The 144,179-nt window shown below is 42.0% G+C and overlaps 3 protein-coding genes across 3 annotated transcripts; 2 read left to right on the top strand and 1 right to left on the bottom strand.

Moving 5' to 3' along the window:
• The first annotated feature begins 33,236 nt into the window (after window positions 1-33,236).
• Window positions 33,237-85,245, top strand: NIPAL2 (NIPA like domain containing 2). The gene is made up of 11 exons (XM_086465693.1): window positions 33,237-33,341; window positions 51,565-51,633; window positions 54,765-54,936; window positions 65,318-65,377; window positions 67,366-67,487; window positions 73,493-73,589; window positions 78,972-79,107; window positions 81,504-81,592; window positions 83,345-83,408; window positions 84,743-84,837; window positions 85,151-85,245. The coding sequence occupies exons 1-11, from the start codon at window positions 33,237-33,239 to the stop codon at window positions 85,243-85,245; spliced, it is 1,104 nt and encodes a 367-aa protein (XP_086321819.1).
• A 24,678-nt stretch (window positions 85,246-109,923) lies between these two features.
• POP1 (POP1 ribonuclease P/MRP subunit) lies at window positions 109,924-130,543 on the bottom strand. Its single transcript, XM_009947860.2, has 15 exons — window positions 130,423-130,543; window positions 127,706-127,888; window positions 126,686-126,861; window positions 125,742-125,990; window positions 125,128-125,215; window positions 124,655-124,830; window positions 123,799-124,049; window positions 123,573-123,666; window positions 122,671-122,782; window positions 121,578-121,697; window positions 115,120-115,235; window positions 113,587-113,778; window positions 112,541-112,695; window positions 111,359-111,700; window positions 109,924-110,584 (listed from the first exon to the last, which is right to left on the bottom strand). Exons 1-15 carry the CDS (start codon window positions 130,541-130,543, stop codon window positions 109,924-109,926), a joined length of 3,036 nt encoding a protein of 1,011 aa, XP_009946162.1.
• A 310-nt stretch (window positions 130,544-130,853) lies between these two features.
• Window positions 130,854-139,159, top strand: RIDA (reactive intermediate imine deaminase A). Its single transcript, XM_009955152.2, has 6 exons — window positions 130,854-130,943; window positions 134,651-134,756; window positions 135,287-135,341; window positions 136,186-136,254; window positions 137,843-137,898; window positions 138,328-139,159. Exons 1-6 carry the CDS (start codon window positions 130,879-130,881, stop codon window positions 138,388-138,390), a joined length of 414 nt encoding a protein of 137 aa, XP_009953454.2. The 5' UTR covers window positions 130,854-130,878; the 3' UTR covers window positions 138,391-139,159.
• The last annotated feature ends 5,020 nt before the right edge of the window (window positions 139,160-144,179 follow it).

Here is a 144,179-nt window from a genome sequence, read left to right as displayed (position 1 = left end):
CCTCTGAGTGCCTGTTCAGCCCCAGGATGGTGATTTCTCATCTATGGTTGCCTTTTCTGAAAGTCACTGTGAGTATTCCCTGTGAAATGTCCTCTCCTCCCCCAGGAGCCAGGGAGCCTTAGGTGGGCTATAGCAGCCCTGCATGTGTCCATTCGGTGACCTTCTCCATCCTTCCACAATGATCCTCTGCAACTGGAAAAACTGCATCTGGCTACATAAGCCAGCTTTAGGTTAGCTTCAGAGTGCTGGAGTGGCTCTGATAGCACCAGTGCAGCTGGAATTTGCCGTGTAGTGCTTGGCTGGCAACTGCAACAAACCTTTGAGTGGCCAAAACCAATGTATGTGGGTTGCAAACCATGTGAAGATCCTTTTCTTCTCTTTGCAAATTCTCCCCAAGATTTGATGATTTCTCCTTGATGGCAAGGCTCTGCTTTTTTCCTTTGTAACTGAAGAAGCTTATTGCTAGTTTGTGGGTTTCTGAAGAAGTGTCACCCTTTATTGCTCATGTGCAGCAATAATATTAAAAATAAACCAGCCAGTTGTCACAGATCAGAAACATGCATATGAATTAGAAACAGACAGTAAGCAATATCTGGGAAAATCCATGTCATCAAAAGCTTAGAGGGCTGTAGTCTAGTTCAGTTAGTTCACAGGTGAAGCTTTTTGAAAATAGGATCAATAAAGAGGTTTGTATTATCTGCTAGTGTATTTTTAGTGAAAAAAAATTTAACTTGGATTTAGGCATTTTCCTGTAGAATCTGCAGCCTGAGCCCCACCATGCTGAGTTACTGCAGGAAAGGCAGGAAAGGAAATTGAGCAGAAATGAGCTATAAACAGAAATGAAACTAACTTGATTATTCTAAGTCCTGAGCCTGAACAAAAAATGGGTGCCATTAAAATAAGGAAATTTTACACCATTTATCTTTCTCTTGGCAAAGTCTGGGGAATTCAAAATATTCCCTCCTCACAGAAAGTTCAAAAGTACTGATGCTGACAGTGAATATTCAGCATTGAATGCTGTCTTCTGTAGAAGCTGAAATACCCTTATGATGACAATATAGGATACTTACACATGTATAAAGCAATGTGGTACCTCTTCCGAGAGCTTAGCTCTATGCAGAAGGACTCTGGTGCTGAGAGCTTTTCTTCAGCTGGGAATTCCATGTGAGGGCTGTGGGAGAAGTTTCAGGGGGTTGCAACAGGATCCTACTTGATGTCAATATGTCTTAATGGCTTATCTTCTCAAATAATTTGTGTACCCATGAAGTGAAGGTTTGTTTTCCTCATCTATATGACAACCAAGAGAAGTTGTCTACCAATACAATAAATGCCTAGAATAAGGGGCAGTTGGTGACCAGACTGTAATTCTGTGAGTAAACTACGTATTGCTCCAAAATCTGGGTTAGTGGCGGTTACTCTCTGCCGCGGAAAAACTAAGTGTATGAGACAGTGCTGCCAATACCGATTTTAACACAAGTCTCATCATATTTCTGGTTTTTTTCTTAGAGATGCAGAGGAAAGTAATTGAGGGATAATCTTAGGCTTTATTTTAAAAAAGGAAGGACAGTCGAAGAAAAAGTCAGAACATGATACACACGCACCCTTCTGCCTCAGAAGACAGAGAAAAAAAAAGTGAAGGGGCTTACTGGTCTGTTAAAAATCTCCTACTTAAATGAATTTCACGATTTTTATTTTGTTGGTGTATATCTCCTGAGTATTTGACAGCTTTGGGCATCTCAGACGCTGCAGCAAGAAACCAAACAGAAAGCAACAGGGTAACCTGAGTTAGTGAGCTAGATTTTCATGGGCATTTCTACCAGCCCAGGTAAAAGACCAATTTGGCTGTGTCTGCCCAGGTAAAAGATCAGTTTGCACACTGTTTTTAAGCTAGCCTCTGTGTTTATGGATACTCAGGGAGCAACTTCACACCAGCTGGATGCAGGCCAGGGTGCAGCTGCTTCAGCTGTGGCCCTGGCTGGAGCCAAAACCAGCCAAACCCATCTTCTCCTTGCACTGGCCTTGGTGCACGGGTGGTGTGCTGGAGGCTCACGTTAGACCCTGGGACTTGAAAAGAGTGGGAAAGGTCTGAGACTGGGGTTACAGAGTCTTTTGGAGCTTTCCTTGCATGCAAAAGGCTGGAGACTCCTTGCAAGCTTGCCTGACTCCCTGGAGCTGCTCTGGCAGGATGAGCTTGGGCAGAGGGCACCAGCCCCCACCAGCAGCAGTGGGCCATGAGCAGTACCTCTCACCTATGGGAAACAAGAGTGGCTGTACTGGGTCTCCCTGTGCCAGCTGGTGGCGGTCCTGCCTGCCTCTTGGGCATGTTGCTATCCCTCTAGTGCCCATTTCCATGGCCCCAGGACTGTGCAGTCCTGCTGGGTCCAGAGAGGATGCTTGCTTTTGTCAAGGGGAAAGTGGGGCTGCCGGGTGAGTGTTCTCCCTTTTCCACTGAGGAGGCCCAGAGACACTGGCTGTGGGATCCCTTTCAGGCATGAAATGTGGTGAGGGAAAGGAATGGCTGCAAACAGGCCTCAGCCAGTTTGGGGAAGGAAATGAACTCATGGCCAGTAATAGTATCAAAAGGACAGTAGAAAAATTACAGCTGTGAGCCTGGAATACAACACAAAATAAAACTTAAAAGCCCCCAGAGAGAACTGCAGAGGTGCCTCCACCCTTTTAGGTTGTCAGCAAATATCTCTATGGCAAAGCAAGTGGAAGGCATCGAAATACACTCAAAACTCTTCATCCCTCCAGGCTCATAATGTGTGCACCTCATAACTCAAGAAACACAGGCACCAGCTCAATGGGCAGACATCTTTTAACCTCTTTCTATATAATCTTTTTTTTTCAACTGGAGAAAAGAGGTGATTAGACTAATATATTATTAGAGTTCATTAATTTGTCTTCTCAAATGGCAAGATGAATCACAAACTCATACTCAGTTGTTTTCCAAGTTGAAGAATAGATTTAAAACATTCTTTCACAAAAAAAATCATCATGGAGCCACAATTTCACAGTTGCTGCTGGCAAATCCCTTCCAATGAAGATAGGTGTCCTTCACATGCCGAAACCTGGTGCAGAGCCAGAGCCTGTAAACAGGGTGCCTTGCACTTCTAAGTCTTTCTGAGCAGGGGCTGCGATCACGAAATCTGTAACATAAGGACCGTGTTCTGAATTACAGCACAGTGAATAACTGGCAGTGAGTGACTTGCCTAGTGAACATTACTGGCCTTCCAAGTAGACTTGCCCCAATGTTTCTAAATGTGTTCAATGTGAGCTGCTCATGCACAGATGTCTGTGCATCACTCTGGCTTTGCTAGCTCGGTTGGAAGCAATTAATGATGTTAACGTTCGATGCTCAAAAATCAGGCTGCAGAAGTCCCGGGAGTTTCTTTCCTCCCTCAGAGCGAATGGTTTGTGTTGTTTCAGAGCCCCAGTTAAAGAAAGCATTCGAGCATGTGCTGATCGATGGACGGGGCTGAAAGCATGTTCCCAGGGTAGATGTGCGCAAAGCTGAGTTCTTTGTTTTTTCCTGCAGTGTTTGCTGATGCTGCCCCATTCTGGCTTGCAAGCCTGCAAGTACACTCATCAGCCAAATTCAGTGCTCCAGGCAACTTCCTTGCCAAATTTGCCAAAGATTCATGTTCCAAAAACCTCATTTTTCAGTTCTGAAAAAAAGGATGTTTATAGTCCTCATTACTGTGGAATAATGTGAAAGATGTATAAAACATGTCAATGCTGTCTTTAAGTCTTTGTTTTTGACAAATGGAGCTCATTTCAGACTCTAAATGCTCAGAAGGCCATGGATAGATTCCTGACTCCCAGCTCAAACAAGCTTTGAATCAAGATCTGCGTGTCTTGGACTACATCTCCACTGTCTTGTAACGGCAGTCTCAGGAACCCCATTAACAGGGGCTGCGCCAGCCACTCTTGCTCCTACCCTCTTTGGCACAATCGGAGGTACAGCCTGCACACATGCTCCAGGGGATGTTGGAATATGTGTCCAAACACAGCCGCATGATAGCTCACTAGATAGTCTTGCAGAAGCCACTGGCCAGTGGTCACCACAGCAGCCAAGTGACCCGGAGATGCACGGGCTGCTGAGTCCATCATCCTTCAGAGCTATGTAGACATAGACTATGAGATTAAATGCCAAACTCATGGGGAATACAGACGAGGATTTGAGCCCACAGCCTACTGAGAATGTAGCAAAGCACTTAAGCAAAGCAGCAGTCCAGGAACACACTTAGCATGCACTTAACTTTAAGCCTGTAAGCAATTCATTTTTGAGTATTCGTAACTATAAGGAATCAAAAGAAGAAAAGCTGTCCTATAATACATTGATGAGCAGATTCATAAGCCTGAAGTATAATGTTCTGAGAATGGCCATATATTTTCCTTCCTTATTGAGTGAAATGAGACCTTTTGCAGCTTTAAAAATGCCCTGTTGATAATTATTAGATTGATTTGTAGTTACTGAGAAGGAAAGTAAAATGACAACTGGATCTTTATTCCTCAAAACCTGCCAGGTAAACAGTACTTTCCTTCCCCAGTGCTCTTGCCAATGCGCCCTTGTAATGCTGCATACCATGAGTCTGTGAATATATAACACTGAAAGAAACTCCAGCACTGTGCAGTGTACAATCCATCCTTGTATATTTAAGCAGTATGAGTCACAGTGCATTTAGAGATCTCCTTCCATGTAAGTGTGATCTATTTACAATCATGCGTAGGTTTCCAGAGTTTCACAATAGCTGGCAGAAGAGCATAATTTATCTAAAACCTCTCATTTTGTTCTGGCCTATTTGCTAGTCACGTGAGTATAACAATTTTTTGGAAAATACAGTGTCTGACTCCAAATTCAAAGTAAAATTTTTGATCCTGCTCTATCCGAGGCGCTTCGTTTGCAACAAACTTTCTCCTGACAGGTCTTTGACTTTCAACAATGGGTGTTTTAATACAGAATAAAAGTGAGTTTCATTCTTGTGTTTCTTGTAGAATCCAGTATCTCCATGTACTGTGCATATTTCAGAAGTCGAGGACGTTCAGGCAAATAAAAGCCACTGGATTGTGCCTAACACAAAGCTGGTACAGAATATAACTTTTACGAGCCTCACAAGATTAATTTAGACTCAGAAATCTTTATTATCCTCATTCCTTTGTTGAAAGTAATAACTGAAACCACAAACTACCATCAGAAGAACCACCCAAGCAGCAAGTTGGTCACTGGCAGATCTTTTATATTAGACCACTGGGGCTAAATTCCATTTCTGTTTCTGTGCCTGATGTTCCTATTGACTAGCTCCAGGCAGATGCCTGCTCACTGCCTTATTTAGGTCCTATGAATCACTCTCTGAGGCTCCCCCACTGCCATAAGGAGATATTTGAAATTTAGGCTACAGGTTTTTCTACACCTACTCAAAGACAAGGCTGATTTCAGTGCAGCTGTCTGTGAGTGTGGGGCTAGGTCCACACAGCTGCTGGCTCTCTCTTCACTGATCTGGTTGCACCTACCCTTTCTTGCAGATTGTCCATCTGTGCGTCATACCAGTGATGTTCTCTTGGATTACAAAGCAGGCAAAGGCTCCTCTCTTCACCTTTTCTTCCTGAATTCTATCAGACTGTGTAAAGCAATGAGCTAAATTAGGAATATGGAGATTCCAGGGGCATGTGGAAATCAAAGGGATTTGTGTTGCTCTGTGAAACATTTTGGCGTGAATTGTTGGAGCATGCTATGTACAAGCTAGGTGCTATTATCGTTATCAATAACTGGCAATTCAGCCCAGAAAAGAAATTCAAAAAAATGTAGTCCTGTTCAGAAAAGTGGAACTCTCACTTTTGAAGGCTCTGCAGATCACATTTACATTCACAAGAGGTGCCCCTAGAATATAGGTGTCGCATAGATTTAGACTAGCATTAAGTAAAGAATAACAAAATAAAGAACTGCAATGGAACATCATCAGTCAGCTCCATATGAAGCAGTGGACAGGGTCTATGGTACAACGTGGTCAGTAATTATTCATAGCAGTGGTTTCTGCCTAGACTCCATTTCTGAATGTATTTCTGGGGTATAGGAGTGCGCGGTAATAGTTTTTAGTCAGCTTTTGCCCAAGTAAAGAAGGGGACACACAGCTAGTGGGTGTACCTGGACCAAGATGCTCAAAGGCACTCACAAGTCCAGGAGTTCACACACAGCCTGTGTAATTTTTTTATCAAAAGAAGCAATTTCTGCCCTGGGGTACAAGCTCACCTCACACATTGGAGTTTGCTTCCGTGTATTTGACAGCAGAATTTATAATCAGCACAAATTTACCAAATGAGAAACCATGAAGAATCCCTCTTCTGGGGCAGCAGTCTCAAATTTCCATGAACGGCTCTGTGAAATCCTCCAACTTTGCAGATAGTCCCTTTCTGTGGTTTCAGGCAAGTAAGAGCTGTGCAGTGCTCATCCTGTTGAAGTAAATAGCAAATACCTCAATGACTAAGTGCAGCCAAGGAATTTAAGTGCTACAGTGTTATAGCTGCCTTTCCTGACAACTGGGAGAGATGGACAACAGGTTGTTTGGGCATATTTAAAAACAAACCGTTGAAAGGGAATATAAGAGTGTTGCTTTAGACATATTCCTTATTTGTGCTATAAACCTGACAAAGACAAGAAGGAGGATTTGTTTCTGAAGGTTAATGCTCTTTCCTTTCTACCCAGCCATAGCACCATGCTGTGCTGCCTGGAGGAGCCGCTCTGGGGAGTACCTCAGTCATATTTTGCCAGGAGTTGGAAGACTGATTTCGCTGTTGCTGTTGGAATTGCTCCCTCCCCGCACACTGTTGAATCACTCATGCTGATGAGTAAGTACTTTGGGGAAAGCCTCCTCTTGTACAGAGATGTCTTATGCTTTTTGGGACAGATCACTTGTGTCTCAAGATAGGTGTTTACAACTGAGGGTAAAGTGACCCTGAGCCTCCATTCAGGTTCTTCCTGTAAACCCCATTTCTAGCTGATCTGCTTGAGCACTTTGTCAGGAGCATGAAACTATTCTATAGTTTGTTTCCCTGGTGTTTCTCAGAGAATCTCTGTAAAAGTTTCTGAGACTGTGGATGTTCCTCAGACAGGACAGAGCTTACCTACACACAGACTTTTATGGCTGCTACCTCCTCAGGGTTGTGAAGAAGTGCTTTGCTTAGAGTGGGATGAAGGGAAATTCCCTCTCCTTATGAGCACATGTGACCCTGGGGAGTGAGATTAACAGGAATTAAGAAAGGATTTTCTGGGATGTTCAGTTTAGAGCCTTGCCGCTGGGAGACTCCACAGTTAGGTATTGGAATAACTGCAGCAAGACCATCACATTCAAGTGATGCTGAACAGGGGAAACGGGCAGGGCTATGGTGTCCTGGCTCACATTTATGTACTGCACTCAGTCTTGGGGATATGCAAACACACATCTTGTTTCTCTAGAGAAATGTACCCAGGCCAAACCTCGTCAGGCCCCAGCTAGGCAAGAACACTGTTATATCTGAATCTTGAGCAAAACTTGATAACTTACCTTAAGTCTTTTCCTTTGCCACACCACTTTTAAAATAGCTCTTATTAGGTAGACATGTGCAGACACCTTTTTACTACTGTGGAGTGCTTAACATTGGAGCAATTTGTTTAAGGATGTGTTTCTATTGGTCAAGTCTGTATATGGATGTGTTCAACAGTAAGTTTGAGACATGATGCAGAGATCAGCCCCTGAAATTTTCTGTGTGACACAAGATCCAGCTGTATGATTTTCAAATATCTTTCCATCCCTAGCCTCTACATCTAAGTCTTACTTGCCCCAGAGAGAAAAAAAGCTTGAATATGTGAAAAAAGTTGTCATGTACACACTGTGGATCAAATGGGTTGGGGCCTGAGAGAGACAGAACTCTTTCTATTTCTGTGTGTGACTTGATTTTTTACGTATTTTCCTTGTATGTTATGCACTTCTCTTTTCCCTCTCCTGTGCACTTTTGCACACCAAAAAGTGTTTTTCTTTCATTTCATTGGTTTTGAGAATTTTTGTATGGACATGAAAATGTTGCAGTATTTTCGTAAGATTTGAGTCATTCTTTCAAAAAGGTAGATCTGGTCCAAATCTATTCATTTCCATTCAGGTAGCCAAGCATATAATTCATGTGAGTATGGTTCAAATACAGTTCATAATAAGACCGTATATATGCCAGGGAAGGGGATGGTGTCTTTTAGGTGGCCTCTTTAGTTTGGACTAAATTACTCATTTTAGTACGACGAGTCATTTTGACATGTGAGTTTTGTTGTGTCACTAGGGGTGGTACAAAACAACAGAGTCTGATCTGAGAAAAATTTTTAAAATATTGGCTTGGGCCAAGTTGGCCTGAAAACTTTTTTCCTGTCTTTTCTACTTACGTTCAGGACCAGCAGCAGTCTCACCCTCCTATCTTGCCCTGTAGACAGAAATGCTGGGGCTTGTCTCAGTCCTCCCAGGACTTGCCTTTGCAGCTGGGAATCAGGCAGCTCCACCTGAGGCTCTGCGGGATGGCAGCATCCCTGCCCCAACCCAGGGAGCCAAGACCCGGTCAGAGCCAGAGCTTGCAAGCTTCTCACTTTTTGGAGTCACTGGGTCTCCAGACTCAGGATGTGCTGCCTGGCATCCTTTGCCCACACCGGGGCTGGCTGCCAGAGACCGTCATGCCAGGGCTGCCCTGCCTATGAGCAGAAGACCTGATTGCTAAGCTCCTGCGGCAGACCCGGCTGGCCGGGCTGTCCCAGCATCATGGACTCGGAGAGAGGGGCCCTGGTTTTGCTATCCTGCCCAAAATCCAGGCAGGGTTGTGCTTATTGAATTTGGCAAAAGCTTGAATGAACAAGAGACTTTTCAAACAAAAATATTGCAGGAGTAGAAACAAAAGATTTTCCCACGAAGTACAGTTTTGTCAGGAAAATTCCTTACCATGTTTCCTGTGACTACAGGTAGCCTCTAGAGCTATTAAGAGGCTTCTTTTCAAAGAATGCACATAGAGGCTAAGATAGGAAGCAATGAGCCCTCCTCACTGGTGTTTCCTATTAGCCACTACAGCAATCTGTATTACCTTTCTCACCTTCTGCAGATTTCTGAAAGATAAACTAATCCCATCATGATGGCACTTTCCCAATCTGGACCAGGTGCCCTTAGGAGCCAGGAGTTGCTGTAAGGATCCCTCCTTATCCTGAAATATTCGTAATAGAAACCTTTTGTAATTGTGCTAATCTTCAAAGAAGTGATGTGAAAATTCGTGATGGGGACGACAAGCCACAAGAGTCAATATTTTAAAAAAATATATCATTTGCCAGGACTGCCAGCTGCTGGCCAGACACTGAATTAGCTGCCTTCCTCAAACAGAGATCTCCATCTGCTGAATAAACGTTCCTTTTGCGCACATTTTCACAGCTGAGGTTTGAACCAAGAGCCTTGTGGTCTGCAGACAGCAGCCCCACAAAGACAGCCAAAAAGTTTCTTGCTCTGGACTAGGCGGGCAGGAAGCTAAAGCCTTTCTCAGCTGGAAGCATTCTTTGCCTATCTCAAAACATCCCTTCCAATCATATAAAAATCTTTGAAGGAGAACATCTCCCTGCAATCCTTCACAGAGCAAATCCACTCAGGCAAGGCATATTTTTGGGAAAGAGCCAGCTTTGCTTGGTGGTCCTGGCTTTTGGCATCCACCATGACTCAGTAGGGAAGAGAGAATAAATAAAATACTATTAAGAGGTACAACAATGTTACCAAATGGGATTGTGCCTTTCCCAATTAGAGTTGTTTTCCCTATCTCCATATGTTGCATATTACAGATCCTTTTTGTTGGTAAACATATCCATGGCTCCCTGCAGGAGTGCCAGGACCACTCACCAGCAACTTGGAGGCTGAAACTGTGCATGAAGTCTGATATGCCATGCAAAAATGGTCTTGTCTCGTTGTGTACCCTACTATAACACAGAGAGGCTCTGAGAAGCTGGAAGCTGTTGGCAGTTGGCACAATGGTTCTTCCACATGTACCTCTCCATAAGAAAAATGACAAAGGTTGGGAACAGTCCCAGTGATTTTTGTTTCTTTATATGGTGGATCCAGAGTAATAGAACAACTAAAACATTTCCATTGCTCCCATCTGCCTGACAATCTCTGAGACCTTACCAAGGGCCGTGGTAACAGCACATTTGTGAGTCAGGCAATGTTATTGCAGTTTATAGTTAAGATATGAAGAAGCAAAGCGATTTTTCCCAGCACTTGGACACGGGAGCTGGTAACAGGGGCTTAACAACTCGCTGTGCATCAGCTGAGCTGTGTCTGTGTTTCTGCTCTAAGCCCATGGGAGATCCAACTTAACTATCCTTCTCTGTGGACCAAGTTAAGTTGTTACCTAGCCTTTAGTGGCAGACTTAGAGGTTATAAACACATGTACAGACAGTTACTGGGGCTTAGCTGTTGCATGACTTTCTGCATATGATAGTAACTCTCTTTTGTGTCTAAGCTTTGAAATTACCTGGCACGTTGTTGGCAGAACAGGCAATAAAATTCCCAAATCCTGGTCCTCGGAGCTATGCTTTAAGCACTGGCCTGTCAGTTCATTTAATGCTGCAGCAAACCAGGGACAACTCCATAACAAAGCTTGAGCATGAACTACAGGAGACCGAATTTTCTAGTGTAGGTACAGTGTGGGCTTTGAAATAGGATCTGTTTCTGACTCCAGCTGTTATTTCATTAGCCTTTCCTGGCTAACCGAGTAAAAGCTGATGGGCACCATAAAATTTCTTTGTCATCTATTTCTCCATTAATTGCTCTGAAAGTGCGTGACTCAAGAGTGATGTAAATCATCCTTGCCACCCCACTCTATTTATCTGTTTCTTCATCAGGCTCTCATGGTAACCAGCAACTACTGTATTAAAGAATGAACCGTACCACACCTACTCAGTACAGCACTTTGCTATGGAAGGGTGAGAGAGACAAAGAGAGAAAGAAAGAGAAAGGCAGGAAAAGAGAAAGACAAAATGAATGTGAAAGAGATGGAGGTAAAAAAAAAAAAAAAAAGAAGATGGAACCTCATGTCCTTTATCAGAAGAAGGGAAAGATTAGATTTATTTCTGGAGTGACTATGAATACCAGATCAGCTAACAGCAGTTTAGGAGGTCTTTCTATATAGTCTACCCAGTCCCAGTTATTTTAATTCTGTGTTGCCAGCTGGCCTCTGCAGAAATCTATTCAGGGTTCAATTCTAAACAGTAATGTTTGGGAAAAGTACAATCTAAAACAGACAGATCTGTATGTGTTTAGGTTTTGCTTTCTTTCCACTTTTAAATATTAAAAATTGACTCCAGCTGTGGGGTAAAGTAACGCCCAACCTATAAAGACACTGACAAATAAATCACAATGCAATTTGCTGTGCATTTTCTGAGGTCTAAACACCAGCTCTTGAAAGGAATTTTCCATGATTACATCTTGGGAAGATATCTTCACTACCAACAACTTGCTTGACTTTTATACTTCTTAAAAGTCATTGCATTCCAGCAGGGCCAGACCCTGCCGTTACTTCTCTGGCACGTATCTCAGGAGTTAACTGAGCTATCTGATGCTACTTAGGACATATGCAAAGCTTTACTGTCCCTATCTACTGTGTTGTTAACCAGAATAGCTAGCTTGTGTTTTTATAATCCACTTTTTACAAGGATAAATCGCTGATTGACTGTTCAGCCGCCTCAGCTGATCAATTCTGCTTGAGTCCACTTCTTTACTGTGTCAAGTTTAGGCAGCTTTCCCGACGTTAAAGCTTTTATTACTGTTCATCTCAAAATCACTGAATAGCAGAAGGTTTCCCACTTCATCAAGGTGCAGCCCAAAGAAGTCAGGTTTAGCTCCTGAATTTTGATCCAGCTAACCCTGGCTCATTTTGCGTCATGCAGCAATCACTCCTGCCTGTCCTACATTTCCTCTTCAGAAAAGGATAAATATTTAGTGTTAGAGAAAGAGAGAAGAAGACGGAAATTCCATCCTAAAGGCATCACACTTTTTTTCTTCAGGAGCAGCTATTAATCCACAGAATGCCCTTCATCTGCACAGACTGGTTAATAATCTAGAAACAGCTCTGATGTTGATATCATGTTTTTAAAATTATAAATTAACTTAGAATTTAAAAAAGCTGGCTTTGAACCAAAACCCCTTGAACGATCCTATTTCAATTATTTACAAAACATTAAAAAAAAGAAAGTTTCTGGCCATTGCCCTGTTCCTGCCAGAAGCTGCAATGTAAACTTTTTTGTGGGGAAAAATAATTAAAGCAAAAATTCCTGACCAGTTCTGCTCTGCATGGCGTTTCACCCGCGCTTACTTCAGATCTGCAAGTTGGTCTCCCCTTGGGAGCTGGCCTGTGGAAAGCCTGTCCCCACCAGGGAGGGGATTTAAGATGTTCCTGCTGTTCCCTGCCTCCAGCTACGCTACCGCTGCCTCTGTGGCACTGGCTCAGTGTTTTGCGTAGTTTTGTTCTGAACCAGATCAGTGAGAAATAAAAAGTCTCTGCTCAAATATGCTGTTGTTTTTATCGGATCAGTTCCCTGATCCAGCCAGTTTTGCATTTTCCTAACGAAGGCAATGGGAAAAACACTGCCGGTGGAGATGCTTGGAGCCTCCTGCACACCTGCCTGGTCACCAGAGGAACCCTAAAGTGCAACTTCACTTTTAAAAGACGTCACTGGGCCCACAAACAAGTTGTTCTTGTTCTGACACCTTTGCCCTCGCTGTGCAAACACTCGCACACAGGTTCACTCGTGGGCAGTGTCAGCCCATTCTTCAGAGCACCACCCTCTCCAGGTTCAACTGAATCTTTCAGTTTGGATTACTGGACCTTCATAGAATTGTAGAATGGCTTGGGTTGGAAGGGATCTTTAAAGGTCATCTCATCCAATCCCCCCCTGCAATAAGCAGGGACATCTTCCACTAGACCAGATTGCTCAACGCCCGATCCAATCTGGCCTTGAACCTTCTTACCCTCAGGAAGAATGCACTCAAGAGCCCCCCTTCATTTGGGGATGTTTTTAACCTGAATGGAAACTAACATGTAAGAATGAGGTAACTGTGAGAAGGACTTAAAGCCCCCAAAGCTATTGCTGACAGCAAGAGTTGCGAAAAAATCCAACAAAACCAAGAAGGTTTCAGTGAATGCAGCTGATGTAGAAGCTGAAGAAATCCTACTGAAAAGTCTGGAAAATAAGAAGTTTTAAACAGATGCATGATGTAAATAATAGTAACAAGGGGACAGTGTGTTAAGACAAAGAAGGGGAATATATATGAAGTTTATTGTGGTTCGTTAGACGTTTCATGCAGGAGACCTTAATAAAACTTGGAGAGCCAAAGAATTATCAAAAGCAATCTCTAACCAGAAGCAATTGACTTTGAACTGGGGCAATATCACAGAGCTGAGAGAGATAAAAATACCTGCCTTTAAAAGGGGTGGGGGGTGGAGAAAGGGTCTGAAAATTTTTAACTTAGACAGTTTTGCCATGATTTAAAGTTACTCAAATAAATGCATTTATTTAGGAGCATCTAGATGGAAAAAAATGTGATAAGAAACAGGAACATGGAATTGTCAAGAACAGATTGTGTCAAAGTAATCTTCTTTCCCTCTTTGAAAAGAAATGGTCACGGAAAGGGGGAAATAGATGTGATCTATCTTGACTTTAGTAAGATTTTTGATGTTTTTCTATATGTTGTTCTCACGCAGGAACTCGGCTGACTGGTCTAGCTGAAGCTGCTATGGGGAGGATGCACAAATACTTGGAAAATGTAATTAAAAAGATACTCAAAAATTGTTCTCCAGAATTTGCTGACAAACAGGAAAAATAGGAATTTGCATGCATGAGGTTTCATAGAAATCTGTTCTGGTCTTGGTACGGTTCCGTATTTTCATGAATGACTAGAATGATGGAAGAGCAAACACGCTTGTGAAATTCACACATGACACCACGCTGGCAGGCTCTTCGGAGGCCAGGAGAAAAATTTAAAATGATCTTGATAAATTTAAGAAATGGTCTGAAAGCAATTAGATGAAATTCAATAAAGGCAAGTACAAAGTCCTAGACTTGGGAAGGGAAAAATCTATCACACAAAGACAAAATAAATGCAGGAATGTCTCTTTCTAAAAATAAGGCAATTTTTGAAGCAGAAAGGACTCAAAATTGCAGTCCGATTTTTGTGAATCCTGAGTGTCAGGTCATTAGTAGGCACTCCTCTAAGACTTCAGACTTAATTTTTCACCTATGTGAAAGATTATGGAAGTTCTCACATTTCCATTTCCTAAAAGACAGGGAAGGGGCCATAGGCTGGCTTTATTCTCCCCCAGTGCTGCAACTCTTCTGTACTGTGCTACTGCTGTAAGTTAAAGTGTATTTGGAAACATTTGGAAAAATGAATGTCTTTTGTTTTCTTCGTAAATATCAGTACATCAATATCAGGAGCCTCTCTGTTTTCCTGGCTGATAATATCCTGCGTGGCCACATGGAGCTAAATCAAAGCAGGCTGTTAGTGAGAAACTAGCAGGAAATGAAACAATGTAAAGCTATAACTAAGTATAAGTGTGTAAGGCCCCGTCATGGAGAATACCAAGGGTCCCTGAGAAAGCAGTGGGAATCAATCAATCAGAAAATGGCCCTTTCTATGGCTCTGAGTATGCACAGCATTTCTTGCCGGAGGGAAATTTTGATTCCTGATGGGGAGGTATGATGGCCACCACAAGAAATCTTTGCTGAACAGCTCTGTGATGGGTTATTCTGCCCTGATCCCAGCATGGGGTCAAAGGAGACCAACAGGCTAGGAGGACTTTTGCTGCTCTTGCAGCCCTGCGGGGATGAACAGATGAAGCTTCGTTTTAATGGTGATAATGACCTCGACTCCCTCAGGCCTGTTTACAGTGACAGTGTTTTACATATCCTTACTTACACAGAGCAAGGCTAACTTGGCTTTAAAGTGGTTGTCACTAATGGGGCTCCTTTGACCATCACCGTGGGTTGATTCACTGGAGGGTGACACAGGAGGCTTTCCCTGTAGAGCAGGATGAGCTGCCTACACCTTCCTCCACTGCCCAGGGAGTGGGTGACTTCTGCCTCCCCCACTTCGTGTGGTGGGGCTCTGCATCTGCTGTAGTTTAAAAAAAAAAAAAAGCATTCTAGTGGATATAAAGGGCGTAGGCATTTCAGAGACCTTGGGAGTTAAGTGGGTGTAGGAGAGAGTGTGTATATCCTACACAGACCGGCTGAAGACTATGCAGAAAGACAGAAAAGGAGAGATGGTGCAGTGCTGGAAAAACTGACCAAGTGACAAATGTTCTCCCTCTTAGTAAATGAGTAAGCAATAAAAGAAAATAAATACAAATTCCCTGTTTTAACCCACAGCCAGCTCTTGCTGTCTTCAGTGTGCAGGCTGTTCCTGGACACCGCAGCCTCCAGCATCATGCAGTTTTAATGATGTCTCCGCAGGCACACAGACAAATTTTTAAGAGATCAGTGGTTTTATACAGGAGGACACACGGGTTGCTACTGTCTCCTTTGTAAGCTTTAAGAAATTGGTGGCAATTCTGCAAACAAACTAAAGATCTCAATATTAATATGCCACTTACAGCCACTCAGCAAGTAACGCCTGCTCTTCCAAGGATGGCAGTTGATTAAAATAAAAACTTCTATCAAAAGCCCAAACAATCTCAGTATTAAATTCAACTACTCCACAACAAATGGCACTTTTTTTCTCCTTGTCATTATGCTGTAATGGCAAAATAGAGACAATATTTTATCTTTTATTTATTTCTCTGGGTTTGATTACATTATCAATCCTGCAAAGGCTATCAGTTGCCACCCAGGCGTGAACCAGGTTCATGACAGCATGACTAGCTGATATAAATGAATTGTAGCTGTGCAGTGAGAAGTGATGGTGTTAAACCAGGATTTGAAGAGAGACGCTATTTGCAGAGGAAACTTGTTCCTGTGCAGAGGTGTTTAAACGTAATTCAAGTACTTAGGATTTTGTGGATGGGTGATTTTCACTCTGTGTGTACTTACCTTCTCTCCCACTGATACCAGCTGAAGAAGGAGATCATTGCTGTCAGCTCTGAAGTATCAAAGTGCCTTTGGAGAGGAAAACATCACCTGTGGCTCCTGTGTTTGCTGCCAGCCTCCCACAGCCCTGCACACCAGCATGGCACATAATGGGGACACCTGCACCTACAGTTGGGCTTTCCTTGCTGCCAGTGAATGTTGTAGGGGTGGAGCTGAGAGCGTCAAACAAGGACCACAAGGCTGTAGCAATGCTTGTAGCCTGGCAAAGAGACACTGTAGATTCATATGACATATAAAGTGAAGACATTTTACTTGTTGTGGGTAGGACAGCACTGCAAAGCAAACAACAGCCTTTCTTCTTGTAGCATCCTTTTCTATCTTCAAGTTTTCTCGGTTTCCACCAGAAACACAAATATATTACCTCTCCTAACTGCAAAACGTGAGAAATACAAGTGTAGGAGTCAAGTGGAGCCTATTAAATGCTATGGGATTTAGGTTTCCTAAATTCTCCAGCTGAAGTCACGGTTGTATTAGAGAATCATGCTGTCCCTGGATATACGGCACTTCAGGCTGTTGTGCCTTTGCTTGCCAACTCTAAAATAAAAAGGATAAATTAATCTCTTATGTGCTGAGGATGTGTTCAGGAATCCACCTAGCTTGGAAGGAGTTTATGGAAAGGCTCAGTTGTACAAATGTTTATTGCTACATTGCTGTGACATTGTTCTGACAGAAAGTGTTGGTGTCTATTAATTAGCCAGGAAAGAGAAAAACATCCTAAACGAGGCACTTAACTCTAGATTCTCCTCTGTCTTTTCAGGAACAAGTAATGACAACAGCTTCTGCTCTTATTTACTCAGGTGTAAATCAGCTGCAGCCAATGGAGTTTTATGTAAGGAAAAATGTAATGAGTGAGACCAAACAGATCAGCTAATTCCTTGGTCTCCCAGCTGACAGGGTGAGGTCAGTGCTTGCTTTAGCCCTTGCACCATACCAACTGCAAGGTATTATTATTATTATTATTATTATTATTATTATTATTATTATTACTACTACTACTACTACTACTACTACTACTACCGTGATCTGGTTTTCCTCCTGCAAACAACTGTATGCACATGGCAAGATGCTGAGTACATCAAAGTAATTTTCAATGTTCCTTTCCTTCTGTGCTCTCCTGTCTCTGCTTCTCTGTCCCTCACCACGCTGTCCTGAGAGGACATTTTGGTCCAGTGTAAACGTCAAATTGTATGCAAAGCTGAGACTTAGTGATTCTGAAGTGTGTGATTTTTCCTGTAGGAAATCACTAAGTAGCACTAGTCAGCTAAAGAGCCAGGGGGAATGTCAATATTTGTTGATGTATACCTTGTAAATCATAAAGTAGCTCAAAGCTATGAGACTGTGTAAGTACCTACACTACGTAGGCGAATGTTGTTACTGAGATCCCTTCTCTCCCTTGCTCTGCTCACCCCTGGTGGTACCTAGTGCACCTTTCCACTCCTCAGTGTGGACAGAGGTCCTATTCAGGATCCATCTGTGTTGATGGAAAAGATGCTCCTGGCAAGTGTCCACATTCCTCATCCCCACAGCTTGCTCGTGGGGACGCAGGTGGAACCGCTTTGTAGCCTGACCCCAGCATTGGCTCTGGCCAGGAATTTTAACTGTTTTAAGTCACCCAGGATGATTTGGACTTGCCTGCTGGGAGAGATGGGGATGCTCACCTCCATTTCACTGCTAAGAGAGGGGAGGGCAGCAATCACAGCTGCACCCAGAAAGGCAGGCTGCAACCTTGAATCTGAACAAGCGCACTGGCTTAATAGAATCCATTTAAAGCTGCCCTAATTAAACAGATGCATCTCTGTATGTGCAGAATAGGTGTGAAGTCTCACCTGGGCTTGTTACAGTCACATTAGATTGGTTTTGTCATGAGAAAAGAGCTTGCACCATCCTCGTGCTGGCATCTTTGGACACTTTTGCAACACTAGCAGCTGAGCCCAACATGAATGTTGTTTGTTGTCCTTGCAACTGGAAAGAGACACCAGTGGGATGGTTTACACTGGGAAATTACATCATGTTAGAACATGTTGCTTGAGACTCCTGGTGGCTACCACAGTGTAATTTCCCGTCATAAACAAGGCCTGTGAGACAGCTGTTGGGAGGCTGAGCATCAGTGGACTGGGCTGATCCTGCTCCTGTCTGAGCTCCCCAGGCAGCGGGTGACTCAGCTGCACGCCGCAGGCGCTGCAGCCGGGACAGGGCTGAGCCCCAGCCCTCAGCATCATTCCAATGTCATGGTGCAGGCACGCTGTGTAGTTTTGCTTGCTGGCTATAAGTGCCAACAAATATTTTTGTTTGCTTGTTTTCTTTTTGTTTTTGTAGTGACTTTCAGAGAACTAGATCATGCTTTTTTTTTGCTTTTTTTTTTCTTTAACAGTCTCAAAACAAGCAAAATCTCCCCTCTGATCATAATAACTTCGGCAGTCTTCAGCAACCAAGATCAGAATAGGAAAGTGTCAGTAACAGGCTGTGTATGCTCAGTTGTCTGACTGAATGGGCAGTCAGTGCTTTTAGCCAAGGATAAATATGGCAAAACATTATGCAGGTTTTGAGGCTCCACTATTTAAAACTCAGTTGCTCCAAAAAGCAATGGTTCATTGGCTCCCTGCCATTAGGCAGCTACAAAGAAAGAAAAAATAACAGCTACAAGTACTGTTAATTTAAAATTTAAATGGGAGCCTAAGGTTTAATTATATATGAGGAAAGGTTAAATACCAAAGGATAGTTGGTTGTATTTCAGATTAGGTTAATTATTCCCAGGTCATGCCAAAGTACTCAGTTCTTTGGTCATATATCTCAGTCACCCTGTGCACACGCTGCATCACTTTACACAGGGCCTTGGTGAGGGGTGGTGGTTGTGCGACTTCTCACACCAGACTCTTAAGCAAATTTCAAGCAATATATTATTTTTGCATACCATAGAGTGTGCATATTTTATAGGATGAAGTAGGAGATTTTTACATCAAGATAAGGGTAACTGTAAGCAGAAAAAGCTATAAAAATAACAACAACAACAAAGATTTTAAAAAAAGGTAAAAAAAAAGTCTTCAGCCAGATCAGATCATGTCTGATTTTCCACAGGGCTGCAGGGTTGCAAGAGCTGAAGTAAGAAGAGGGAAGGAGTGTGCAACCGCGGCCAGGGCAAGAGGGATCTGGAGAAAAGAAAATCTCTTTCAGTACCAGTCCCCATTAGGTTGCTGTAAATCCTGTAAATCATCCGTGAAACCTCAGGGCCAGTCACATCTGTGAGAATCAACTTTTGTTCCAGGATGAATTTTGGAAAATTGAGAGATGAACAGAGGAAATCTGAATTACTTTTGGAATTGAGAAATTTCAAACATTGCAAGGTGGTAAATTGGGGACAGTCCTTGATATCTGAGATGGCAGGAAGACCACTTTGGACAGAGGGCTGTCTTCTGGTGCAGAACACAATCCTTGGGTTTGCCTCATATGCGTAGGATCATAGAATCATAGAGTAGCTTGGGTTGGAAGGGACCTTTAAAGATCATCCAGTCCAACCCAACCCCCCTGCAGTGAGAAGGGACAACTTCCACTAGATCAGGTTGCTCAGAGCCCCATCCAACTTGACCTGGAATGTTTCCAAGGGTGGGGCATCTACCACCTCTGGGCAGCCTGTTCCAGTGTTTCACCACCCTCAGAAAAAAATGTCTTCCTTATATCTAGTCTAAATCTGCCCTCTTTTAGTTTAAAACCATTACCCCTTGTCCTATCACAACAGGCCCTACTGAAAAGTTTGTCCCCATCTTTCTTATAAGCCCCTTTTAATTATTGAAAGGCCTCAATAAGGTCTCCCTGGAGCCTTCTCTTCTCCAGGCTGAACAACCCCAACTCTCTCTGCCTCTCTTTGTATGAGAGGTGTTCCATCTCTCTGATCATCTTTGTGGCCCTCCTCTGGACACACTCCAACAGGTCCATGTCTTTCCTGTGCTGAGGAAGTACTCCAGGAGGGGTCTCACCATAGTCGAGTAGAGGGGGAGGATCACCTCTCTTGACCTGCTGGCCATGCTTCTCCTGATGCAGCCCAGGATATGGTTGGCTTTTTGGGCAGCAAGTGCATATTGTTGGCTCATGTCCAGCTTCTCATTCACCAGGACTCCCAAGTCCTTTTTTGGCAGGGCTGCTCTTAATCCCTTCGTCCCTCAGCCTGTATTGATACAGGGGTTGCCCTGGCCCAGGTGTAGGACCTTGCACTTGGCCTTGTTGAACCTCATGAGGTTCACATGGGCCCACTTTTTGAGCTTGTCCAGGTCCCTCTGGATGGCTTCTCATCCTCCAGGCTGTCAACCATACCATTCAGCTTGGTGTCGTCTGCAGACTTGCTGAAGGTGCATTCAATCCCATGGTCTATGTCATGGATGAAGACACTAAACAGTACTGGTCCTAATACAGACCCCCAAGGGACACAACTTGTCCCTGATCTCCATCTGGACACTGAGTTGTTGACCACTACCCTCTGGATATGACCATCCAACCAATTCCTCATCCACCGAACAGTCTATCCATCAAATCCATATCTCTCCAATTTAGAGAGAAGGACATCATGGGGGCCTGTGTAAAAGGCCTTAAAGAAGTGCAGATGGATGACATCTGTAGCTCTTCCCTTGTCCACTGATATAGTCACTCCATCATATAAGGCCACTAAGTTTGTCAGGCAAGACTCGCCCTTGGTGAAGCCATGCTGGCTGTCTTAAATCATCTCCCTATCCTCCATGTGCCTTAGCACAGCTTCTAAGAGGAATGGAGGTGTGGCTGACAGGTCGGTAGTTCCCAGGGTCCTCCTTTCTATCCTTTTTAAAAATGGGTGCCATGTTTCCCTTTTTTCAGTCTCCAGGGACTTCACCTGACTGCCATGACTTTTCAAATATCATGGAGAATGGCTTGGCAACTATATCAGCCAATCCCTTCAATAACATCTCTGTTATTTAACTCTACATTGCAGCATTAATGGTTCTGTGGAAAGCAGATAGTGGTTTCAGAGCCTTCAGTGTCTGGATGGAGTGCCTCAAAGTGATAAGATTTTCGGTATGAGATATACAAAGCTTCTGCAAAGCCAGGTCCCCATGCAGCATTGCTATACAAACTACCCCAATGAAAGCCCATGAAACCTCTAGTCACTGGAAAGTCTTTGTCTATCATTATTCTCCATTGGATAAATAGGAAGCATGAACTGTGGGTAAGAGTTTAGGCCTTGTAGGGATACAGTGCTTGAGCCATCGCTAAAGGGGTCTTCTCTTTACTTAATTTAAAAACACTCCCCTTCCAATTCCTGTGTATTTTTTCCCTTGTGGTTAGTATCACACAATTTTGCTGAGAAGTAGCCCACAATGAACCACTTCAAAGACAACACTACATTTGCAAAGGAAGGAATTTCTCTCTGACAATTCAGCAGCACCAGCATGTGCTGGAAAATGAGCATGCACCACCAGACAGTATGCTACACATGGGGAATCCTAAACAAACAAACTGCTTATAATGTGACTGCACACAGGGTTCTAACATGATTTTGAAGTAGCTGCTTACCTTGGAACATTGAATCAAACTGCACAGAACAAAGAAGTTGGTGTTGGTCTCCATGTGAAAATCATTATTAGGGAAAAGAATTACTGTTTTGTCATGTTTGTACAGTAGAGTCTTGGTCTGTTCTGGGGAACTGTATGTGCTACCAGAACACAAATTTTTAACAATAACAGATACCAAATACACCCTTCTTTGTCAAAAATATGGGGATTAGAGGAATCTGTATTCACATCTTCAGACAACATAAAATTCAGCTACTGTTATTGAACTAAATTAATACAAAAGCTCGATACTCGCAAGATGTTATTTAAAACCACTGCCATATCTGCACAGGGAACACTTGCAAGCCATACATGAGACTGATGAGTGACCTACAAAAGCTAAAATGCCTGGCAAATAAGTTTTTCACTAAAATTTTTTGAATGAAAAATTTGCCTTTCTTCATTCTTTTTTTGTCTTTTCTGTTGCAAGACATTCTTTCCAGGACAATTTTCAAACGTTCATTTGGAAACCTGAGACAAAGTTGCTCATTTTATTACATTTAATTTTTTAAAAAAAGAAGAAAAGCATCATTGCAAAAAAATGAATATCCATTTTCCAAGCAGCTTTATCAGTGCTATGACTGCTAATGGTAGGAAATTCACATTCAGTGATATGTAAGGCAAAAATAGCTAAAGGTTATTTTAGACCACTTTGACCTGAATATCTGTGCAGCACTACAGAACCAATTAGAGTTAAACCCAGCAGCCTGAGTCCCCGATCCCTATCCGCTGCACCATACATCTCTGCAGCATGCTAGGGAACCTCCCCAGCAAGCCGTAGCTGAAGCTGCTGTGCAGCAATCCCAGCTGAAAGCTGAACAGCAGTGGGTCCCAAATCCTTTTTGCCTTCTCCCACCAGGTATGACATGTGTATTTGAACTGGGAAGGGTGGTGACATTGGCTTGGTGCCTGCCTGTCTGTTGGGATGTCTCATCTCCCAAAATAATCCTGCAATACTTTTAGCAAGTAATTAGAATGTTTTTTTTCTTGTTGTTTTTAGTAGCCTTTGTCTACATTTGGATCTTCAAAAGTAGGAAACTCAGGAGCTGTACAGGTTAAATGCAATCTCAGAAGCCCACCATACGCTTAATGGCATAATCCCTACTTTGCCATTCCCATATCCCAGGACAGAGGGGAGAAGGGAGAATGTGCACATATGAAAGATTCATCCTGAAGGACAACACAAAACCAGAAAAGACAGGAGGACGAGACCAGACTTCACAGAAATGGTAAACACAGCTTGCAATGTAAAAAGTTAAGGCAACCTGTTACATACTTCAAACTCCAAAATACCATTTCTTACAGAGAATCTAAATCACCCTTTAGGAAAAAGAGGAAAAATAAAACCTCCTCAAAATGTCAAAGACCTAAAATCCCCCCGGCTTACAGTTTCTGTCTGTATCTCAGCTATTTATAAAGCCATTCTCCATGGTTTCTGTCATACATTTCAGTTACACATGTCCTGAGCCAGCAAACTAGTGGATACAAACCTGATTCGTATAACCATGGCAATAAGTGAAGATATCTGTGCACACTCTAAAACGTGCTTATTTAAATAACAGGAATTGCCGCATTTGATTTGTAAAGACATGGGTAGGTTTCTGCATGAAACTCTGCTAATAGTTGAAAAAACCTGTTCCGCTATGGACTGAAAATGGGCTCTCCCCACCCACACATACATCTGGGATTTGATCACCGACCTTTAGGAGAAACCCACAAAACCAACTCCGCTTAGGAGAGTATATTACAGGGGAAAGGAAAACCTTGCAGGCTTGAGATTTGGGTGGAATCCATTTATTCCACATGTGCAAAGACTGAATGAGGAATTGGAGGATCCACAACAACCAAACTGAAACCTCTCCATGCGTTACACACATAAGCCAATCTTGATTGAAATTCTGTAAATCTTTGCCTTATGTAATATGTTTCCTTGTCTGCTATAGCTTGATTTCAATTTATACTGCTCTTTTTTCCTTTCCATCATGTTCAAAACTATCATAAACAGTCTGTAAACTCTGTATTGCAAATGGTTTTCTAATAATAAAAAAGGTATTTTCAGAAGAAAGATCAGTTCCTCCTGTCTAAGTTGAAAATGCGACACTGTCACACACTCTGAGGTTAAAAAATAAAAAAAAAAAGGATCTGTTCATCTTAAAATTATTATAATATGGTACAAAATATAATAAATATAAGATGGTCTGTTCTACAGACTCTAGCTAAGGAATAAAATTTATGGCAAAAAAAAAGAAATACTTTCCCCAAAGGAACTTAAAACTCATGAAGCATCAGTGATGGAGGTATTTTCTATATTAATTGTTTTAAGAACTTGAATACATTTTCTAACAAAACTGTCTATGTTTAGAAAAAACCCAAATTACAGGCAAAATACGTATTTTCTCCACTAATGACATTAGCTTCTTCTTCAGTGAAGTACTTAAAATCCATCATTTGTCTGAAGAAAGTGTAATACCCTGCCAACATATACCCCTGCAAAATCCTGTTTACTTATACCATGACAGTATTCCTCACCAAAGCAAACATCTGCACTTCTGCAGCAAATGCTTCAGTGATCTTACTTGCTCTTTCAGGAAACATCTGTGTCAATACACTTCAGTGAAGATGTTCACTCTGAAAGAAAACTATCACCATGTTCTTGATTTATTATTATTTACTGTTGTGCTGTCCAAATAATCCCAAAATTTTATCCCTATCTCTGAAGTTCTGTGTAGATTTTGTTTGCTTGGATGGTTTTACAAGGATGAAAGCAGCATTTCCGAAACACTATAGCGAGTATTGCTGTAGTTAAAGCAAAAAACATTGGACTTTGATCTTTGGCATTTATAAAAGCTAGTTTATAATCAGGATATCTTATCTGTTCTTAGAAGGCAAAATGGTACATTTATGAAAACAGAACTTCTAAGGAAATAGACCTATTGAATCTTAATTTAAAACGCAAAGGCATACATGAAAAGATTTTGTCCTTTGTAACGTGAAGAAAGCTTGTTTCCAATTCTCCAAATATTTTAACAGGCAATATTGTGCATATACAAGCTTTGCAATATCAATTGACTGGTTATTAAACATATTTGAGCTCTTCCCCTGCTCCCAGCACACTCAGACACACGCGCAGACATATGTGATTTTCATGTTAACAATTTATTTCTTGGAGGGAAGAAACCAGTGTGTTCTCAGTCCAGTTATCCTGGAGTTTGCCTCAGGTTATTTTAGTTTTTATGTTTAATATTGCAGGGATTTTATGGATTTACCAAAATACCATAATTTTTATTTTTAAATCACTTTTTTTTCCCAAAGAGATCCATTCCAGATCAGACCTTATCATACTCTGTTTCAGTTCACTGCCACCATATGTAAGTGTTGTCAAGGCTGCAACACATAAAGTATCTGGCTCCAGGGCTGGTTTCGCTGTGGTTTTGGAATACAGATTTTATAATATGCAGTTTCCTTCCTCTGAAGTCAATGGGCTATTCAGTGGAATAAGGTTTCTGAGCTACAGGTCAGATCTTCAAAGGCACGTAGGGACCCAAATCCTGTTTAAGGATATTCCACTGATTTGAAGCAAGGTGCTTGCCTTATCCCCTTCAAAGGGGGAGCAGGGGGGATTCCCCAAACGATAGGTACAGCTAGGTTAAACAAACACTCAGGAACTCCCCAGACAATCTCATGACTACTTGTCTCCTAGCCTTACTGCTAGGCCACTGACATAAGACATAGGCAGGACATGCCCTTCTTTATGTGAGACTTGATTGATGCAGAGCCATCCTCAGGTTCCAATGCATGGCTGAGACTGAAAGATGTGATGGATTTTTTGCCCTTGGATTGCTGAGTTTCCATAATGTTACTGTGTACACATGTGCAGTAAGCTTGCTGCACAGATGGTCTGCATACACATGCCTCTGGTACGGACATCTGATGCTTCTGGGACGCACCAGACTGGCTGAGCAGAAGCAAAGCAGCTGAATAGCACGTAGGCAATGGTGTTGATAGTGTCCAGAAGCACTGTGCTTTCTGTATCTTCTCTATGAACGTGCAGCCTCTGAAGCTGCCCCAAAGCATCAGATCTGCTGTGTTGGTGCATGGTGACAACAGCGCGTGCCTCCAGCAGAATTTATTTGCTGCAGCACAGTAGCCACGGCTGCAAAGTCTGGAGGGGTGCCAGTACACTTGGAGGTATTGTACTGGAACTTCAACCAAAGCTGTTGTATGCCCAGAAAGTCAGGTAAACACAGCAAAATCCTGAGAACTAAATTAAATCTCCAAGAGAGAAAAAGAGAACATGTGCTGGAAAACTCAACTCTATGGCATTTTGACTCCCAGGTCCAAAGGAATGTCACCTTGCTCAGCTGTCGCTTGGGCTCTGGCTATCTCCATTCTGATAGATCAGTGTTCGCTGACTTCTTGGGATGCACGTAGACAATGATGGCAGATTTAGGTCAAAATTTGCAGTGTCAAAATAACGGTTTCAGCTCTGTACATGTTCATTAAGAAACACAGTTTTGAAAGGGCCCTTTGGGCCAGGGTTAAGCTACAAAGCCTTGTTGCTTTAGCTGTTTTAAAAGGTGCATAAGACTGGAGGAAGAGGAAAATGTACAATGTGTACAAAATTTAAATTGTCAAGTCATCAGGGCATAGATTGGGCATGTTTGGTTGTGTTACGGGTCCTGCCATAAGACAGGCAGGGAAGAAGCCTGGCTGAAGGTTCTCAAAGGTTTGCCCTTAGCCTGAAGAGCTGTGTCGTTGATTTCAGCAGGAGAAAATAGAGCCCTCATATACATAGATCATAGTTTAAAACCTGTTTTGAGCAGGTATTAAACTGGGAGATCCAAAGGACAGTTCTGGCTTTCTGGCATTTGCCAGAGTGGGAAAGGGTACGTCAGGGAAAAAAAAAAATCACATCACAATTTTCCTGCTACTCATATTTTTTTCCCTGTGCTGTGCCATCATCAACCACTCTCTGTGCCCACATCCTTGGTGAGTTCTCATGTTCCTACATAGCCAGAGCAGATACTACTGTAGTGTTTCAGGTCAAGGTGTATATTCCCTAACTACATACATGAAAAACAGGTCTCTCAATCCTTAACAAGTTCTGCTCCCCCTTGCCCTGGATTCAAGGAAGATGCAGGTCTTTGGACCCATGCTGGGAAACCTTGAGGAGGTGTAGATTTGGGACAGGGCTGATCCAGACCTCTTGCAGGCCCGCGGATGGGGTGAAGGGGTGAAGGGAAGGCTGATGGGCACTCCCAAGTTTGGAAGAATTGAGTAGATATTCAAGCAAAACCTCACAGGCAATTTCTTCCAGCTAATCCATGCCATAATTTTTCCCACAGCAAAGCTGATCCAAGACATCACTTCCATAAGGCAGAAGGCACTTTTATCACTTCTCACTTCTCAGAGGTCTTAAACACTTGCTTTTAATCATATAGTGTATACTGACATCTGGTGGCATTCAGCAACCAAATCTTCATTAAACAATAAGTTTCAGTTTTAAGGACTGTGCTTTCTTGATTTCCCTTAGCTGGGTCCAGAAGCAGGATTCCTTTCAGATCACTTCAGACTGGGGATTAGTCTAACGCACATGTATGGGACTGGCATGGGCCTGGATCTCTCTTGAGACACTTATGTGGGCACTGGCTTCCAGATAAGGAAGGGACCTTCAGCCAAGAGACCTGACGGTGTCCAAACACAGTCGTTCCAGCACAAAATGGAGCTAACAGCATCTTGCCATTCCCGATTCTGAACACAGAGGATCATTGCGCTAAAAAGGAGTGATGCAAAACTAGCATGGGCTTTAGCAGGAACAGAGCCACTGTAAAGTTTTAGGTGGTAACACTTCTCCTGTAATTTATTGTATCTTTATTTCACATTGGAGAAAAAGAAGCAAAACTGCATGTCTGAATAGCGAGTAGGATGTACCAAAACCTTTTTCATGGCAAGTGAGTACAAGTAGCATGGAGTCAGCTGTCATGGTTTAGAAGATATCCATGATGTAGCTGTTCCATTAAAATTTGGATTAAAATCATGTTTAAATTTCATTTCCTCTAGTCCTTATCCTGCTTTTGATTAGTTTTAAGAGCAGTTGATGGTCTTGTGATTTGAAGATTTTGCATTTTAAATTTTGTGTACAAGGACTGGAATTTTATGTGAAATTGTGGGTTTGATCTTTGACCTCTGTTTACTACATTCCTGATTTGCCACTAATTTGATAGCAAGCCATAAGGGCCTACTGTAAACAAGCTGCTCACTTTACATAGCTATGTTTGGCTCCTAAATGAAGAAGTATGTATGGAACATACTTTGGGTACTGTAGCTTTCTAAAGAAATAATAAAAACCACATCACTGCTTAGCTCTCCAGGTAACATTTACATTTGGAGAAAATAAGTTGCATTCTTAATAGAGAAAGAAAACGCAATTCTTATCCATCTTAGGTTTGTTTGTTTAAAACTGTTCTCTAAAGTATTTGAGAACTCAGGCTGCCTCTTTTGAAGTCAGTGGGAACTTTGCTATTGATTTTAAAAGGATCAGGATTAAGCCTAAATTGGTAGGGTCTAAAAGGCAAAATTTAAAATGTCCAAAGTCTACAAAGCTGTCACTGATCAACCATCCAGAAAGCAAGGGCAAAAGCCTTCTCCAAGGTCTGTAACATACATTTTGATTCCAGGACTCCTGGTTTTCGTACATTTGTAGACTTCAAGATGGAAAGCAACTTCTAGTCAAGACTGTAATTGCTAGCATATGGAGTAGTACATACTTGCAGCATGGACTTGCAAATGTGCTAGGGGAAGAGAGATGAAGCTGCTTGTAAAAATCAACAGACTGTCTGTACACATCTTCCACAAGTTGTCCTGTGCTACAGTATATGCTGCCTGCAACCCACCTCAGGCAGATTCCCCAGCTCATGGTTTCAGGCTTCAGGTACGGCCTTACACATAGGAACTAACCCAGCAAAAGTCTGCTTGTAGACATTTAACCCAGAAACATGTCTGATCATCCTGCAGAATCTTAGCACTTTTTGCACTAGTCTGGCATTAGCAGCCATGTCCTCTGAGCAGCAGGTAAAAGAAAGGTCTTCAACTTTCTCCTGTATCATCCAGCTGGGACCATCCATCCCAGCAGTGAACTTCCTATCACCTGGGCTCTGTACTCGTAGTGGAGCAGAAGGTTTGTGGGAACACCCGGGTACCCTGGAGGAAGGGCTGTTTTCCTATTTGGCAGAGGAGGAAGCCGGAACCACTTCCTTTTTCTGATTTAGGGAGTCTTGGTAACTGTGACCAGTAGTCAAGGATGTGGACTCTTCTCAGCTAAGAATGTGTTTCATCTATACTGACAAAGTGTAAGCTCAGAGAAGTGATGGGACATGGGCAAGCAAACACGAAAGGCCTTCTCTTGTCTCATCTTCAGACAGACAAGTGCATTGAGTATTTGGTGCCAGGTCGGGCTATTCATGAATGGCTTCAGGACACTAAAGCAACTAGATGTAGGAAACTGCATATCGACTCTGTTGGTTTATGTGGTCAAAATATCAGACAAGCCAGAATTCAGGGAGATACACGGGTGAAGCACTGTCACAGATCATCTGAACTCGAGGCTGACAAAGCACCCATTGCAGTCTCCAAAGCCCTGTGACCCAACAGAGGACCATCATCTTCTATTAACAGAGTGCCATGCTTGGCCAAAGAATATCAGATAGAAATACAGCATCAAAGTAAGGGAATCAATTCAATTAAAACCCACAATAGTCTCCTGTGTCTCCATTGCTCAGAAGTAACAAAAGCTGTTAAGAGCCTGATGGGAAGCACTAGAGAAGGTGGATGTCATTTCTCAGGCTGTGTAGCCCCTCCTCTTCTATGCCAAAATGACTGGCAATAGAATGGGAGGAGTCAAAAATTGCCACCTTGCAGATTACTCACTTCAATCAACCTTGAGGTTTTCTAGCAAACCAACTCAAGTAACATCTACTCCATCTTCACAGGTGCTACCTCCTGCTGTGTGCTACTCAGAGGGAGCAAGATGCTACTTACAGGGAGAATCAGTCCTGTCCTGATCCTGACGTGGGTCAGCCACCATGGCTAGACAAAAATTACAGAATCAAAGAATCATAGAATGGTTTGGGTTAGAAGGGACCTTTAAAGGTCATCTAGTCCAAGCTCCCCACAGTGAGCAGGGACATCTTTTGCTAGATCAGGTTGCTCAGAGCCCCGTCCAATCTGACCTTGAATGTTTCCAGGGGTGGGGCATCTGCCACCTCTCTGGGCAACATGTGCCAATGTTTCACCACCTTTCTTGTAAAAAATGTCTTCCTTATATCTAGTCTAAATCTACCCTCCTTTCGTGTAAAACCATTACTCCTTGTCCTGTCAACAAGTACAAACTTGTACTTCTGTTGCCTTTGCCCAGGTGTAAAGACAGACAGAGCCAGCAATAGCAAGTCAGGTCACCTTTTTGAAGACACTTTCCCTGAGATATTTTTTGAGCTACCTCAGATTCCCCACAGTACCACAAGAACAACAACTGAAAATATGCACACAGGGAATCATAAATTCTAAATGTATCCCCAGTGATGTGACCCTGACTCTAGTGACAGATTTCTGCTGTGCTGTTTTCCTAATGTGTTGTGGTCCCCACTGAAAACACTTTGTATGTCCATGGTTTTGAAGTGTCTCTGGTCTATTCTGCTGTCCCACTTGGCAGAGAACATCTCAGCTTTGAAGGACTCTCAAACAGAAGTCGACTTTGGGCAGAAGCTTCCAGCACCGCTGAGCACCACTGAAAACTGGAAATAGTGTTCTCAATCAAAACATCCTGCAGATCCCATCTTCTACTTCCACTTCACGGGACATTTCCTCAGAATATTTTAAGTGTCAGTCCCAAGGGCTTTAATATTTTTATGCCAATTGCCTCAGTCTGAAAACAGCAATGCACAAGTATAGGGACATTTGCACATACTGAGCTGAGTTTTCTAATGGAGAGTGGTACTGAACAGAAATTGTTTCTAAAATGCTGTTTACTTTCTTAATAGGGCTGGCTTACTATGTAAAGAAAAGTTAAATTCATCTGAATAACTTTGGGGTCTTATACATGCAAGACAATCAGAGATCTTTCATAAATAAAGGGTCCCTGGCGTGTTTAGACAAAGTGGGCATGTCTGGACCCAGTGCAGAACAGTGATCTGTCACTACTAGATCAACTTCAAAAGCAGTTCAACGAGGGCTCCACGTAGACAACATTACAGAAAACCTGTTCCAATAGCTTTCTTATGCAAGAGAAAACCACAGTCACATTTGTATTTTAGGCAGTGAACCAACAAGAATGAAGCAAAACAGCAGCAACTGTCCTCAAGAGATGTTTTGGGCTGCTCCTCTCCTCCCACTCCCCTTAGACTCCTTTTCAATCTCTTACCAGTTTGTGCATTTTTGGCAACAGAGAACCATACTGCAGTGGTCAGTGGCGGACTGGTGGGGACCACTGCAGCTTTTGGCTACCAAAGACAACAGTCTGGGGAAGTGTCGACCTCCTTGTTCCCCATTTCTGAGCTGTGGCAGAGGTGACTCTGGGTGAAGGAGGCAGAGGAACAGGAGAACTTTCCTCAGCCCGGCAGCCTTTGACAACTGGTTGCTGCATTTCCTCTTCGCCCCAGGATCTGCTATCCAATAAGCACAAATTGAGGACGACAAATAAGAACATTAGCCTGGTGTTTCTGCTAAAATGATCCGCCTTGAAGTAGCTGATGTTGACACTTAAATTGTCAGCAGACTTCCAGTTTAGTGCTCCAATTAGAAGAACTGGTCCATTCACACTTCCCTCTGAGCTATTGTTTCAATTCTCTCTAGACTGGGCAAATATCACTGCAGCAGTTTACACTCCAGTTCCACTTTAAAGGGTTTTTTTTGCAACCATAACCCAAATTGCCCAAAACCTTTTTTTTTTTTTAAATATAAGATTAGACTCCGGAGAATAGTTACGCAATGCTGTAAAAATAGTCTGCAGCAATTTCCATAGCCATGAAGTATTGGAGCTGTTTTTTTCCAGCGTACCTATGTATGCACGGCTGCAGCTAGCTCCAGTATTTACAGAGGGCTCACTGGATCTGTGATTGCAGAAACCGGTATTTCAAGTTAGGCCATACATGTGAACAAAATATTTCTTGTTATAAGGCAAGGTTTTGTGTTTTAGGGTGTTATATCATCATCTAAATGAAGCACTACCTTGCCACTTCTGCCTTTCCTATATCACCTTCTGGCTGGATTCAAGTAACATCCCTGTGGCTAGTGCAGGCATTGGTTATGTAGTTAAGTAGGAGAGTATTAATTTAACTTCTGTTACTTTCCTGTAATTGTGTGTTCCTTCCGTTTCTGAGTAAGTTAATCATACTGAGCAGCTATATCCTTGTTTCTCTCTCTGCAGTCAACTTTGCTGCTGCTCATTTCTATTAGGTATCATATGTCCTTGCCTGCTGGAAGCTCAGTCCTCAGCCTGCTCTCCTGCATGCTGACTTGTTCCCTTCTCTCCTGATGCTTCTTGCTGACAGAAGGACCACCAGTCCCACTGGAACTAAGCAATCAATCTCACTTCTTAAGAGTAGGAGAACTCTGTTGTAGGTGGTGATAGAATAACTGCCGGCTGACCCTTGTCTGCTACACCAGTTGTCAGGACTTTGGACCTTTTCAAGCCCAGCTGACCAACGGGGTAAACTACAACAGCCCAATACTTCCAAGGTACAATATGAGCTTTCTGGATTGCAAGCAGTTACCTTGTCCAGAGCCTGAAGGTTCAATGGCTTAATTCTTCCTTTCTAGAAGGAAGCATTCTAGAATAGATCCTTCTCTAGAAGCCTATTTCTGTCTCCCATGTAATTCTGCCAACCTCCTACCTTGCTAGCTCCTACAGATTCTTTTAAGGAGTTTCTTTAATTGCTGTTTTCCCCAGGAGAGCTTAAGTGATCAAATCAAAACTAACAGAGTGAATGGGTAAAGCCACAGCCTGAGGACTAACGCATTGCCTGAAATCTCTGCGAAGAAACTATTGAGGAAATGCTTACAAGCGAAGAATACGTGACAGAAGTAAGAATTTATGCAAGTGACTATATGCATGTGGGAACAACTTCCAACTCTTGCAACCTAGCAGTGAGGAATTAATAACTGACTATTAGATTTAGGGACTGATTAGAAGGAGTTAAATACCCAGGCTGCATTTTCAGAGCAGGGTGGGGCATTGGGGAAGTCAGAGAGAGAGAAAAAAAAAGGCACCTGAATACCCTGGGAAGGAGCCGTAAAACCCTCTGTCAAGCTCCTCTTCCTCTCCCATGCTACAAATACTCCCCAGCTGAGGGTCTCCCGGTGCCCACCGGCAGCCGCAGCCCTCAGCCGCACACACCTGCGTGCAGAGTGACCCACGCCAGCAGCCTTTCCCACACCAGGAAGCGAGTGCCACGTCCAGGTCCTGCTCGCCTCTCCTCACAGCTGCCCGTCCCCACTGGTGTAACAGCACATGGCATGGCCAGTGGCCAGGGCCTGAAGGCAGGGACATGGGCATCCTCCCTGTTTCGGAGTGGGCATCCCGGAATGCATCCTTTGGGGATGTGGGCGCTGGGAGCGTGCCACTCTCTGGCCCCTGGTACAGCACACACAAGGTAAGTGTCCGCTGTGCAGCAGCACGCTGGGGCCCGGGGAACAAGTGGGCTCAGGGAGAGCAGGGTAATCATTTCAGCCTCTCCCCACCATCCTCCGAAAAGCCCCCTTCCAGAAGCTTTTTGCTGCTAACACCTGCTCCCTCTTCACCCTGTTGTTCAGCCTGCACTGCCCTGGCTTCCCTCTCCAAGCAGTCCTTTCTGAGTTTGAACCAGGCAGAGAGCTGTGCTGTTCCACGCTAGAGCATCACTGTTTTTTGTCATTGGTGTTTCTGTCACTGTCAGCACTGAAAATGTATTTGGGCAACTGCAAAAGAGAAACTGAAGCTGCCCCCAAGAACTAGCAAGTTGAAGCATCTGCTAACAATAAAAATGAATTGGAGGTTGATTAAAGCCTTTACCTTTTCCCTGCTTTTTGCTTCACAAACTGGGAGGCATGGGAGGTTACTCAACATTCTTGTTTTTCACTGCCTAAGAGGCAAACCACTTTTTTATGATGCAAAGTATTGGTATAAATTGTGCACAAAATGGCTTGCAACTGACTGCTCTCCTTTCTCTGTGAGCAGCCCAGTAGCAGGTCATAGCCTGGGAAAGGTCCAAAAACCTTTCCCCTCTGGATTCTGCATTTGCTACTGGGTGGATATCCAGATGGCAGGAGGCATTTCTCAGCCCTGTGTTCTCAGAGGGAAAGAAAGCTGTGAATTCCTGTGCTTGTGTCCCCAGAGCAGTAGGTCTTGCCTGATGGCTGGTGGTGGTGCTTCCTGGGACCAGAGTTGGGATCTCTCATAGGAGACAAGAGTGTGGAGCCAAGGGTTACTGTGGGTTTGGGAGTTAGGGTCCCAGGACTGGCAGTGCTTGCAGAGCTGCTGGAGCAAGGCAGCGACAGGGAACTCCCTTGGCGCGGGGAGACCCACCTGCATGTCATGGTGGGGTTATCGGTTTGCTTGCAAAACATCTCAGCCCTGCTTCTGTACTCCTTGGGGTGGTTGTGTGCAGATTGCTGTGTTTTAAGCCTGGTAGCTTTCTGGGAATAGCTGAATAATATTTTAGTGTTGCTTGAGTATCTGCAGGCGAGGCTGATTTTCCATAATAGGTAACTACGGGTCATGTGTTGCATTCGTGGCAGTAGAGTAAGCCTTAAATGATGTCTGTAAACACACAGCTCCTTGGAAGAAATTAAAGTGCGTGTGTCCATGTGGCTGTGTAGTATAATGCCTCTTGTGCTGGCATTACATTTCTTTGGAGTTTTTTAATAGGGGTTATTCTCCTGCCAGGTCCCTGATCAGGCTAATTGGTGCTAGCTAGGGTGGAAGTGGGGAACACACTGTCATGAGAAAAAAAGGGTGGAGGTAGAACTTCTCCTTGGCATCAGTGTGGATGTAGCTTGGTTGATGCTGCTTGAGGAGCTGCACCTCTGAATTCAGCAACACAGGATCCCATGCTCCTACAGCCTTCCCTGTCTCAGTGTTGCATTGTGTGTCACGGGACATGGGCATATTTAATGATGCAGTAAAATCTGATGAAATACGTACAAACAACTATTATTGTAGTATTTTTGGGTCTGCTGGAGTAATGAATGTAAGAAGCCACCACACGTGAACTTTGTCTGCTTAATAGGAAGTGTATGTAATTGCCTCAGTGTAATCCTTTTTTATTTCCCTCAACACTTCTCAAAGGTTGCTAATGGACAAAAACATTTTGCAAGATTAGTTGAGATTATTATCTACAATATCGATTTTGGTTTGACTTTGCATCAGAGGAGAAGAGAACCTCAGTAAGAACAGTCAATGAAACCTCAGATGTGGTACTTCTTCCATAACTCAGTATTTCACATGTCTGTTGTGTGTAGTCACTGTGTGTAGTTGTTCAAGTGTGGAAGCTGAGCTGGAGATGGAAATTCATTTCACTTCTGCTTCTTTGCCCGTCTCTTAATAAACTTGGAGTTATTACTGGCTGCCCAGACACTCATCTCAAGAGACTTTTATTTTGTGGGATGTGGTAATAAATCATTTTGGCTCTATATTTGAGGTTTAAAATGTTGACAGCTCCTTCAGATGGATCTGTGGCCTCTCGTCTCACAACAATATATCACAGCCTGTCACAGGCCATACATGCAGGTGACGAGTATGTGCAGCCAGGAAACCTTATCCTTTGTGTGGTCTAATCAACAGGCGATGGTGGCTGCTATCAGGTGTGATGAGAAATCCCAGGGATTAAACATGCCATTGTGAGAGCTTTCCGCACTGCCTTCTTTTGTATCAACGAAATCTAGATTTCATGTGAAGTGCCACAATTAAGGTTTTTAGGTCATTCTGTTCAAGGAGAAAGTCTTCAGTGCATCAACTCATCCCACCTTGCTAAGGGCTTCGTGTCTAGTGCCACTGAGCCTCAGCAAGGTGAGAGTGTGGTTCGGTCCCAGTTTCTTCCAGTGGAAACACAGTGCGTGCTAGTACTTCTGCTGCCGTGGGGGCTGTGCTGTGAGGGACCCAGTGCAGGAGGGCAGGGAGCTGCCACCATGGAGAGGAAGATATTTTTTTCCATTTCCCTTGGCTGAGAAAGCACGCCAGAAACAGTGAGGGCCTCTTCAGCTGGCGCTGTCACCAGAGAAGAGTTGTTGTGGCACGTCCTACAGACATTCACCGGGATATTTTAAGCACTTAAACAATGAAATTTCCAACCACGGTTTTCAATCAGGGAAAGCTCTAGAGCAAGCCAAGATGTCCACAGAAGTATGGGTGGGAGCCAAAAGGACAGCATGGACACAGCACACACGGGTTGCAACCAGGTCAGCTTTCCTCTGCAAGAAGCAACCACCGGATATTATCACGCTATTAAAGGTGAAGGCAAAATGCTTCTGTTTTTTTCCACTTCAAGTGTTTTGTAGGGTTTTTTAAATGCCATTTTCTCAGTCTCTGTAGGGTACCCCATGCTGCAGTCTGCTCCCTGATGGACTGCAGATGTTAACTGTTTCAGGTTAATCAGTAAACCAGTCCCCGAGCATGCGAGGAGTAGAGAAAAACTTGTCTTCACCGAGCTCTCTGCTGCTGTACTCATCTGTGAAGACTATGATGAAAAGTTTTTCCTCTTCCCCCCAGCTCCTTATTCTAAAACTCTTCACTGAAAGTAAACAAAGGTATCAAAACACTGACTCTATTTCATTGAGTTGTTCTTTACCTATCAGATTTCAGATTTCACACAGTTTCAGTTTCCTCTACCTTATGGGGGGATGTGTGTGTGAGAATATGCATATTGTTTTCTTAGGTGGGAAATATATGTTAAATTCAGCCCTTATAAGTCTGAAGCTAGGAAGAGGACTTAGTTCAGCCTTTCAAATACATCTTTTTAAATCAGACATAGGAATCCAAAAGTCAAAACTTACAACAAAGAAGGATTGCAAACTGTTGCTGCCAGAACCGATGCACACTCTTCTGGTAGTGTTCTGCTGTTGGGAATCCAGCAGCATTTCCATGGCTTAGTCCCCATTTAATTAGGCTCTGCTAGGAAATGTATGGCTTTGGGTCATAAATGCAGGACTGTCAGATGCGCCAGCTTTGCACCCAAGCTTTCAGGCTCTGCCAGAGCTGTAGGTCTGGTCTGCTGGGGGTTGTACTCTGATTAGCTTTAGTGTGAATGAGAAGCTGAGATGAGAAAGGAAAATAGAGCTCTGGTTAGAAAGGATCACCCCTATCTTATTTACAACCTCATACATTCATTCCACCTTGCCAAGCAACAACTGTCCCTGCAGATGTAAAGGTCACATGTCTGATGTGAAATGAGCACACAGTTTATATAAGCTGCAGCCTCCAGGTTAAGGAGAGATCAACTGTGACATGGGGACTTATTCATTACTCAAAGGTAAGGGTTGTAAGTACAGGAGAGCCTTACCCCTTGCCTGCCCCCTTGCATGGTACCATAAGCACATTTGTATGTTGCAACTCTCAAATTCCTTAGGGAAATGCAGCTTTTTTCAATCAATCACTGCAAGTAGAGTGGGAGTGAGCCATGGAGCTGTTTATACGTCTGAATATAAAGGAGGCAGGGGATGGGGCAGCAGGTCTGGAACAGATGCCTCGGGTGGCAAAGTAGTCCAAAGACTGAAAGTAGCATGCAGCTTTCTGAGCCAGTCTGAGGAGTGAACTGCTTCTCTGGTTTCCACCAGGCACTACTCTGGGTCCCAGAACAGCCTAATTTCCTAGTGCTATGTTATTGGCAGGGGTTTCTCCTGCCAAGGCTGGAAGGAGTCAGGTGCCTGGGCCAGTTTCTACCCAAAGTCCAGCGTGGTCCTGGGCAGCAGATACAGTGAATGAGCTCAGCTCCACGTTTTGAGCTTGGGGCCCACAGACAAAAAACAAATGCTACTGATGGGAAAGCTCATCCTCCATCTGTTCTGGACACTTTCATCTCTTCAGTATTGCTGGCAGAGCTGCTTGAACGAGTGCTTCCTAGCCTGACAGCCAACAGAAGCTGGTGAGCAGAGCCTTTTTATTCAAGCTGGTGACTCACAGTTCATTTTGACCAAAGCAGTCTTGGTGGCTCCTTCTGGACACCTCAGCCAGGACACTGGAAACAACTGCCCTTGCAGCAGTGAAGCTGTGCTGAGCACCAGCTAGAGCTCCACTGAGTGCCTGCTTTCTGATTCTCACTGGGCTATTTTTCCCAAATCTCAAACTGTTTTCAATGCTTCCCCCCTCCCAACAGCTATAGTAAAATGAGTTTTCAGTTTTTCTGAGGACATTAAAGAACATGTGCATTTGATTTTCTTTTTTAATGATTAAGGTGACAGTGAATTGTAATTATGCTAATCTGTTTTAAGAGGTTTGAGAATGTTAATTTGGAAATTTCTAGGCAATAAGGAGTGTTAAAGTTCTTGTCATTTGTCAGAAAGTGGGGTGCAGAAGACAAACGCAAGGGAAGTTGTGTCACAAGTCATACATAACCTACCTAGTGCAGAAATTAGTTTTGCTTTGGACTGCTTCAAAATACTATTTTACAGAAAGATTGGGGGCATAACGCAGACTCTATCTCATATCCAGTTCAGCCATTGACTACAGGGCTTAAAACATAGGCACTGCTCTTCAGTGCAGTGCTCCAGAGCAGCAGAATCAGATTTAGTTTGGAGCCAGCAGAGCAGGGTGAATGCTGCTCTTCCTTTAGTCAGCACTGAGTAGGAAAGACCAGGCATAGAATGAGTTTGAATCCCTACCTTGCTTTGGAGGTGTCTGACTGAGTGCAGTGCTTTGCCTTCCCTGCCCCAACTTCTAGATTACTCAGTAAATAATGGACTGTAAGTTAAATTGGCCGTGGGATTGATTTTGGTGTCTCACAGTCTTGCCTGGGAGTTGCAGGGTGATATATGGTGAAGGTCTGTGTGCTCAGGCAAACACCTGTCTGCTCCTGAGATTTCATGAGGTTGCTGTGTGGATCTAGGACATGGCTACCACCCAAAGAGACAGTGTTGCTCCTATCTTGAATTTGTGCTTCTGCTGCTTCATTTGCCCTAGCATTCATTTGACACCTTGATGAGGCAGTTTATCAGGCTAAATTGTCAGGAAAATGCTCATTGCTATAATTTTTTAAATAAAAGTTGCCCTTCTCATAAAATCTCACCTGTGACACTGTGGCCCCTTACAATTTTGTGACCCAGAGAAGACTTGCTGTTTGAAGGTGAAGTATGATCTTTCTCTTCCTATGCTCTTGAAGTCTGCTTTGGGCATCACAAAAAGAGACGTCTGAATATTATCCTTGCATGACTCCAACAGTCTGCTGGATATGATTAACTCCTGTTTGAAGGAATCAAAAGTATCCAAACGACTCTAGACATTTGACCAAACTCAAAACCCAAGGCTTTAGAAAGATGAGTAAACAGCAGACTGTGTACTTCAGTCATAAGGGAGGTGAGGACCTTTGGCTAACCTAGTAACTAGAGGCTGTGATTATTCCATTTGGAGTTTTGGAGACATGTATAAACTGTTATGCTCATGTTTGTAATGTCACCACAGATTGTCCCAGAAGAATGGCATTCATTAATGTGAACAGTTGGGAGATACACTTCCCATTCTGTGACTAATCTGGACTTTGAAACGTATTGCCAGCAGCTTCAAAAGACAGCCACTTGGTGTGCGAACCGGTGCCAGGCATGGAGCAGAGATCTTGCGAAATGTGGCAGTGATATTTGCAGTGTGTTCAAAAGTAAATAGTCAATATCAAACTAAACAGATGTGTACGGCTTAAATTGATGTTATACCAGTATAACTCCATTCTCTTCCATGATGGCCACGGTTGATTTACATCATCTAGGCTAGAAGCTTTGGCCTTGTTTGGTGATATGAACTGTTTTGCCCATAATGAGGAAATGGAGAGAAATTATGGAATTGTGATAGAGAGAAATCATGGGATCGTTGGAATTTAACTCTTCGATGTGACTCATAGTGACTTTCTGGCTGTATTCCCCTTTGTCTCCTGATGTGTTCCACAGAAACAACCCTGTGATACAGAGGCCTATGGTGAATGCAAGGTCTGGACCACGATGACTGCAAGGTTTGGAGGAAACCCCTCCACGTGTGGGAGCAATGACTCACAGCAAGGCAAATGCTGGCTCCTTGGACATAGAATCATAAAATCATAGAATGTATTGGGTTGGAAGGGACCTCTAAAGGTCATCTAGTCCAACCCCCCCTACAATAAGCAGGGAGATCTCTAACTAGGTCAGGTTGCTCAGAGCCCCATGAAGTCTGACCTTGAATGTCTCCAGGAATGGGGCTTCCACTACCTCTCTGGGCAACCTGTTCCAGTGATCCAACACCCTCATATTAAAGAACTTTTTCTTAATGTCCAACCTAAATCCACCCTTTTCTAGCTTTATTTTACCCCTTGTCCATTCACTACAAACCCTTGTGAACAGTTCTTCCCCTGCCTTCTTATAGGCCCCTTTCAGCTACTGGAAGGCTGCTATAAGGTCCCCCTGGAGCCTTCTCTTCTCCAGGCTGAACAACCCCAACTCTCTCAGCCTGTCTTCATAGGAGAGGTGCTCCAGCCCTCTGATCATTTTCGTGGCCCTCCTGTAGACTCACTTGAGCAGGTCCACATCCTTCTTGTGTGGGGGGTCCAGAGCTGGATGCACTATTGCAGGTGAGGTCTCACCAGGGCAGAGTAGAGGGGCAGAATCCCCTCCCTTGGCCTGCTGGCCACACTTCTTTTGATGCAGCCCAGGATGAGTTGACCTTCTGGGCTGCAGTTGTGCTTGGTGGTTTGTGTCCAGTTTTTCATCTGCTGGACATGGCTTCTTCATGCTGGCTGAGGTGAAGTTGTAACATAGAAGTACATATCCTCTTGTGGGCAAGTCTAGGTCTTGCTGACATTTTATCCCCTGGAACCAAATCAGCTTAATGGGAACTAAAAGCTCCACCAGAGTTTTAACTAACATGTCCGATGACTTAACTATCAGCCTACTCAAAACAAAGTCATTTTGGCAGCTGACAGTCATTGCACTTGAAGTCTTTTCCTTCAACAGCCAAGGATATCTCCACTGGAAAGAGGTTCCTGTGAAAAGCAACCAAAATATGGGGTTTGTGTACATAACAGACTTATACTCAGATAGTTAACTCCCAATTAAAACCTAGTTCAGTTTTTTGGAGCTCCAGCTTGGGAGTAGGTAGATCGTGACTCCATTTACTTTGCTTTATGACTGTAACCTACTATTTGTTAATGTTTCTATTCTGTTTTTGTGGCGGTTTTGTTATTTTGTTTTGGTGGGTTTTTTCTGCTTTGGAATTGTCACAAGTTTCTTGTATTTATTGACTTCTAACAATAGTAAGCTCTTTCCTTTGTTTCTCTCTTTCAGTGACAATCTTTTACTCCCTGCAGTGACTAAAGCTCCATGATCATTATCATTTAGTGTCTGTGTTATCATGCAGCAATGACTCAGTCATCATGTCAGGATGACGGAGAGCAAAACTTGCAGCGTCTACAGAAGCTTCAGTCAAACAAATATTAGCGTCTTTCATCTGATCAAGACTCAAGCTCCATCCCTTGACTATTGTACCAGTTTTGGCCAGAGTTAATTTTCTTCATATTAATTTGTATGGTGCTACGTTTCAGATTTGTGATGAAAAAAACGTTAATAATGTGGGGATGTCTTAGTTATTGCTCAACAGCGCTTGCACAGCTTTGAGGTGCACACTGCCCCACTACCGAGTAGGCTGGGGGTGCACAAGAAGCTGGGAGGGGACACAGCTAGGACAGCTGACCCTCACTGACCAAAGCAATATGCCATACCATACAGCATTGTGCTCAGCAATGAAAGCTGGAGGAAGGAGGAAGGACTTTTGGAGTGATGGCATTTGTCTTCCCAGATAACCGTCACACATGATGAAGGCCTGCTTTCCTAGAAATGGCTGAACACTTCCCTGCCGATGGGAAGTAGTGAATGAATCCTGATTCTGCTTTGCTTGGGTATGTGGCTTTTGCTTTACCTCTTAAACTGTCTTGACCTCAACGCATGAGTTTTTGTGCTTCTACTCTTCCAATTCTCTCCATCTTCTTGACTGGGGGAAAGGGAGCAAGTGGCTGTGAGGGGTGGAGCTGCTGGCTGATATAGATCAGAGGCTGCCAAGACAAACTAAAGAGCAATGTGTGGTTTACAAAAGCATGGAGATGATAGCATCTGACTTATGAAAAGGGTGCTCATTTCTCCTCCACTTTTTTAATTCCTGAAAAGAGTAGACAGAATTTGTCTTCATGATCCCATTTCTGCAGTAATCCTGGTCAAGAAGAAACTTTCCAACTATTATAACCTATACTAGTGCTAAAATACCAGAAACAAAGACAGCAAGTTCTGTACAGGAGAATAAGCTACAGTTGCTGAAATATCAATAATACTCAAACCTGGAGAAAAAAACTTACCACCTTGTTATCTCTCTAAATGTAACAGAGAACATAAAAAGGTGATAAAGGTACCTAGAAGGGGTCATGCAGCTACACTGATTTCTGATTTCTGTTTTCTGCAGCAGAAGGCAACTATGTAGCAGATGTTTTGGATTCTTGTGAACTAGACACCTACTCCTTATGTTAGCACCCACCATGAAATGATAAACAATACTTTAAACCAGGCTACAGTTTGTAGTAAAAGGTCAAAATGCACAACTGTAATGTGTCACAGGGAGACAGCTGGGAAAACATGAGCCCATTGTCTACATCTCAGGCCCCTCCAAGAAATTTGCATATGAGATAATTTCTTTAAAGAGTTTATTAGTTGTCCCCAGATTTGCATCTTACAGTTTTGATCAGAAGTATCTGCAAATTAAAAGCATCCAGCTGTGTGTTTGTGTATGTATGCACCCATATACATACATGTGAATATTTTTGAGAGTGCAAGACCTCTTGTTTTTAAATCATCACTGATAATCTAGCAGTTGTTTATATTTAAATAAATAATGTTGCTAACCAGAAGGTTCTGCCTTCTGGAGTCCAGTAATTTTTTTTTTTTTTTGCATTGGAAACTATCTGTAAATGATTAACACTCACTGTGGAAATGAAACCAGGAAAGCCAAGTGCATGAGGTGCAGGAAGGAAAGCAAGAAACTAATGTGCAGCACCCCTTGTCTGCAGGAACAGCAGGTTAGAAGGGCCTGTGGGCTGCCCATTCCCCTACCATAAAATCAAGTAATTCTTTTAACAGATGGATCAAACTTCATTCTAAAAGCAGTCAAATCTTTTCTTTTTCCCCTCCCCTGTTGTTACTCCTGTTAGAAGCTGTTCTGAAACGCTGCTGGCTTGGAAGCATCCTCACGTTTACCCCTGCCCTGCACGTGTGACACCAGGGTTCAACAACTGAGGATGTTCACTTGGGTTGTGATGTGGAGAAGCATTTTCTGTGCACATCAAAGGAAGAGTTAGCTATAGCTGGCAGAGGATTAATTGAGACAGGATGGGAGAGAAGCCTGCCTTTGTTGGAAAGTGATGCTGGAGAGGTGCACGCTGGAAGAGGCATGTCATTCCTCTCATGAGCTCCTCTCAGCTGGTAAAGGGAGATTTTTATATAAAGTTCTTTATAGGATTTGGTAGATAATTTATTAAGCTGGCTACGTTTCTGTCAGGCTTTTGTGTATCTGATTTAAGTAGAATCAGAAACAGCTCATTTGTACTCCAGCAAGATTTGTACTACAATAACAAGAGAGAATGAGCTAGCTATGCTTGGTTTGGAGGCATGTTTTTGTGTTCACACAGAACAAGCCATCTCTCCAAGAGTACTCTCTGTGCCTTGTCTTGCAACCTGATGTAACACTTAACAGCACTATTTATGCCATTGTTCAGATAGCTCCCTTTTGAACTTGCCTGTCTCTCTGAACACAAGCAGAGCTAGTTTCATCTTGTGGGGCATGAACAGGTACACTCCAGCTCCCCGTGAGCCTTATGTCCCCACCTCAGCTCTCGATTTAGGAGTCCAGGGAGCCACATAAAGCAGGGAGTGGAGCAGCAGAACCTTCCAATGTAAGACAGGCTGTATCTTCTGGGAATTAATATACCTAGGCTTTGAGTGATCTGGCTTGAACCTTACCTTATACACCAGGAATTAGACAGGGTCGAACAGGAATACCCAGAAAGCCTGTTCTTGGGCAACAATAGAGAAGCGTCCCCTAACCAACTGGCTGTTTTGCAGGAGAAGCTGGTCAGGCAATACTGGCTTGCCTCCTTGTTTCTCCTGAGGAACCTGGAAACTGGCAAAAGTTTATAATTTTATTTTTGCTTTTCATGGTATGTAATTTCTATAGTTGCCATGGAGATGTTATGTGATAGTCCTTGAGAAAATCTTTCTATTAAGATGTTATTAACTATGATTGAAATATTTAGAGCCTCTGTTATACAGTCATTGGAGAGGTTTTTATTTGCAGTCTAACAGCAGTATTAAAATCATGAAACCATCTTTGATTATGCAGCAAAGTATCCCAGGCTATTCACCTGAGGAACAATGTAAAAATCCATTCTGCCCCTTCCTCATTCTCCCATTTATTTCTAGTTTTGAGATTTGTTTCCTGAGAATAAGAAATTGAAATTTAGGAACTGGGAGGTTTGGTTTTAACTCTTCAAAAAGGAAAAAAAAGTATTACTCATAATGCTTGTTAACATTATAGTGGATGGATTATGTTTGTATATAACCTTAGTGAGCACATCAAAAGTTACTTTACATCATCTACCCGGACCTGTGCAAAGCATTTGAAAAAGTCCTGCATGATATCCTTGTCTCTAAATTGGAGAGACATGGATTTGACAGATGGACCACTCGGTGGATAAGGAATTGGCTGGATGGTTGCACTCAAAGAGTCACAGTCAATGGCTCAGTGTCTCAGTAGAGATCAGTGATGAGTAGTAGTCCTCAGGGCTTGGTATTGGGCCTGGTGCTGTTTTACATCTTTGTCCGTGACACGGACAGTGGGATTGAGTGCACCCTCAGCAAGTTTGGGGATTCTGCCCCTCTACTCTGCTCTAGTAAGACTTCACACCTTTTTGTAACTTACCAGGCTCTCCTTCCAGACTTACATTTTGTCTCTTTTCTGGAAAAAGATATATTTTAAATTTGTGAGGTACTAAAGGGTAAAACCTAGCAAAGGCAAGGATGCTGTAATATTCATGAGACAGGACTTTATCCAATGTGGTCGGGCGACCTGTGTAAAACCTGCAGACTGTCCTGTCTTCACTCAGATGTATCCTGACTTTGTTATAAAGTTTCTTTTCTCCTTCTTTTCCTAACAAAGGTGGTGCCAAATGTTTTGATTTTCTCCTTCTTGTATATTGAACAATGTCCTTTTCTCTTATGTCACAATGAACAAATCAAATGTATTTTTATTACATGTTCCAACACTGATAATTGCCCTTTTATTTCAGCTATCCTTTGGTACTTCCTATAGGTCTGAACCTATATATGAGTATATGAATTGCACTATGAAAACCGTTGAAACAAGGGCCCTGTTTTCTTTATACATCTGTATAGCAAGGAGCACAGTCAGAGCTCTGTGAATAATAATAACTACATGATAAGCCTCTCCTAATTCCACATGGTGGCTCTTTGAAAAAGATGAGTTTTGTTAAGGACTGAATTCCCCTTGCTTCAGAGTTAACTCAGAATCGGAAATGTAGAAGTCATTCCCCACCCCCCCCACCCCCCCCTTTTTTTTTTTTTTTATAAGATCCATTGAGATTTGACAAAATCCCAATTCCTGGAAATGTTTTTGAGTGTATATGTAGTTTTTGAAACAGTATATCATATTACATTTGTTGTGAACTCTGTTAGATCACAAATAAATGCAGAAATAAAGAAAAATTACAGAATCACAGAATGGCAGGGTTGGAAGGGACCTCTGGAGATCAAAATAGGTGGGAAAGTTTAACTAGCCCTGATGGGTGAGCCAATAATATACTTTGAAGTGGGTTTTTTTCTGCTCAATTTATAGGCATAGCAAGTTTCCATAAATAATGACCATATACCTTTCAGTCAGTGCAAATTAAGTTATTCTTTCTAAGTTTTCATTTCACAGGCCTGAAAACTGCAGTTTAATGTGCATTAGGAAAACATACATGTAACATGGATAAATTGCATCTCACTGTATAACTGAGTCTCCAATGCAGATTTTAGTCTGCAAGGGATAAATTTATTAGGATTAGTGCCAAAGATTTAGATTTCGGCCTGGCTTTCGTTTGGCATAAACCCCTTACTTTACTTTGACAATAAAAATAACCTTGCATGTGAAATGCCCTTTTAAAACACTGATGGAATAATGTGAAAAGGTGCTAGGGTAAATAAGCATCAGGTCCTGCATGAGTGCTTGAAGCAGGACTGTATACAGCAATATACCATACTGCCGCTCATTTATTTTGAATAGCAATATGTTGCCGTTTCACTTGGCAAATGGATGCTTAGTGACCGATCGTTCAAACCTCCCTTCCCGTGGGCTTGTGTGCGACTGGGATGGGTGACACCCAGTGAGTGCTGAGGGTGCTTTGCTCAAGATGAATTTGTCACTTTTTGAACTCATTGCTCCCTGGCATCCCCCTGTACAGGCCACTGTCACCACTGGCAAACCGTGCAGAGTCACCATTTAAAAACCCTTGGTGTAGCTTGTGTGTTAAACATTGGGAGGTGGCTTATAAAGAACGTAATGCTAATAGGGTATATTTGGGAGGGTTATTTCAAACCAGGAACAGTGCCTTGCCAGCTTCACAAATAGTTGTTTTAATGCAAATGAGGCAGTGAGGAAATAGGAGGTCAGAGGAAGGCATTCCTTGAGCCGGCTTCGCCACCAAGGAAAATGTCGTCAAATCCACAGCCTCAGTCCATGGTTTGTGTGCTTGGGTACTGTCTAGAAAGGACTACAAAGCTACCAAGTGACTTTCATGCCTTGTTCCAAATCATATTAAGGTGACGAAAATCAAATTTCTGTGGTGTTTTTTTTTACTTTCTGGAAAAATTATGGGCAAGATGTTTCTGTGACAAGCCTCATGTATTTGGAAGCTCTGGAAATACACGTCAACAGTTTGAAATCTGGGGTCCGACAAAGTGGCCTGTATGTTCAGACAGATGTTTTGGTGATGAACGGACTTGTATTTTATGCCAACAATTTTGAATATTTAAGGCTTTTTCCTGTAGAAATCCTTAGCTGACTGAAACAGCACCATGGCTCTGAAGTTGTGTCTGCAACTGAATTCCCTCCTGAAGGTTTATCTCAAGACTTATGTTTGGGAGGCCTTGCAGTGCTGTGGATGATATCACAACTGGATATCACAACTGGAAACTCTGTGTATCAGAGAATACCATTCAGAGAAAACTGGCAGTTCCACCAGTCCTCTAGCCCCTGAAGGAACACACATAATGAAGCCTTTCACATGACGAGGTGGGAACAGAAGGGTTGAGGTGGTCTTCAGGGTAATACAGCAACTATTCTGGTTTGATAGGGTGATCTACGTTCTGTCACAGGTCATCTTTCATTCGTGCATGGTTTTATTAGCCTGAGATATGGTATCCTATTTTTTTATCTCCTGCTTTGAGTGTTGCTGTACATGATAGCTCTTGTGCATTAAAAATTGCCTGCTGATTTAAGATGCACTCTGATTTGTGAAGTCTGCAATCTAATTTTCCTCTTTACTGCATTTTTGTTCCCTGTTATTTTCTTTAATATTGGCATGTCTGAGTGTGAACCTGTACAAGACAATTTTGCCATGCTATAGCTGCATAGCGTTACTGTACTTTCATCTCGTCTCCCTGAATGGATCCATGTGACGTTTGACCTCCTTAGGGCATCGTACTCTGCTTTTAATCTTTAGGGCTCTGTCCAGTCCTGGTTTTGGAAGTATGGTGCTAACACCATATTAACCAGAGCTTGTTAACACATGTCAATCTAGAGCAGGCAGTGCAGTATATATGCCAACAGCAATGCTCAGGTGAAACATGTGGTCATTACAATAAAATAACCTGAGCAATGAGGGGAAGTTTTGAGCCCAGACTGCCGCTATGAATTTTCCTTGATCATACACACGCACTGTTTTTTTCTTATGTGCAGACACATGAGGTTGTTTAAGTTAGGCACGAAGGAGTGCCTCACTTGTGTCACCTCAACAGCTTTGCATGTGTTTGTCAGGGCCCTGAAGGCACCCACAGCCCTGCACTTCCCTGCCCACCCTGGAGGCTCTCCCGCCCTGCCCATGGCCCAGGATCCCATTTCATCCCCCTGGGGATGACAGCCTCTGCTCCAGTGATACCACAGCAGGGCTGGTCTCCAGCTCCCCATGTCCCTGCCCTGCCCAGCCATGGGTCCTGATGTGCCAGTGTCCTGGGTTACAGTGTAAAAAGTGCCAAAAGAAAAAAAAATATATTCTATTACCATCTTCAGGAGCTGTTGAGACCAGGTGGGGCGGTGCTCCCTGCCTCCCCCCTCTGGACTATCTCCTGTTACTGGGCACAACAATGCCTTATCGCCTGACCCATCGATAACTCGCAACTGGACTATCTCCTGTTAATGGCCCATCAAGGAACTGCCTCACGACTCCCCATCCCACTGTGAGATGCTCCGCCCGGGGAGCGGGGGGAAGGAGCCAAGCAGTCCATGCCAAATAAAAACGGAGATTTTGAACACCCTAGCAGCCTTCTTCCACTGGATTCCCAGAGGAGCTTTTTCCCCCCCGCTGGAGTTCCAGAGGACAAGAGCTACCTACCTACCACTGGACCTTCGGAGGAAGACCAGACTCTTTTACCTGATTGTTGCTTCCACAGAACTACACCCATCGCTTCAGGAGGACTGCAGCCAGCATCTTATCGGACTGCTACTGCCACCCTAACAGGGTGTCAGGTTGTATTCCTGACTCTGTCAGTGTAAACCAGTGGGTTGTTTGTTTTTCCCTGCTTTGTGTTATATATATATATATAAGTAAAGAACTGTTATTCCTATTCCCCATATCTTTGCCTGAAGGCCCGTTAATTTCAAAATTATAATAATTTGGAGGGAAGGGGGTTGCACTTTTCATTTCAAGGGAGGCTCCTGCCTTCCTCCACAGACACCTGTCTTTTTCAAACCAAGACAGCCAGGCCCACCCACAGGCCCATGTTCTGGCCCAGCCTCAGCTGAGAGAAATAGTGACCTCGATATTTCACAGGGAAGTACTGTGACAATGGTCACACATGTCTCAGTATTCCCCAGGAAATGAGGAGAAGACCCAGGTTTTTGACCTGTTTTCTTTTCCTGGAAGTTTCTTGAACCTGTAAGAAGAGGATTGACTTTTGGGAGATGGTTCCTATTCAGACACAGGGTGGTCATGTTAGAAGTCTTATATGCCCTACAAGGATATCTGAGCCAAGCTTACAGGTACCTGATGAAGCAACCACTGTGGTACAAAAGCAGTCACTATTCTGGAGAGCACACCAGTGATGCAGGGCATTGGAAAACTTCCTGCTGGAGTCCCTGTCCATGCAGTGTGTAAAGCTATTAAAGGGGCATTCAATTCACAGTCTCTGGAGACAGGTACTCCGGTCATCATCAGTAACCACACATGGATCTGATTTTGCAATTTTTTTTAGATGACAGACAGAACACAGCCTCATTCTCTGCCCACCAGCTGCATGAAAGTTTTACCTTCAGAGTTGGATGGACATCCTTCTTTGGGCTGGTTTGAGACCAACCATGTTTCCTCCCTGGGGTGCGGGTTGCCTCCTGAGTCCCACACAGTATCTGTGACCATCAGCTGAAAGCTGGGAGTAAGGAGCTGCAAGGGATTACCCAGAGATACAGCCTTAAGGGTAGGATTGGATGCTGGAACAAAAAGAGCTGCAGAAGACTAGATGCTCTACCGGGAGTACTGTGAATGCATTACAATTACTGATGTGAAAACAATAAAATGATGGGGTAAATGAGGTGGCAGGTTCTGTTTTCTATTCCCTGCTGTCTGCTTTTTCTTAAACCCTCCATGACAAGCCTGACAAAGCCACTTCTCCACCCCCTCACAAGTGAGCAAGTTACCATTTAAAAAGTCTTTGGGAGCAAGAAAACAATTTTGATTTAACTGCTATTTTATTGAGGCTGCTGTGTGTGCAGGATGATGAGGGGAATGCAGTAATGCACCTGTGAAGTCGTCAAACTTTACTCAAGATGAATGCTCAGGATTTGATGCTACAGCATCAATGTGTCTTATCATACACTCCCCACTGCTCCCAGTGAGGGGTGTTCCCAGGGCATGGAAAATGTACCATGTGTGAGAGACCAGGACAGGCTGCTGGAGCATCCCCTGGAGAATACTGAGGTGCAGGGAGAGAATGCAAGGTGGAAAGGACCTCTAGTGATCAGGCACCAGAGGGTATGGGCAAAACTCTTGAGTAATGCTTCTCATTGAACACTTCTTGTACACAAGCAGTGGCACTGGTGCTGTAATACTCGGCACAGAGGGTGTGTGAGCAAAGGGAGCTGTCTCACCTCCTGCATTCCCCTCTCTGCAACCCCTTGTACCCATCAGTCATGTCTTGCTGACACCTGGCAGCTGGCCAAGCATTTTACCCAGAGCAGTTCTCTTGTCTGCTTCTCCTTCTGAGTCTAAGCCACTACAGAAATGCATGGGCTGGAGATAGATGGATTCAGCTGTGTCTCTTAAATAAGAATATTACCATCCATTTCTAATAAGGTTGTTCTTTCTTCACAGTTGGGGATGCTCTTTCCTTGTCCGGGAATTATCTAGCCACAACAATAATCCTCCTCTCCAAGAGCTTGCTGGACCACATACTGCTCTTTATAAATGTTGAGGGTCAACAGCCTCTGGCTGGTAGTCACTGCCTGTTAATAGGTGCCCAGGAACCTTCTTGGAGAAGAGTCATGAAAGCTGAGGTTGTGAGCCCTGAGTTGTATGCTGCTTTACAGCTTGCAAGCAACAGTTATGCTGGGTTATGTTATCATGACCTGGTTTATAAAAACGCAGATAGTATGTTTGTCTTCTCTATAATCTAGTGGAGCTCCTCACAGCACTATTCAGACCTTGAATGGGTCTTGGATACACTTATGACAATGTACAAAGTGTTACAGCATTTTGAAAGTAGACGGGAAGCTCTACTATATACCTGTAATTTGAAGCTTGCTGAAACAGCATCTTTAAATGGCTGCTTTCCAAAATAAGGAATCCTGCTTGAATGTTTTTTAATTTCTCAGCATCATTCAAAGTTCACAAATCTTACTGAAAATTAGACAGGCTGATTAGAAAAGAATTTGATGAAATAGCACGATACATTAAAGAAACTGTCAGGAGACCTATGTTCCTGGCTGCCTTGTCAAATAGTGGATATGTTAACATGCAAGATAATTGTGTCCAATATGAATGGTTTGATCGCTGTTGATTTTCCTTCTGGATTATGTAACAGAACAGGTCCTTTTTTTTGGAAAAGAAGAATACCTGTGTGTAGTGTTCAACTGAGACCTGTCTATTTTTTTCTTTCATGAGATTTAAGACAGTCTACTGAAGGACAGCAAAACCACCTTCTGCACTGGGATGCCCTTTCCATTCCCAGTTGTTTACTGCTTAAACTCTAGTCAAATGTGCAGAGATAATTTTTATCAGTTTACTCAGCACTGCATAAAATCAGTGACTGAAAACTGCAATAATTTCGTTTTGATTGAGTTACAATGTGCTATCAGAAAACCACCGTCATATTGCTCTTCTTAAACTAATAAGTATTTTTGCATTTCTTTGTTTTGTGATCTTGCAGACTCAGCTCTTCGGAGTTTTGCTTGCTGCTGCTTCAAATTTTCTGATTAGTGTCTCTTTGAATATACAGGTATGAAATAATTTCTCTTTATTCAGAATTGTTTATAATTAGCAAGTAACTTATGTTACAATTTGCTTTTATGGTGAAGTTCAAAATATAAATTTTGTTGCATTTCATAAACATTCCCTCTCTTTAACTGTAGTTTAAGAGTGCCCTGCTGTAGTTTTTGGCAGTATGACAGCTCTCAACATGTTCTGTGCTGTAATTCTCATATGGGAACAGAATAAAAACTTGTAACTCCTCCTCCTCCTTGTAACGTGCCATAAGGAAATACCAGCTGTGACCTGCATGTGATCCCACTGGTCATCACATGAACCTGTCTCAGAGTGTTCAAAACTAAAACGGAATTGACCAGAAGGTCTTAGGCACTGCTTAATGAAATGTTTAATGTAATTAAATACATAAAGACATAAAGTTTTTCGCAATATTGAGCCCCAAACCAACTTCAACCAATTTAGTTTTTCTTCTGCAATTAGGATGAAATATTCTGTGTAAATATGATTTTAAATCATAAAAGCAATGGGAGGTGCTGAACTTACAACTATTGCAAAGGGTCATAGGGTGAGATTTATAAAATCCTTTCTGTATTAATAATTAAAATACATTATCAGTAGAAATTTATATAATTTGTTATAAACTGTATCTTGTAGACTTCATGGTATTTTTAGGTCTTTTAACAAAAGTTTTTAAAGCACAGAAGACATTGTTGTGTAAGTTGTCCAGAAAAAGTATTTTTGCTAGCTTGTATTTTGTGAGTTTTACGTGTCTTATATAAAGCCACTTCCTGCTTTTTCTGTAAAGGATGAAAAGGAAAGCTGTGGAATATGAAATCTTCTATTCACAATAACCCGTTTCATTAATGCTGGAAGGTTCTTCAGTTATTCCCGTCTATTTTAAGTATCTCTAGTTGGGGAATCCCATAGAAAGAAATGTGTTTATTCAGAGATGGCAGGCAGGTTGAGATGACTGGTGCTTCTCCAGCATGAGTTCCAGCCTGCTGATGGCGACAGTACTAGGACAGGCTCTGTTTCAATGGAAAAACTCTTGTTGGTGAAGTGGAAATTCAACCTAGCCCATAATAATGAGGTTGTTCAGACTTCATATCTTTTGGCTGCTGAGGGCCCTGAGTGCCAAAGTGAATGCTTTGCCAGGGGATGTACTGGGACATGCAGACAGAATTCTATTGTCTTGTGGTCATTAACAGCATTTACTGGATTTGAACTATCTTCCAGCTTTTAAAATGCTGTTTAGAAAAACCCAACAGCTCTGCATTGTCATTTGACAGAGAGTTTCCACTGAAATTTTTATTTATACTTTAAAATAAGTTTTTCTCCATCTAGTAATAAAATCTTATAAATATGAAAAATTACTTTTCCTAGATCTCAACATTTATTTTCATACTCATATTAAATGGACAGGCTAAACTTTATTGTTCTCACTTCCTTTCCCACCATGCAGTCAGTTATCCTCCCTCTCCTCCCTCTAGCTGGTTGTCAGCTAAAGAACAGCCCACGATTTGCAATTTATTTCAGCTGGATTATAAATCGCTCATCCACACACATTGCCATGTAAAGAAGGCAGATGCCTGGAGAAGGAAGGCTGTAGGAGACTCACTGAGCTCACCGTCCTGTGTTCATCACACATCTTTTCAATCACACTGTGCCCTCAAGAGTTATTTCTACAAGAATCTGTGGAGAAACTAGAGCTCAGCATTTGGTTAAGAACTTGTCCTATTTGGTTTTCAGCAGAAGCTTGGATTCTTGATTTGAATATTATTTAATATTCATTTCATTTGAATAGTCATTGGGCTTTTGTTTGTTTGTTTGTTTATAAAATGGAACATGCAAAATCCTGGATGTTACTGTGAATCGCTGGTCTGTGGCTGAGGGAAGTTTGATTTTCTTACGCTCCTTTTCTCTTTGGTGGGCTAAACTTCTTCCTAGGATTTCGTCCCCTGAACAAGTTCAACAGCATGAAGCTGCAATAATGTGCTGCATTCTCTTAATAAGATGAATGATTGAGAGACTATGGGGTATCACAGACATTACTGTTTGGCCCATATTCTGTAGCATAGCCTACAGAGTAGAATGGGAATATAAGAAAAATAATTTACAACTTCCCTGGGGCTCTGCAGGTACACTTCCAAAATCAAATATCAAGTGATGGAGAAAAAAATGTATTTTAGCACCGTTGATACTACAATAACTGTATCTTTGGTTTTCAACATTTTTTGACACATGTGCAGAGAGGCTGGTGAAGTATCTGAGAAAGTAAACAACATTCTACAGAACTAATGTGGTAAACTTTGCATCCTTCCCAATCATGACACCATCCTGATGGAGACTGCCTAGATTCTGTTTCAGAAGACCAGTGTGATCAAAGTCAAATTACCTTGTTATATACAGTTTCTTGCTGTTCAGCCAGAGAGAAAACAATTACATGTGTCAGTGATACCTTATCCATGTAATAAGAAACATTGCTGAAGTATTACTTGAGTATATATTACACTTGTTGATACAGGTATATCTAGTTTTCCTTCTGAAAATAATGCTTTACCTGAGATCTTCTTCTAAGGTCAAACAGGAGATTGTAGCCAAATCCTAAATTCCACCTAATTAATTTAGAGTCCGTCCTACAGCAGATACGATTAAGTGCTGCCTTTTTCATTTTGAAGTTGTATTTCTGGAGAGGATATATATGATGGAGCAGGGACACCATGTTGTCTGGTTCCCTTCTCCCAGTTTGTTGTCACAGTTCTGATTCTGCCCCATCTCCTGCCTTTGAGTGTTTCCAGATTCACAGCATAACTGCCAAGCTTTGCTTTGAGAGAAGAGCAGAGGTGTGCAGTGATAGCTAGGAAACACTAGCTTGTATTCACTTAATATTTTTCAGGTTTATTCAGAGGTCTAATTTTTCAGTCATTTCCACCACAGCTAAGAAAGCATACATCTGAAGCAGCACCGAGCTAACACAAAGCAGTATGCCTGTAACAACAAGCTGGAGGTCATGATTAAAAAGAAAACCTTGAGGCACCTGGAATCTGAAGTTGACAGCCCCCTTAATTATTCCACTTTTGTCAGACATAAGAACACAATGGAAGTCTTTCTTTTCATGCCTGTTCCTAATAATTATTTTTTTAGAAATGTGCTCATCTCCGACTGGCTTGCCAAACAGAACTGAAGCCCTACTACACGAGCAAGCTATGGTGGTGTGGGATTACCCTCCTGGGGCTTGGAGAGGTGGGCAATTTCACAGCCTACGGATTTGCCCCCATTACCCTCGTCGTTCCACTGGGATGTGTATCTGTCATAGGTGAGACAGTCTGCCATTTTTTGCTTGGGTACCTTCTTTAATCAAACGCTTGTTTGGGGCTAGAGGAATAATACTGCAGGAACTGCAGCAGGAACACAAGGGGAAAATATTAATGTTGTGGTTTGAAAAGAAACTATTCATATAATTACATGAGCTGACAGTTTAACACAAATCCTCTACTTAACTCAGAGGCTCTTCTAATATCTTTCTTCTCCATAGTTTTGTCTTTTGTGTCACTCTGTGCTCTGCTAGTTCCTGCCAGTTGGTCACCCAGTGCTGTATCAGTGTCGTCAGCTCTGCAAGTCCCTGAAGCAGAGGGCTGGCATCCTGCTGACTGCACAGAGCTGTAGTCTGATCCTGAGTACCTACAACGTGCTTTCTATGTTACCGTCACACCAAGTGGTTTCTGCTGCCTGTCCCCTGCCCATCACCATGATTCGTGCTGACACGAGCAAACTTGCTTGACTCTTTGCAGGGTGAGACGAAAAGGGCCTAGAATTTTCCTGAACTTCAGTTTATTTATGGGCATTGTCAAAGTTATTCATTTGTTGCTTCATGTGCAGATTAAGTGAACTTTAGCAGAAGTCCTATCCTTAGCATTCATTTGATATCATCTTGCTCCTCATGCATTTTTTTGTAATTAAGGTATTGACAGGTATGAGATGTCTGTTTCTTTGATAAAGAATTTAATTTATCTTTGGTAAAGAAACATTTTAAAATATGTTATCATGTTGTGCTAATGCAAAGCAGAGTGGATAGGACAGTAGTGTACAGAGGCTGTGAAACAGGAATACAGGGTGCAGCTGTATGCCTTAATTGAATCACTTCATATCCACAGCCGAAACATCCAGGGCTGAAGTATCACAACAGCACTGCATAGTCTGGAGCTCATTCCCTTGCTATTGGCAAGTGATAACATTTCATGGTCTGTCTAGCTACCAGTTTCATGCTTGGAAGTGACATTGCAGTGAGTGATTCTGCATGGGAAGGTAGAAAAGATGAATTATCTTCCCAGTGCATTGCCCGGCTATAGTGGAAGGAGACAGCCAACCGTATGTGGATGCAATTTAGCAAAGAGGTAGTGGGGGAACGAAACTCCAGGCAATTTGCTGTAACCTTTAATGTTAAACTATTGCAGAATTTTGGAGAATGAGATATAAAGCCATGGTAGTTCACCATTGTTGGAAAGATTTCTCAAAGAAAGCAATAAGATATTACCTGAGATGAAAATGTAAATTATTATGACGCATCCCAGTGTGATTTTTGTGTCAGTCATTATATCTTTAACAACTGTAGACTTTTCCAGATGTCTCTGAACATAAAGGGGCATTGATGAATCTAATTTGTTGCCCAAACTGAATAAAATGCAAATATAGAAAACTAGAAATAAGAAGCGAAAAGCAGTGGGGAGGGAAAAAAATCCATTGGTTATTAAACTGCTACAAAGAAGAGGTCACATTTAGGGTTGATTTTTAGCTGTGCAGATTCCTTCTTTACCTTTACAATATGAAAAGAACTGTTGCATCGCTTTCCTCCATTCTCCATTTCCCCTTACCTGTAACAAATACCAAGAAACTGTTTTCCTTACTGTTATATCTTACCAAAATTCTCATCCTTATTTTTTAACTGACACAAAATACTTATCCTGGAAGACCCCAGAAAGCACTTTAATATCTTATATTCCATTCCCATATATCAGCTGACGGTATCCACTTCATAGCCCAAACAATAGAGGTATCTGAAATTTTATTTAGTCTAGCAGACATTCCCTTGAGGAAGAGAAAGTAAAAATTATGTAGACAGCCAGTTACAATAATAACTTCCCAGTAACGCTTCCTACTGCTAGATACGTTCTTGTCTTCTGAAATTAAAGCCAGAGAGAGAGAGCATCTTTTTAATTTTAGAAAAGTTCATCATTTAGGGCAATGACAAACTGACAAACAGACCAAGACAGATATGCATCATCTGCTAACAACTGGGCAAAAGATAGTTTAGGCAGCAGGTCTTCCAATTTAAAAGATCAAGAAATATTTTACTCATTAACCTGTGACCTCTTTTAGGTGGTGGAGGGTGGACTTTGCACAGTCTATTTGGCAGTTGTTTTGGGGTATTGTTGAATGTGTAGTTCTCATAAGTTTATTTTTTAAGTGAAGAAATTAAGCACTTGAGTACGAACTCCAAATGTGTATCTGAACCCGAAGTCCACCTTTCTGATAAGCATTTTTTTCCAAATTTGATGTCAAAACATCCCACATGGTAAGAGCTGACTCTCACTGACGTTGGGTACTCAGTACCTATGGTGTACTGAGGGGAAAGGTACTTTGCAGCATGCTCAGTCACCTGGGGGACTCTTGGAAGATCTCTGTGACTCTGGGTCTGCATGGAAAGTTCCCTTTGCTTGAAAACCAGGGGTTTGGAGGAGGACAAGGCAGACTGGAGTCTCTGTCCAGAGCGGATTTGGGCTGTACCCATCATGTGTCTCCAGACCTCTGAGACGGGAATCCTGGATCTTAAAATAGACGGAGCCAACATCTATTAAGCTCTGCCACCACATTTAATGGCATTCAACTGAATCTTGCACTTAACCTGGTATCAATTAAATAGTGAAAACTTTGTGCCTCTTTCCATTCATGCACCACTCATTGAACTGGGTGCTTCTGATGGCTGGGTTTAGAAAGTAATCCAGCACCGCAGACCATGAATTGGCATGACATCAGGAGATTTAATTTTTTTTTCTTAGAATTCAGCTACAAAGACTATATTTTTCGTCTTACACAGTGGAAGTATTTCTCTGTGTGGTTGCAATGATGCAAGCTCTACATCTGCTCAGGGTTTTAAATAGTTTGAGAAGACAGCAGTTGTTTTCTTCAAGAGGAGTAATTGGTAAATTTTTAATTTAAAAGTGGAGGAGTAATGTATGTTTGGTGTGATCATTAAGAAGCTTTTTATACTTAAAAATTAAAAATCATGTTTTACACGTAGCTTGGGTAATTTTAGGCTGCTGTGCTTTTTAGCTCATTGTCTTGCTTTTGCCTGCAGAAATAGCTGGGGGCGTGGAAGGAATGAGGAGAGGCCAGTGTATCAGAGATCTTTTCTTCTACATTTTTCATCGTTCTGTAGAGAGTTTTTTCACACTTAACTCACACTGATATTGTTGAGATCCCTTTGCATTTTTATATGCACCTTCTAAACAGCTGTGGGCAAGAAATTGCTTTAGGCTTTGAAAATTTATATCCCTGATGGTGCTTTAGGAAAAAGATTCTCAGATATTCCCTTAGAAATGTATTTCTCCCACTCACTGCAAGGAGAGTGGCCCAAGAACTCTAGATTTTGAGAACTCTGTTACTGATGAGAACCGGGAAACATTCACCAAATTATTCTTTAAAATACTTTATTTGTACTTGTCTAGAAGATGCAACAAAAGGATTTTCAGGGTTCTTACTTCTCTGTGCAGTGTGTGTGTCCTACAGTCCAGTTTCCAGCATTAAGCTCACCTTAATTATGTTTCCTTTGAGCAAATCCTCTGACCATTGGCTTGCTTTTTTATTAGGATACTGGCACTAAGGACAGGGAAAAATGTTTCATGTTTTGCCCGTCACTTTTCCAGTACTAGTATTTCATCATGTTAGGTGTGTTACATGTTCAGCATGCAGGATAGCTGTAGACTGCACCAGCTGACTGAATTCTGTAGTACCTTCCTTTGTATTCAGTGCACCATTAATATCTACCATATAAACTAAGAATAAGTTTGAGTAGTCAATTAGCTGTGATTACTTTGTTCCCAGACGTCTTGGGCAGAGATAGCTCTCTGTTTAACTCTGGTTATGGATACAGGTATGCTTTAAATTTCTCCAAATTCGTGTTAATCTTCCCTGACACAGAGTTCTGGCCCCGAAGGAGACCCAGGTCCCACCAGGTCTAAATGCATCCGTCCTCCTCATATCTGGATCCTCTCCCCTCTCTACCTCAAAGTGACCCACAGTAGGTCAGCAGACTGGTTTTGCTTGAGCTGCTGCCCTCCCCTTGAGCAACACAGTAAATCTGAGGTGTAGCCAGGATAAGATGGAGGTTTTGAGCTAACACTCTCAGAGCAGGGAGATCCTTAAGCATGAATTGTCTATATGTAGACTCCACTGTGGAGATGGTGATACAGACACTCAACACCAGCTGTGATTTATCTGTTAGTGCCTGCAGAGTGCACATAGACTCATCTGTCCTCGTACTTTGTGTGGGGCACTAAGGGCCATCTGTGCTTTCTGTCCTTCTGTGTCCCCCCTGTAGTCCTTTGCATGGGAAAGAAATATTTGAGTTTGCTCCAAGGCTGTGAGCACAGCTCCTTTCTCCAAACCAGCTCCTTTCATTCTGAATGTGCTTGATAAAAATGCTTTGGTACTTTTTTTGGTAATTTTTTCACACTATCCTTCAGCTAAACCACATTCCTCTCATAACTGGCAATCTTATCAGTTCAGCGTTTTTTCTTGTCCCCCTCCTATTGTGCAGCTTCTAGATTCTCGGTGAAAATGATGGTACTTGCCCAGGAAGACTGCTCCCCATTATCTGCCCTCTTAACCTCCTGCTCATTTGAGATGCCTGGATGCAGTCCTGTGCAACCTGCTCTAGATGAACCTGCTTTAGAAGGGGGGTTGGACTAGATGATCTCCAGAGGTCCCTTCCAACCCCTACCGTGCTGTGATTCTGTGATTCTGTGATCAAACGTACTACCTGCCTCATTGACTCTCCAGATTTCCTGACTGTGTGGCAGATTGCAATAGCTTGAGTTTGGGGATGGATTAAAGCATCCCCAAGTGCTTCTGTACGGGGGTGGTCCTGAATCTCTTCAGCTTGGAAGGCAGACTGAGGGTCTGTCTGTATAAAGCATACTTTAAGGTCGCATCTTAAAACGTGACCAGCAGCAACTGTATCCTCACAGCTTCAGCACTGCTCAACAGATTTAGTGCAAAATCAACTGGGTGAGCTTTAACTGTTCATCAGATGGAGGCAGACCCTTTAGTCGCATAAAACAGCCTAAATGCTTGGTCTCAAAGTGAAATGTTTTTCTTGCTGCGCAAACTGGGAGAAGTGCAAACATTAAACAATAGTTTTTGAATCATGACTAGTACTCCTCCTTTGGTATTTCATTCAGACCACCAGTGAAATGGGTACAAAAGTAAGCTGCAAAAGGCCTTTACCTGACTGAATCAGTCAAACTTAACAGAATGAACATCTGAGGCAAATATTACATTTTGTGGCTTTGTAGGTAAAAACTTGGACAAGACAGAAGCAGTAAAAGCAATCTGGGCATTTATGAGGAGAGACTAATCTATTTAAAATAGTACATAAAGCTCACCTAAGAACTGAAAAGAGGAGAAGAAAGGATATACTAATCTTTGAAGTTATGAACATTTATGAAAGGAATTATTTAGTGTAAGACCTGACAATAAAAATAGAGGTTAAAACATGAGATTCGTAAATAGCCTCAGTACCAGGAAAATAATTTAATAATGAAATACAGTAATTTGTGAAATAGTTTTGGGTAGGTAAAATAAGTGATGGACACTCCTCTGTTTGAGTTTTTAAGACTGGGTCGGACAAAACAGAGAAAATACACTCTACAGATCAGTATGTATTTTCTATCTTTAACTTCTCCTGTTGTGTATTATCACTTAAAGAAACAAACAAGAGACAATCCTAACTGCAGGTTTCATGTCTAGGAGGCAGAGGAGTTGTTTTGTGAGCTGGGTTCTCACCATTCAGTGTCTGCATTCAGTGGCAGAACCCACATATCACACTACTCTTTATTTCTATTTGTGCTGGAGAAAACCTACATATGGAGATAATTGTAAACAACTACTCTCCTAGGAGAATGAGCAGCTGACTAAGCTATGTGTAGCACTATTACAGCCCTCCCTAAGGCACTCAATTGCATATCATGCAGAAAATGGTCATTTTACACCATTTTTTCAAATTAAATTTGAATTCACATGCTGCAGTGAATATATATTCATTCAATAACGTGAATACATATGCATTCACAATATAGTGAATATATATTCATTCAGTAATGAATAAAACCCAGCCTGTTTTATGCTGATGTATGAGAGAGAATATGAAGTTGTTTCAACATAACAATTAAGCTCCTGAACAAACTCTTTTTTTCCCATTTTCTACCCAATAGTTTTTATTTATCATGATTTTGATGTAGTGCCAAGTCATAGTATTTTTCATTTGAAATACTAACTGTATTTCCAGATTGAAGAGTACCATGAGCCTTCAGAAAGGCTCTGTCGTATAGATACAGATGTGTTACAGGATGTATTTACTTCTCCATCTGTGGATATTAATATAAACATGACTCAATCAAGGCATGAAACGAACTGAGGGATTTCATTAGGCTGTGTTGGTTCTGCAATGTTTAATCCTTAGCAGGTCATCTCCCATATTTTCTGCCCTTCTCTTGATCTAGCAGGCTATCTGCCACCAATCTCACTGGGAGTAGGATCTGTGCCTAGTTTTGAAAGTTCTACCTTGATAATTAGTTAAAATGATAAAAAGGTTCTGATTTACCCAAAAGTATACAAGTCTTCTCAGACGATCAGGGGTGCAGTATTTGCTTCAGTGACTTACAGGCTGACAATCAGGGCTCAGAGTTGTGCATGTTTTGTATTGCTAAAACCAGTGGTTCAAAACCAATGAGGCTTCAGAACACTGATAAATTGCTTTTTTTTGTTGCCAAGCTGTTGCCAGCTTACACTTTTGCCATAATTTTTTGTCTGCATTTCTGTATTTCTGTATTCTATTGCTGACCAACTAAAAAAAAAAAAAAAAAAAAAAAAAAAAAAAAGAGACTATTCCTCAGTCTGACACAGATCTCAATCTCTATAACTGTCCCTAGCTTTTTTAAAAAACAAACAGGCAAACAAATGAACAGTTGCAAAGACACGTTAATACTTTTCAACACAGCAATTGCCCAAATTCCTTGGTTTATTCATCTGTAGGATTAAATATGATGTTCAGTGATTTACTATTTCACACATCAGTGTAATGGTAGAGGAGGAGGAGGCACACAGTTTCTGTGAGAGGGGGGAGGACAAGAGGACCTTGGCATGGGAAAGGGAAAATAGGGGCTGGGTGGTAGGATGTTAGACTCATGCTGCGGTGATGGGGCAAACTCATGGTGAAGAGGAAGCAGGCTAGGAGGAAAGTGTGAGGGTGTAAGATAACTGGTAGTAAGGAGGAGTGGTGGGGAGATGGGAGGCACCTTGCCTGTGGTCTGAAGGGTGGTGGGAAAGGAGCAGAGGGTCTGGGGAGCTGAGCACAGGGGTTTCAGCAGGGCTGCATTCAGGAGCTGAATCTGGGATGCAGTAAAGCCTTTAACTCATATATCTGATAGGCTTAGCTGTGGCCTCTGGATGCCCACTTGCTCTTCTAACGGTTCATAGGGTCCTAGGATAATTCAGATTGGAAGGGACCTCAGGAAGTCCCTAAGCCAACGTCCTGCTCACAGCAGGTTCAGCTTGGGAGCCACCAGGCAGAGAGGAGATGGTGGGGGGTAATGTGCTGGCCACCTAGCATATTGTCTTAAACTGCCTTTTCTGGAGGAGTCAATGTCTTAAGCAGCTAAATGCACCTGACTGTGAGCCGGAGCCCAGGGGAGTTAAGGAAGAGGGTCAGAGCAGCTTTGAGGGATGTACATCTCTCACTGGGCTCCGGGCATACACTTTGATGCCTACCATTTGCCTTGCCGGCCAGGGAAAGCTGCAAAGCCAGCAGAAGGCAAAATGAGAAAATGCCAGCCTACAGTCTTGAGGCTCACAGGCTCCCTTCATATCCTTTCCCCTTTGGCCCACTGTTTCTAGTGAGCCACTGCCTGTGTCAAGGCAATCTGCCCTTGGTTTCTTAGATTTAACCTGGTTCAAACCCACCCCACAAACTGAAGAACATAAAAGACTAAAAGTCAAACTTGTGGAGCTTAAAACCCAGAAAATTAACAAAATAAAATTAAAATATTGTGTCAGCCAGTGTGTAATAACAAGGTGCTCTCTTGGCTGTGCTGCAGTGGCTTGCTTAAACTTCAGCCCTGAAGGTAATAACCAGTGTTTGCCAGGCTTCTGATCAGTCATGTATGTTCTCTAGCATCTCATCAGGTCCATGTAACTGTTCCCTACTTCTTCACTTAGATTTACCCCATTTGCTTTTCTTCTTAAATGCATACGAAGTGTTGGTGGCTTATCCACAGGGACAGCTGTCTTTGTGTTCAGAGTCTCTCCTGTGTCTCACTCTCCCCACCTTGGTGTTGCACCTCCCCTCCTACTTCAGTTTTTCCTCCAATCCCAGATGGCCTAATATATGTTCTTAAAAACCTCTCCTATTTTTAGATTCCTCTACATATTACGAATCATAAAGAACATTAATTATACATACACTCTGTTAAGCTCATGATCCCTTGTGCATTACCAGCTGTCTCTGGAGAAAGAGCTTGCTGTATTTGAATGCATTATTAAAGCAGATGACAGGCTGAGTGACAAGTTTCATTATCTGGCTGTGTTCCAGTGCCTCCCTGTGCCCACTGCCAGCCTCAGATTGTGATCCCCCCAAGCTGCCATTTGTCGTCTCCAGAGAGGCAGGCAGCAGAATTTTAGGCATAACTCATCTCACGCCAAATTGGACGCCAACACTGGAATTGAACCCTAGATTGCATTTACTAGATCTCTGTTGAATGCAGAGAGCTCAGTCAATGGGGTACTCAAACAAAAAAATAAATTCACTGAGGCATCAGTTCACTAAGCAACAGGTCTTTGTGGTGACAGTGACTGCCTAGGTGAGTGGGCTGAGGTACGATTTGGGAGAGCTATGACAGCAGGGAGACAGAGCAGTAATTAATTCTTGCACTATCTTGGGTTGATGCTGCTTCTTTCCTGTCCTCTCTCTTTTCTAAACCTAGGTAGCTCTGTTATTACCAGTGTTGCTTGGATACCAGTGTCTTTTCTCCAGCAAACTTGTCACTGAAACATTGAATAAAGAAAATGGTGTCAGGCAGCTTAGTTTCAGTGAGGCATTTTCAGTTGAAGATTCTTTTATTGCACTTATTTGTTTGCATAGGTCTTCATCACTCTAGATACGGTTCGAATTTATGACTTCTGCTATATCTGATTTTCTACTGACTGGATAACACATGATGCTGAATTCTAGTTCTCTGTTTACCTCTTGGTATGAACCTCTCTAGATTTGTCTAGAGTACATCTACTAGCTAACCACAAATTAAATTTTCCGTCAGAACAACAGAGACAATGAGGCAAAGATGGCTGCAAAAAGGTTGAACTTTTATTTCAAGAATAAACCAAGAATGTCACGCTGTAGGCAGGAAGAGATCTCTTATAACAGCAATCCATGATTTAGGTTGAATGTGTTCCTTCACTGTCCGTCCTAGGCAGAGTCTTTCTTTGAGCTTTCTAAATGAATCTAACATTACCGATGCACCTCTCCCAAAGGCCTTTCCTCATCTCTTTTCCATAGGAACTATGCAGCCTCTTTTGCTTCTCCTTAGAGGTAGATACTCTAAGGTTGCATGATGGAATAGAGCTATCTCTCCCAGGAGGCAAACAGTCTCATCCGTCTTAAGACCAAACCCCTTCTTCCCTCTTTAGCACATATCCACACTGAGCTGCTTACCAGAAATACTGACTTGATCACTACTGCTGCTCATCCACCCACTGCTGCCCATCCTGAAGAGACAGGGCTGGGAACAGGAGGACATTTCCAGGGCTCTCTTCCATTTTTCTCTTTCTGCATTACAAGTCACTCTAGAAGACCATGGGCAGTGCTCCTGTATGGTACATGTGTTGGTTCTTTCACCTGAATATTTGAAGACGTCACGACCACTCTCCTGGTTTATATTAAATGCTATGATTTTGCAGTGGCTTTCTTCCTCTCTACTGTACTGCTGCTACTTTACTTTTAAGTCTTTAATATATTAAAGTCTAAAGAAGTGCAGTTTTATCCCTCCATGAGGCAATTTGCTTTGAGCAAGTCCATACAGTGAGTTGGTAGCAAAATGGGGAATGAAACAGCAAGGCTGATTGGTGCCCAGCTTTCCTGACACTTCTACTTATGACTGAATCAGAGCAGTTTAAGCAGTGTCTGTGTAGGAGTCAGGAAGGGTATTGCATCTCTTCAACCACGTAAGAGCCTGCTGGATGAATTTAAAATCTTGCAAAGACTGAGGGTTGGTTGGTTGCCAGAATGGACTCCTGACTGGTTATATCATGGTATGGTGCAACAACAACAGCCATGAGATATATTTAAACTTGGCCTAGGGCAGCTTTTTGCTATAGCACTTGATATTCTAACGAATGTAAAAAATGTCTTCATATTTCTGTTCTAGGTAGTGCATTTATTTCTGTCTTATTCCTAAAGAAAACCATGAGGGCTGCTGATATATTGGGTAAGTAAGCATTTGCTAATACAGACATATGTGTCGCCATACGCTTAGCAAGCTGTAACTCTCACGCAGCCCCCCACCTTCACACTCCCACTTTCCCAAGCAAGTGATCCGAGGCAGGTACTTTCAAAATTGGGAAGAAGTGACAAAAAGAGAGAGAATCTTCAATGCATGTGGAAAAGACTGCATTCCCAAATCCTCTGCTCTTGTAACCATAATTCATGCGTTATGTGTCCTTATTGCTCATATTTATTTTCATTGTCTATTTTTGTCTCTGAGGTTGTATTTAGCATTATCTTTATGACTAAACCAAAATTTTAATAAAAACAATGAAGTTATTCAGTTATTCATTCAAATATAAGATTTTTTTCGTTATTGTATAGACATTGCACAAAAATTCAAGCTCAATTAAAAGTGACAACTTCTCTTTTGGTATTAATTTTATCACTTCAAAGAACAAATAGTCATGTTGTCAAGTGCTTTGTTAGGAAACATGGTCTTCACTATAAAAGCATGTCAACTTTTTGTCTGTGTCCAAAATTTTTTGCATATCAAAACTCCCAGCCTGAAAACAGTAATGGTGAGAATCAGGCATATTTCAGGGTTTGGGCTTTACACTGAGCCATCTCGGCTGGGACAGCGTACCTGATGTTGCTACAGGGCACCTGATATTTCTGTGGGGTTCCTAGCATCTAGGCTCGGTGGTCTATACTATAATGAGGACATCCCAGCTGTTCTCATGAATGTTTTGGAGAGATCTGTTCAGTATTGTTCCAGGAATACTAGATAATATTTATTTAGGTTTGGGATCCAAGTTTGCCAGCTCAGCTGCTACATTCAAAATCCCCCATTCCTTGACTGATCGTGTTTCCCTTATGGCCTTACGCATTGTATGTTGCTTTAACTAGTGTTCAGCACTGATTTATTTTATTTCTGTGAGTTCGACTTTGCAAGAAGGATTTAACAATGTTGCTACATTCCATAGGAATGAGCTGTATGATGGGAAATATGGTGATGTTTTTGTAAGCACATAAATATAGAACAGTTCTGCTTTTCCAAAGGAACTGTGTGTGATAGCAGTGCCAGCAAAGCCCTCCGGATGTGCTTTGTTTTGTATTCCTGAGTCTTGTATTCCACACCGATTTATAGTTTTGCCAAGAATTTTAAAGATTACTTGAAAAAAAAATCATTATCTAATACCTTCCTTAATCCAATACAGTTTATGAGCTCAGGATCAGCTCACTTCTATCTTGATACCTCGATGAACATCTGTGTTTGTCAGCTGGCTGTCCACAAGGCAGAAGTTCCAGATTTTAATTACAAGAAAATAATGCAAGCTTGACCTTGAAAAGGGGCCCTGGTAACCTAATGTCTAAACAGTCTTTTACAAATCAACCTTTTTTAAAACAGTTAATAGGTCTGCAAATACAACAGGGAGCAGCCAAAATGTTGGCTGCACGACAGCTTCACATAAGCATCGGATTGGAACGTATGTGTTGCACCTAATGTTTGCAGGGCAGATCAATACGTGATGCAGATCTCTGTGGCCACACTGACTTTGAGAGTTATGTTTATTTACACTGGTTAATGATCTAGCTGTCTGCCTCAGTAAGCAACTTGTCCTTTCACTTGTTTAGGATACATTTATGTGGCCTGCGTTGCACCTGTGAGAAATACAAAGGATTGATTCTCCTTTGTGTTGCACTTGGTATAAGAATTGAGAATATTTGAAAATGCATTGCTGAGTAGGAACCTTAATCCATGAGGCTTTACTGACAGCTTTTTTCATATTTCCAAAATCCTTTGAGTCTTTAATAAAAATTACACTAGGTAAGACCACAATTGCAAGGCAACACAATTACCTAAGCCCAGATCTGATCAAAAGGACTTAAATTTTCTTCTAGAAGCTATTTACAAATGATCTGGAGAGCAAGGATGACCATGACTACGAAATACTGTATTACCAAAAGAAAGTGTCCTTTTCTTTAAAGGAGGAACATTGACAGTAACCGGGACATACTTGTTGGTGACGTTCGCTCCAAATATACCCAAAGATCTCACAGCAAGAAGAGTACAGAATTACTTAGTGAGCTGGCCCTTTTTGGTATATTCGGTGAGTATCTGGTTCGTACTGCCCCCTAAACCAGAAAAGCTGGGATTGTTGGGCTTTTTGCAGCATTAAGAATTAGTGGCAGAAAAACTGCTCCTGAGGACAGGAGATTCATAGGGGAGAGAGCAAGTCTTGGGGTCATTACCTCAGTCCCCAAGATGAAAAAAAGCTGAACCAAAAGATGCCTTTCAAACTACGTGCCAGGGGAAGGTCACAGTTGTGCAGGATTAACAAGAATGGAAGGATTTGGGGGTTTGGTGCGTTTGAGGGAAAACCGAAGTATTGGTACTGCTTATATTTCCTGTATGTGTGTTCATGCCACACTGTCTGCATATACATCTAAGCTGCAGTGCTTTTCTGGAATGTGATGGACTTGTGCTTTTAAAAATCAACTTATGTGTGCTCTTGGTCCTGCTTTTTTCTTTCATATCACTCTGTTTTATCCTCATGCTATTCAGCCTGGCCGAAAGGAGCTTTGCATGGAATTGAGATGCAGAGAGGCGGCCTGTTTCACTGCCACTCAGGTTGATCTGAACCTGAGTTTGAATTCAAATACAAAAATACAATTTTAATTAAAGTATCTGTATACAAACTTCAAATACCATAGGTCTTCTTTGATGTATTTAATTAGCATCAATAAAAAGACCAGAGTGAGTAGGAGGAATTTCTCTCTCTCTTTTTCTCTGGAATGCTGAAAATTTGTTCCTCCAGCTGAATGTAAAAGATGCAATATAGGAGCTTCAGAAGCAGTCACTTTTTTCCCAGCAAAGTGACTCACTTGGGTTAGGCTATTAGTGCCCAGGCTTTTCTCAGTAGGAAGCTCAGTTAGAAAGCCACTGAGTAGACAGTTTAAGGACCTTAATCTTTTAGCCAACCTGCATGCTTTACATACATCTAACTATCCATGAGACTACTGATTAGGAAGAAAGTATATGATAGCACAAAAAAATGTTGAACCTCATGCTCAATTTTTTGGTGCATTTTAAAAGCTCCTGAAAGATGGTTATGTAGCTCAATGGAAGAAATTAATAATCACGCTGCATAAATCACAACATGCACTTTCATTCAGGCAGTAGAGAGGCTTTTGAAGGCAATGCCCAAGATTTTGGGGGTACTCAGGAAGGGTAGCTTCAGCCTCAGCAAGATCTTCAGCAAATCCATGTAATCAGCAGAGGGAGAGATACTTCTTTAGGATGGGGTTCAGAACAGGGGTCTCAGTGCTCACTGCAGGACCCTCTCTCTTTTCTGCTGAATATCACCCTCTACCATGCAGTTCCACCTATAGCTACTAAAACAGCCTGGCATTTTAATCACTGATTTCAAATTGCTGACTCACCCATTTGTGTAGAGGTGGTGGAGGGAGAAAACTCCCCGTTCACACCCAGTGGCACCAGAAATTTCTGTGCCATACGCTGTTCACATTTTCTTAAAACCAAGAGGTTGCTGGGAAAGGACTTTTCCGCATCTGAGGACTTTTTTGCCTTTGGTTCAGGAAAAGTCAATAAGACCACAGTTGAATGCCTAGGAAGACCATGCTGTATTCTTAGAAGACATTATGAGGAGTTGGTAGGTAAACCCTGGCCTTTCTTTCCCCTCTTCTCTCTTTTTCCTGCCTCAGCCAGCATCCAATTCTACATGTACAGCACGGGTTGCAGGGAAGGACAGAGCAAGTACATAGTAAATCTTGTTGACTTAAAAACATATCAAGCTTTATTTGTACCTTCTGCTCCCTGTATTCATCTGTTTTGAGCTTCCTCTGTCCAAAGAGGGAGGAGTGAAAGGCTCCACAAGAAACTCTGAGATACCAGCATGATTATCCTAATACGCTGCTGGAAGTTGAAGCAAACCCTGCTGTAAACACTCTCTTTGGGCAGGGATCTAGATCTTCATAATTACGTGTGAAATGCCCAGCACAGGTTGGCTGCCAAGATATAAAAAAGTACAGCAGCGGTTGCAGAATTTTCAGTATAAATATATAGCGAGGAGACAGTACAGCAGTATAATGCAGTCCAACATTCGTTCTAAAAGTAGCCATGAAGTGTGGTCTGCAGAGAAATACAAAGCCCCAGTGGTACAAAATGTTCTCTGTGGGTGATAAACCATCCCCATGTGGCACTCCTCTGGCATCAGAGGAGTTCTGCAGAAATCACCTCTAGTTCCCGCATGAGATATCTTTGAGTCAGCTTCTGAGATTTTGCATTAGCATAATCATGTCTGAGCAAGAATGACTATCCTAGCTTGTTTCTTTTTCTTTTGCTTATGTGCACTTTGAGTCACTACAGAAGACATCAATTATAGATGAAGCTCTCAGGTTTCCCTGAACAGAAGTGTAGCAAGTATTGGGTTGTTAATATTTAATGTCTGTAAAATCAGGTTCAAAACATTTCTGCTTTTCCTTCAAAGTGCCTAGAAGACCTTCCTCGTTCATTGGTCTGTACGTTGCTGTATATCCTGGAAAAACAGTTGAGACAGACAACATGGTATTTTGTTCTGGTGCCTTCTGGTAAAGCTTAGAAACATGGAAAACATCATGATTATAAAAAAAATATTGATGAGATATGGGCTTGAGAAGACTTCGGTAGAGATTAGTTATAATAGCAAAAATGATTGTAAACAGGTCATGTTCCTTCAATTCCTCTAAACAGAATATGTGAAGCTGATATAATGTATGCATTTCCCATTCCTGGACTTTGTATTTAACACTACCACAGCTATCAACTGTGAGAGTGAGCACTATTTTGGATAATTCTCAGGAGACAATCATAGGCAACAGCTGGGGCACCCCAGGAGGCTCCTTGTTGGTGTGAGGTCCTGTTAGGAGCCATGCACTCCTCTTGCAGGGTGACTCAATGTGATGGCCTCTCCCTTGTCTTGTGATTAAAGGCGACCTCTTGGTGGGTCACCAAACAGCAGAGAACCATTGAAGAATAGTTTGGCTCCTGGGCAGCACGAGGTGAGAACTAATTGCTTGAATTTCATGCTTAGTGTGTGAGACTTGACAGAGCTGAGTAAACTTAAATAACAGCCCTGAAAAGCAAACATCAGCTTTCTCCCCAGGTTCAGCCACAGGACTGCTATCTCTGGCCCTACACCATTGCTGCTTTTGGGGCTTCACCAGGAGACAGAAGCAGCCAAGCACACAGACCTGTGCACCCCTTCCAGAGCTGCCATCAGGGACATTTTTATGTCCTTTTGATGGTTTTGCTTGGCTGTTTCCTTTCAGAAGTAAATCTTCTTGGTGAGTTTGTTTGCTTTTAAAAAGGAGGAGATCACAGTGGAGGTTTATGGCAGCTTTAGCAAGAGAAGAGCTGACGACAGGATGACAACTGACAAAGGGCTGATGGACAGAGCCAGCAACGATGACCTGGTTCAGTTGAGGTCAGTGGTGCTCAGCACTACTTGCCACTCTGGGGGTCGGAGTGAGGTGGAAGAGGGAGTGGAATGCCAGGGCTGGTGTGATGGAGTGGTTTTAGCCAATAACTGTCCATGGGCTTGGTTTTGGATGATTGTTCTTGCGTGGTTTGAAATCTGAGTGGCAGGGCAGATGATGGGGCTTCCCTCCATTGGCATTGTGATTAAAGTTGTCTAGGGGATATAAAATGGGTCAATACCCAAGGTGTAGCTGGCTGCCTACAGTAGGGCTGGCCCATGGGTTTCAGCACATCCTGTGCCAACCAGTCCAAGGGTCTGCGAGAGGTGATGGGTACTCAGGTTTGCACTGGTGAGGGTAGCAGATCTCACAGTGCTGTGTTACTTGGTGCCATGGCCCCATCCCAGTCACACCAGCACATGCGCTAGCCCTGAACGGTCATGTCATGAAAGAGGATACCTAGGACATCTCTGCAACTTCTTTCTTAGCCTGGGTACCTTTCCATGTGGGGAATATTTGTTTAGCACAGCTTTCTTCTGTTCTGTTAGCAGTTGTTCACTGTCAAAATAGCAACTGAAGCTATTTGGAGGCTGTTGTAATTGCAGCCTGAAAACGCAATATTCCCCACTGGCCCCAAGATGTGTTTGTCAGCGGCACAAAGAGCAAAGTTGCTACCTTTACTTCTCCTCTCGAATTCCCATGAAAACCTGTTGCAGTTTTCCACAGGGAGGCCAAGATGAACTCACATGTCTGCAGATCTTAACACGACTTCTGCCTTTGTTCCTGATACACCTGGTGTTACACTGTTGAATAAAGCTGGGGAGGCTGGCCAAGTTACTGACTGTGAGACTGAAGCAAAAGCCACTCTTCTACCAGCTGATGGCCCAGCTTTCACCTCTGAGTGGAAGCCTGGTGGGGAGGGATGTAGCCCTAAGGGGAGATGAGACCAGCACCTTTATGATATTCAACACGTTACAAAAACAAACAAACAAGCCCCCAAAAAAACAAAAAAACCCTCGTTTACATTTTTTCTTTTTAATCTTGTGATAAATATTTGACATTTTTTAAAGAAATGTGGTAAAAAATCCAAATTTGTGGTTTTAGTACTCTGAAATGAAATTGTCTCTTGATTGTCTTTGGGAGCAAGGGATCAGCGTGAAGGTAAATAAAAAATTAATTAAAGTGTAATTATGTTCTGTTCATATTTTTGAACACTACTAAACTGAGGGAGGTGTGAGTGTGGCAGAGCATTTTAGTGATTGAATGTAGCTGATGGCTGCTTTCCTGGTGCAGTCCCCCTCCAAAATGAGAAATTGGCTATGTTACATTATATAACCACCGTTAGTAACTGTTCAGTCGCTTCTTTCAAAATTTCATCAGCGCAACACCCAGTTATTTTTGAGTGTAGTGCTGCCTTATGGTGGCTGATGGTTTAAGAGTGGAGCAGCATTATAAGACATAAAATAGTATGTTGGTGACAAATCCAATGAGATAGACATGAGGTTTTTCTATGGCTTGTTGGCAAAAAAATGACAATAACCAGGTTCAGTAATGATGACGATTCCATATTCTGTCTTATTTCACCCTTTTGATTACTTTCCAACATGCACAAACAAACTTCTCTTTCTTCATGCCGTCCGTAAGTCTTCTGAGCACCTCTCATGGCAGTGGTCCATCATCCCTGTTTTCTTACGTCTTCTGGGCTTCACAGAAGGTTTTTGGCTCTTGCACTTGCTGTTTCCTTTAGGCATAGAGGGGTATTTGGGCAATGTAGGTAGGAGGGAGAACACCCACACTTTTGAGATGGCAAAAGGCAAGAGTTACTAAGGGAATCTGCAAAGAGACACATTAACAGCAAGTCAATAAATTTAACTGTCTGTCACTTAGCTGTCAGAGGTTATTGAAGCAGCAAGTCTGGACTGTGCACAGTGTAGGTAAAGCTGCTTCAGCAGCTGCAGATGTCCTGCAGTGTGGTCTGCTAGTGTGTCATTGAGCTTTTCAAGGTCAGCTCCTGACAGGTACCTGTGATTTGAGAACCACCACATGAAATAAATTTTTTCCTCCTTACAGTGTATGGCAAAACTTTGAACAAAAGAACAGCGGTTTGGGGGTTATTTTTAGTGGGACTGGGGAGAAGGGCAAAGAGGGTAGCAAAAATAAGCTTGCATGTCATAAAGAGTGACACTAGGAATACCATAGCTAGAAGGAGAGACTGCTGTTCCTCCAGGTAAGTGTTTTATTCCACAGGAATTATAAACAGAGTTTCCGTAAGAATTATTACCAATAAACACGGGTATTTTGCTGTCACATTAAAAAGCTCTTCTCAATGCTACCAGAGACAAAATATAGCTAGAAGTGCAAAAAGAAAAATAAAGAAATAAGAAATCCTCATAGTTTCACTTTTGCTATAACAGGAAATATAACTGACAACAATTGTTTGATAGCTCAGTCAACTGGCAATAAGGTTCGTTTTTAGCAGAAGATGCTTAATAAAGTAATTCTCTTTGAAATGTTAGAGCAGAGAAAGTGAATGTGAGATCTCAAAAACTTTGAATGAAGTATTTATTGCATATCACATATGAAGTATACATATTACATATTACTTCACAACTCTAACTTTCTTCCCCTTAATTTTCAGATCTTAGAAATTCTAATATTCTGCATTCTCCTCTACTTTTACAAAAGAAAGGCTGTGAAACACATCGTGGTTTTGTTAATGATGGTAGCACTACTGGGTAAGAACATAATATTCACTTTAATGTTCCTATCTGTTTCTTGTCACTCAGTCTCCCCAGCTAGTTTAGATTAGGTATATCTCAAAACAGTGTGCTGAAGGAGAATCATTGAAACATTTCATGTGATTCTTACTGTGGTCTCTTTTTGAAGTGAAAAGCTGATTATGAAACATAGTTTCTATGCTTATTGGTGGGACTATTTCTTTTTACAGATATCCTGAAATTAATATGCTGTGAGCAGTGGTATTCTGAAGCTTTAACACTTTAGTGTTAGGTCCTGGGAAAGCAGACTGTTGGAAACTTTTGTTTCGGAGAGCAGGCTAGCTGTGAAAATCAGTTCTTTAAGACAGAGCTGCTTAAGACCTTGTCTGCACTCTGTAAACAAATGCAGTGATATGCTGTGACTATACAGGAACTTTTCTTTGAATTATTTATGCCTGTTTGCATATGCAACATTTCATACTTTACCACCTTCCCAGGAGCATAACAAGAACTCAGTGGGCATGAAGTTTGCATTCTGATGAATGTTGCTACAATCCACACCCAGGGAAACAAGGGAGATCATTTTATCAGGCAGCTTTCAATAAAGTTAAACTTGAATCAGTTTTGAAGAATGTCAGGAGGCTGTCTCTAAAGCTCTCTAAAACTGCCTGCAGGCATATATTAAGAATTTGTCACCACCCTGTGTCTTCTCCCATCCTTGTCTTGTCACTTTTCCATGGTGGGACTGTTGTGGGTTGACCCTGGCCAGAATGCCAGGTGCCCACCAAAGCCACTCTATCACTCCCCCTCCTTAACTGGACAGGAGAGAGGAGAGGAAAAAAAAATAACAACAGGCTTGTGGGGTTGAGATAAGGACAGGGAGATCACTCAGCATTTACCGTCACGGGCAAAACAGACTTAACTGAAAGGAAATGTGATTTATTACCAATTAACTCAGAGAGGAGTAATGAGAAATAAACCCAAATCTTAAAACACCTTCCCCCCACCCCTCCCTCCTTTCCCGGGCATAACCTTGATCCCGATTTTCCTCCCTTCTCCCTGCAACGGCACAGGGGAAAAACAGGGAATGGGGGTTGGGGTCAGTTCATCACACTGTTGTGTTCTGCCGCTTCTTCCTCCTCAGGGGGAGGACTCCTCACACGTTTCCCCTGCTCCAATGTGGGGTCCCCCTCACGGGAGAAGGTCCTCCATGACTTCTCCAACGTGAGTCTTCCCATGGGTTCAGTCCTTCATGAACTGCTCCAGCGTGGGTCTCTTCCATGGTGTGCAGTCCTTCAGGAACTGACTGCTCCAGCGTGAGCCCCCCTTACGGGGTCTCTGGCAGTAAACCTGCTCCAGCGTGGGCTTCTCTCTCTCCATGGGCCACAGGTCTTGCCAGGAGCCTGCTCCGGTCATAGCTTCCTTCAGGTATCCACCTACTCTGGCGTGGGGGCCCTCCACGGGGCGTAGGCAGTCATCTGCTCCACCGCCCATGGGCTGCAGGGGGACAGCCTGCCTCACCACGGTCTTCACCACAGGCCGCAGGGGAATCGCTGCTCCGGCGCCTGGAGCGTCTCCTCCCCCTCCTTCTTCACTGACCTTGGTGTCTGCAGGATGTTTCTCTCCCATATTCTCACTCCTCTCACTCGCTGCAATTACTGCTGCCCAACAACTTTTTTTCACTCTCTTAAATACGTTATCACAGAGGCGAAAAACGCTGTCGCTGATTGGCTCGGCCTTGGCCAGTGGCGGGTCCATCTTAAAGCCGGCTGGCATTGGCTGCATCTGACATAGGGGAAACTTCTAGCAGCTTTGTACAGAAGCCACCCCTGTAACCCCCCCGCTACCAAAACCTTGCCATGTAGACCCGTTATAGGGACACCACATTTCTTTGGTTGAAGTGAAAGGTGCTTGAACTGTGCCATTGAAGTCAACAGTCATATTTTCACTGGGTTCAGTGGATCCATGTGTCAGTCTGCAAAGGCTTACAAAGCACATTTGGAGCTGGTCGTGAGCATTTTGATAAAACAGGATTTTACCAAAGTTTGCCAGTTACACAGTTTGGATTTAACTGAATGTGAAAAACCCTCACAGATTTATTAACCGCCTTCCTTCAAATCCCTGAGTGGTTTCTTACCCAGCTGAAAAGCTCAGACTCTCAGATCAACCTTTTGGAACCGTCTTCCTATTTAAGTTTCCCAGCACTAGGAACATTAGGATCCATGCTCCCTGCATGAGGCAGAGATGGAAGAGCCCCAAAACCCTTAGATCTAACTGTTCGACTGTTCTTGGGTTGGAGGAGTGATGTGTGAGTCCAGCCATCCCCCAGCTCCTAGCACGGAGCCCAGGAGCTTTGGCAGAGCTTACACGGGCTGTCCTGCTGCTTCCAACCCTGCCACAAGGACCATGAAGCACTGTGTGCTCCTGAGCAATGTGCGTGTCCAGACTTCTTGTCACACAGCTGGAAGCCTGAAGATCCCCAGATAGGCTTCTACACTTGACACTTGACTGCTGCAGTTCTGGGCAGACCCACCATGATGGCTGCCCCAAGCAAGGTCAACACACAGCATCGGGAGACAGGGTCTCTTGGGCTGCGTAGCCCTGCATGCTTATTTTGCCATGGAGCCTGCCAGCCCTGATGCCACAAGTGCCAAATGGATGCGTGGGTCTGCTGCACAGCAGCAGGGCTGCAAACCTGTGCCCCAGCAGGCACTAACTGCGGTTTGGTGGTCAGGCTGCAATCAACTAAAAATACAATTTCAGCTGGTGGCTGCTGAGGTTTTAGTGAGCACATGCAGCTTGAGGAAAAATGTGTCATTATTTCTGCTCTATTAAAAAAGACACCAACAAACAAATCCTGGTTCATGGGAACTTTCGAAATACTGACATTTCCCTTGAGCGGGAAACCCAGAACTGTGGCTGGCTCTGGTTCCTGCAGCTGTCCTGGTGCCTGGCAGTCCCCACAAAGCTACACTTAGAGCCTTCTGCTTGGTCTTTGACCTTTCTGCTGAGCAAAGTGGTGGGGCTGAGAGGGCCCAGAGGCTTTGCTCCCAGCTGTCTGGCACATGAACTGCCCTTGGAGGTCCCTGGCTGCAGGAGGGTTAGATGAGGCTTGGGGTCTTGGTGGCAGCTCGTGGAAAGGGATTTCTCTCTTTTCTGATATCTGCACAGATACATTCCTGCTTGAGGGATGTAAATTAAATGTAGAAAGGTTTCTTTAAAGAGGGGGCAGCCTTTGTGTTTCACTGGATATGAGAGCTACTTTCATTAATAAAGAAAATACAGAGGTGATCATAAAATCTGCAAAAATTTTGCTTAGTACAACTCTGCAAGTTCATTTGGTGAGAATTATCTTACCTCATGTATATACTGGGAGTTCTCATGAGTTTGGGGGAAATATTTCAGATTAAAGTGGGATTTCTGAGTTTCCTGCCTTTACAGCTGGAAAATGACATCATTTGTCACACTAGCCATGGCGGGGTGTGTGTGTGTCGTTCTATCAGAGATGGGAAAACCATTTCCCAGGTTTTGAAACTTATTCCAGGGCTACTTTAACTAAAAAGGTCATTCCATTTTTCAAAAAACCTAAACCAATCAACCAAACAAACAAAAAACCCCTGATGTCTTCTTTTCTGGTTTGTTAAAATTATAAGGGATGGAAACTGCCCTTTCATCAGTAACAATCTTTCAGCAATCTTTACCCATAGTTGGGCAATTTAAACTACTAATTTTTACTTATAAGTGTTCTTCTAAAATAATAAGTCCCTCATATTAGAGTGCAAATCTCAATTTTTGTGTAGGCTGCTTGTCGGGGCTTGAATGCGTTTTTTGGCCTTTTACTATACCATTAGTACCACTGCAGGCCAGCATTTGACCTCTTCTCAGTTTTACTGCCGTGTTTGTTAAACCAGTCCACCAACTTCAGGTACAGAGCAAGAAGTGAAGCACTTGGTGGAAAGGTTGTCATGAAAACAGTGAATTTCATGATGGTGAACAGGAGCATCACAAGATGTATGCAAGTCTTAAACTCCCCCTGAACTTTTGGACTTGCTATGAGAAAAATGCTTGCATCAAAACCACAGACCTGAATTTCTTCTTCTTCCCCCACCTTTTCTCTCAACCCTTGGCCTGAACTTTTTGCACAATGCAGCTCTCCTCGCCAATCTGAATTTTGCAGTTACGGGAGGATGAATCAGACCACTGAAATTCAACACTCCTCGGCTCTGGAAGAGGGTGGAACTGGATCCCAGCTGGGGGACGGTGCTTCTGACGATTAATTACCTTTTTTCAAAGGTTATCTCTGCACCCTGATTCTTCTTATAATTTTTAGTTTCTTTTGAATTTGTTACATTTTATTTGCAGCAGTCTCAGGCTACTTGGGTTAGCTTCGACAAGCCAAGAGCGCACTCCAAAAGAAAATCTAAAGTAACTCTTAGCTGAACTGTCAGCCTCTTTTCTAAAAGACATGTATTGCAAGGCTCCTCTGAACTGGCAATGCATATTAAAACCATTGCCTGCTGTCTGAGATTTGTTTGTGGTGATGCAATGACAGTAACTAAATGGACTGAAAACACATTACTGAAATATTCTATTCTGTGGGCTAAACCCAGTGGATGGTCTTAAGGGCCTGGCCCTCGAAATGAAACACAGACTCCTGTGTTGGTTGTCTGCTCTCTGTACATAACCCGAGGGGAGAGTTAGGTGCTTTGGGATATGATCCCAGAAGTCAGCTTTGGACCGCTTTGGCCAGCTCCCGTCTCAGCAGAGAAATCCTGAGGGTGAGGAGTTATTTTAGGCTGCCAGTGTCACATGCAGTCTGCTATTAGGGATGTACTATCTTCTTTGAATGGAAAATGAGACCTCTCAGACCTCTCCTGAATAATGCAACATGGGCTCCAAATTAGCAGCTGGAGCAAAACAAAGTATGTCTGGAAGATGTGGAGGCTGCTGTACCACCTCTGACTGGCAGTCCAGTGTTTAGGGCATATGTCCAGCAGTGAGAAAAGGATCCAGTTATTTCCTCACCCTGAGGTCAGCCTCTCTCACACACACACACACACACGAGTCCTGCCTTGCAAGATTTTATCTGTCTCTAACCTCGGCTACCCTGTTGAAAATGGGGAAACTTTGGGTAGGTGGAGGGTTGCCAACTTCAGTGGTGCAAGAATGTAAAAGCAAAACACAAAGCACACATGGAGCTAAAGCCACTCCGAGTTTAGGTGTAGCTTAGCAAGTGTTTATAAAATCCCATACTTGGTTTTAGGTGCCCAGATCCTTACCTCAGTGTCTTTATAGGTGATCAGACCTGTGGCTCTGACCTGGCACCTTGTCCACCCTCACTGATACTCTGAGATCGCTGCTGTGAATCTTGCCCTGTTAATCTCTCCCTTTCCCTTTCAGCATCGCTGACTGTCATTGCTGTAAAGGCTGTGGCCAGCATGATAATACTCTCTGCAAAGGGGAAAATGCAGCTAACTTACCCTGTTTTCTATATCATGATTGTTTTAATGGCAACTTCTTGTGCTTTCCAAGTCAAGTAAGTAAGATTCTACTTATCTTCTCACCTTCATACACATTTTATCTGTCAGTTTTAATAGGTACTGGTATCAACTCCAGATACAAGTTGCACTTAAAGGCAGCAATTTCCTGGCAGAGCCTTGACAGATGCATGAATTGCCTACAGCTGATTGCACTGTTTATTCAGGCTTTCTTTCTAAGTTTATAGTTTATCATTATAGATGCTACCTCCTCTCATTATCACCTTATAGAAAGTCTTCCCAAATTTACTTCTAGTTTTGGCATAGGTCTTGAACCCATTAAATGAAATTTACGTTTATATAAATTTTGAGGGTTACTTTTAGAAACTTTCATTGCTGAATAATCAAAAGGCCATGTTTACCCTCATTATACATCTCTTTTCCCCAGCTTTTGTCACTAGTCAGACTGAAAAAGAGAGTTTATCCCAACTTTCTCCCTGCTTCTGTTAAATCTGCATGTTGTGCTTTGCTACCCTGTATGTCTGTATGTTTTTAGGAAATAGTTAACTTCTGGTGTGCAGGGGACATCCAAGATTTCCCCGCTGGCCTCTGGCCTGTTAAGTGATTGTTTTATGCTGCCTTTGCAGACTGCCGGGGGCGGCAGCATGGTAAAATACGGCCTGCAGCTGAACAGAAAGTCCATTCCCTTTATGCTGGTCCCTCTGCTTCAGGTGCTGATAGCATCATTCAGTAATCTCATCTAGACTGCTCCAGTGTGAGTCTGAGTGTTTACTTGCATGATTATTTTCCTGTAGAAGAGCCAACTCAGCTTTCTCGTGGCAGAACACACTATTCCCATGTGGAATCAGAAAATCCATGTGTTATTATGCAGTGACTCTCCATGGCTGACTCAGGAACTCCCCTGTAACGGATTATAGAGTGATTTACATCCAGCTTATCTTCACTGGGAGAACAGCTCAGGGCATTTAAAATAGGAAATAAAAGCTTGGTAAAGAGGAAGCTGCTGAGTTAACATCTCCTTGCCAATTTTTTCTTTCTTTCTTTTGCTGGGTCAAAATTGGAATAGAAGTGAAATATGCCCATTTCATTCCCTGGGCTCAATGTCTCTTTCTCTCTTCTCTCTTGGACACATTTTCTAACGGAAACAGTGTTGTCAGTCTAAATTTTTCATTCTGTTTGTTTCCTCTTCTTTTATTTGACTGTAGTGTGTTAGCTCAGAACAGCCTGTGCTGGAACATCCTCCTGGATTTAATGCTGAGCCTTGGTATCACTGTTTTAGTCCCTGCAACCAAATTTGTTGCAAATGGGAGAAAATAATGAAGTGTTTTCAATGACTTCAAAATCCTGACTATCCTGTGGATATGCAGGATTTCTTTATTTTTAAAGCACCATGGAGACTGTTCAACAGTTGCTAAAATAACTATGCAATTACTTTAATGGCTAAAACAGATCCAAGCTTGGATTTTTACTGTGCACATATATTGTACCACTGAAACATTTAAGTGTGGTTCTTTTTATAGGTTTTGAATACACTCTGCAGCCTCCTGATATTTCTCTTTCAGTCTGAAATGCACCGTTCACATAACAGAGTATCTGCTGGTGCATCTGAGAGTTCACACTCATGATTCACCACCCTATGAGCAACTCTGTACAAGTGGGTTAATTGCTTTGCCTTTTTCATCCACTGATGCAGACTGTGCAGGCTGCTCCACGGCCAATGCAATGGTCCTCCAGGTTTGTGTGCAGCATATGCTCCTGTGTTCTTGCACGCTCTTGCTCACAATTCTGGTGAGGGTTTGTGTTGCCTTTCTGAGCTGCACAGCAGAGAGTTTCCAACCCAAGGCGCACAGGCTTGGAGCCACCTTCCTGGACTTTCCCGGCAGGACAGAGTTTGTCTGGGGTATAATTGCATGGATAAACATACAAATACATGTTTTAGCCAAGCTGGATTGAGCAGTAGCAGCAACGTGGACTTCAGCAAAGTGAAACAATTCCTACAAGAACTTGCATGTTCATGTCCATGCTGGACATATACCCTCACACGACCTGTTTAAATTAGAGTGACTTGTCCCTGGCTGCTCACAGGCAGCACTGCTTCCAAGAACCGATGCAGACCATAAGCAGTAATACCCTAGCATTCCTCCCTTATCTGTGGCAGACAAAATTTTTCCAACAGTGCTTCAGAGGGCTCTCCAGTGACAGCTTATGGCCAGAAAAATCCACGCCAACCTCTTGCTTTCGCCTATTTGTTTGTACTCTGCATAGTCAAAACCAGAAGGTAAATTCTATACACATGCACATTTGTCCAGGGCTACTTGCTATTGTGGTAAGAAATGGTCACACTTGTTGTTAAACTGACATAAAGTGGCTTAACCTGACTTAAAGTGCAATGAACTTCCTCTAGGTATGAGGTGCAATAACGGTTGTCTTCCAGGTTCTTGAATCAAGCAACACATCTGTATGAAGCAACAGCAGTTGTGCCCATTAATTTTGTGTTCTTCACCACCAGTGCCATTATTTCAGGTTTGTTTCTGGCCTTCTGCCTCTACAGAATGATTTTCTAAACATCAGGTTTTCAAGAATTACTGCCTGTGATCAGGAACACAAATCAGTTATGTTTAACTTCACAAAAAAAGATGCTTTTCCTAAGTGACAGGTGTTTAAGTTCCGAAAAATGAGTAAGTTCACAACTTTTGAAGCAAAATAAAAATAATCAAATTTTAGGATTTTCAGAATTGATACATACGGTTTACTGTGCCTTGCTGGCTTGCTGGAAGTACCTGCATTTATCCTAGCCTCATCTTGACATCCAGTAAATGCATTTACCATGTGCACACCAACCTCTCTGTATCCAAACTGGTAGAGTAATTTTAACAGCCTGGCAAAATACTCAAATGACAACCAGCTGTGTTTCATAGCAGTTAGTGTATATTCCATTTCAGAAGGTGGAATTCTAGGTTAAGTGAAGGAAATAAAATTACTCCAAAGACTTTTTAAGCATTTAACATTTTATTCTGGGTGAGAACTTTGAACTCATTGTTAAAGAGGGACTGCAAATCTTGGAAATGGTGCACAGTGTAAGAACATGAGCAGGGAGGACGACTAAGATGCTGTATCAGCAATGAGCCAAAATGATCGTGTTGTTAGAACATTTATGACTCATTTTAACACACACTGGGGGCTTTCCTGTCATTGCTGTGCAGGAGTTTCTCATGCAGAGCTGCCATTAATGAGAAGGGGAGTTAGCTTCGCACACAGATTGCCTCAGCACCTGTGTTAGAAGAGACCTACACTTTGTGACTGACAAGACTTGTGCCAAAAGAGGGTTGTGGTTTTGTGACCATATGGGGAATTTGGCCTTGTGCCTCCTTAAAAGATCAAGTACCTATCCAGGAATGGCTTAATAGATTTGAGACTGAATACACATGCATTTGCGCCCGGTTAGTTAAACCAGTGCAGAGCTTAGAACAACCTCTGCTGAATTTTTCTGGGGTGCTCGTAGAAGGTACCTCATCACATGATTCCCCCAACCCCAGTTACAGCCTTTGAAGATACAGCCACATTTCAGCTGTGCTGGTTCACTCTTTGACATTTCTAAGCAAAACTATGCTCATCAGTGGTTTAAAGCCAATATATCAGTGGTTTAAAGCCAATATATTTGGCTGTGAATTGGGGCAGCTGAGATCCAGATAGACATCTGGTTCTGTCACCTCCACTGCAGAGCTGCTAATTCCTGGAAAAGCGGTGACCAGAAAGAGCTAGTGGTCTCTTCAGCCAGAAAGATTTGGCAAACTTGGCTGCTGGAGTCCTTATTTCAGTGTAAACATCAGGGACACAGCTAGTTATCGAAAAGCTGTTCCCAACTGGAGTTAAGATGTTCATGTGGTCTGTTGGAGTGGCTTAACTGAATCCGTGAAGAACCTGTCAGCTATATTGGTATGACTCTGCTTGTGAATAAGACCTTGAGTTTGACCAGCATAAAAACTGTTGCTGACAATGCAAAAAATACCTGCATCTGTGCAGTTACTAACACAGCACATGCGCCGAGCTGATAGACTAAATCTTCTCCAGTCCCATGCAGTATCTTGAGAAAGCCGAGATAATGGAATATGGGCACATAAAGTGTATTACAATGTATCACAATGTGTATTAATACCTTACTTGGGATTCTTTTGCTCCATTTGAGCATAACACTGCTCCTGACCCTCCCAGCTGTAACTCATATCACTTGGAAGCCAGTCAAGATCTGCAATTCTTGTTTCTGTCACATTCCAGGGGTCATATTTTATCAGGAATTCCAAAGTGCAGCTTTGCTGAGCGTGTTCATGTTTCTGTTTGGGTAAGTGTATTGGCCTAAAATCTGCACTAACTTTTGTAGTGAAACAATGTTGCCTTACGGAATCCCTTCTTTTCTCAGTAAGAAGAAACCCATCTTGTTATTAAAGTATTATGGAATAGCCATTATAGTAGGATAAAAAAAACATTAAAGGAAAGATTGATGTCTGTGCTTTGGGAGTTTGGAGGCCTGGTTCTGAATCCAAATATGTAAAAATGTGAGACACTTATGAACTACTAATCTCATGATGGAATGAAAAAACAGCAGCATGTGTTCCTCCAGCAGGAAGGAGAAATCACTGCTTTCCACCAAAGATCATGTTATAGGGGGTGCTTTTACAACTGCAAGAAATCCCCTCCCATGTTACCTTCCACTTGCATGTCCGGCTAGTCTTTGCTGCCACTAGGCAAGGACAATTGTATGAGTCACTTGCCTACAAGGCAGTACTATAATAACTCTCCCCCATCTTTATGTGCCAAGAAAGACACACTATGCCTGCAGACAAGTTCAGAGCATACTGAGAAGTTGTTAACAATAAATGTTTAAAGAAGGCCTTAGGTGTTGTGAGAGCAGAAACCTTCTGCTGGCTACCAGCACTATAACAATTCTGGGGACAGGTGATAGTTACTCAGTGATGGGTGTGAGGTGGTTAGAAGCAGCTCCCAGAACTGTTGGAGGTGTCTTGCCACAGTGCTGTCACATGAATGGGGCTGATAGCTACAGACATTTGTCCTCAGCTGTTGGACTGGAGTAGGTGCGCGCAACCGCTATCTTGTCTGACTGCAGGAAAAGTGACAAAAAATGAAGATGAGCAAATTCAACCCATGCATTTGGCAGGCAGGAATTAGTGGTTGTGTGTCCAACACAGAGCGGATAGAAGGTTTATCCAAGCATAGCAGTTTTTCATTGCGCCTGGCTTACAGCTTGCCCCTGAGACACACAGTCAAAGGAGAAAAACAACAGAAATGTTGATTGTCTGCAGTCAGACTGAGTTGTTAATGAAGTTGCAAATGCTAGAGTGCTAGCTTAGATGCTCTGTGAAGATTTGTTCAGCGATTCAAATGTTGTGGTCTCACAACATAATTTGATTAGGTATATATTGCTGAAAGTGTAGTTTTGCCTGCGGAGCCTTTGGAACTGATAATAAAGCTTCAGGAGGCAAAAACTAGACTGAAAGGGGGCCCAAGATGAATTTATAGAGCTGTCAGGAAGAAAAGTTTCTTTATAAACAGAGCAGCTTGGGTTTGGAAGTCCTTGAAAAAGAAACATGGAAAGAAACTGTCGTCTCAGATGCAGTGAACTGTTGCTAATGATACTATGCCACTGTTATTTTGCAGGTGTCTCCTGTCTTTCCTTGGTGTATTTTTAATTGCAAGAAATAAAAAAGAGGAGCATTTACAAATTTCTTTTATTGACTGTGGACATATTCCTGGTAAGTAGGGGGTTTTTTCTGTCTTTGTTTAAAAATGAAATATCAGATAATGGGATGACTTAGGAGAGTTGAGTCACAAATGTACTCCTGTCATATTTAATAAATATACTGTTCCCTTAATTTCTATTCCTGTTCCCAACAGATTTTTCAAATAATTTTTCAGAGTTTTTCCAAGCTATTGTTATAACCAGTCAAATGAAAACAATGATTACTGGAGCAAAGAATGTTTAAATGATGGATTGGTGGGGGATTTGTTTTATTAAAATTCTTCACAGAGTTGTTGTTTTTCCTTTCTCTCACCCCATTTCCTTAGGACAAAAATTGACAGACAAAATACAACCAGATTCTCACAGTTCAAGCTATGGCACTTTGAATAATGAAGATAACTCGGTGAAAAGTCAAAGCTGAAAGAAGAAAGCACCTTACATGTCAACTAACAGGAGGAACGCCACTGGAACAACAATCAGCAGCACCTTTTTTGTTGGACATATTCACGTACATGTTGAACTCCTGTATGTTGATGAGTCAGAGTATTATTTAATCCTACTTAATTTTTCCCATGGTTGTCCCAAATGTGTTCTGAAGATAAAGGAAACCTTAAGAAAAACTAAATAACCATTAATGAAATGGAACATTCTGCTAGTATCAGTGCCTCTTGGGGATATTTTTAGAGTCTTAATTGCCTTGAAATGCAAATAGGCACAGAACAGGATTATAAAAATTCCCCTTTGAAGCCCCTCAGATCTGTGTAGACGCTTAAAGACAAAGGTGGGAAATTATGAGAATTTTCATAAAGTGACTTCAAAGTATTCTGCTATATGTATAATACTTTTAAAAATTGATCCTTCCTGCTCAGGGAGTCAAAACTGTGGGCATACATACAGTATACACAAATACATACACACAAAGTATTTTATATTATGTGTAGAGGGAAAATCCCGATTATCTTCTGCCATCAGACTAATTCTCTTATCTTCCAAGGAAACAAACACTTGTGTGAGGAGGAGGAACGAAGAGAGCATTTGCCATAAACTGGTACATGCAGGCACATGCATGCATTTGAGATGCACAGCCAAGGCAGAGCTAGGGAACCACGCTTGACATTCTACATTCTCCTATGCACTGGGCTGGGCCATGCTACCTGTTAGTATAGGCTAGCCTGAGGTTTAGCCTCTGTTTTCAGAAAAACAAGGTTTCAGAGAAGTGCAAAGTTCTCCAGAGGCAATGGGGTAGCCAGGCTACTTCCCTTGATGTGTCTTGGAAAAATACTCATAAAAAAGGAAAGTAAGGCAACTCCTGCTCCCTTCCTAAATCACTGGTAATCCTGCATGAGGAAAGGCTGTAAAAAACAGGATCACAAAGAGTCATGGTAACGCTACAATTTTTCCTTCATTAAATGGTAGTGTCTCCTCACTGATTTGAAGAGCCAGCAGTGATGGGAACCATGGCAATATAGGCTCTGTGTTCAGGTCTGGGAGGTCTCAGTGTCGGTCAGTCCCAGCCTTCTGGCAAGAAAGCTTCTTTTGGGCGTTCATCATGGGTCCACTTACCCCTGCCTGGTAGTAGTGATCTACCTCAGCCAGCACAGTGGGGGTCAGGCACCTCCTCTGCAGAATCCAAAGAAAGTGCTCTTGAAAAGCATTTGCATCTTGGAAAAGATATGTAGTTTAGGTTTGAATTAATCTGCAGTAATGGACAGGGGCCATAGGCTGTGTGTATTTTGTTTTAGTGGGATACGAGGAAAAGAGGCCTCTTTTTTTTTTTCCCCAAATGATCATTTATTTCAGTTTAAAATAGGTACAGCTGAAGATCCATAAGACAGTTTCATTTCAATACCTACAAAACACACATAAAGCTGCAGTTTTTCCTCTGCAGCGATGTCCCAGGAGCCAGGGCGTGGGGAGGGGGGCTTGTGAAGCTGTTTTGCAATGTGGATCTTTTCCAGCTGGCACAGGACAAGACTCTGTGTCTGCACCTTACTTGTACCAGCTGCCTGGCCATGGCCTTCCTTTCCCCTCTTACAGCTTGAGTTCAAGTTTCCAAAGCTTAAAATGAAAAAACCACATTCTTTTCGTATGCTTTCTCCCTGGAGTAAAGGCATGCCTCTATCCTTCTTTTGCAAGTCAAATTTAAGTCGCTTTCTCAAGTGAGAGTGTGCTAAAGATGGAAATAAGAGGCCTACAGGTTTTCGTTCTGTGACCTGGGAAACAAATGAGTGAAAGGATTTGGTTTTGTTTCTTTTTTAAGTGTTTGGCCTTGGGTATCTTTCTGAAATTGGTTTCCATGACTCAGGAGGGCTGAAGGAGGTAACAAGGGTTAGGATATTCTCTTTAAAGCAAGAAATCAAACGTAAAAATCTGTGGCAAAAGTTATTATTTATTTTAAACTACTGCATTTCTTCTTGAACAACACTATTTTTCTTCCTATGGGTTTATACAAAAATTATAAGGGTAAAAATGTTTTCTTTAGACTCAAATGTAATTGAAATTAATTTATGGAGTAAAACACTGGTAGGAATTATGTGCAATTAAAAGTTGTGATTTGACATGATTTTTGAGATGTGAGCACATTCCAACTAATTAATGTATTACAATACTGGAAAAACTCAGTGATGAGAATTCATTACTCTGCCAAGTAAGCGACAGCGACATGAACTGTTTCAAGAATCAGTTTCTAATCACTGTTGTCTTCAGGTTTTGCTTGCAGTATTTAAGTTGCAAACACCACAGACAAATGCCTGCTAAAAGAAAAGCCTTTTCACTGGAACACAAAAGGTCTCTGGAGCCCTTCTCTTTAATAATGAGTTATTTCCTTGCAATGTTTTTCCTGCCATCAAAAATGTGGACCAGATAAGCCACAAAACTTGCACCTGCAGATTGAACTTTCTTGAACAGATCCTCCACGGAATCTGAGGAAATCAAACCACTGGAAGGTGTGGTGGGCCGGCAGCAGCTCATGTGGTCCCCCAGGCTCCAGCTTGGGATTTTTGACAGACCAGAACCAGCAGGACTTGTTTAGTGCTTGTTCCACTGCTGGTCACGCTGCAGTAAGAGATGAAGTATTAACTGGCCATGGGCCTGGAAATGGGAGCTCTGGCGTAGAGCAAGGCCATTTAATTTTTGCTGTAAAATATCAGGATGCATTTGCCAAGAAGTTTCAGCTGGCAAAAAAAAAAAAAAAAAAAAAAAAAAATTTTGGACTGGATCTGTTTTTCTGCCCATGGTAGGGGCCTGGCATTCACCTGGCAGGCTTACTGCCTGCTCCTCGCCCCAGCCCAGCTTTTGGTGGCCTCATGTTTTGCATGAACTGGTCACCTAAAACCAAAAGAGAGCAGTCGGGCATTATAGGGGCTTGAGCTTCTGTGCTTTGAAGCTGTGGTTTCATGCACCTAGTGAGCTGCTTGAACAGTTCAGTGCCGCTAAAAGTCTCATCCTCTTTTTCCCGGCTGTGAGGTCCTGCATGGTCTGTGGCTCTCTGTGAGCCAGTTCAGCTCACTCATCCTGCAGAAACCATCTGCTTGCTGGGTTGGGTCTCTGAGCTGAGCCAACAGCTGACTGGAACATTAGGAGGGAAGGAGGGGAAAAGGAGGAGAGAGAGTGCGACGTTTCTTCTTTAGGGGGAACTATTACATTATTTCTCTCCTTCTGAGGAGCTTCACTATGCAGCAAGCATCCTGCTAAACTCACTCTTCATGTATCACTGTGCCCCAAATGCAGCAGTTACAAGCTTCTTGAAGCACCTTTAAGTGTTTGACTCCTGAAAGAAAAAGCTGAGCTAGACTTACTGGGTTTGGATAGTGAGCTTTAAGTGGCTCCACATGGGGCTGAGAAAGGCAGCTTGTGGCACCAGGCATGTCCTAAGGTGAAGTAGAAGCCCAGATACATGTCTGACTACAACTTGTTCTAAGGACTGATTTTTTTCTTTCCAATGACTGTTTGCTATAAGGCGCATAAACAGGACTGGAAGGATGGACTAAAAAGTCTTCCAAACTCAAAATGGTCTCCCCTTGCTGTCTCTCCTTCCAACCCACTTTATGCAGGATCATTGGTTGCTTGCAGAGAAAAATGTTGCCTCTGATAACTGGAGTACAGATGATTAGATTGAGCTGTATTTCAGCTTGCCGATCTGTTACTCTCCTCTGAGGCCTGGCTTTTTTCTTGTTTCAATTTGTTTGTTTATTCTTTCTGGAGAAATCAGCTGGACTGTGTTAGCAACTAGCACAAAGGAGATAGAGGCTAATTACCATAATTACTACTGGAGGGCCAAGCTGGTAGATTTACAACCTGAGGCCACTTCAGGAGCAAAAGATAGAGAAATGTTTAGTGCTCTGGATTCTCAGAAGTTTGAGAAATCCTGTGTTTGCAACGTTTCAGGGTTCTGGGATAGAATTAGGGACATCAGTGAATAAATAATGATTCTATATATTTTTGTATGTGGTTTCATTTTGGTGGGTTTTTTTCATTTTATTTTACTGATTTAGGAGTGAAGGACGACTATTCTCTGCCTAAAAAAGCGGAGACAAAATAAGATATTCCCTTGGCAGATGGGAGATGTTGCAACCTTTTGAAGCTGGGAGGTGTGCAGAGGCACCTTTCAAGCACCCTGGCTGAATTAACCATTGAGTTGTAACATACAAGGAGGCAGCACTGGCAAATATATCACTATATATTAAGCAGTCATGACCATTTAGAAAGGATCCTTGTCCTCTTGTCGTGTGTTAAATCTGTTCAGAGAACATGTAGCTGGTCTGGCCTGTTAGGCTGCACATAAACATATTTTTGAAACAAGCTAAATGGGACACCGTGAGCATCGTGTCAGTGCCTCTTTGGCATGTACTATCTCCCATGCAGAGCTCTTGCCAGGTTCTTCCTGTGGGGAAATTAGGCTGTGGTGGGTACATACCACAGTCTTACTCTGATAAGAAGACACAGTATTGTCAGGACAGTCCCATGACCTGGGAAGTGTTTATAGAGTATTGCCCTACAAGGAAGTTGTGCAAACCTACAGTCTTAGATTGTGATTCCCACCAGAGTAAACAAGGGCAGTTTTGGGTATCCACACAAGTGGAATTATTGGCACCTCAGGAACTTCCAGGCACAACAGATAAGACCTTAAATAAAGAGTTAGGTGGCTGCTGAGTAGGTTTCTCATTTAATCTAAATTCCAATTCTGCAGTTAGGCCCCTAAAGTCTGTCGAAGCCTTTGAGGGAGAAAGAGCATTTAATAGTATAAATCTGCAGTAGCATTTTGATTACTAGTGGACTCAAACATCAATGCCAGGGGAACTCGTGTCAGTTCACAAGGTAACAATGAGGGGGACAGTGTTCACCAGCAACATCAGAAATGTGTCGTGGTGACAGAACAGTTTCGCAGGAACACAAAGGAATGACTCCAGGGGAGTACTAATATACAGTGGTCTCCTGGACTCCTTGTTGACAGTGTCAACAAGGCATCTGTTGACAGTTTTCAAAGTAGAGCTACTGTAAAGGAATGATTAAACAGGTGTTTCTGACACTGACTGTTTTAATGAAGTCAATGTGTCACTGTAGCCCATGGCACTAATACCTTAAACATGAAAAGTGGCCTTAAACATGATGAAGGAGCCAATTTCTGTACTTTGCTAGATCACATTGGGAAAAATAGAAATGATTGATTTAAGCCTCCAGCACAAACATGCACTTGCCAACTCTCCAGTTGGAGATTTCCACTCTTGGAATAGACATTGCCTTGCCTAGATGAAATCTTTGGAGTCTGCTGCCATGTCTTTTGCCAGAATCATTAAACTGGTTGAAAGAACAGCACTGTCATTTGTTTCTGTTTGATAGCTGGTGGGCATAAATCCAGAGCAGCATGGACATAAGATCAGGACTTTTCTCTTCATTCGAAAAAAAAATTAAATTTTTTAATTTAAAAGTTTCAATAGCATGTGTACCAGGCCCGGAGCTTTATGCTGTCTAATGCTCCCTAATGCTTTCAGCCAAGAGAGAAAGCTTGCATGGCACAGAGGGTGCTAATTAGGCAGTTCTCACCTGTCACTGAAGGTTACCACTGCTAACACATTGTATGGCAATACAGTACAACAACAAAGTGTTGGAGCTTCTATTCAGTTTTCCAAGAACAGCTGTTCTGTGTTTTACAAAGGAAAGGAGCTGAGGAATATGATTTACTATTACTAAGCATAGTAATAGTATGTGTTTACATATGTGTTTATTTTTTCCAGACAATATTTAACAGTTAACCAACAGGCATGTCCTGACAGTACTGACTGGATGCTGAGTGCGTGGATGTGCTGCAGGATTTGATGCAGCAGTGTGAATAACGTCAGGTTGCTGATATGAGAAGGCAGCTCAATGTCATCTGGCCTGGCCTTCTGCATGGCTCCAGTCAGGCAACCTCCTCCAAACACTTCTGTATGAACCCATTGGCCCATCTACAGAAGAAGGCACCCCATCCTCTCCTACTAGTCAAAGTAGAGGATCCACTAATGCCATTAGTAATTTGTACTTGCAATGAGTCATTGTTTGCTTTTGAACTGTGCCTTATGTCTATTTTAACTTGTCTGGATTTAGCTTGCAGCTATTTGTCTTTTGCCAGTGATTTAAAGCACTCTGTAAGTCCCTGTAGTACAATACAGTAAGATGACTTGGGCTTTTCGCTAAGCCAAACAGACGGACCTTTTAAGTCTCTCACCATCAGATATTTCTGTCAGCCCTCAAATTGTTTTCTGCTCTCTCCTCATTTTTCCAGTGTCTGTAATTGGCCAAATACAGAGTAAAAATCAGATTCTAGCAGCACTGAAGAAGTAGCACAGAACTGGACCAGACTCAGCACACTGTGATCGGGTGCCTGGCTTCCCTTCTTCCCACAGCTGCAGCCCTGCCACCTCTCCCAGGAGGTGCCTACACTTTCTGTTTTGACACTGTAATTTAACAGCAGCTGTTTTACACACCCAGAAGCGCAGCAGCCTCGATTGTTTTCAACCATTTGACTTCTGACTCATTGCTGAGCTCAGTAACACTCCAAAGAGTAGGTGCCCCTGCTCAGAGGTCCCCGGGAGGCCCAGCACAGCAGGGGACTCTGAAACCCTCTGGCCCAGGGGCTGGCACAGGCGCTGTGGAACCTGGCAGTGGTAGTAAGCAACCTCACAGAGCTGCCCTTTCTCCAGTGCCTGAGAGATTTGAGAGCTGAGCCCGGACTTGAGAGGAGGGTGACTCATTCAGCGACTGTTTAAGGCGCAGTAAGTAAATAGGCTCTGGGAGGGGTGCCTGGATACAGGGATACCCTGCCCAGGTCAGTTGGTCTCTCCTCAAGGATGGTGATGGTGCACCAGAGAGAAAGGTGCTGATATTTGTCATATACAACAGGAAGGCTTCTGCTCCCTGTGCCCCTTGCTGCTCACAGCCTCAAGGCAAGGATGTGTTTTGAAAGCAGCAGTTTGGGCATCTCTCCTAGAGGATGCAAGTACCCACTAACACTAAATGCGGCATCCAAACCCCAAAGATCAGAGGGATGTGTGTGCCAGCCCTGGCTTCTTTGACTCGTTCAGGTGATCAGCCATTTGCTTGGGCTGTGGATGTCCCCAGCCTGAGGTGTCCAAGGCTCCCCACAGGGTCCTGCTTCTGGGTGGACCCTGTGCTTCCGGTCTTGCTGCTTCTCCCTGCACAGAGGACAAATCTCCCACAGCCATTTTGGTGATCTAGGTTTTGAAATGCATTTGTGTTGGAGAGAATGCTGTGGTGCATTTACAGCCCAAGGTCCCTTGTTACACCACAGAGCAGGCACAGCTATTTTGCTGGTAAAGCTATTTTGCTGGTACCGCTATTTTGCTGGTACCCTTGCACTGTGAATAGTTTGAATTCAGTGCCTTGAGGTGTTTGGGAAGGTTTTTCTTAGTAATTTCAAATGAACAGATCAGTAATGTCACCTCAATTAGCCCGAGGTAACTTGTGGTGGAATACTTCACTTAAAAAAAAAAAAAGCTGCTTTTAATAGTGAAGCCTTTGCAAATAAAAGGCCATGCTGGAGCACTTTGTATGTGATTACAGTGACTCACATTTTTAATGGCTTTTTTTTATCTCAAAAATGGCTTTTTTCCAAACAAAGTCCTACAAGGCCTCATATAACAAACAAGGGTTACTACTCTTTTCCACACATAACATGAAAAATATCCTCGAGCGGAGCAAACTGCAGCCCATCTGCTGTAGCTTGGCCTGGTGCACGGCGCAGCTCCCTGACCATTACGCATGGCTCTTGGTAAAGTAAACCACCTGCTTCCTGCACAAAGTCCCGCCTCGAGCCTCCCCAATGTTTCTCCGAGGAAGAAACTCATCCAAACCACTGATGGGGGATGACAACCTTGGCATTCCCTTTTGCTGCATTTGTTCTTATGCCATTTGTTGTTCGCTCAAGTGCTCCATGGACTTTCGTCGTCTTTTCCATCCAGACTAGAAAAAGGCAGGCTGTGCCAGAGATAAATAGACTCTTACTTTCCTGCTTATTGTGCTTCCTTGCTCTCCAGCTGCAGTCAGCAAAGTCTTCATTCAGGAACCCCAGAGGGGATCCTTGAAAGGGAGGGAAAAGGAGAGGAGTCTCTGGGGCAATTTTTCCAAGGAGTGATCCGAACGTCAGCCCCCTCCTCCCTGATTCAGGGTTTGATGCTGCAAATCCTTAACTGATCTGAGCCTTTCATGAATACTGAATCCCACTCAAGTCAAAGAAGTACTCACACGAATTCCAGCAGTATCCCAGACATGTACTTCCCAGACGCTTTACCTAGACACTTACAGCACAGACAAACCATAATTTTGGAAAGGCTACACTAAGTAAAAATTGGCATTTCCCACAGCTGCTTGCCATCATGCTCCACAGCTCTGCCACCTGAATGGACTGAAGCCAATGCCATTACACAGCACACGCTGAGCATCCTCTCGTTGCCTTCACTGTCGATGAAGGGAGACCTCCACTAATCTCACCGTCATTTCTCAAAGCAGATTAGGGACCATTTGCATAACCCCATCCGTCAGCTACACTGGGAGGGTGCCCTGAAGCCCTGCATGAAGGAGGTGGGCATGGCTTCAAAGGATGCAGAGCTTTACAAAACAAATGGCTTCCTATGGCCTAACCAAGGTCAGGGTACGCACTGCTCCAGAGTACCTCTTAGTGGTCAAAATATTAAAGTGAAGTTTAAAGGTCCAAGTTGAAATCCTTTCCCAATCTGAAATGAAGACCACTACCTACATCTTCAAGAACTGGAAGAACTGGGCTATTGGGTGATGAGGACTTCTGCTCGGCCGTGACCCTGTTGCTGCTGAGGGTGCTGTGGTGGCACTTCATACAGCCATCAGGACAAGATGCTCCTTTCCTCCTACGTTAAAAAGAAAAGAAATTCAGTGCTGTTGTTTTGCTAAGAAATAAAGTCTTCACTACCTTTGTCTCTGAAGAAGTTAAACCATATTGTTAAATCAATTGATTATAAATAACCATCATCAGCACTTTGAGGTAAACACCTCATACGAAATATTTCAGCTCAGATAGTAGGAGTTTGGCAGAGTTTTATGATCAGTTCAAAATGGGGATCTTATAGCAGAGAACAAAGCAGTGCTGACAGCTGTGCCTGAGACTGGGACATTTGCCTTCTTGAAATAGTGTTATTTGGAGGAAAAAGTGTTTGTGGATATGTCTCGTTAACAGGGTACTTGTATGGCATAGATTAATATCTCACTGGTACCAGCCCTATCATACATCCATTAGTGTGCAACGTGATGTGCTGCTCAGTGGTCAGAGTGCACCTTTTTTTCATTTCTTTCTTAGAGACTGAAGTTGTGCAATACGCAGTGAATATCATTAGAACTGGAAAAAATACTTACTTGCTAGGCATAAATAAGTCTTCTAATGCAAAATAAAATCACAGATTTAAACGTGTCATCATTAACAGTTGGCCAAAACAAAATCATAGCTGAAAAATTTATCACATCTGACTGGCCAAAACTCAAGCCTATGTTAATTTGTTTTGTTATGCTAAATGGTGGCTTTAAGCACACTGAGCCACGGGTAGAGCTAGGCTGCTGTTGGGGCTGTATGAAACAGTAAAACGTGCAGAACACACTGCAGTAAAGCATTGGTTAAAATGATGTCAACATCAAGCTACAAGAATACAGTTGTCCTAAAAAATATGGAAGCAGTCCTAACCGTGTTTCAACAAATGTTGGTGCTTATAGATTGCAGAAGCCAGCGTGGATACCAAAGTCCCCGTGCTTTCCTTCAGCTGCTTAGTAACTAACACCAAACTGCTTAATAACTTAATAACTCACCAAACTGCTGGGATGAGATGAGGGGGGGTGTGTGTGTGTACTGGGAGGTGTTCAGACCCATGTCTTGAGCTTCTGCTTACAACAGACTGTGCCCCAGCACAGGTATGAGACAATCCTGAATTCCTGTGTGCTTGTGGGTACAGCAGTGTTTTGGTACCTTTTTTCAAAGAATCAAATTCAGGTGAAGTAGGTATAGGCATAAAACCTGGCCTCCTCCTCTCTGGAGCAACTGCTCCTGTTGACTCTACCACATTTCCCCCACTTGCTTTTCACAGCAGGACTTTGCGGTATTTCTGTGTTCCCTGTGATGGAAGAGGCACCAGAGCTGTCGGCAGTCAGGACATCATTTTGACTCCTCTGCACACATCCGTGTTTGGCATCATCTGCTTAGAGTCTTGTCCTGAATCCTTTTGGGTCAGCTCCATACGCACAGTATTTTGGATGCTCAGCAGTGTCTGGGTAGGGCCCACGGGTGTGACTGCAGTACAAATAATTCACTAAGATAAAAGGCAGCATGAATGCAAGAATAAACAGACTTACATGTACCATAAAAATGTGTCTGAAATTACAAAGTTTCCAGCAAGTTCTGGTAGAAGCAAGCTCTGGAGCAAGGCTCCAACAAGATTTACAGTAGAAACAATGGGAGCAAGAAACAACTAGTCTTAAGATGGAACCTGCAAAACGTACAGTCTCATTACCTGCAATAGCACAGGAGCCTCTGATGTGGAGGTCTCCCCCTGCCTTACACTCCACAATCTGATGTATCTGTTACATTTAGTCTTGGCTTCCTGCAGCTACAAAGCTGCAACATGAACTTCTGTGCACAGCAGAAAGCACCTCCTTTCTGTATGGTGGAGCTGTGAGGAAGAGAAAAGACCTCCACTTGAGTCAAGGCTACGCAGTAGCTGAGATATTCCAGGAGCAATATTTATACTGGAAAAGCCAACCCAACCTACTGCAACAGTGTTAGTAAGGGTTTCGGCAGCATCTGAGGTGGTGTCCAGGAGACAAAAGGAGTGGAGTGAAACAATACAAAACTGCTGGGTTTTATTACTAGTACTGTTGCATCTAGCATGTTTCATTCATGAGTATTAAGCACCTTGTGGAAGATGGAAGCCTGATGCAGCAACCTGTCATTGACTCTGAAGAGTACAGACAGTGCATGAGGCAGGTATTTTGTGTCTTCCCAAATGAATAAAATAGTGGACACACTTACCAATACAGAGCTTCTCCATGCTTTTTAATCTAAAGATCCCCGAACTTTTTGGACTAAGCTGCAGGCTGCTTGAGCAGTCTTAATGCAGTGGTCTTCATGAATATTAAACTAAAAATTAGGCCACATTTTGAAAGTTATGACAACATGTGTGTTTGGGTTTGGGCAATTTTGGGATGGGAGAGATAGTGGGGAGAGTTGCTTTGTTTTAGAGTGATCTCACAAACCATTCTCTGAAGTCTTTCAGACCACGAGTGGTCCCCAGAGTACAGGTTGAGACACACTCTCCCAAGGATGCAATAACATCTGAGAGCAGAACTGCGTCGTTCCCTAAAGCTGCAGAGGTCATGAGGGATTGCTTGGGGAGCAGGGAGTGGTTAAACCTCTCTGTTGTTATTCACAGTAAAATAGAAAATAGCCCTCTAACTGTTGTCATAGCAAGGAAACGTATAAACCACAGTGCAAATATAACCCATGCTGTTCTTCTGCAAGCATGTGGGGAAAGACTGAGCTATAAAATCTCCTGGGTATTCCCATGAACTAGAGTATAAAATCAGAGCTGATACATTCAACACCTTGTGTGCTCTAACTGATGTCAGTGATGATCAAGACGCGCAAGATCTGAGAGAGTACAGATTTTAAGAACGGTTTCATCAGTAGTGACCAGTGTAAGAGCATCCCAAGGAAAATGGTGGGTGCACCCTAGAAGGTACAGACAGTAAATGTGTGGACCCCTGAAAAGAGCCAGGTTTTCTAATGGCTTTCTTTCATTTTCTGGGTTGAGGAATAGCCTTTTAAGAGTCTGGAAACATCTTCTCAGTGAATGAGTGGTGCCTCAGATATGAGACATAAAAGGACAGTCTGACTAGAATCAGTACCCCTCCCTTCCAGATTTCCTTTTGAATAGTAACAAAATGTAAATATTGAGGAGTCTCCTTTTGGTACTTAAAATGGTCTTGCTTTTCTGTTCCTTTTGAGGAACACTTCAGAAAGATACCTCTTTTCCCTTTGTCAGTAGGAAAGCAATAAAACTACAGTCATCTGAAAAAATACTGCCATTAGCTCTGAAAAGGGATAATGCAAAAGTGCGTCAAGGAAAAAAAAAAAAGGAAAATTAAATTTTTTGTTATAGTCTGTTTACAATAACTGAATTCTTTTAGGTAAGTAGCATGTTTATCATTGTGAATGTCAAAATTTCTAAAGGTAACCTTCCTTAAGTCTCTTAAAAAGCCAACCATCAACACCCATGTGGTTCAGAGTCTGCACAGCAAAACCAATAAAATCAGTAGGTGCAGTAATTGCTGCTGTTCTCTCCCCCCATTGCTTGCTTTCTTTACATAAGAGTAAGTGCCTCTGTGTGCGTCTGTGTGTGTGTATGTAAAACAGACATAAATGTAGCAAAGACCAGGACTTGCTTGTCTCTGCAGTTACTATGCATTGATGACTCAAAAATACATCATTCTGAAAAATAAAGAAGTCTTCCTTTTTTCCTATCATCCCCCTGCAGTAAGAATTTTCTTTTTCCTGCCCAAATCATCACTTAAAACATTTTAGGACTAAAACATGACTAAATCTAAACACTTTCATTTGGAGCAAGCATTTTCCAGCAGGTTTGGGTGGTCAGCTGTGGAGATCATTTGGCTTCTGTGAAGTTATTTGCAAAGAAAAAAAAGGGTTGTTATAAATTATTTCATTTTATTTTTTCCAAAGATTACTTTCTTGATTATGTTATACAACAAACCCTAATAGCTGGTTTATAGGCCAGCTCCACAAGATAAACAGTCCAACTACAGCAGAGAAACAGTGAACAAACAGGCCTGGCTAAGGAAAGCTTTCTCAAGATAATTCAAAACACCTCATGCCGGCACTGTAAGAAAGAAGACAGCTTTCAAAATGTTTATCTTTGAGCTAAAATACAGGTCCCAAGCCCAAGTTTGAAAAGCAGCTGAAAACTTCTTGGCCCCCGTAAGCAGTTGGTTCGCAGGCGGAGATAGGTGGTTCAGGCTGTGAGCAGAACACAGGGACTGGGGCCAGTGGGTCAGCCGGGATGGTCCCAGAAGGAGGTGGGCAGGCACCTCCTTCCTCTCACTTCTGTTCAGATTCACATCTTGGAGAGGCACATTCCCCTGGTCTGAGGCCCATCCTCCCCCCTCACATGAGGCTTCCCATTAACCCACCCCAGCACCTTTAGCCTCTCTGTTTGTTTCTCCCTTTTGGTCCCTCCATCCTTCAGCACCTGTGGATGACCATGCAGCATCACCGCACAACTCCTCTGCCTCTCCTGCATCTTCTGCATACCACTCCACTGCTGGGATATCCAAAATAACCCGTTTTTGCCAACACGTCCTTCTCCTGTTGCTTCTCTTCATGTTGGTTTCACTTTAGTTATTTAGGCAATGGTTTATATGAAAAACCTGGGGTGAGAACAGAGGTCGACATAGTAAAAAGGCTTTGGTTGTAACCTCACTTGCAGTCCTAACTTTAAGAAAAATTGCTGTCTCCCGGTTCTAGGTTTCCCGGCATTGTGGCTACTTGCAACTTGGTGGTTTTGTTTATTATGGAATGTTTCCTTCATGAGAAGAAATGAAGCAAAGTTCAGCCATTACCATGGGAGTGGGAAGCGAAGAAGAAAATCCTTTTCCTTATTATAAAGATATATTCAGACCTTTTTCCTGCCTTCCCCCACCCTCCAAGCAAGGCTTCAAAGTGAAAGGCGGTCTCAGGCAGTGATATTTGCTATGGAAATACGTTCCTGGAGTGCAGCACATGGCCGAGTCTCAGAGGAAATTTTTGTTGTTGACTTGGTAGTTACAAGGATTTCGAAATCACCTAACAAGTATGTGGGGTAGGGTGTTACAGTGTCACTCGCTCATTAAACCTGCACCTGGTACATTTCTGTGCAGCAAACAGCTCCAGAAATAAATGGCCTGAGGAAGCCAAGAGTCTGAAGAGAAGGACAAAGCCCATCCCCAGCATGAGCTCTCACAGGTCGCAAAATTGTACAGTAGTGCTCTCCACTATAAGCCTCAGCCTAGTACGTTTGGCCTTCCATTGGCTGCAGATGAGTGTTTCAATGAAGATTGTGGGCCAGCTCCTGCTCACTGTCTAAGTTCTTCTGCTAGTGCCGCTTGCAGACACTGTTGGGCTACAAAAAATGCAGTGTGCTCCGAAAATGCAAACAAGCTGGACATCTAACTAGAGAATATGGTCACTGTGGAATTACAGTTTTGAAGACCCATTTCTCTGAGAACTAGGGAGTAAGGGAGCCCAGTAAAACACACAAGGATACAGTAAATGCCAGCCATCTCTTCAGAGAAACATGCACAGAAGAGTCACATCTTTGGACATGGATCATCACTTATTTATGTCTCTTACTCTCTTTTGGCTAAGAGTGGCGTTTCTTCTTAGTAAATACCTGATCTGTCGTCACTGCATTTCTTGCTATTAAATGACTTTATTGAGAAGCACAGAAGCCCTGATCTCTTGCAGGGCCTCTGAGACATCACATCAGCTGTATCAGGAGTAGCAAGGAGCACCCAAAGAGGAAAAGATTAAAACACTATACCTGTGGAAAAAAAAAAAACTGTTAAGAAAAAGTTTCAGATCCAGTGCAAAGAGTTTCTGAGGCTGAGAACTGTGTGCTGGATATCCTCCAACACTGAAGGACTGCTAAACTTACGAAAGAAATGCAACATCAGATAACACCAGCAATGCAACTGGATCATTATCCCGTCTCTGGCCACAACCAGGTGGTGACAGAGCAAAGGGCAGGAACACCTGTATCTGTTAATTGAATGTTGGGTGAAAGTCCCCTTATCAAGAGTCAAGGCTTCTAGGAACACATTCTTCTAGCATGAATGCAACATTGCCTCATTGAAACAAAAAAAAAGGGGGGAGGATGTGCCACCAAATTGTAAGGGTAAACACCAGGGCATCCTTATGTGCTTACTGCTGATGAGTTAATATTCCATTAAAGCCAGGTTTAAGCCCTGAACACACTGGACACATGAGTAACCTTGCACATATCTGAAGTTAGAGGTCACCTTGTTTATTGCATGATTAGCACCTAAGGCTTCAGCAGATTCATTACAGCTACCGCAGTTCTGCAGCACTTAACTTATACAGACAGAGCAAAACACAAATACGAAGCTGATAATTTCAGCAGTAAGTTAGAGGTCTGTAGCAATACAGGAAAGGGCCAAAATGGATGGTGGCAAATAGTGGGGGAAAGGTCATGAGAAAAAAAATGGGGGAAGTAAATTGTATTAGCAGAAAAACAGGGCATGACCCTACCATTTGGCAAAGTTACAGAAATGTTAACCTTTGGAAATGCTATTAGTTCATTGCTGTTGGAAAGTTGGCTATAAAGGCAACACTCCAGACTGACTCAGTTCTAGGGTTTCTGCTGCACTAAGCACAGTAACACATGAACACACCTCCTCTCTCAGAGGCACGCTCAGAAGGAACGGTCACTAAATACTGTGTTATTCCCAATATTTTGCTACCCTAGGCAACCAACCACCGACTCTGCTCGGCATGACACAGCCTGGAAGAACTAGATAGTCTAGAATCAATTTGCTACTCCAGTTGAGTTTGATTTTATGATCTTAACACTTGTCATTTTGGGAAGGAACAAAACATTCACTGTTCCCAGGGTATGTAATGCTACTGGGAAGCCATAAATTTTAATTCCGTGCTTTATTTCCCTCGTGAAGAGATGTTGTTCATATGTGCTGTCACAGTTGGGGGTTCCTCTTTTTTTTCCTTTTGGTTGCTTGTCCCTTCATTAAGCTGGAACACACTCAGAAGCAAGACAGCTTTTGTTTCTATCAACGATGGATGTTATAGTGAGAGTTTTGGTCTGGTTTCCTTGGACCAGGAATTGTTTCGTGTCTTTTTCTGCTGGATGAGTTGGCACTGCTTGCTCCTCCTGGCTCCCTTTCCAAGCTCTGCCAATCACTAGTTTTCTTCCTTCAGCATCCAGCTTCAATTTGAAGTGGCAGGAAATAGAGATTGATGGTTTTATTCCTTAGACGAAAGCAATCAATTCAGAGCGCATGCTGGTGCCCAAAAGAGACTTAGGGAATAGAAGTGCCCTGCAAGTTTATCCAAGGGTATTTCAGGGCTTGAAAGTAGAAACAGAAAAGTTATTAAAAGTATTTGTATTTTTTCTTTAAATTAATATTTTATAGGCATGTGGTTTTCCACACACCTATAGCATTTTCTGTAAGATGTATTGCTTCATATTTGGGAAAAAAATACATGGATGTCTAAATGCTGAGATTGTATCCGCTTTTCATTCTTCCCCTTATATTTTCCACTGGAAAAAAAATCTTACCATGACAAAAGATGAAGCTACATACAGAAAAACACCCAGTTAATTGAAGGGTGCCTACTGCAGTCTGTGAAGAAGATAGATGATATCATAAAGGAAAGAATTTTAAATAATAGCAATCAAAATTCAAAAGGGAATCTTTTAAGGATTTTCTATAATTTTATGTTATGGGATAAAAGTATATCCTGTTTGTGAGGTCAGAAATCCCATTTAGCTCCTGTTTGAGAAGGAGACCCAAACTTCAGTCAGGAGGTTGGCTGAAGATTTTCGTATTTTTCAATACTCAGTGGTCTTAACGTTTTGAGAACTGAAAAGGAGGGAACAGATACTGCAACTTGTATGTTTTTCTCCAAGTCTAAGTCCCCATAGACTAATTTATATTCCTGAAAATATGCAAATTAATTTTACAAATGGATCTGGATAAGAATCAATTTTTAATAGTCATCAATTTAGTGACCTTGTAGATAGAAGAGGTCACTTCTCTTGCTTCTTAGTAAACTCTGAAATCTAGCTAACATGTGGAGTTCACTGTTTTCAATGGTGAAAGGGAAGTTATTATTTTTGGTAGGGTTTTTTGTTCCCATTCCTGAAGACCACATGAAACCTGGCTACTGTCCTGGGACTTCAAGTTATTGTCTTTATAGTCCCTGGAGTTAACCTAATAGCCTGGGATCTTGTCTGTAGAAAACATTTGGAGAAAAATGAATTTATGTTGTATTTCCTGCATATTTTTGATAGTCGCTTGGCCAGACTAACAGCATCCTCCTTGTACTGTGGGACAGTAATCTTTCAGCTTTTGACGGTCTTTTACAGAAGGAAATCTGCATAAAAAATACACAGTATTTCAAAATGAAGGCCAAGATTTACTCAGAGTAGGACCAAAGTGGAATTTAAACCACAGATACAACATAAATGTGGCCTTTCCCTCTTCTGTGGTCTCTACTACACTTTCACAGGAAAGCTCTCAAAAAATAAACAGTTCCACACCAAACCTCAAGGGCACTGAATACAAACTCATGGGGAGAACTCAGCAGAGGACCTTGCAGAAGGATTTGATGAGAACCAGAGTGGGGGCTACAGACCCAAACTCCCCAAGGACTGGGGTCCCCTTTGGGGTGCCGCCCAGCTGCATGCTGCTGGTTTGAAATACTTAGCTCTTAAAAAAAAAAAAAGCATTTTAACTACTGAAAGACTTGTATTACTCGAGACACATGCTAATGCTGTGTACTTATGTCTAACTCTTCATTTGATGTGTTTTAATGTACACATTAAAGTGAACATGCTATAGTGTGTATGCTATAGAAATACCCCAAGGCTACAGCATTAAAATTTAAAAATGGAGTGCTTTAAAATCAGAAGAAATTAAATAGAAAAAAACTCAAAACAGTAAATGGATGACTGCTACTGCTTACAGAGCAGACTCCAAGAATTTGGCTTAGTGCCCATCCAGAGAAACAGCCAAAAGTTTGTGTCTCTGGTGGCAGGTGTATCAGTTTCCTGGCTGTCCTGTACGAGTACGGGTCTTGGAAAACACTCCAGGCGGGAACTGAATCCACCTTTATAGCACTGGAACAGATGGATGACTGAAGCATTGCAGGCGGGCCAGAAGACAGTACTTGGTGCATCTTTCTATCTTGTTTTAAAATGTGAATGACAGATGGTCTTCCCCAAACATTATCTCACTGCAGTATGCTTTTATGCATTATATTACAGGGAAGCTTTTCCTAGGACTTGCATTCTTCTGATATGGTCTGTTTTACTGCATCTGCAACGTAATTTCAACAAGCTGCAAGGACACCTTCCAGTAAGAAAAAGGAACTGAACTTGAGGCATTTTTACAAGTTAAAATTCAGACTAATATTCAATTTACCTTTCTAAATAAAGAGAAAATTCAAGTTTCAAACCATAGTCCTTTTACCAGGAGAGACTAAAAAAACTTCTGGCTTCAGAAGTTTTGATTTTACAGCTGTGTCAAAATTCTTCTGCTCCTCGGGCAACCAAGGAAAATTATTTGCTCCAAGGGAAGAAGGGATTTAAATCTATGTTTGTTAGGAAGCCTCTTACCATGTGTGTCATGTGTGTTTGCCCATGTGTGAGCACTTGCACAAGAATATCTTGTAACATTGGTGAGCTCTAGCTTTACACCAGCATGTTGTACAAAAAAAAAGGGGTTGACTGCATGTGATGCAAGAAACAAGCCTTCAGGCACAGAATTGCTATTTTCTGGATTGGGGGGGGGGGGGGGGGGGCAATTTAAAAAGCAGTAAAACTAGCCTTCTGCATACCCACTAACCTAAAAAAGGAAAGGGTTTTTTCCTTTTTTTTTTTTTTTTTTTTTTTGTTGGCAAATGAACCCAGAATGGCAGGATTGGGATCTCTGAGCTATTTGTTAGACTTACCTTTCCTTCTCCAACATCAAAGGACTGCAGAGCTTTGCCATCAGCATGGGAAGGAGGGGCTTCCACAGCTTTTAACAGAGGGTGCTGTCAGGTTGCTCCAGGAGCAAGTTCTAGAGAGGCCATTTTCTCAGGCTCCAGCGCCCATCTCAGCTGGCAGCTGCTGTTTGTGAGTGCCCGGGCTGGGCACTATGCTGGAAACCTCCTCGGTCCCAGCATCGGGTTCGGGGACATTTTAGGGCCCCAGGAATCTGTAGTTTTGGGGTTGCCATTTTAAAAGTTGTGCCACTCTGTGCTACCTATAGGCATAAACCCAAGTTCTTAAAGACACTAATAGAAACTACAGCTAACTTTTTAAAAAATAATTTATTCTAACGCTTGCAAATAATGAATGCCTCAAAATACAGTTGCTCAGTGAAAGTCTTAAAAGCACTAATGGAAACTACAATTAATTCCCTTTTAAGACTTTCCCCGGACTACTATTTTATTGATGCACTAATGTTTATTTTCATCTGCTTCTCTTTGAAAAAAAAATCTGTTACAGTTCTTAGCCAATTTCATACGTTTTTGTGATTTCATTTGGAACCCCCTTGATATATTTGCCAACTAATTTACAAGAATTATTGCATTGTAAAAATATTCAGAAAACCTGGATTCAATTGATTCCTGTAAGACATTTTGTCTTACAGGAAAATAAATTATCTATCGTTAACCCTTTAATCCCTGCTGGCCTGTTTCAAAACGATTCCACATGCAACTTAAAAAAAAAAAAAAAAATCACTGCATTAAGCAACTGACAATCTGGAAAGTGTATTTTTAATTGCAGATTTACAATTTGTTCTTCTGTGCACGTACTCTGGATTTTTGGAGTGCTAAGGAAACGTAACAGACTCTGATGCATCAGGTCCCTCTTTCTCACCCAACCTGACCCATTCTGAGCAACTGGCTTCGTCCGTGTGCGAAGCTGTCTTGGGTGACACCTAGTACAACCCAGGTAGGATTTATCAGAAGTACGTGTGTGGCATTCACAATTAATGACAACTGTGGACATATAGGATTTGTCACTAGAACCACAGTTAAAACTGCTGGAATGTCTCAAAGGGGAGGAGGAGGCGGCTTATTTCTGAGGTGGCATTTAAACCCATTTTTGAGTGATAAAGCTCTAAATAACTCAGATTTTGCCTGTCCAAGTTTGCTTTCACTTCATCCTTTTGCTAAAAGACAAAAAAAAAAAAAAACCACAAAAAAAAAAAAAAAGAGAAAAGAGCCTTTTTCACCCAATGTGAAAAAAAGAACAAAACCAGAAATTAAGAGCAGTGATATGTGAGAGTGAGCCTTGACAAGCACATGGCTTTACAGATGCATGAGCTCTCCCATCCGTCACAATCATTCTATCATTTTATTCTTTTTAAAAGAAAACACTTTCTGGGCTAAGAAATAGGATGCCGAGAGAAGGACCGAGCTGAAACAGCCTTTCTCATCCTGGAATATTTATTTGATCTTCTTGAGATGGAATGAAATATTGAATTGCGCCATCCTTTCTAGAAATTACAGCAAATCCTTACATATTTGGATGAAATTTGAGCCGCTTTCTTCCTTCGGACTGCTTTTTCATTCTCTGCTTTATTCTTGCTGTGTCCTGGATGTCTTTTTGATTTCTGTTTCTTAAGAATCGGGCTTAGCTGTGCAAGGCTGTCAGATTAGCAGCACTGCTGTAAGCCCATGATGAAAAGACAGCTAAAATTCGTCAAGCAAGCTGATGCTGGTACATGTTATGCACATCTTGGAGTGCCTAAAAAAATTTTTTTTAAAAAGATCATCCTATGTAGGCATTTCTCCTACTATAGAAGAAACTGTATTTCTTTGAGAAGAGACCCAATGCAATAAATCAAAGCTGTGTTCTGTCTATTCTGTTCTTTTGTCACCCCACCCACTTTGCAAACTACCTTGAACCCATCATTTTGTCCCGGGCCAAGCAGGCTTTGATTTTCAAAGCTGTCACAAAATGGTTTCAGCTCATCTCCTCTGTCCTTTCCCAGAGTTCTTACTATTCCACACAATTTACTTGCTCTTGCAGGGATTTGATAAGACCAGTGTTTACAAAGAATTTCAGCACAGCTGAGTTGAATTTGCAAGAGGCAGACTGTGAGTGCTATTTAGATCGTTGACCTCTGGGAAGAGCCTTTAGAAGTATGGCACTTTGGGTGGGGGTTTTCTGCATTTTGTATTTTTGGAAAATCACATAGAATCATAGAATGGTTTGGGTTGGAAGGGACCTTAAAGATCATCTAGTTCCAACCCCCCTACCATGGGCAGGGACATGTTCAACAATGCTGTTGCTTTTCTGCTTTTCTCAGCCTTAGCACTTCAGAAACCTGCCTTTGGTAGTTCACTCCCCCGAAATCTGTTACTGCTACCTATCTCACATGGACATGTGAACGGATCAGGTTTGACATATCTGGCTCTTCCAGATTTAGAGCACTGAAAGAAAACTGTCATGCTGCATTTGAGTACCCTCTGTTTGTGTGTGCCACAATCCCCCAAGGCTTCCACCTCCATCGAGCAGTCTGTCACCCTGCCAATTATTTTCCCAGATTTGTTTCAACATCCCCAGCTGCCTTTCTGCCAGGTAAATTCTTCCATTACTTATATGCGGCTAAACAAACTGATTGCCATGAACGTCTTTAACAAACACACAACAATCTGGCCACAGTCCCACCTCACCTCATTCCGCAGAGTAATCAGACCCTCTTCTGCAACCTCATTTTCTGGATTTGCAATGCTAAAGAATGTGCATGTCAGAGCCACAAGACCCTCAGCTTGGTAGGTCCATTAGTCACTGTGCCTGTCTTAACACAGCAGGCAACTACCACATGAGTCACGGTTCAGGCTGGGAAAAGACCCTTCACCAGGTGAGTCTCTAGTACAGCATTTACTCAGCTGCTCTGAGGGAGCCATAGGAAGAGCTACAGGAGCAGTGTGTCAGCCTTCGAGCTCTTCACAGTGCTACAGATAATGCTAGAATTGCCTTCTGTGCTTCATTTTAGCTTCCAAAAGCTCTTGCCAAGCAAGGAATGAGAGCTAAGGGTTCGTGCTGGCATCCATTTTGAGAAAGTTATCTGGGGAACAGCATCGAGCCAGAGAGCTTGTGAGAGCTTTCACTGAGCGAGAGCTTTCTGAGTTCCCAAAAATGCTAGTCTATCAGAGCCACAGGAGCTGACCCAGATGCTCTGAGGTAGTTAACCAACAGGTAGTAACTGCAGTAAGATACAGCCCAAGAACAGATGTGTGCTGCTAACTACACCTGATTGCACAGGATGAACAGAAATACTGTCCACCTGATGTGCCGATAACACAGGTTTAATTATCCACAGTTTGACTATCCGGTGTTGACACGATTTTTATGACTAAGTCACCCTTGAGACGCTCAGAATCTGGAAATCCTAACCACTGATAAAAATTTCCTTGGAACTACATAAAGTCACAGTATTTTTCTAACAAACTTTGGCTGAGAGTTTTGAGCATTTTTCACTTATCGGGCTTGCAGTGCATTTTACAAAGAGAGTAAAGTCTTAAGGCATAAATCATTGACTTAAAGGAAAACAACTGTTTAACAATATTACAAGATATACAGAACAGGATGCACTTGAATTCCAGTTTCTGTTCATTGGCTCACCAGATACAAGGATCATAAATCAGAAATAGAGAATGGAAATCAAAGAAAAGTAACAGGAAGTGTCAAAATGAAAACCTGGCAGAAATTACCAATAGGAGGAAAAGAAAAAAGACTCCAGATGTTTTTTAAAAAAATAAAAACCTGGGAAAGTTTCAGTGAACAAAAGATCTACAAGCAGCAAAGAAAAAATGATAGCCTGGGTGTGGGGCTTCTCCTCTTTCTCTCTCACACACAAGCCAGCTCTAGCAAGGCAAGAAAATATGTCTCTACTAAGAAGATGAGGGAGGTGAGGGGGAAAAAAGCCATATCAACATCACCTCCCCTTCTTTCTTCCCATGAAACACAGCTCTGGAAACTCTGATCCTAGAAATATTTCAATCGGGCTCACAATTCAAAGGGTTCATTAAATCCAGGATTATTACCACGAGAGAACTTGATCAGAGCAGCCAGGCTGTAATGTTTAAGCGGCTCCTTACTCACACATACCTACAGGCTGCAGGGCTCAGCCACAGGGCCAGGAGCGTGTGAATCCCAGCCCTGCGCAGCACCCAGCTTTCTCCTCGGGGGCCATCTGCCGGCTTTCGCGCAGAGGCTTCTCAGGACCTTTCTGGGACACCGATTGCTTCATCACGTGCCCTGAAGGTAAGCGATGCTGGAGCCATTTGGCATGACTTCTCATGGACCTGTAGCCCAAGCTGTGCTGGACGCTCTTCTTTCCATCCCACATGCCGCCACAACTCCAGCCGGCGCACAATTCTTAAATGGGTCTTCTGAAGACTTTAAAAAAACCCAAAAAAATCCAGCCCCACTTCCAATACTTCCCTTGCGATCAGAGGTGCTCTCCCCCCTTCCCCACGTGTGTGCTGTATTTAATCCAACAATGGCCCTAAATTTTAATAATTGTGGGGGTACAATACTCTAAATCCTTCCTCCAACAAACGACTCCAGCCAATATTAATCCATTTGCCTAAAACTGTTCCAAACAAAACTGTGAATGAGGGAATTAATTTGCAGACTGATACTTAGAAAGACAGTCATTAGTTGAGCCATATTTAATTTCTTAAAGAATCAAGCTTAGTCAGTAGACTCCTGAATCAAGAATAGATCACATTTTTATTTGTACATGACCATTTCAGGGTAATTTTACCAACTGACATATATTTGTATCATGCTCCTACTAAACTACAGTATATTATTGTAAACTTGTTTTCAAGCTGCTTAACACGAGAATGGCTAGAAGCTTAAGGCTATCATTAAAAAAACCAACAACATAACCCACACCACTTCAGTCAAATCAAACACCTTTCTCCCCTCACCCCTCCAGCATACTTTACAAGTTTTATGACTGTTTGTACTCATAACCATAATGTAACACGAAGAAACTTTCACTCCCAGCACATTCCATACAAAAATAATCTCATTTTAAGGAACCAAAATATCCCCTATTATTAACAGAAAATGTATGCTGACCCACCAACCGTAATTTGCATCTGAAAGGCTTATTACCATTCAAAAATAGAGTTTTCTCTCTCAGACCAGAGAGAGACTGATACGCTTTCCAATTTAAGAGCTCCAGTTGCTATAACTCAAGATTATATAGCCGGTTATATTTTATTTGCATTTCATTTAAACATAGAGCTTCTCCACCACAGTAAGTACCCTTCTGCTTTCTGTACCACGTTTCTCTACTTTGCTCTGTTCCAATGCAGCCACATGTATTCAGACACAAGGAACTGGGAAAAGCCACTTGCTATATACACCAGCCCAGATCACATGCAAAGTGCAGCAGAAAGGTACAATCCATCTGACCACAAGATTTCTAAAAGGAAAATAATGATTTTCTGTGTATTGTTATAGCATCCACTGCTCTGAGATGAAAAATGAATACACTTCTTCAGAGATAAAGAAGATCATGACAATGGAGGTACTACTGTTAGAAATTCTTAGCAATGCAGACATCAAAAGTAATACTAGGTCTGTTTATGCATTAGTTATTTTCATGAATAATGCTACAAAGCTTTTTTAATTATTTCATAATCCTTAGGACGTTGTCGGGGCTCAGAATCACCTCAAATTTGAGACATACCAGAAAGGCCACAGAGGACAAAACAGATATTCTTTGGTATTTTTGGCATTCTACTGCATTGCAATGATACTTAAACCTCAATATTAAGTCTTGCAAATCTGTACTGCAAAGATGCTGGAGTTCTTAACAAAACAAGCCCTTTTTTATCTGCTGGCTGGTTGTGTAACATATAAAGTAACCCTGTCAAGCTCACAAAACCCAGTGCTTCTCCACAGCCCGCAGCCAATGAAAAATCCCCTCGAGTGACATATCCCAAGAGAGTTCTGGAGCAGTGGGAAGTAACATCTGGGAGAGCGTCTGACCAAAGACCAAGAATGAGGTCTTCATGCTCCTCAGTTGTTTCTTTATCTGGAACACTCGGAAGGTCACCTTCTAGAGCCTTTGTGTTACTCTTTTTCTTCTTCTTCTTCTCCTCTTTTAATTTCTGTACCTTGTGCTTGAATATGTCATGATGTTTGGGTTCTTGGGGACCACAGAAGAGTCTGTCTTTGCTTAGATGCAGCAAGTCGTCTTCTGTTGGGATGCAAATCATGGCATGTAATTCGGGGTTCCCCTTTCTCAAGAGAGACAGGTTGACCCACACGAGAGCCCTCGGATAGCTCATCAAGATTGGCAAAAAGACCTCTTCAGTCATTTCCTTCTGTCCCAGTCGAGAAACAAGGCGGACTCGCCGATCTTTCCCAGCAGTGGGATAGCACCAGGCTGATAACTGCATTAGTAGTTTCTCACTCCTATTCAAAATTTTTAAAAATAAACATCAGAGATAGTTATTAACAAGTAGCACAACAGAAATCCAGTGCCCTGCAAAAGCATGATTAAAAAAAGTGCTGGGGCTCTCTGTAACGTTCCAAGCCAGTATTTGTACCGCTCTTAGCACAAAAAGAACATGGGTGAGTGGAATTCATGTGCAAGGCTATTTCTTCAGAAGCAGACATTACTTGTTAAAACCCCCAAAACCTGCTAAATCACAAATGCTCTAAAACCTTCAGTGACGTTAATGCAGTTCAGAACTGCCTATGTTTTCTTCCCCCAATAACTACACAAAAATGAAGGACCTGCTTCCAAACACTGTTGCTGCCCTCATGTGTTGCATTGGAATTCAGAAGATTCTCTATTTCCCTTACAGACCTTATCAAGCAGTGCAAGAACCTCTGTATTAGAACAGAGAATACAAGCTGATTTACACAGCAACAGTTTTAAAATCACAAACATGAGTCTCTAAAAGGTCCATCCACCTGGAAGCAGACAGAATATGCCAAGAATGCTAAATTTAAGATAATTTAAGAAGTTTACTTCATCTAGTCACCAAGTTTGCTGGGCAAAAGCAGAAGGACTTCCACTTAACAGCAAATTCTAATTCACAACAAAACTATTTAATCTCCTCACTGTATTTGGATCAAATAAGTCTCTCATCTTAATATTCAAGGCTGAGCTCTTCCTTTCCCCAATTCAACCATTCCCAATAATGAAATAACACCTCACATGCATGTATCATTTTGACATACCTGAGAACAATAAAGTCACTTGTCATAATTTCATCTCTCTCACCAAAGTCTTGGGTGCCTGTGACATCCTCTGTCTTTAGGGCACCTTCAGTGCTTGTTATTTCCATGGTGTCCTCTACCTCATCAGTCTCAGGGGAAGCTTCTTTGACCACTTCTGCTTTGGCGTCACAAAAGCTATACCCTTCAGTTGTGCAGCGCGCTGGGTGTGGGGGAGAAGGACGTACAAATTCTCCTGAAGTTTTCATTCTTCCTTCCCAGTTCTTTGTCAGCTGCCCCCAAGGACAGACGAAAGGGGACAGAGTGCCCAGCTTAACATAATTTGCCCTTTTTGCAGGTGGACGTCTAAACGATAAATCAAGTAGGTAAGAATATTTCCTGGGCCCTTATTCAGTCCCTAGCACTTCAAAAGGCTGTCTGCTTCGTCCTGCTGGTCTAATAATGTTTTATGTTTTCAAAACCAAGTATTTAGAACAGAAAGTTAACTGTGGATTCCCTTTGTTATCTCATTGAACAAGAATTTGAAAGTTACACTTCTAGACAACACTGCCGTATTTCTGACCACCATATCCTTTCAGCCATGCCGGATATTTCTATCTACTGTTACTGACACCACCATGTTTTCCTCTGAACTTTTCTTACTTCCCCCTCCTAGCTGGAAGGGGAGCCAACACGAGTTGGTGCAGAGGACACTTCCAGCTACTCCATACTCATGGTTAAGAGTTCTGCCTCTGTTGTAGCGAAAATTAAGGCAAACCTCAGAATACCTGGTATTTAAAAAGTGGACACTGAAATATACCTCTTCATTCACTTTATTCTTTAACACTTAGTACATACTTTGATATTCTGCCTTTCCCTTTTCCTACCTCCTCCCTCATCTGCTGCTAAGGGAGCTTGAAATAGCTTTGTTTATTTTATTGTTATGCAGCCTTGTCACAGCCTTATAACTGAGCATATCTCTGGGAATAGAAGGTTTTAGTTAATCTATATGCTCTGTTTAGCAGAGCTTTTCTGTTAAATATATCTAGGATTTATTTTGTTTTAAATAATACTAGGATTTAAAACACTAGTGAAAGATCTCAATGAAGTCCAAGTCCAAATGAACACAACAACATAAATTCAGGGAATATTTTAAGCAGTATTCATTTTTTTCTCTCTTGCAATCAATTTTTAAGTTAATATTACCGTTTGAATTTTTCAAGAAGACTGGTTTCCAGTTCTTTGGCAAACTGCATTCCCGCCTGGCAGTCTGGGAAATCATTTGGAGTGTAAGGCGTTCTTTGATATTCAGAATGCTTTAAAGCCTCTTGCAAGCCACCAACTCGTACACCTCGATATATCTGTTATAAAAGCCAAAACCCAAAAAAGCAATGTTTGCACTGATCCCGGGTTCCTAACTGAAACAAAATACTAATACTTCAGAAGCTACTGCCTTAGAAAATGGAAAATGTCACTTTAGCTTTCAAACAAATAAACTTAAGTATGGTTTTCACAGTTCTAGATGCTCATTTCAACAAAAACATTGGTCGTGCTCTTTAAATTTAATTCTGAAAAACTATCCACAAAACTGAAGAGAATTTCACAGGTTCTGATCTTGTACATTGCCAGGAATGTCTTTTTACTTCAACAAAGTCACTGCCCAAGTTATTTTAACTGTACAATAGGTATCACTGCAATTAATCGCCTTGCACATTCAAAAGCATAAATTTCACTGCAGAAAGACGTTAAAACTGCCATCTAAACATTCAAAGCAGGATGCTCCAAACACCACCAGAGGAGTATTCAAGCTTAACTCAAACTTTGTGTTTCAAGCTTTCTCCCAAATCAGAGGCAACCAATTTGTGGTCAGAGTTGTGGAGATAGCCAAGCTGGAAATGGATTAGCAGCAGGCACCAAATGATTTCTCTTTAGAAGTATATGCCTGTAGAAACACAAAACCAAAGAGCTATAGCATCAGCTTTCTCATCTTATTCCCCGCTCTGATTTCCTGCTTTAGACTGCCATGTGGGCACAGTTACACCCAACAGAAGATATGGAAAGCTACTCTAAGATTTTAAGACCAAGCCTCTGTCATCAACCAGTTCATACACCCTCTTTTAAAGTGGGATTTTGATCCTGTAATTGTGACTTGGTTACACAATGTGAAGTATGCTCTCTAAAAATCTATTATTTTGAACCAAATTTATGTAATTTGTCTCATTTACTTGCAGCTTGCAATGAAAGTCACTTACAAAAGGAATCCAGAAAGCCATGCCCCAGCCCTTTGGGAGATAGATATCCCAGCCACTCCCCCATCCTGGTCGATCTTCTCCAGCCATTTTCCCTGGCTGCTGCACCAACAGTATGGGAATCTTAGATTCACAAGGACCCAAATCAAGGTGTGATCCAGGTACCAGTAATTGAGCTCTCATATGGTTTAAATCCTGAGAAGGAGAAAACATTTCCCATAAGTTAGTAACCATATTTCCCTCCTCCAGATAGCCTTCCAAGACATAGAGAGGAGATGAGCTTATAAATACAAAAAATATACTAGTAATATGCTCCATACTTGAACGGACCTTCATTGAGGCATGAAAAATGTTTTTAGAAAAAAGTATTAAGCCCCTTTTTTCTCCCCTTCTTACTTCCATAGACCTTGATGAACAGCAGGTACTGAAACTCAGAGCAAAAATGTACAGCACAGAAGGAAGAAAAACAAGTATTGCAACTTGGTATTTACAGACTTGTGCACAAGACTAGACTGAACAGGTGCTTTCAGACAATCTGTCAATATGTAGAGCAAATCTGAACTACATCCAGGGAGAGAGAAAGAACAGCTGGTCACGAAACAGTTTTGCATAAAGCATGCTGGCACCAAGACGTCGTCAATCACCAGTTATTACATTTCACTGTACCACATTAAGAATACATTTATAAGAAAACAGACCATTAGACTGCCTCTTTACATGTCCCTTCTGCATCAGCTGTTTATTTCATGACAGCATGAACACTGTCATATGCAAAAAGTTTGTGCTGATAACTGTTACGCGCTTTTTTGTAATATTTTGTAAGTACTCTGCTTTTTTTACACTATGTCAGCCAGTTTGAAAGAGCACAAAACTAATTTTCATAAAGAGAAGATTTAGAGAGATGTTTCTGCCACACAAATATTTTCTCTTTTTGATTACAATGCTGCTGAAAGTTTAGCACCTCTTGCAACTAAATCACTTTTTTACCCATGCATTTCATGGGTTGCTCCTCCATTGCCAACAGAAATGTCAAGATAGGAGATTTCAAACCTGTAAAAGCACATTTAAAGCTCTCTACGGATTACAAGTTATTGCCCAGAATGCCCACAACACAGTGTGCTGCAGTTCAGAACCAGAGGGATTTCTGTCCCTCTAACTTCCATGACACTTTTGTCAGGAGAATCATCCTGTCTATGACTGAGAAATGAATGGCCAGAGCCTCTCTGCCACTTCATCCCTTTTATGTGCTGCACATGAGTCAAAATGATGTAGGAAAACCCAATTCCAAACCCTTCTGATAAATAAACCTACAACTATGTAGTCCTGCAGACAATCCAATAAATCTTTCTTTTAACTGAATCATGAACAACAGTTGTGCAAGAACATTACACAAAGGCCACAGAATAAACACTTCAACTCAGCAGCTGGATACCATAACATTAGGAAACTACTGCTCTTGGATTTATACAAGTTTCAAGAGTCTTGCTCTATGGACCACTGGCCATTTTCTCCATGGCAATCCACCTTCTTAGTTACCTGCTCTGAGATTTTATTTTCAGTGACGTTCTTACAGATGTCCTGGTCCCAGATAAAGCTGTGAGCACAGTCTATAGGTACACCCTCCAGGTACAGCTGCCTAACTTTATCATTATCTACAAAAGAAGAGAACCTTCAAACAAAATCCAAGCAATTTTTGTGACACAAGTATCAAATCACCAAAACCACTCCACTATCATAAGTATAATAAGCAGACAACTAAGAAAACAAACTATTAAGAGCTTAACGAGCATCACTGCTTCTAGAATATCTTACGATTACATGTTTTTCCAAACATAAAATATGAAATTAACTGTTAGTTTTAGAAGCATTAACCTGGCATTCTCTTACAGGCATTTCTTATCACAAATTACATCACCTTTGGCATTTTAAGTTACATCTTTAGCATGCTACCTTTAATATTCTGGAATTTGACCTTTCAGACAGAGTGTGAAGCTCAACAAGTTTGGTGAAAATCAGAAAGAGTCACATTACAAAGCCTGAAATAAGTCTGCCTAAGCAAACTTGTAAGAGAAGCAAGGATGACCTTTAAGAAATGCACATACAGGAAATATTTTTATCGACATGACTAGCCACTTCTAGCTTTAAAACTGACTGTTGAAGTATTAAATAACCTATCCCGTCTTCAGCTTTGCAATCTAACCAAAGCAGAGAAAACATATACCTACCTTTAGTGATCTAGGGATCAAAAGTCTTCAGTGTATAGTATGTAATATACGACAACCCATATTTTAAGTAAAACAATTCTCACAATACACAATACAACAAACCTATTGATAGTTCTGCAATTAAAACTTACAGGGATGGCTACTCATGTTGTTATCTACAAGGTCTTACATATTAAAGGAACATAATGGGCCGGGTTTTGGTTTGGGTTTTAAATCACTTAGTCTTTCAAAAGACGATTCAGCTATTTTTTCCAGGTAATGTTGACAAAGACTTTGAATACAGAAGATGTGGATTATTCAGTGGTACTAACAATACAACAAGTACTGCCAAACATAATTGTAATAATTATTTATTTAAAATCTATAATCTTTAAGACGTGCCCATTCCTAAGAGCTGCAAAATCCTTCAAAAAAAAATATTAAATACGGCAGCACTCCTGACAGTTTGATGGTGTTGCTAAGCTGATATTTGCTATGCATTCTTGCTGATGAGTTACATTTATGTGAGAGGAAGAAACAGTAAAGAAATTTTCAGATTAGGGTGGTATTCCTTCAAATTAAGAACCATACAACTAAAAAAGGAAATCCTTGCCAATTCCCTCCCAATTAAGTCAGAAGAATTCCTTGTCAGACCGAAAATTAAGGACAGAAACCTGAGCACGAATCTAAAAGATCTGAACACTCCTAGCAGGAAAGCACATTATGTCTAGAGATACAGCAAATATCAGTACCTCAAAGGAAGGAGAAAAAGACAGCAACGAAACTGTGTGTAGTGGTGATGGGGAATTCCTTCCTGACTCTTACAGATAAAGCAAGGGGGAAGGGCACACAATTACAAGCGAACATAAGGTAAGTGACTTTTCCATCTTCTGTACAGAAAGCATTTCTGAACACCAAAATGTCTTTATGTTAAATTATTTAAACATGTTCTAGTTCCTTCAACCGTAAATTATTCACTGTAACCTTCTCTGATTTTTTCTTACCACTTCCTATTACCACAGTTCAGGCAGTCTACCCTTGTCATATTCTTGGAGTGCTTCACAATTCCTATATTCTATAATGCCATGAATTTTTTTTTACACTTTAGAAAGCCCGTTTAAGTCAGTCTCTTTCCAACACCACAGTCCATCTGATATCCTCCTTACTACCCTAAAATATCCTTCTCTAAATTGGTACATTCTTTCTCCTGGATCCCTGTTGAACTTGGAGAATTTAATCTCTCTACTAAGCGTTATACAATTCAAATTATAATCCCAAATCCTCACACCAGTCCTCTTCTTTCTTACCTCTCTCCTGTTTTCTTCGGTCCACATTTTAAGATTGCTGGGGAAATAACCCTACTGATGAGTAAGCTGCTGATGATAGTGGAAGTAAGATGTTAGAGCTAGTACAGGAAAAAGGGAGTTGTATTACTAAGCACACAAAGCTCAACGACAATCAGCATGGTATCTATGTTATCCACTTATGCTGGTGTCAATGGTTGATGCTTAGACAATACAGGCAGACAGAGAAAGGTTTTGTTCCATTTCAAGCTGTTATTCTGATTTGCATAGCTTAGAAGACAGGCCCAAGAGTAAGAGTTGTTGAATTTGAAATTTTTCCTTCCCCTGTGAGGAAATAGCAGAAAAAGCAAAAATGCAAGCACTGCTAGGGAGCAGTTTCAGAGCCGTATGTATGTAGGGATGCATGGTACCAGAAGAACTGATGGCAGATACCTAAACCTCTACAAGAGCTGTGTTTACAGGCAAGGACTCAGGCTCTGCGTCTGCAGAAGGAACTTTAGCTCACCTATCTTTCATGATGCATCCTCCTCCTATGCATCCCATTCACTGACTGTTTAAAAGCTCCACCATGCTTCATGTTGACCTGATGCTAAAGCAGTGGAATTTGTGTTCTCCCACAGAAGACAGTAAAAGCGTATCAAAATGTCAGAAGTGCACTTTAAAATGGAGACAAGAACAGCACTAATTTGCAGTCATGCAAGCACTGGAGTCTTGAATTCCAGAAGGCATAAACCTGCTGAGAAGGCAGTGAAAAGTGACTTCTTCACAAACTTTCTATCCCCTAGCCTGAAGAAGTGAGGACAGTTCTTTGGTTAAGTCCCATCAGCGTGTGTCTACAACACACAGCTTGCGCATATACATTCAGGAGTGAGAGTAACTGGGAAAGACTGAAATTACCTTTGATTTGTAGGCATGTCACTCACAGGGGAAAAACTGCACAGGCATATCTTAGAACAACATTTGGAAAAAAAAAGGGATATGGACAGATGTGTATCTTTTCACAGATTGCATGTATGACAATCCACAAGCAAAGATGATGGCTGTAACTTACCTAAACTATTCACTTATTTGACAAACAATGCATCTTTAAATTACTAAAGATTTCCTAAGAAAATCAGTTAGCTTTTATATATCATTACAGAACAAGAGAGGCTAAAGCACATATAGAATCTGCTAACATACACAGTGCCATTTCAATCTTACTAATATTAATCCTAATAGTATTTGAACGTCCAGGAAGCAAAAAGGGGAAAGAAGTGTGGAACAGAGCAAGGGTTCCTTCTTATTGCTCAATCAACATGACATGTCATTAAGGCAAATGAATGACTACTAACATTTCTTAAATAAAGATCAGCTCACTGTATTACCATATCTGAGTAAGGTTATATCAACACCAAGGCTCAGAAATTTATGTAGTTCTAAGGCTCATAAAAAGATTTCTTCTTACAGAAGGGGCAAATTAATACCACCCAAATGGAATTACAGATCTTAGAGAAGTCTAACTTTTTTGGGGGTAGGTGTTACCGTGGAAATGTCGGTAATACATTTCCACATGTGCAGTGATGTATAATGTGTGCCACGATTAAATTCCTTCCTTTCTTGGATAAATAAATTGCCCTTCAAAAGGCTGAAGAGGAGGATAGTCTCCATTCCTGGGTCACTCTTGGCAAAAGAACAAGTAGAATCAGGGGACAGAACTGGTTGAAAAAATGCTGGCAAAAATGCTAAATCAAACTAGAATAATCTTTTGGAATACGTTGCTTTTGATGAAATTCTTGATAGATAGTTCAGCAATCTGACTCCAAGTGTGGCCAATAACATGGTCCTGGGGAAGAGCACAACACTAGAATCAGTATGTAGTGTCACATCTCCTCACTCTGCCAGTTTCTAGCCACTTGTGGCTTACAGACTTCTTCAGCTAGAGGTGACACTTTTGCACTGAGTGGCCTTCAACAGGTTCTCCTTCATATATTTAACTGACCTTTTTAACTCCTGCAAACCTGCCAAGCAATCAAGGAGGCTTATAGGAAAAAGGAATAAATCTAACTGGTGTATAGAGCAGTGAAATATGCAACAAGACCCCACACTTCCAGGAGATTACAAACTAAGCGGCAGAATTCAGGAAGACCTTATAATGCATCCTGGAACAGTGAATAGTGGCAAGAAAGCATAGTACTTGCATAGAGAGACATAGAGAGATTAGACATAAAACGCATTCTGCACAATAACTGATTATGTCTAGGCTTCCTTTTATTAATACATATGTAATTTTACTTTTTCTTTCAAAACCACTATGAAATAAATGCACTTGAATGCTTTCCCCTGACTAGGAAATTATCAAAGTATCTGATCTTAATAAACTAACACAGACTAATTTTCCAGAAGTATTTTTAAAAAAATGCAACTTCTCTGCTTTTAACTACTTCAACAAGAAGGCCCATTAAGGCAGAGATACAGCACAGGTAGTAGTTGTCACACAGTCAACTACAAAATTAGGATAGGAACTACAGTCTTTGGAGAGTAACAATAGCCTCTCTTTCCAGCTAACACCTAGGAATACTCAGGAGAGTGGCAGTTAGACTTCAGTCTTGAGTTTGTGAGGTAGGAAAGATCAACTACCATGCCATAGGATTCCCCACTGCACATGTACTAGGTATGCAGGAGATTGTGAATGATTCTGTAGCTCTTCCCACACAGCATTAGGAAGTCACTCGGGTGGAAAATATGGAAAACAGCAGACACGTTCCCTGCTGAACCGTCAGGCCCTCCTATCCTCTCCTTAACTGCTTTTCTCTCCTTTTCTACTCCCTTACCACGAGGTCCTTTTGATTTTCTACTAGAAGACAGTTATATTGTCTGTCTTTCATCCTTCTGCCTACTCAACTTATTTCAGTACTGTGTAACATCAAGTCCCTCAGCAGAACCTGTATTAGAAGGTATCATGCAGTTTACCTCGCCTTGCTAGCTGAACAAGGACCTTCTCCCTCTCCCAAATAAAACTCAAGGAGGACAGATGCAGTTTTAAGTTCACAATGAAACAAAAAAACAGAATGGAACCAGAAAGCAACACCAGCTTTCCTGAACGTTTCTGGTTTAGAAGATGTTTTGCAAGTGAAGGATAACCCCAAGCAGAAAGATCTTGAAGATGGCCATTTCTAGCCAGCCAAAGGAAAAAAGGCATAGGTATTTTCTTCCTCTTGACTCCCTACCTTACATCGTTACCTCTTTACCATGGCCCTCCTTCCAACTCTGGCAGTGGGAAAGAAACTACTATGAGACATTTCCAGTGCCTAGATGCCTTCTGCTGATGTTGCCTTCTTGAACACATCTTCACAGACATGACAAGCAGAATGAAGAGAGCTGAACTGCTTCTTGTAGGTGCTAACTCCTCTACCAGCTCAAACCAGTATCTGTAAACAAGTGCTACATAGCTCACCCTACTTCTCAGCAGGAAGGAACCAAAGTAGAGGTCATGTATGCTGCAGCATTTCCAAAAGGAACATTAATGATGAGAAAGTTAGCTGAGCAGAACTAATTATCAGGAGAAAGGCTGTTCTAGATACAGAGGGTAGAACAGGAGGATGTAAGAAAATCCATATAACAAGAGTTGCACAGAGCTAAAAGACAGTAAGCGAAATAGCTCTTCAACCGGATTTAAGTGAAAGGTAAGGCTAGATTATTCTAGCATCTTGCAAACACACCACCAAGGAAATGAAGTGTTTTCAAGTCTCTGGAATCTTCAACTTGTCCTATTTGCTACTGCTTGCTAGCTGGCTATTATGTTTCTCATATTAGGTAAGGCAGTCAGCCCTAACTGGTTTCCAGCCTACATAGCACTGTATGCAAACGCCATTGTATACTGTATACGCTCTTCCACATTTTTCAAGGACATTCACATCCAACTTAATTTGAACTGTGCACCGAAATGTTGTGTAAATCAGCACTGAAATCAAAGTTTCAGAAGTTGCATCTTTCATTTTTTAACATAACGAGCATCTTGGCCATGTGAAATGCTAATCTTGCAATGCTATTTTTTTTTTTTCAGTGGAATTGTAACTTTCATCATTGTAGGACTATAAACCAGAAACAGCAGCTATCTTCTTGGAGAGATAAACAGCATCAGGAAGATTAGACACCAAACAGAATCTTTCTAAGTAGCTTTTAGCACCTGGTTGGCCTTGCCAGGATTCGAACCTGGATCATCTGTATGGTCAGACAGAGGCTTCCACTGAGCACAAGACCAGCTTTGGTGCACGTCCCTCCCTCACAACTGCTGTTCTAAAAACTATGCAACTTTCGAGCTGTTTCTGTTTTACCAGGGGCTGTGGAAAGGGGAAGAAAACATTCTGAAACCAAATGCTAGAGGAAAACAGCAAGAGACAATCAGTAGAAGATGACAGTAAATGGAAACAAAAGTGCAGAGAGAAACTGAATCTCTTGCCTTTGGCAGTTGCACGAGAAGCATAATATAAGCAAAGCATTTTACCTTGGTATTTTTCAAAGTCTGGCATGGCTTGTGTCTTCTTTTTTGGCAAATTGACTCGAGGATCTCCAACAGTGAGGCCCAGTATTGTACCTGGTGGCATTTCTGATGGTGAGCTTATCCCTTTAAAAATACACGGATGAACATTCCCATCAAACCACCAATTAAGTCGTAACCTTTTTCTGTACTAATGTTTTGTGCATTTTTGCCTGCAGGATGTGACACCACTGTAAGCCAGAGAAGCAATCCAGAGTACTCAATGTGACGGGTTTTGAAAACTCACCAATGCTTGCTAACTGTCCAATAACAAAAGAAAACAATAGCAGTGTAAGACTTAGTTTGCAACTACATTTATGCTTAGCATAGAAGTGAGGTCACTCTCACAACTTACAGACTCAATTCATCCTTTGCATTTGGCACATCTCTTAAAGAACAACCTACCTTTGTTTTATACTTGTCTTCCAGAGAGAGAAAATTAAAAAATTCTTCATAAAAGTTTACCTCATCTCTGCTTAACTGCCTCACATTGGATAGCTTGAGTATAGGGTGAGATCTACCAAAGCCAGATCCTTAACTGCTTCAGTGCTAGAAAGTGAGGAAATGTTAACTTTATGACACTTTGCAAGTCAGCCAAATATAAAACTGTTCATTAGAAACAAAATATATAAAGCAAGGTATAATGCTTTCACTTTGGGTAGGAGCCTACCATTTTATCTGTAGAGGTACTGTACTGCCTTAATTTGGTGTGTATGGGGGGAGAGAGAGAGAGTATACGTCAGACTGTATATCCCATCAGGAATCTCAAATCTAAGTTTGTATCTAAATCTAAGATACAAAACAAGACTGAATTTTTCTATTAATAGTGTGGACTACACAGACGATTAAAATTCCCTTAAAAATACTTAACGTAACATTTCTCAAATCTTTGATATGCCACGCCACAATAATTACCTAAGCACACGCTCAATGGCATCACTCTCTCGATCAAGCAAAAAATAAGCATTTCCAAGTTGTAGTCAACTTATTAGCACGCCAGTTTTGACCACTACAGTTAAGCATTTCCCCTTCCTCCCATAGCACCCACACGACCAAATACCTTCTAATAGCTCAAAGATAGCACTTTGACGTTGATGAAGAGAGACTTTTTCAGAGTCCTTGCAGTTTTCTACCCACCAGTTATTCAGTTCTGTCTCTGAATCTGCCACCTCCTGGAAAACAACATATCTAATTAAACTCAAGTGGTTATTCAGTATTTTCTGTCCATATGAATTCACTCTGTTTGTTTGACTTAACCACTATGGTTGCTTCCTTCCTCTTGAAGTTTCAAACCAAAATCATTTTTTCCTGATGCAGTCTATTCCTATACCCCACTTTATAGTAATCCCCAATAAGCTGTTCGGTTTAACCTGTGTTCCAAAAATAAACAAAGCAATCCACAATGCTTCCTAGTTCTGTTGTTAATTATTTCTTACAGAAAGCCAGAGATTTCACGGCCTCGTCAAGTTTGCTGCCAGAGACAAAAACCATAGTGACGCTATGTGCCAACAGGAGGTGCACAAAATGCTAAATCCTGAAGAAATTGCATATTTGATTGAAAACACAAGAGTTTTCTATACCTCACACGTCTCGCGCTCTAGCTCTAGGTGCTGCCGCTCATGGCTCGAGAAACATCATCTATGGTTTGTCAAAGAGAATATGAATTATTCTGGACCTCTCAGCAGAATACATCACTACAGCAGAAACTACACAGCCTGCTCAACAGCACCATTACTTCTATTTTCTTCCTACCCTCAGTTAAAATACAGATAGGAGTTCTCCCTGAGATCAGAGTTAGTCAAGAGGCTTAATATAGAGAAGCTAACAGAGTAGAAATACATAGGTTAGCCTTTATATTAAGTAAGGCTAAACAGTTTCTGATTCTTTCTAGTAAAAACAAGCTTGCACATTGTAGAAATCTTACGAAAATTACAGTAATATACAAACTGCCAATTTTCTTACTGTTTGGAGAGAAGCAGCTTTCAAGGTCTCTGTAAGGACAGAGTGTGATAATGGGCCAATCAGTCGATATCTGAGAATCTCCATGGTCCTATCACTGAAACAGAGGAAAATTTCAAGTGAACGTACAATTATAAAACATACACTTTTTCCTCCAGCACTGTTAAGCTAGAATTCAGCTATATTAAGTGGTTAGAGGTCACAGTTTCTGACTCTACCGTGAACAAACCTGATCACAATGCCAGTAGTCTGTGAGATCCAAGAGTAGGACTGGAATGGATCCCTAGTGCCATCACCAATTATTTTTTTCACTGGCACAGCTTTTTCTCCTTCTTTATCGTCCTTCTTTCTTTTCTTGCCAAGGCTCAGAACAACATCCACTTGTTTTTCCTCTTGAACTGATGTTGTAACAGGCTCAGGAATATAGATTTCTTCAGGCTCTGAACACTGAAAAATTGCTTTTAACTCTCTCAGTATGTCCTTAAGAAAAATGAAAAGTTTGGATTAGGATAAGCAGTGCATTGCAAAGCTTAAGTTACTTTATTTTCCTATATGGACTTAAGGGAATAAAACTCATCCTGCTGATGTCCAGGGCTTGCTAGCAAGAGCTGGAAGTAATAGTGAATGTTGCTAAGAATTTATTCTCACTCAAATTAATGCAAGAAAAATTGCCGGCACACAAAGTTTTCCTTTCTTTTTATTTTTAATTTTCTTAAGTTTATAGCTAAGTGTCAGATTATGACTGTCTGTGATGAGACTAAACTTTGCCTGTTGGGGGTGCCAGTGGGAAGGATGTAAATCAAGCAACATCATATTGCGAATGTATCCTGAAGCAAGTGACACTAGAAAACTTTCAACAAGCTCAAACACTAAAAAACACCTCACAGGCACGGACCTTCTGCACAAGCTTTATGAAAACAAGCTGCAGAATGTAAATGTTGATAGAGCAGAAACAGTCTTCTGACTTTTAATTCCTAAAGCCAAGTATTATATCCAGCTCTTCTAAACTTTTCAGAAGCTATCTTCAGCATTAAAAATGTACAATGCATAAAGAAATCAGAGTTCAACTATACAGAAAAAAATACCTGTTTGAGAGCTGGATGCGTCCAGATCCACAACTGTCTGTTTTCAGACCCATCCCTGGGTTTCCAAATAAATGTAACAGGACCAAGCATAGCCTCAGGATAGCGATCTGCTTGGTAAAGATTCAGGGAACCTTCAAATCTTCCAGACAGACAACAAGCCTCTTCAAATGTTAATCCTAAAGAATATTATTGAAAAACAAAATAATCTCTTGTTTAAAAAAAAATATTGAAATTCAGTCTGGCTGCTGGGCTACTAATGCTCAACCAAAATGAGCTTATTAATAAGTAACTGAAAAGAAGAAAGTCTAGTCCTAGTATGATATATTTTAATTGTGTTTTTCAACAAAAATAACAACTTGGTATCAGCTCTGTTACTACTATTGAGATTGGTAGGATATTAAAAAAGGAAAAGGATGGGTCATCCTTTAGTCTGTTGGGAATCTTAACTTTATTTTGAACTACATAAATTTTACCTGTGTCAATGCTACATATTCGAGTAAGTTGCTTCAGAAGCTCGCTCTCTTTACCAGTCAACTCCAGGCAACAATAATATGATAAGTCCTGAAACAATACGATAGCGGTAAAGTGAGAATAACTCTTGAAAATGAGCCTGGCAAGGAAGGGCCAAACAATTTACACTGAAGTAGTAATTTTTCATTCACTAAAATGTGTGTCAAAGACAAAAGAGTTTTCTTTTTTAACTTAAAATTGTTAGTTATAGGGGAGCTGTCAGGTATTTCTCATTTGAGGGCCAACCTGCCTCTCAGATCAAGAGACCAGAAAGGACATGGGACAAAGCACCCTGCTCAGGAAGATGATGCAGTGATTCACTGAATCTCTTAGCTCTTGAGAAGACTGAAGATGCAGTATTTCAGTTATAGTTACTGTAAGACTTTTCTAAAGGTTCATCTTTTTCTCTGATACTCACCACCTTTCATTACAATTATGAAATCACTCATTTCATACTCAGCAGTTATTAACAGCTGACACAACAGTACTTCAAAGAGACAGAAACATTCATTATAACTGAACAGTTGATTATTTCATCTTGGCAAAATAACAAAGAAAACAGATGTAGACGTGGTACCTGAAGAAGACAGTGTTTTGTCATGGCTCGGTAACAAGCCCTGTAGCTCTTCTCCGTCGGTCTATTTCCTAAACAGTATCCCCACTTCTTTACCATATGAAATCTCTTTGCATGCCAAATATGCGTTTCCAGCCAAATATTCTTTCTTTGTCTGCGATTAAACTCTGCTACCAAATTTATATGGCGCCTTCTAGCTTTGCGGCACTTAGTCTTTGACTGTTCTTTTTTCTGATGGACAGCTTTCTCTGCCTGTTTTTAAAAGAGAGGATGTTGAAGTAAATCTCAAAAGGACAAACTTCCGTAGAAAAAAAAGGCTGACATATATAAGGATACAGGAAGCACTAGCATGATGCTATACTACATTCTGATGCTAGTTCTCCATAATTCTTGAGGCTAACTAACACTTTGAAACTTCATACACAAGCTCCATCCACACAAGTGCACAAGGTTTGGCTGGAACCTGTAGACAAACCAAAATCCCCACACATTCAGAAGCTTACCAGTGAACAGTAAGATCTGCTACTTCCTGTGTGAAGTTTTTGCCCAACATCAGATTATCCACATGACATTAGGAACACCTGGAGATTTGAGCTTGTACAGAAGCAGTACGGACTCCCAGACTGCCAGGTAGGACCCTAAGGATTCTACAATGTGTAGAAGTGAACAAGAAATGACTGTGGTGATGCCTTGACCAAATTCTTGATAAATACCCAGTCAAGGTCTGTATTATTACAGGTGAATGCATGGTTGGAGAGGAAGGCTTGACTCTCTCAGTCAATGTTTGATTTTTCTTTTGGTAGAAAGAAATAGGGACTCTAAGACACACAAAAAAATTCTTAGGATGTCCTTTGTATGCTTACCAAGGAACAGTTAGTACACCTGAACACTGTGCATTAGCTATGCCTACTGCATAGTTTATCAAGCACTATAAAACGCAGTTATACCTCTTTCCTGGCAATCTCTTGGAGCCGCCTAGGTAGGCGTTTAATATTGTGACTCATAGCTCGTCTTCGCATGTGCCTAGGTAGAGTCTGGAAAACTAGAGAGTTTGAAGACTTCTGCGCAACTGCTTTCAACATGGCCTTGATCTCAGCAGCACGAGCTTGAGCAAAGGTAGACGCTGGAATAAAGAGAACTGCATCAGAGCACGACAAACAGGAAAAATCAAAGAAGGGAACGCTGTACGTAAATTACTGAATTCCAGCAGAGTATTCCTAGTACATCAGTCCAGTGACTTCTTGAGATAAAAGTAAATACTGTATACTATTACTGAAGAATTTTCAATTCTTTAGATACTTTGAAGCTTGCAGATATGCTTAAGCAAATACTTATACACAAATGAATCTGAAAGCCACGGTATAACCAAGTCCTATTTGCATTAAGTACTCCTTCATTAAATTTGAGTAGCAATCTTTTCAGATGGTATTCAGAGAGATGAAAAAACTTCAGCATGGCAAAAAAAGAGGAAGCAGTAATTATACTACAGACTGATTTAAAGCGATCAAATAAAAACCCAGAGGTTGGTCTTGTTTTACGCTTACGGAAGTATATCTACTATCAGAGCACTGTCACAATTTGAAAAGCTAATCTGCTCTTCTAAATAAATGTTGTTGGACGAAAAGTTGTCTTTAACTCACATCATGGGCAAAACCAGTTCCACTGGCTACATTAAAAGCAGATGACTGTCAGTACTCATTTTGCTGGCAAACAGAAACCAAAATGCATATCCCTCATTACAAGCAAGTCCAACTTTTCAACTCAGAAGTCTGAAAGGACTCATTGAACAACAGCTGGCCATTCACTCCAGTACACAACTACTTCTGTATTTTGGAGAAAATTAGGAAAAACAACATAGCACCAGTTCTAATTTTTGCTCTTGCAAGAAAATAAAGACAGACAGCAAACTTAATCACCAGCAAGTTGCCCTGGACATATAAATCATGATCTTTTTCTTATATACAAACCTGTTATGTATTTTGGCATTTCCTCAGAAACACTCTGGCATCCTCCTTGCCATCCTCCTCTTCCTCTGCCTCTCGCTCCTCTATTTTGTCCTCTTGGAAAACACTGGTCTTTCCTGTAAGAAGGCCCAGATGACTGATTCGAAAATTTCTGCTGCCGATACTGCTGCTCAGAATGAACATCTCCTGGAGAGTTCAGAGATGAAAAGACATAACAGAAATGCAAAGCAGTCTGAGTAACTGGTAACTGTACAGAGTCTTTCCTCATAAGATTGCATTGCACATTCCTCCCATTATATTTAATATATGTACCTGAAAAAGCCATCAGAAATCAGAAGAATTAAGTTCTTTTTTATAAGAAGAAATAAAAATTTTGCACTGTCCTGCAGCAAGCCTGCAGCAGATTAAGTAAATTTAACACATTCTGAAAATGGTACCCAATCCAGACTTTGCCTCCAATACTCTATCAGACCCAACAGGAAAGACCTGACTAAAATCGGTCTACGCAACATCAGTAATGACTTTTGCTATTGTGCAGTCTGGGTGTTAGTACCAAACCAGCAAAGCAAACATTTTTCCCTTGTGCTCCACGATTTTTTTTCCCCATATTCTTGTCTCACTTACATGTATTTCTGTTACAGCCATAAATAAGTCAAGCATGAGACATGTATGTTGGTGCAGTACGTTATTTTTCTGGTATAGGCATTTAAATCAATATTGAAATGAAATAATTAAAGTCTACAGTAAGTTTCCTAAGGTACCGAAATACCTTTCAAGAGTGATAAGCACCTAACAGTACTTCAAGTTTAAGACGACCTTGAAGTCCATATTTAAAGATTAGTTTATACTCAACCTATTCAGTTAAGTCTTGGTTAGGATTTCCAGTACAACTTGAGATGTGGTTCTCAGGCAGCTCATGCTGGACAACTGGACTAAAATGGGCCCAGGCTGCCATTCTCACCAGTCCACCCACTGCATCAAGATGAGTGCTTGAGGGAACATGGGGCCATACAGTTCAGGGAGCTTCTCTAGTCAGAAGAAATGGGGTAAGAGAATAAAAAAATCAGTTTTCAGGTTGATCAGCTTCTTAAATAAGCCTATACCACTGTCCCAAAAATGCTACCATTGGCATGAGGAACATCCAGAAGCAGATTCACCTCCAGCAGCATCAATTTATGTGAACTTAAAATGGCAGAGAAGCTTCTTTTCCCATTTCAAATAAGCATGAAGCTGAAGTTTTATCTTCAGCAGCAATGTTGTTGCAGCCCCGATGCAACCACACATCATGCAAAACTGCAGTAGTTCAGATTAAAACATAATTCGGGGTGGAAACAGAAGTTGGTTTTTATGTGGAATAACTCCCTGAGCTGGGTTCTCCACATAGCTGAGAGCAGCACTGTCCAGACAGTGTAGTGAAGGTGAGAAGGAAATAGCTGGGAGAGAGGGATGGATGCTGCCTCAGCCCAAGTCAATTGTGGGAGGGTAACTGGACAGCAATTAACTCATATCACAAACACACCCTTTAACTAGCAAGTTTGCCTAAGAATGGAGGAACTAAATATTTAAATCAGAAGATAGAAAAACGTTTCAAAAGACAGTAACTGATTTAATACCTAAAAAAAAATTAAATTATTTCAGGTACTATGTAGATCCATAGTTTTATAACTCCTATTTATATTTTTTTTCTTTCTTGTTTCTACAAAGTAGCCAAATAAAACCGAGATTCTAACCGCACAGAAGACTGTTATATGGATTAAAATGTATGCTATTCAACAGGCCAGAAAAACATAACCACGTATTCTCAGAAGTTCCCTGCTACAAATAAAGTTAGAAAAACGTGTTTAATCTGGCAGTACTCTTGTAATGATATTCCAAAATCTTCAGGCAGGGCTGACCATAATTTGCTGTCTGCTTAGGAACTCTTCAATCACCTAAACACATGGTGACATCTAAGCATTTTTTTTGTTCAACCCCAAAGACGCAATTTGTCAACTTCTGAAGGCCTCACAGTAACAGCCCCTGCTCTTATGTGTGCCTTTTTTTTTACAGAAATAATATAGGTAACAAAACAGAAACATGAAATGGAGGCAGGGGTGGCGTGTGGAAATCGAAGTCCAACTGAAGCGTACAGGATGCGGGTCAAAACACACAGACGAGAAATGACATACAGGTTGACAGGATCCTTCAGTCTTCAGCTGCAAAGGTACAAAAAGCCCCAGCAATGACCTAGCAACGCTGCCATTTTAGGGAAATGCCTTGCTGCGTTCTGCCAACGCTCTTCCATAGATACAGGAGCAACAAGCGCCAAAAGGCAAACTGGTTGGGCATGCTGATCCGATGGAAAAACAGTGCATTTATCACAGGGCCAGCAGGCTAAACCAGCTGCTCCTGCGGGCCCTAGTTCTGACCGAAAGAGGAGGGAGGTCAATGGGTGGGATGTAACATCCAAATTCGTTTTAAGACTAGAAACCGCAGTGAGCGGACAGGGATTTGTCGTGTACTCGAAGGGATGATAGAGAGAAGCGCACATTAACGAGACTTATGGCAGGACCAGGGCTGAAGGAGTCAACGGCAAGGGACGATCCCTGGGGTGCTCCCACACCGGGCACGCCTGGCCGGCCGCCGGGGCTGAGGAGACGCGGCGACCCAGCCCTGAGCGGGGGACACCCCCCTCCGCTGCCACCCACCCATGCCCTGGGTAGGGGGTCCCCCTGCCGTACCTGGGGGCGGGCAGGCTCTGCTCCCGCCGCCGGGGAAGGACCCCGCCTCTGCGGGAAGGGTGACGCTGGCCGGCTGGTTCCTCATCTTCTTGGCCCGCTTCTTCTCCCTCGCCCCAGACATCTCCGGCAGGGCCCGCGGGGTGTGGGGAGAGGAGGGTAGCGTGGCGGGGACGGGTTGGCGGGCGGAGCGGCCACCGGCACCAGCCCGCTACTCAGCCCCGCCGCGGCCTCCAACCCGCCACACGCGGCCGCCCGAACCCCCGTACCGCGCATGCGCAGGGCGCAACCACCCACCCCCCCCCCCCCCCGCTCCCGAAGGACTACATTTCCCAGACCCCCCTGTAGGCCGGTGGCAAGCGGCGCGTGCGCCTTGGCGCTCGGGGGGGGGGGGGGCGGGCGGGCGGGCGGTGAGCCGGAGCCGGAGCCGGAGCCGGGGTGCTGGTGGTGTTGAAAGCTATGGCTTCGCTCGTGAAGAAGATAATCAGCAGCGCTAAGGCCCCCCCTGCACAGGGTCCCTACAGGTATGTCTGAGCGAGAGGGAGGTCTCTTGGAAGCAGCAGGAGCGAGCGGGAGCGGGTTTGGGCGGCAGGGTTTCGAGCAGGTCCCCGGAGGGGGGTTAGTCAGGCAGCCCTGGGGGCTGTGGTGAGGGTGGGCCCCGCTCTCCCGAGCAGGGACCGGTCTCCTCCCCTCCCCAGTAATCCCCCAGGGACCTCTGGGGTCCTACAGCACGAACAGGCCCGCAGTGCTGGCGGCAAACCAGCCTGCCTGAGGGGCTGGGGGGTTGACGGGACGGTGTCTTAGTCGTTTTAGGTGAGATTTTAAAGTGTCTCTCCAAAAGTCAGTTTGGGGAAATAGTTCTGAAATGAGCCATAAGCAATGAATGGAGAAGAAAAAAAAAAACAAAAACCCACTCAAGAGAAAGAGCGATTCCTGTCGAGGAAGGAGTGGTTGCCTAGAGAAGAGCCTGTTGCATGGGGAGGCTGGCGGGAGGGCGGGCTGGGGGCGGTGGGAAGCGAAGGCTGAGCCCTGTTAGAAGTGCTTTTCAGTCAAAAAACTGACTGCTGTAAAAATATATAAGATGTTCATTGTTTTCACAAGAAAATTGTTAGTTACAATAGTTCTGAAGGTAATTTAAGAAAAAAAATCCTAATTTTAATTGGAGAAAAGTTTCTCTGCTATTTGGATGTGCAAAAATGTTCAATAACTATAGTAGACTCTTATAGCTAAGGTAATGTGGGTTTTTTACCAGGGCATTTTCTAAGAATTTTTGATTCTGCATTCAGGCTTTGTTTTCCCAGTATGAATGTAGACTCCTTCAGTTTAAACTTTTCCCCTTCTAGTGTCTTGGTGCCATCCAGGTGCATTTTTGTCTCTGTTACTGTGAAACTGAGCTTTAAACTGTGTGTTCTTTATAGGGATTATAAAGATGGAGAAATACAGAGTGCAGAAGCAGAGAGCCATGACATGAAAGTTAATTTCTGTAAACAGTAAACTGCTGGTGGATCGCAGCCAGAGGCCTGGCATCCCTTGTGATTAGGAGAACATCTAAGACATGGGAAGGCAACAGTTCTTTGCCTGCACACACACACCGCTGGCCTAGCCGTCAACATAGCTCTCTGTTTCTGTTGTGGATTAATTGTGCTCCATCATTTTGAGCTTATTGGTAGTTCTTGGTGAAATACTGCTTATTATGGAGCCTGTTAGTTGTATGAAAGGTCTAACATCAATAAGTTTATCACTAACTTAGTTTATCAGGCTTCAGTAAACTTGTCAAAGTCCAGTGAACAAAAGTTGCACAAGAAATAACTGCTACATCTCTGCCTTGGAGGCTGAGCATGTTAACAGAGGAATGAGGCCTTAATATGGAATGAAGAACTGGGAGCTATGGGCTGCATTCCTGGTTCTGCTACAGCCCTTCAGTATGCTTTTTGGTGACCTATTCTTACTGTATTTTTGCATTTCTTTTACTGCATCCAGTTTCCCTTGAGATAGGTAGGTAGACAGATACATGAAAAACCACATGTATGAGTGTCTATGTGTTTGTACATATATATATAATTAATGTTATTAAAATTTTTAAAAGGCACAGCAGAACTACTGTTCATGTGTTAATCAATGATCATTTGTGTAAAGAAAATCTGATAAGTTTTGCAGTCCTTATCTCTAAAGAGCATGCTTCTTAACACCTCTCTCCAATGGATGGTGTTCTTTGAACATCATAATGTCCATCCAGTTATGCATGTAGGTATCCTGAAACCTGAATGGCTTCAGGCACACACTTAGATCTCTGCTGAACCAGGTTAATGAGGAGCTGCGATTGACCCTAGTTATAGGATACACCTGCAGTTAAAGTGTGGTTAGGGTTTGTGTAGTTGAAGTTTCTCTGAGCTTCACTCATGCATCTGACTGCAGCGGAATTATGCCCTTTAGTTGGTAAATTGTTAATAGTCTCAGTGAATGGAGGATTCCACTGGTAAGCACACCAAGAGAAGGAGGCTGAGGAGTGGAGAAGGGGACCCAATGAGACTACTGCAGATGTTGATCTGGGAGTGGTATCAGAAGGCTTCAGCTTGTTTTTGCCCCAATTATTTGTGATTTAGGGCTGTCCAAAGGCCTTTGTGGGGGTAAATGTTTTGTTGTGTCATTTGCTTTATAATAAGCAGTACAAGACAATCTCATTCTCAGACAGAAACAGAAGTTTGTGTTCTGAGGGTCTGTGCTTCAAACAAAGCAGGACATGGTAGGAAAGCAAATAAAATTAAAGCAGCATGTGTGTTTGCTTCATACACGCATTTTCTGTCAAGAGGACTGCATCATCTGGAAAACTACATCATTCACTAGTTTTCTTTAAATGGTGTAGTTTTGTGATTTACTCCAGTTTTGTTAGTTGACAACAGAGAAAATAATCACGTTTTCCCATATCAGATCAGTTACTGGCTACTTTTTCCCCTTATGAAATTACAGGAGGATGTAGGACTGGGCAAAAGCAAATGTGGGAGTGATGGCATTGTTCAGATTGCCTAACTGTAATCACTTTTTACTGAGTCCCTAAGTTGTGTTGATCCCCTGTGAAGTCAATGGATTGAGACAATCCAACTGAGTTAGTATCAATAAAGAGATGTAATAAAAATGTTCTCTGAAAGAGTCCCTTTCTTTGTCCATTGCCATGAAAGGGAAGCAAGCCCTCTAATTCAGATACTTCAGGGAGGGTCCTAACTCTGGTTTGTGAACTGTCAAAACAATGCATTTTCTTGTGGAATGGGAAGAGATAAGAAAAATGGTGTTGACACACCACAAACACTTTGAAAAGAATCTTTGTCTAATGTCTTTGCAAAATATTTTTAATTACCAGCTGAAGAGAAATAAATCCTGTCTCTTGTGTAATGTTTGCCGGGCAGGTTAAATCTTTGTTTTAAGCTTTTAATCTCTTTGTGGTAATTAGAGACATTAATAATTGCCAACTGTACTTCAGCAAAAACACACCTGACATTTACATAAAATGTTTTGCAAGTAGCTTGAATTCTGCATTGTTCTGAATTAACCCAGCCAACAGGTCACTTGGGTTATTTGGTGAGAGGAGAGTGATTGTTCTGGGAATGGAGTGATCAAGGGGTTGTGCTGACTGGCCAAATTCATGACTCTGGAGGAATACTATCAGCAGAGAACTAGTGTGTGGGGCTTCACCTCGCAGCTGTAACTCATTGTCGTGGTACCTGTTTGAGAAGAAAAATGTTGAACTTGCTAATCAGCCCTCTTTTGATTTTTCTTTCTCTCTCTTTTTTTTTTTTTTTTTCTTCCCTTCGTCACTCTGCAGCTGAGATGTAGGTGGAAGGTATTGTCTACTTCTCAAACTAGGATGGACTGTTTATCTGGGCAGGTGCAAAAAGTGTGTTTGTTTACTCTGCCTCCCCTCTGTGCTATCTGCAGTGCAGAAGATGTGTAGTTTAGTGTTGTGTTGCTGCGCTCATACCTTGTGCCTTTGTGAGAAACGGGGTTTGTTGCCTCAAAAACGGAGCTGTGCACTTCCATAGGAGCTTTAATCCCAGCTGTCCCAAAGCACGAGCAGACTGGATGTATGACTGTGTGCACAGACTTGTGTGTGCATAACCTCAGTCCTCTGTCTTTCTGAGATAGTACAAACTGCTGAAGAAAATGGGAAGTGGGCTTTCAGGTAGTTAAATGTTTTGATAGGGAAACACTAAACCTAAAATGTCACTTGTGTTTTCAGCCAAGCAGTGCTGGTAGACCGGACGATGTACGTTGCAGGACAGATAGGTATAGAACCTTCCACTGGGCAGCTTGTCTCTGGAGGGGTAAAGGAAGAAGCTAAGCAGGTAAGATATCCTCTAGCAATGAACTTTTGATAGAGTTTGCATGTGCTTAGTTAAACATGGACTTGTGAGTAATTGAAGAGACCAAGCGAGCACATTTCACATCCTCCAAGATGAGGGAAAAGCTGGAGGAAGTCGTTCCTTCCTAACCCTGTCACTTTCCACCCCAACAACTTAGAGGATGGGGAGGAATCTGTATTTCAAGTAGGAAAGAGTCAATGTTTGTAACAAAGGTTCAGACCTGGCTTGAGTCGGGGAAAGATTTGTTCCCCCAGCAGCAAAGAAGTGGTGTGAGGTAATAGGATGAGATGAAGCTGCATCATGTGTTTGTCTAATGAAGGGATGGTTTAGTATTTGTGGTTTATTAGAAGCTCCCTTGTATTAATTTCTGATTCTGCTTACCCACTGTTGAAGATTTGTTGGGTGAACTTCCGCTATAACATGGATGTAGCCAAGTTACAACTCACATTTACATACTCAGCTAAATACCACCCAGCTGATAGTTAAAAGATTTTTGTCTTGTTTTTTATTAGGCTCTAAAAAACATGGGAGAAATCCTGAAAGCTGCAGGCTGTGACTATGGCAATGGTAAGTGCTGCTATGATGGTGGCAAACAAGTGGTTGTTTTTACCTGGGTTTAAAAAAATGGAAGTAATGTTTAAAAAAAAAAAAAGCTGTTTGCTAAGCATTCAGTTATCAATAGCTGGAAGAAACAAAAGGAATCCTAAGTCTGGGTTAAAAAAAGAAAAGAAATAAATCGACATGCAGGTCTTTGCGATGGGTATCAATGGAACACTGCCTTTCTCCAAAAGCTTCTGCCCACAGTACTAACATTTTAACTCTAACTGGGGAAGCTCAGGTATAGACAGAGCTGCAACTGACCTCAGGCATTTTAAGCATCCTAGGCTTTGTTCCAGGTTTGGAAGCAAGTTTGTATCTATGGTGTTAATATTCTAGACACTTTCAGTACTTTTTTCGTGGGGAGGACTCCAATAGTGGAGCCAAACCAGGATTAATGCTGGCTTGGGCAGTCATGGGTAACAAATTCTAGCACAGACTGTATTTTCAGGCCTTTCATGGACTTTTTTGGCAGCAGATATTTTATATCATTTATTGCCAACAGTTGGCTTACAACAGCTTTTTTAATTGACTTGCTGATCAATTCAGTGCCTCTTGGAAGAATTTGGCTTAGAATGAAATTTAAAATGGTTGGGAATATCTAATTCCTTAAAGTTTTATTACATACTAAGTATTCAGATTTTTTAGGTAGTCTTTATGTGGTACCTCTACTGGTCAATATTTGCAAAACTATTCTAAACATTTTGAAAACTTGAGAGAAATTTATGAAATAAAATCAAGACATGCACAGAAGATTTTTAACTTCTATATACAAGTCAGGGGTCTAAAATAACTGCAGTTCTGTAATTTCTAGTTGTGAAGACTACGGTTTTGATGGCAGATATAAAGGACTTCAATGACATTAATGATATTTACAAGCAATGTAAGTAGATCTTTTGTTTCTGTTTTACCAGTATGGCTTGTGGAACAAACTATGTTCAGAGTAAGCAAAGTGTTTTAGTTACTCAGATTATGTGGTTCCAGATTCTTTGAGATTCCAGTAGAAATATAACAGTTAAAACAACTTAAAAATTTGCAAGCACCAGATCAAGCACAGCCTAATTTCTTTTGGATTTGTGTCCCACCATCCCACTAACTCACTGTCCTGCTTGCCTCCAGGCTGATCTTCCATGCCTCTCTACTTCAGTAGAGGCTGTGTTGTCCCTAACATAATTCTACTGTACGCAGCCTTCAAATGCTTAATTACAGATTTTGTATCTCTGTTTCTTTGAAGTCTGTTTGTATCTTTGAATGATTTGTGGGTTATTGTTATAGGACAGGGCTCACTTTTTATACAAGGATGAGCCACGCTGCTCCACTTAAGAAAGAAAAAAAAAAAAGCTTGGTTAACAAAGCTGAATGTAGACTGAAGTAGGTGCTTCCAATGAGCCATATTGTGCAGAGGAATTTGGGAGAGTATGCCCAGAAATTCCGTATTTGTATAGCTTTGGCTTTTAATTAGATAGCAACAATTAGATAGGTCTTGAATGAAGTCTTTTGTTGATGAGCTATCAACACAGTCTTCTGCGTGTTAAAATGGAATTGTGTGTGCATTGAAGCAGGGTGAAAGCAGACCGGCTGCATACGTGGTTACTTGTGCCTCCTACCTGCAGTTCAAGGCAGCAGTTGTTGCTGTTCTTTTTGAGCTACTATCCTGCCTTGTCCATGCGGGACCCTGAAATTACCATTTCTCAGCTTAGTGTTAACTCTCACTAGTAAGACTTTCACTTAATTATGCAAATTCCTTGGAAGTGTTCAAAGCTGGGTTGGATGAGGCTTTGAGCAGTGTGATGCAGTGAAGGATGTTCTTGCCTCTGGCAGGGGGGTGGGTTGGACTAGACCATCTTTAAAGGTCCCTTCCAACCTGAACTCTTCTGTAACTGTATAAATTCAGCTCTTGCATCTTTACCAATACCCTTCCTCTCCTCCGAGTTCTTTTAATATCCTTAAGCACCAGACCTCACTGGCAACAGAGGAATAGGTCAAGGGCCTATTTTTCCTTTGCCTTCCTTTGATCTGAGTAAGGTTGGCCCCCTGTTGGCTTTATGAAAATCTGGGATCTTTGCTCATGACTCTTTTGGCAGGGGCCTCTTTCTCCCTCTTGCTCTTTCTGTGAAAGAGCCCCCTCCCACTCCCTGGTGTTTGCAATTGGATGATCAACATTCTGATTTAATCTTTTTTTTTCTCAGCCAAGTCGGTGTTAAGGCCATGCAGCGTCAGCAAAGTGCAAGTTATCACTGGCCACTAGATCAAACTGGAGCTGTCTTCTTAGTGATGAATGAATGCTAGCTTGCTGAGATATTAGAGCAGTCAGTGACCAAAAAGCCAACAAGGGGGTTGGCACAGAAAACTATTTGTCTTATAGCCTTGAACCTGAAACTGTTCCAATGACTGCATTTTATACAGATTACTTTGAACTGTGTTTTATCAGCAAAGTTCAGTGATTGGTGTGTGTTTGTGTTTAATTACAGTTTTCAAGACAAACTTCCCAGCCAGAGCAGCCTATCAGGTTGCTGCTTTGCCCAAAGTAAGTGTCACTTGTCTGCCTACAAAAAAATTAATTTTCTGGAATTCCTTACTTCTGAAGCATTCTCACAGCTTTTCTTATTCTGGAATAGCTTCAATCGCAATTATTTTAATGAAGACTCTTAAGTATTTATTTTTTTTCTAAGTATACCAGTCTTATTCCCACACACGATAAGGGATCTGAATATGAGAGATACATTTCTTTATGGTAGAAGATGGCTACAGGACTAGAAATAAGGGGTCATGATACTTAAGTGAGAGTAAAGTGAATTTTCAGTATTACTTAACATCGCTAAATTAGTAATACAGCTGTCGAAAGTATAATCTCCCTCAAGTGTCACTCTGTTCTCACAAGGTTGTGTAGTACATCCAGTTGCTTCATAAAATAGATATTAAATTCCTAATACGTTTCTTCATTGTTTTCTCACAGGGTGCCAGAGTTGAGATTGAAGCTGTTGCCATTCAGGGACCCCTCCAAGATGCTTCAGCCTGACTATAAATAGAGACTGAATATCCTACGACAGCAGTTTTAGATTTAATACTTCTCCCTTACATCCTGTTCCTACAATTGACTGTCAGCAGTTACATACAGTTGAAATCGGTAAACTTACTGAGGAAAGGTGTTTTCTTCTGGGTTGTGGCCTTGGATTCTCTAAAATATCAGCTTACAGAGTTCTCTGCTGGCAAACCCTGACAATCAGCTGAGCTTGATTGCAGGACAGGGCACTTAGGTTGTGCTGGTGACTGGATATTCAGGTGCTGAAGTACACGTTTAGGTGGATGTATGACAGTTGTACTGTGGGTGATCTGGACATGGAAAACTGTGATGACTTGTAATAGTAGGTTTTTAGGAACAATTTTTAATAAGAAAAAAATTACAGAAATGGGGAAACAACATTTGAATTGCTTAGTGTACGTCCTCACTTCTGTGTGTTGGGGAATTTTGCTGTATTTGATTCTAAACTGTCTTAAACTTTTTCTTTACAGAACAGATTACTGTTGGGACTCCATTTTTTCATTTCAAATGGAAGCAATTGCTTAAGAAAGTATTAATTTCAGAAAGAAAATCATGCTTTTCTGAAGTAAAGTGCTAACTTTGTAAATCAGCTGTAAATGAATATCTGCCTGTAACCTTTCCAGAATCTTTTTCATAGTAGTTCAACTTTGACTATTTTTTGATTTAAAACAAAACAACAACAACAAAAAAACCTGCCAAGAAAACAAGCTGTTTAATGAGAATAAAGGATAATTGCATCTGTAAACTTGTGCTTGTCTATTCTGGAAACAAACTTTTCCTGATTATACTTTGATACTCCATTACAAAAAAAGTCCCTGTATTGCTTATTCAATAAGAAATAATTAAAACCAAACAAATAGGTTTTATTATCTATCTTCTAATAGCTAAGGATGAAAATATCCCTCCAAGACAGGAAGCTTTCAGCTACCATGGCGTTACAGTTCTTGGCATTTGTTGTTCGTTAGTGGCCAGCCCATCCCTAACCTGTGACACTGTGCTGTTAAGGACAGAAGCATCTGCTCGACGGGTGATTAGCGATATTGAGAAGTCTGACTAGTGATGCTAGTAAGTTATCCCATCCCTCTGCATTTATCTTCGAATCAAGCAGAAATGGATACTGTTTTTAAGGAACGAGTTTGAAACTCAGCTCCCTCAAGGTGGAGGAGTTCTTCCCTGCAGCCCTATGATGAAGCACAGTATTGGCTTATTTGGGGGGGAAGTGAGCAGAAATTCTTTTCTGTTATAGTCTGTTCACCTCGATGTCTTGTTTTGCTCCCTTCTGTGAAGGTGGCTATTCAGTTACATATGAGATGCCACTGTCCCTGTATCTCCACTTCCTTTGCGCAGAAGGTGAAAATAGCTCTCTACCTCCTGCACCTTGGAGAATTACTGTTTTGGTGGTAGAAACATGTACCTGCTTTATCAGATGTACTGAGAGAGAGAATCCGGTAGGCTGGCTCCTTCCAGACGCTGCTGTTTGTATGCAAGTGGCACGACTGAGTGCTTCAGAAGGTATTTCTAGTCCCATCTCCTGTGACCAAACTCACTTGATTTCAGTAAGCCACAACAGCAGCGTATAGCAAGGAGAGAGCTTAACGCTGGTCTGCCACAGGTCAGGTCACAATACTGTGGGTGCAGCTGCCCGACAGCTCAAATCCAGACTTCAGTTCTCCTCTGTGTGTATCGTTTGTCTTCTGCATACAGTGCCTGCTGGTGATCCTCTCCCATACTGGTAATGGGTCAATGACTTTCATTGGTAAGCGTGCAAGAAACCCCCCCCGGCAGCACCGTCTTGCTGCCTGCCTTTGTGTGGCCCATGCAGATATTGCCTTGCCGGAAACCCCCCACCTTCCACACCACAGCCATGCTGTGTGAATCACCTTCCATCCTTGGATAAACTCTTAAGCATCCCGCTTGTGGTTTCTTACCCCCCCGCTTGTCAGCTGTGCTTTCCAGCTCTCGCCCCTTCAGTTGCACTGGTGCGGTAACTGTGTTTTGTGGTTTTCATGCATTCCTGGTGTCGCTGTAGCATACACCAGAAGGGCAGTTGGAAAGTTGTGAGAACAGTCAGCCCTGTTTACCCCCTTTAGATATGATGTGAAGTGGCAGTTTCTCCTGCTTTTTACTGAGCTTGTAAACTGTACTTTTATAGAAAAAAGATTAATAATGAGGTTGTCAGAGCAAGTGCGTACAGATGTATGAATTTTTTACAGCATTATCTTGCTTTCCCTTGACAAAATGGGAGATAGTTGTTTTTATTAGAAGTGAGAGAATGTTTTCATTATTTCAAACAGTGAACTTCCAAGCAACAACCTTTGAAAAGAACCTGACTTTCCTGTGTATAAGCTTCCTACACAAAAACTTTATTAGTCTTGGCTTCTGCTCTTCTCTCTCCTTGGCTATACTGTTATGGTCTTTCATTCCCTACACCTCTGACCCAAGAAGCAATTCCACCTAAGAAAAAGTGTGACCAGACTTGTTAGGAAGGAGCAAGTACTAACATGAATCTGACTTTCTAGGAAACACAGAGCAAATGTTGCTTCACTTTGTCAGTTAAGAATAATGTAATTGAGTAGAGTTACATTTAAACAGATTCCTAATTTATATTTGTATTTCTCCGTTACAGCTTTGCTCACATATAATTACTTTATTGGAATATATTTCATTTATTTGTAGCAGATTTAGTTAAAGTTCACTTTCAGCAGATTTCAATAGCGTTGAACACGAGCTAAGTCGAGCCGTGTATAATCGCTCTGGTTATCCTTACCTCATGGGATTCTCCACTGCCTTGCGCTACGCTGCCTCTTTGCCAACCTTGAACCTAACGCTAGATGGCAGTTTGGATTTTTTTTTTTTTTTTTTTTTCATTTGTTCTGACTTGCGCATTTGCTGATGTCTGTCCCTTATAGCGTGAACTACTTCGGGTGACTTCTCTGGTCAGAGGGGTGTGAATACACCATTGCCTTCCACAGTAAGGTGCAGTCAAAAAATTGCACGCTGGATGCAGCTAACGACACAACACATTACTTCCATTAAAAATGTTTGCATCAGTAAGGAGATGCCACTCTGCCAGAAGTCAGGAACTAAACCCTACTTTTAGCTCTATGATTCTTTATCTTTTAGCTGGACACCAGTTTCTTGAATGGCTTATATCTGAATACGTATTCTTCAGGTATAGCAACTCTAGAATAACTGAAACAAACTCTTATTTACAGCTATATCATAGCAGTTCTCAACATAAACAATCAGCCTTCCATAGAGATGTTTAAAACTTTTATTTTTTTTTTGAGCAGAGTTATATTATTTGATTCTATTCTTTAAAACAAAAGGGCCAAGCCCCATAGTTCTTTAATATGAAAAGCAAGTATCATGGATATCTCTTAGGTCTTAGTTCAGCAAAGTACACAAACATTTAATAAATCCTGTATTAACTGAAGGAAAGTTAAAATTAGCTTTTTTGTTTGCCAGACTGAGCCACTAGCATGCAAAATATAAAGCTGTAATTCAGCCTGTGGCATACTAATTTCAGCATTTAAAATCTGTTTCAATCACATGTAACTTTAAAAAAACCCAACAAAACAGGTCCTCTGTTTCTGTGAAAGTAAAGCAATACTTAAATTTGCATGTTCTACTAGGTGTTTCTTTTAGCAGTTTTTCTTGTTTAGACGATTACATTCTCTACAGATTAAACAATGCAAAAATAAAGTTCAGCACCTGCTTTTAATAAAACTTTGTTCTCTGTTAAAGCACACAACCAAACTTAAACTGCCCTAATCCTCTGCTACAAGCACCTTGCTCTGGCTGCAGTTTTTACCTGAAAGCAGTTGCACATTGAGTGAAAGAGCCAACCCCAGCCAGAGTGCCAAGTATCCTCTGGGATCCTAACACAGAGCGCACGTGGCTGCGTAGAGCTGACAGGGTGCAAATTTGACCTCTTCTAGGGCTGTGTCTATTAGCAATTGAAACAGAATCCCTAACAGAACTTTCTTAGCTCAGAAATTGTTTGTTCCTTTGACTGTCCTGCCCAGCCGGCCCTGTGGCATGGAGTGAGTACCTCTACCTTGGATGAAGTTAAGGGCTGAAGGTTGTCTAGCTTTTGATAAACAGTTCTGAAGGTGGGTTTGTATTTTGATTATGGTAAAAAAAAAAATAAAAAAGCAAGCTAGACTATATTGCCCTATCTCTGGAGATATATCTTGTAGATACAGACACTGGAGTGTATCCTCTTCTCAGCCTTTAACATGAGAAAGCGCTCTGCACCACAGACCGATTTCTGCCCTTGGCAATCTCTGTGATGCCCGCAGGTTTGCAGAGGCAAATAATCACACCCCTTTTGGCCCTTATGCATAGTACGTTCTTTGGAAGCTTACAGACTGGAGTTCCAGGCTCCAACGTACTTCTCAAGGTAGCAGCCAAATTCTGGTCTTGCAGTAATTTAAGCAATTTAACATTTCATGTTTAGCAGTGTCAAGCATATTTCATCTTTTAAAACAGGAAAAGGCAAAAGAGCTTCGATTTGTTGTGATCACTGAGTATGTGAGGACTGAAGATGACTGCAAAGGGCTGATGCTGTTGAGTCAGTGACTGGCTTATATTCCTCTCGTTTCTGGTGAGCATTGCTTAATGACTTGAAAAAGTTGAACGGTGAGGGAAGAACATGTTGTCGTCTGTCTTCCATATAACAACAGCGGTAGAAAGAGTGGCTCTGAGGTGAGCAGGCTGTCTTGACTCCCTTGTATCTTCATATTTTATTTCCAAGTGCAGTCTCCCCTGTTGCTATTAATACTACTGATCTCTTGGTTTATGCTTTTAAATTGTTCAGCATAGGTGGCCAGCGGCTGCTCATGATCTAACCTGCAACTTGCAAGCAGTCAGCATGGCTTCTGCACCGATTTCATCTCCTGTGTTTGAGAGCAGGACTGTGCTGGCACAGGTGCTGGTGGCTGAACCGAATTCCCAGCTTGCAGAAGGAAACCAGGCACCAGAAGGAGCTGATGGTGGAAGTTCCTGGGGTGTCCTGGGCCCTGGCTGTGCGCCCAGCCCAGTCCTCTATCACCTCATCCTGCTCAGCACCTGTCCCCCACCCCTCAGCTCTCCCAAATGCCTGGCATGTCTCTCATGGCTTTTCACCATGGAATGATTTGGGTATGTGGACAAAAAGTTTGACTACCTCTGTTTGAATCTGAATTCCCACTTTAATGTCAACAGATTTTTAATAGAACTAGCTGCTCATTTTAACTTCTCTATTATAGAAGGCTAGTAGAAATAAAAAATAAAAATACCTAAAAAAAAAGCGTGCATTTTGTTCTAAACGTTTATGATGTTGCCTACAGTAAAGTGACATTAAATGAAGCTGACAAGTTTGTAAGAGTGCTGATAAGCAGAAAACCTTAGATTTAGTGATACAGCCAAGGAATATCAGCTTACACAAAAGGCTGATAGGCCAAGGATATCACTTAGATTATTTAACAGAAACCAAAGTCGGCTGCAGTCAGGTGTGCACATGCAGCACGGAACTTGGCTCTGAGGTGAACAGGCTGTCTTGACTCCCTGTCTGGTGACAGCAAAAATTTTTGTGAAGCCCTTTTGTATAACAAAGCTAATAACATAGCAACATGTGCTTGCCCTTTTTAGATAACTGACCTTTTTTCCATATTCTACTTCCTCATGCCAGAGAATCCTGTAAAGATAGTCCTCAATAATATATAATATATAGTTCCTTTGCAACATTCACCATCAGAAGAAATTTCTACTCTCTGTCTGAC

Source organism: Leptosomus discolor, chromosome 5 (genome assembly GCF_034619465.1).
Source record: "Leptosomus discolor isolate bLepDis1 chromosome 5, bLepDis1.hap2, whole genome shotgun sequence".
NCBI classification, from domain to species: domain Eukaryota; kingdom Metazoa; phylum Chordata; class Aves; order Leptosomiformes; family Leptosomidae; genus Leptosomus; species Leptosomus discolor.
Note: the sequence above shows the minus strand (reverse complement) of the source record. Positions and strands in the feature narration are given on the sequence as shown.

Bases quoted from the DNA above. Each gene is read 5' to 3' on its own strand.
- POP1 (XM_009947860.2), bottom strand. From the start codon at position 130,543: ATGTCTGGGGCGAGGGAGAAGAAGCGGGCCAAGAAGATGAGGAACCAG. The intron at 123,667-123,798 runs GTTTGTTCACGG...CCTCTGTTTCAG, and splicing joins ACTACTGGCATTGTGATCAG to TGATAGGACCATGGAGATTC. The intron at 112,696-113,586 runs GTAAGTGACTTT...CTTTTATAACAG, and splicing joins TGGCTTTCTGGATTCCTTTT to ATATATCGAGGTGTACGAGT.
- NIPAL2 (XM_086465693.1), top strand. From the start codon at position 33,237: ATGGGCATCCTCCCTGTTTCGGAGTGGGCATCCCGGAATGCATCCTTT. The intron at 33,342-51,564 runs GTAAGTGTCCGC...GTGATCTTGCAG, and splicing joins CCTGGTACAGCACACACAAG to ACTCAGCTCTTCGGAGTTTT. The intron at 65,378-67,365 runs GTAAGTAAGCAT...TTTTCTTTAAAG, and splicing joins GAGGGCTGCTGATATATTGG to GAGGAACATTGACAGTAACC.
- RIDA (XM_009955152.2), top strand. From the start codon at position 130,879: ATGGCTTCGCTCGTGAAGAAGATAATCAGCAGCGCTAAGGCCCCCCCT. The intron at 130,944-134,650 runs GTATGTCTGAGC...TTGTGTTTTCAG, and splicing joins CCTGCACAGGGTCCCTACAG to CCAAGCAGTGCTGGTAGACC. The intron at 134,757-135,286 runs GTAAGATATCCT...GTTTTTTATTAG, and splicing joins TAAAGGAAGAAGCTAAGCAG to GCTCTAAAAAACATGGGAGA.